Consider the following 144,179-nt stretch of genomic DNA (forward strand, 5'->3'; position numbering starts at 1 on the left):
TATTTATATTCTCTTGAATCAAAATTCAATCAACCAAGTTAAATAACCTTTCTCAAGTAATCATCTCTTCAAAAATTAATTTTTATACGAATAAGCACACTCAAGATCAAAACTTTTCCAATGCTAGTCAAAAACAAGCAATGAGATGAGACGAAAAGTTCGTAAGACTAATAACCTGAAAAATCAAACCTCAATACTAGATTGAAGTACAGTAGAGTAAACAAGTTCCCTTTGAGAATCTGAATTGATTTGCCCAAGCTTGAAGAATAGAGATTGAAGTGTAGGCAATCGTATAGCACTAGGAGTAGATTTTCAACGTTCTTGCAACAAGGTGTGTTCTTCTCTTTCTTGTGTGTCTAACCTCTTCTCTAGGGTTTAGATATTCAGAATATATATTATATTACCCTTAGGATTGATCTCATTCGTTGGATCAATAAAATAGCTCGTGAGTCTTTTTAATAAAAATTTGAATTTTAAGCTTCCCGCAGGTTCAGGCAACCGAAGTGGGGTTCAGGCTCCTGAAGTGACAACTTTAGGCGCCTGAGGTTCTAGGGTCAGGCGACCGAAGTACCTCTACCAGGTTCTATCTTTCCCATTTAATTCTTTAGGCTACCGATCTTAATCTTCAGGCTACTGAAGAAATTCTTCAGGCGCTCGAGGTTGAGTTCAGGCTACCGAAGTCCCCTTTTTCTCAAATTTTCTTTTCTAATTTAAAATTCTATTTTGCTCCTTTTCTTGGGTCTTTTATAAAGCATATTTTTCATGATTTTAAGAACATTTCTAGGTCCATGAGAGTTTTCTAATGATGTACATGAAATGCATGAATCCTAAAATCATTTTAAGTTATATTGAGCCTCAAATCAAATCATACGAAAATGTAAGTACATGAGTTCTTGATACCCATTCACAAAATATTCTTGAACTTTGCTGCTTGCATCTTGATTCTCGTACTCTTTGAGTTCCATGGTGCTTTCTAAAATGTATCAGCTTTACTTTATGGCTTCCATGACTCGTTATCTTTTCGTGCATGCTTAGTGTAAGTCCTGTTCACAAACTCAATGCACAGATCAAATATCAAGTGATTTGTCATTACCAAAATAGGACTGGACTCATAGAGTCAACAGTAATTCAATATGGTATGTAATAACTGCATCTTGCATGATAGGACATTTATGCTCTGGTTGCCTTAGATTGACCTTTAGGTTCCCACACTTTAAGTGCACAGGACCCCACTAGACTCACATATCATCAGGGTTAATTTAAATTAAAGTATGGACCTTAGGCTAAAATCATAAGGACTTGGGGCGATCAAACCAGGCAAGTCAAATTGCCTCGGTCGACCAAACTATTGACTGGTCAAATAGTTGACCTGCCTTCGGGCGACCGAACTCAAATGACTTAAGTGTCCACGGTTGATCAAACTCATACCCTTACTTTTCGTAACAACTTGGGCACCCGAATTTCACATTCAAAATAACACCAGGTGACCAAATGTTCAAGTTCGGTAAACCAAACTTGAGACCAGGCGACCGAACCTCAGACAAATTGGAAAATCGCCTTGGTCAGCAAACCAAACCCTTGATCAGGCACCCGGACTTCAAAATCACCTTTTCCTGATGTGTCTATTTGGGCGACCGAACCTATGGCTCAGTTAACCAAAACTCTCGGGTTGGCCAAATTTTTACCACGGTTAATTGGGGTTAAATAGGGTTAATTTCTTAAACACATTTTAAACAATTTTAATAATTCCCTTAGTATCCCTAACGTTTATAATTTTGGTCTTCTCTATATATATGGGTTCATTTACACAATTAATAGGTGATTAGCATTATCATTAAAAGAAAATTTCTCTGAAATTTTGAGAGCTTATTTTTCATATTACAAAGCCCAAACACTCACTCTTTGCTATTCTCTTGATAAATCAAGTTTCTTGAGAGTGTCTTTGAGTTGCCCTACATAATTCCTCCTAGCTCAAACTCTCATTGTGTTGATTGCTTCATTGTTTTTGATTGAGAGTGTTAGCCAAGGTTTTTCCCCCCGGTTTAATTAATAAATATTTGTGTGGGAAAACCTTTGTATCTAGTGAGTCTTTGCATCATTGTTGCAAGATTCATCAAGCTTGTGTGTTTTTTATTATGTAAAATCTTTTTCACAAGCTTTTTGATTTTTCAAATATCTCTTGAGCAAATATTTTGAGAAAATAATTCCTGAGATATTTTGAATACTCTTGTTGGAACTCTTTGAAACCTGCTGTGATTGATTAATATTAATATATTGTTTCAAAGATTGTTTGGAAATACACTCTAGCACTTGAATGAGTCAGTGTGTTGACCTAACTTTGGGCGATCGAACCAGAAAGGGTTTCACTGTCCTCGGTTAACCAAACGTCCATTCTTACTTTTCCCACCAACTCAGCAGCCCGAACTCTCACGTTCAAAATTGCCTCGGGCTACCGAATATGCAAGTTTGGTAAACTGAACTTGACACTAGGCGACTGAATCATGGACTTTTGGAAAATCTCCTTGGTTCAGCAAACCGACTCTTTCCTCAAACACCCAAACGTGAAAAATAACTTTTTCACCTGTGTTTATTCAGGCGACTAAAACTCTCAGGTTGCTCATTTTTTACCGCGTGTAATTGGGAAAAATTAAGGGTAAATTGATTTTAAAATTCATTAAATAAATTTAATAATACCCTTTGATTGCTAACGATTATATTTTTGTTGAAGGCTATATATATGTCTTCATTTGCAAAAATTAAAGAGAGATTAGAGATTTAATTAGCTAAAATTTCCTCTGAAATTTTGAGAGTTCTATCTTCCCATACTAAGCCAAATACTTTTCCATTGATCATTCTATTGCAAAATCCTTTTGAGTGAGAGGAACTTTTCCACTACACTTTATACTAGCTTAACATCATGTTTTGATGCTAACAAACAAGAGGAACTTAACATATTTGGTTGAGTAATGATATTTCAGGACTCACAAGGATCAAGCACGTGAATAAAAGGTCAAGTGCTCACAAGATGATCATCTGAAGCCTAAAGCATGGATTCAAGGATGGTTTAATAAAGCTTGAAGAAAATGATTACATGGAATGTCTTCAAAAGCTTACTTCACTTCAAGTGATCAAGAATGAAAGCTCGAAGAACAATGAAGCTCAGGACCAAGAGAACTCAAAGCAATAACTTCAAGACTTCAAGGAGTTCAAGAAATGAAGAGTTGAATGAGCCTATAGGACACGCTTTGTAAGTACTTCAAGTATGAAATTATTTTTGAAGCTCATTAAGCATAAGAGACTTAGAGACCTAAAAACTTAAATCTTGGAACATATTTTTCAAGTAAACAAATTGAAATTCCAAGAATTGAGAAGCAAAGAGAGTTCTTCTAATAATCATTTTAAAATCAGCATTTTGTCTTGACAGGAGCTTGATTGGAATTGTCAGTAGGCTGCCAAATTAAATGGTTTTAAAATACATAGATAAAAGGTTGTCAGGCTACTTCCTGGACCCTGACAGGCTCCTGACGAGGTAATCTAAGAAGCCTGACTGGGTTCTGCCAGGCGACTGCCACCCCACAGACTTTGTTTTTAAACTGGGTTTTAACGTGACAAACGCCTGACCATAAGCACCAGGCTACTGCCATGTGGCAGATTTCAAAATTTTTAATGAAAAGTTTTTTAAAATTTTGATTACTTGGGGCTCAAGCTTAGTTAAAACATGGGCACTACTCCAAGTAAACTTGGGGATCAAATTAAATGCTTTTCTAAATCTATAAATAAGCCTCAAGATCATTTAATTAAACTACCAAGCATCAAAATCAGCATTCATACTCTCTAAATTGATCTCAACATTCAAAGGCTCTCTCACTCTCATCTTGTGCACAAATTCTACTGAAGCTTTGCTAACTCTCAATTACTAATCTTGTGCTACAAATATGAATCTTTCAATCATTGAAAGAATTAATCGGTGATAAACTTCCTTGAGCTTCAATATCAATTTTATATTCATTTACTTTGAAGTATATAGTTTGAAATTGTACTAATCTGCTTTGTGTGAAAGTATTGTTGTACGTAGCTCTTGTTTCTTGTTTCTTGGACGATTCCAGGTTGTTGGATCGTCTAGTTTAGTGAATCTTTAGGGGATTTTACTAAAGCGAGGACGTAGGCTGGGGATAAACTGAACCTCATAAAAAACCCGGTGTCACTCTCTTTCCTTTACTCTCTTTAATTTCCAACAAACATATAAATTGTGTGGATGTTTTAATTTCTTAATCATATATACTACGTAATTTGGAAATTAACTAAACTTAAGTTTAATTTTGATTTGGGATTACAGAAACCGAAAGAGAGTACATTGGTTGATCAATATTTTGCAGAAACTTTAAAGGGAGTACATTGATTGGTTAACACTCAAAGATAAATTAACTAAAAGTTTATTTAAATTCAGAGTTATTGGGAATTTGAGTTGTGGTTTGCATTGAAGAATAAATTTCATTCTTTACAGGGCTTATTATCAGCAAGCATACATTCTTAATATTTACTTTAAGTATTGAACCTTGCAAGCATAAAAATCTATTTTTGAATTAATCTTGATAGTGTTGCAGTGCATACATTGACTTGTGCTTGGTAAATCAAATTGTTTGCTTGATTGTATGGTTGTGGATTGAATAGAGAATTAAGATTTTGTTGTGTGATTGCTAAATCAACAAGAAGTCAAGAATTCATTAAAAGATTTAAAAGAGGTTAAGGATTCTTGTAAAGAATTAAAAGAAAATTTTTAAACCCTATTCACCCCCCCCCCCCCCCTCTTGGGACTACACCTTAGTTTTCAGTTGGCAGTTGGGAATCCTTTTGGCTTGTCAAGATTTCCATCAAAAACTTCTAAAGGGTTTGACAACAATTTTGACTGTTTAGTAGATCAATCTTTACTAGCTTGCTCATCAAAAGTAGCATCTCGGCTAACTATCACCTTTTCAATAACTATATTGAATATAATAGATGCTTTTGTTTTATGATTATAGCCAATGAAAATACATTTTTCTGCCTTATCATCCAACATTTTTTTTTGAATTGCATCAGACATGTGAACACAAGTAGTGCATCCAAACACCCCTAAGATGTCTATTATTCAACTTCTAGCCAATCCAGGCTTCTCACGGTGTCTTTCCATGTTTACTTCTTGTAGGAAACCTATTTAAAATATAAATAGCACAAGCAATGACATTTGTTGACTTTATGAGTGCTATCCCTTTTTTATTATAACAAATCCAAAGTATCTTACTTGTGCATCTAGTGCGTGAATAGATTTCCTATTAGAAGGCACGTAAAGTCGAGGTGCAATCAAAGCCATAAGGAGCTAAAAGTTCACTTCAAACCAGCATATGGCATGGAAATCAGGAGAGCAAAAATATAATGAATACATTTTCTATGTTGTATTATAATTGCATTTAAATTTGGGTCTATAATAATGCATTCATGCATAATGGGAATGGCAGCTCAACAAAGACCATAGACTGACCTTAGGTCCCAAAACCCTTCAGAAAAAAAATTCCCCAACTAAAATAAAGTACTTATACAAATAGGGGTAATTTTTTTAAAGGACATATCTTAGGTTTTCACTTAGCTTAGTCGACCGAACATTCCAAGTTCAAATCAACTCAATTGACAGACCTTACCTTAAAGGCAAAATTATAATTTTATCTTGCCTTAGTTGACCAACCCAATTTATTCTTGAAATGTCCGGTCGACCGGCCATATACTATTAGCAATCCTTTAATGATCAGTAGAACAACCAATTGAACTAAATTTAGCTTCAATCAACTGAACTCACGAAGGGTTGGAAATCGCATTTAGCTCAGCCAATCGACACCTTGCCCAGCCAACCGAGCCTCACTAAAAATTTAAAATTTACAAGGGTTAGCCAATCGACGCCTTCGTCAGTCGATCGACCCTCTCAGGTTGCTGATTTTTTTTAGCACTAAACACGATTATTTTTGTCATTAGACATTTCTAAAATTCCGACTGTGTCCCTAACGGTTATAATTTTTGGGGAGTCTATATATACTCCATCCCAAAGCTGGATTAGCACTTTTGATTAGCAAAGAAATTCTCTCAAAAGTTTGTGTGCTATACTTGCTATTCACTCACTTACAAGCATTTATCTAACTCTCTTTCACATATTTGTTTGCATATTCTTTTAGAAACAGAGCGATATACTCATCTTCTTCATTTGCATATTGATTGCAACTTGAAGCTAGATTGAGTACACATTTTCGTGAGCATTACACATTCATTTCAAAGCTTAAAACTCTCACTCACTCTTGCATTGTTGAAAATCGATTTTTAGAGTGTAAGCTTGAGTTCTTCCATAATATTTCATTCATAAATATTTCTTAGGAAGACCCTATTTTTCTTGTGAATCTTTGCATACTCATTGTAAGATTCAAAGGCTTGCATTGTGTTTTGGTTGGAAAAATATTTTGGCAAGTAAAACCCTAATATCTTTTTCACCTCATATTTGAAAGATATTTTTTGAGATATTGCTTAGGTTATTAAAGATCTTTTGATTATACTTTTAGTGAACATTATATCTTGAATCAAAGATCAAACTCTTACACACTTATATATATACATACACACACACACACACACACACACACACACACACACACATATATATATATATATATATATATATGTAGTGTATTGTGCTTATTGTTGTACATCATTTGCTTGTTGTAGAAGCATTCTACTTGTACACAAAAATTTGATTATTGTTGTATTCCTGGCATGTGATTGGAAGAGGATTGCATTGCCCTATAAAGTGCACCGAAGTAGCTCAGGCCTGGTTAGGAGAGTTAGGAGTACCATCCTATAAGGTGTGGTTGTAGGTTGTGGCTCAGCTCCGAAATTTGAATTAGGGAGCCTCCACCCCGTAAGGAGAGGTTGTAATCGGCATCGCTCTACCCGTTAAGTGAGCATTTAGTGAATCCTCTTGCTAGTGAGCTTGAGGCGAGAATGTAGGCACTGTTGTCCAAACCTCGACAAAAACCCTATGTCATTCTTTTCTTATACTTTTTACTATATGCTTGTTTATTTTATTTGTTGATATTACTGCTTGACTATTTGAGTATTAATTTGTAGTTGATTAGTAAATATAAGATGTAAAGACCCGGAAAATTAAAAATGATTAAAATAATTAGAAAAAAAAATAATAAATAAAAAAATAAAAGGAACAGTATGAAAAAAAATGATTAAAAAATAAAATAAAATAAAATTAGATTAATTATTAATTATTTATTTATTTATTTATTTATTTGAATTAATAAATTAATTAAACGTTATTTAATTGAATTAATTAAGTAATTATATGATGGGTATGTATATATATATAAGGATAAGGTATATATATATATATATATATATATATATATATATATGTGTGTGTGTGTGTGTGTGTGTGTGGTTAAAGTAATAAGTATACATATATATATATATATATACATATATATATACATATATATATATATATAATCTAAAATAATGTGAATGAATTGGATTTCAATTTGATTGAAATCCTTACCTCTGTTCACGCTCAAATCTCTCTATCTCGCTCACTTCCCAACATCTCTGTCTCCGTCTCCATCCTTCTCTCTCTCTATCTCCCCTCATTTCTAGACAGATATTTGGCTGATCGGGAAACGGAAGATACCGTTGGGTTCCTAACTCTGCCACCGACATTTCTATTGGAGCGGATTTATCATAGGAGCGGTGTAGGTACCATTCCTGAGGTAAGGTAACTTTTACCAATTTACTCAATTTCTCCTTAGATCTTCAGCCAAATCGACGATCGGACACCACCATGGGGTCTTAGTCGCGATCATCATCATTTTGGCTGGAATAAATTTTTAATTTGGGGTTTCTAGGCCCCACTCCAAAGCGAGAGTGGAATTTGGGGAATTAGGTAAATTGGTTATATTTGAGGGTATAACTATTTATTTGAAATTTATGACCCTAGGAAATATTAAAATAGTATTTTATTTAGGGTTGATATAATTGAACAAGGGTTTTTGAACCAGGGTCCGAGTTAGCGCCGCGGGCATCTGTGCGGGATTCCTATCGGTGTAGTTTAAGGATTTAGGTAAAGGGAAATTATATATTAAATCAGGTTTTATGAAATAAAAGATAATAAATTATGTTATACTTATGTATATGTTTTGGTATAGGTTTTAAAATGCCAACCATGTAAATTATATTTTTTGAACCTAGGACTGCTTATTTAGCTATGTATATGTGAAAATGGACTGATGAAAGTGAAATGTATTTTCTAGAAAATTATATAAGAAATGGAAATTATATTTTCAATACTCAAATGCTAAATATGAGTTGGCTTATTTTACAAGGAATATATATGAATTTTATTGCTAAATTGTATGGCATGAGTAAATGTAAATTCTGTGCAAATATATGTTAAATGTATGAGATGCGAGTTAAGTAAATAATGCATTGAGAATGAAATATGATATGAACTATGCTTCTTGTGTATGTTAATGCAACCATGTAAATGTAAGATAGCTAAAAGGAGTCGTGTTAGCCAATTCTAGCACATTTCTATGTGGACTAACTAATGACAGCTAAAAGGAGTTGTGTTAGCAGATTCTAGCGCATTTCTATGTGGACTAACTGGTGGCGGCTAAAGAGCAGTTGTAGTATGAGTGAATGAAATGAAAATGGAATGAAATGGCAATGAAATGAAAATGGAATGAAATGTGAAATGTGAACGATGTAAATGGGAAAGAGTCACTTAAAGTGAAATGAAATGAAATGTTAAAGCTTTGAACATGAATAGTCGTGAATGGTTGAATAATGACAGAAAGAATAATGTATTATGATATTAGAAGCATTTATGCTAATAGAATATGTTACAACTGGGGTTGGGCATACTCTTCGCATGAGGACTTGCTGAGAAAGGCGAGTGCGCTAGTAGTATCAAATGTAGTAGTAGGCTGCATAACGCACTGGGGCAGAGGGAACCTACTTGTATGGGAGGGTAGATTTCTCTATCCTTGAGGCCTTCACTAGTAATCCTTTGTTTGAACTGTGTGAGTACGAGATCAATCTACCACTAGAGAGCTTACTGAGTAAGGTGAGTGCCCTGATATATTTCAGTAGTGACCTTCGGGTTGCCAAATGTATCAGAGCAAAGGGGTGCTACTTGTATGGGCGGGTAATCACCCCTATCCTTGGACAATCTTGTGGGTTAAATCTTTTACATATGATTGATTAGGTTCAAAGAATGAAACCCGGTTGGGTGCGTTATACATCATAAAATCCTATTAATCCATAAATCAATACGCAGCGGAAAACATAAATATAATCCTTAATCATATAATACCTGAGTTTTCCTACACTTGTCTACCAACTATAAAAAATTAATCATCCACATGTATTCAACATATATACATATCCCCAAAAACATCTAGTATTCATAACCATTCCTTTCTTATCAACCTTAAAATGTAAGACATCAAACATAAAATATTTACATTCCCAAAAACATCATTAAAATGTTTATACCCTTTTTCTTATATCTCTCAAAAATACTATAAAACCTCAAGATCTCTAAGCTCGATCTCAAGGAGGTCCTGAAAAAGATACATTTATATTCGGGTGAGACACATCTCAGTAAGGGAAGAAACAATATATTAAAACAGCATGTGGCTAACATGAGTTTATATAACAACATAATATTTAACATTTGAAAATCGTTAACATAATTTCTGAAATCATTCTATGAACCTAATCAATCACATGAAAAATATTTAACTCATGAGATTACCCAAGGATAGGGGTGATTACCCACCCATACAAGTAGCACCCCTCTGCTCTGATACATTTGGCAACCCGAAGGTCACTACTGAAGCATATCAGGGCACTCACCTTACTTAGTAAGCCCTGTAGTGTTAGATTGATCTCGTACTCACACAATTCAAACAAAGTTTTACCAGCGAAGGCCCCAAGGATAGGGAAATTTACCTGCCCATACAAGTAAGTTCCCTCTACCCTAGTGCGTTTTGCAGCCTACTGGTACATCTGATACTACTAGTGCACTCGCCTTTCTCAGCAAGCCCTCGCGCGAAGAGTATGCCCCGCCCCAGTTGTAACATATTCTATTAGCATAAATACTTCTAATATCATAATATATTATTCTTTTTGTCATTATTCAACCATTCACAAATGTTCATGTTCATAGTTTTAACATTTCATTTCATTTCACTTTAAGTGACTCTTTCCCATTTACATCGTTAACATTTCACATTTCATTCCATTTTCATTTCATTCACTTATACTACAGCTACTCTTTAGCTGTCATCAGTTAGTCCACATAGAAATGCACTAGAATCTATTAACACAGCTCCTTTTAGCTATCATCAGTTAGTCCACATGGAAATGCACTAGAATCTGCTAACACGACTCTTTTCAGCTGTCTTACATTTACATGGTTGCATTAACATACACAAGCAACATAGTTCATATCATATTTCATTCTTAATACATTACTTAGTTAGGCTGCATCTCAAACATTTAACATATATTTGCACAGAACTTACATTTACTTATGCCACACAATTTAGCAATAAAATTCATACATATTCCTTGTAAAATAAGCCAACTCACATTTAGAATTTGAATATTGAAAATATAATTTCCATTTCTTACATAATTTTTTAGAAAATACCTTTTACTTTCATTAGTCCATTTTCACATATACATAGCTAAATAAGCAGTCCTAGGTTCAGAAAACATAATTTACATGGTTGGCATTTTAAAACCTACACCATATAAGTATAACATAATTCATTATCTTTTATTTCATGAAACCTGATTTAATATATAATTTTCCCTTACCTGAATCCTTGAACTACACCAACAGGAATCCCACACAGATGCCCGCGGCGCTCACCCGGATCCTGGTTCAAAAACCCTTGTTCAATTATATCAACCCTAAATAAAATACTATTTTAATATTTCCTAGGGTCATAAATTCCAAATAAATAGTTATACCCTCAAATATAACAAATTTACCTAATTCCCCAAATCTCACTCTCGCTTTGGAGTGGGGCCTAGAAAACCCGAATTTGAAATTTAGTCATGCCGAAATGATGACAATCGCGACTAGGACCACATAGTGGTACCCGATCATCAATTTAGCGGCAGATTTAAAAAGAAATTGAGAAATTAGGAAAATTTTGCCTTACCCCAAAAATGGTGCCTACACCACTCTCACGACAAATCCGATCCAATAGAAATGTCGGTGGCGGAGTTAGGAATCCAATGGCACCTTTTGTTTCCTAATCAACTGAATATTCGTCAAGAAATGAGGAGAGAGAGAGAGATGGAGACGGAGGAGTGAGCGTGAGAGAATAGGGATGGAGCATGCTGAAATTGTAAGATAACATTGATCCTGAGGCTTCTAATGCTTCAAAATCCTTAACTTTCAAAACTTTTATATATAATATAATACTTTTATACTTTATTTTAACATATTATATTAATATTACATGTATACATACCTATATAAATATTTATATATATATATATCCCTTCTATTATTTATTTAATTACTGTAAGACAGCTAAAAGGAGTTGTGTTAGCAGATTCTAATGCATTTCTATGTGGACTAACTAATGACGGCTAAAGAGTAGCTATAGTGCGAGTGAATGAAATGAAAATGGAATGAAATGGCAATAAAATGACAATGGAATGAAATGTGAAATGTGAACAATCTAAATAGGAAATACTCACTTAAAGTGAAATGAAATGAAATATTAAAGCTATGAACATGACCATTTTTGAATGGTTGAATAATGACAGAAAGAATAATATATTATGATATTAGAAGTATTTATGCTAATAGAATATGTTACAGCTGGGGTGGGGCATACTCTTTTCCCAAGGGCTTGCTGAGAAAGGCCAGTGCGCTAGTAGTATCAAATGTAGTAGTAGGCTGCATAACGCACTAGGGCATAGAGAACCTACTTGTATGGGCGGGTAGATTTCCCTATCCTTGGGGCCTTCGCAACCTTTGTTTGAACTGTGTGAGTATGAGATCAATCTAACACTAGAGGGCTTACTGAGTAAGGTGAGTGCCCTGATATGCTTCACAAGTGACCTTCGGGTTGCCAAATGTATCAGAGTAGAGGGGTGCTACTTGTATGGGTGGGTAATCACCCCTATCCTTGGGTAATCTCGTGAGTTAAATCTTTTGCATGTGATTGATTAGGTTCAGAGAATGATTTTAGAAATTATGTTAACGATTTTCAAATGTTAAATATTATGTTCTTATATAAACGCATGTTAGTCACATGCTGTTTTAATATATTGTTTCTTTCCTTATTGAGATTTGTCTCACCCGAATGTAAATGTATCTTTTTCAAGACCTCCTCGAGATCGAGCTTAGAGAGCTCGAGGTTTTATAGCATTTTTTAGAGATATAAGAAAAAGGGTATAAACATTTTAATGATTTTTTTGGGAATGTAAATATTTTATGTTTTATGTCCTATGTTTTAAGGTTGATAAGAAAGGAATGGTTGTGAGTACTGGATGTTTTTGGGGATATGTATATATGTTGAATACAGGTGGATGATTAATTTATTATGGTTGGTAAATAGGTATAGGAAAACTCTGGTTTTACATGATTGAGGATTATATTTATGTTTTTCGTTGCATATTGATTTATGGATTATCAGAATTTTATCAGGTATAATGCACTGGACCAGTTTTAAGGGTTCGGGGGGTTACACTAGAATTGTAATACTTGTGCAAATTGTTTGCTCATATATCTGCTGAATTAATTCTTGTCTATACAAACCCTAGGTTATGATATACTTTTGTAGAACATTTGACCTAGAATTTTTAAAATATCCAATTCACCCCCCCCCCCCTCTTGGGATTACACCAAAAATCACATTTGGTATCAAAGTCTTGTTGCATAGACTTAGACTTTTTTGTAAAATATCGCAATGGCTCACACTGGTGTAACCCCTTTTGGTGGGGGACAGTCTTCCACACGTCTTCCAATTTTCATTGGTGTTAACTACACCTTCTGGAAACAAAGGATGCACATTTTTCTTCAAAATATTGATTGGAAGGTGTGGAGGGTTGTCTCCAAAGGATATTTTGACCCAATGAAAACTGTAGAGGGTAAGATAGAACCTAAAATGGAAGATGAATATACTGATGATGATATAAAGGGAGTTAATGTAAATGCTACTGCAATGAATGCCCTATATTGTGCTCTTGATGCTAATGAATTTAATAGGGTTATGACATGTACATCTGCAAAAGAAATATGGGATAAACTAGAGGTTACGTATGAAGACACTAGAGATGTTAAGGATAGTCGCATTGACATGTTAACTAGTGAATATGAGGCATTTAAGATGAACTCTAGTGAATCCATAAAAAGCATGTACACTCGATTCACACATATCACCAACTTTCTGCATGCACTTGGTAAGACTTACCCAACATATGAAATGATTAGAAAAATACTTAGGAGTCTACCGCCAATCTAGGAGGCAAAAGCCACTACCATAGCTGAGGGGAGAAACCTAAAGGCAATTACACTAGATGAGCTTATTGGATCGCTCATCACATATGAAATAGAAATAAATGAGAGGTTGAACGAGCACAACAAAGCTAAGAAGGTGATTGCTCTAAAAGTATCTACCAGTAGCTCCAGTGGAGATAGTGATGAGGAGTCAGAAGAGGATATGGAATTGCTAACCAAGAAGTTCAATAGGTTCTTTAAGAAAAATGGGAAACCATCCAGAAAGTTTCAGAACTCAAAATATGAAAAAGGAGAGTCAAACAGAAGAAAGCAAAAATCAAATCCTCTTATTTGTTACAATTGTAATGAGACCGGACATATTAGACCAGATTGCCCGCTACTGAAAAAGGACTCGAAAAAAAAAAGAAGAGAGCAATGAAGGCTAGCATGTCTTGGGATAGATGTTGTACCAGCGGCTCAAACACAGAAACCAGCGACACTGAAGTCGCAAACCTATGTTTGATGGCACACAATGACCACGAGGTACATTCTTCATGCTCTTTATCGTCTTATTATTCTAGTGATGATTCTGATGTTGATAGCAGGCCTACATATGAAGAACTTCAACTTGAAAAGGTCATATACAATTTGACTATCCATCTAAAAACCAAGATGTGAAGATTAAGAAAGTTTGGAGAGTCAAAGGTGAATCAAGCACTAACCCCTATGGACCCAATAGAATTTGGGTACCTAAATTAGTCACTTGAAAACTTGTCGCAGGTGTGCTTAAGATCATCCTCCACCAAGGAAAAATGGTACATAGATAGCAGAAGCTCACGACGCATGACGGGCAATAAGGCCACGTTCGCTTCCATTACACCCAAAGATGGAGGATTTATAACCTTTGGGGACAATGCAAAGGGCAAGATCATCGGAGTAGGTAAGATAAGTAAGGAACCTTCTCTTGTTATAGATAATGTTCTACTCGTAGATGGTTTGAAATATAATATGTTGAGCATAAGTCAATTATATGATAGGGGATATAGGGTGTCCTTTGAGCAATGATAAATGTCTAGTAGAAAACATATAAAAAAATGTGTTATTTACTACTGAACGATATGAAAATGTGTATACTACTAGCTTTGATATTTAACTTCATGTGAAGTGTTTTTCTGCTATAAATGAGGCTAGTTGGCTTTGGCATAGAAGACTAGGGCATACTAGCATGGATTTATTGTCAAAACTAGTCAAAAATGAATTAGTCAAATGCTTACCAAAGACACAGTTTGTGAAAGATAAAATTTGTGATGCATGTCCATTGGGTAAGCAAACTAAATCTACTTTTAAGAAAAAGAAAATCATCTCCACTACTAGGCTGCTTCAATTGCTGCATCTAGATTTATTTGGTCCTAATCAAATACAAAGTCTAAGAGGAAAATCACATGCTTTTGTAATTGTTGATGACTATTCTAGATTCACATGGGTATTATTCCTAGCACACAAAGATGAAGCATGTGAAAATCTTGCTAGATTGTGTAGAAAAATCCAAAATGATAAAGGGTATAAAATCTCACATATTTGGAGCGATAAAGGAGGAGAATTTAAAAATAGGGATATGAAAGAATTTTGTGATTATCATGATATTTCCTATAACTTCTTAGCACCTAAGACTCCCCAACAAAACGGAGTAGTTGAGAGAAAGAATAGATCCTTATAGGAAATAGGTAGAACAATGCTTAATAAACATAAATTACCCAAATATTTCTGGGCCGAAGCAGTGAGCACTACTTGCTACTTAATGAATAGAGTTTTGATCAAGCCCACTCTCAACAAAACCCCTTACAAATTATGGAATAGTCATAGACCTAATATTTCCTATTTCCATGTTTTTGGCTATAAATGTTTTATTCTAAGGGATAATAAGAACCTAGGAAAATTTGATTCGAAATCTGATGAGGGAATATTTCTAGGTTATGCACTAGATATTAAAGCCTACAGGGTAATAAGAGAACATTCATTGTGATAGAATCCATTCATGTTGTGTTTAATGAGTCCAATCCCTTCTCTAAAAAGTCTGATGAGGATGTTATTGAAATAAGAAAGGGACTAAAAAAATTATCAATTGAAAATAACAAAGATAAGAGCACAGAAATTAAAGAATCACCTATTGAGGATAATCAGGTAGAAAGTGAGGTACATGACCTACCTAGAGAGTGGAAATTTGCCAAGAACCACCCCAAAGATCTAATCATAGGTGAACCTTCATGAGGTGTAGCTACACGATCATCCGTTTGAAACTTGTGTAGCCACGTACTTTGCATTCTTGTCTTAGGAGGAGCCCAAGAATGTGAATGAGACAATTGAGGATGAATCATGGGTGATGTCCATACAAGAAGAGCTTAATCAATTTGAGAGAAACAAAGTCTGGACCTTGGTTCATAGACCCAATGATCATACCATTACTGGAACTAAATCGGTCTATAGGAACAAGAAGGATGAAAATGGAATAGTAATTAGAAACAAAGCCAGACTAGTTGCCCAAGGGTATAACCAAGAGGAAGTTATAGACTTTGAGGAAACATATGCTCCTGTAGCTAGGATGGACGCCATCCGTATGTTATTAGTGTATGCTACTTTTAAGAACTTCAAATTATATCAAATGGATGTTAAAAGTGCATTTTTAAATGGTTACATCAATGAGGAGGTTTATGTGGAACAACCACCAGGATTCGAAAACAATAAATTCCCCAATCATGTCTATCATTTGTCTAAAGCCTTGTATGGATTAAAGCAAACTGCTAAGGCTTGGCAATAAATTCCCCAATCATGTCTATCATTTGTCTAAAGCCTTGTATGGATTAAAGCAAACTGTTAAGTCTTGGTGTGAGAGGCTTAGTGGTTTTCGATTGGATAATGGGTTTGCTAGAGGGAAGATTGACACAACGCTATTTATAAATGCTAAAAACAATGATATGCTCCTAGTATAAATATGTGTAGATGACATCATTTTTGGAGCTACAAATGATGAGTTGTGTAATGAGTTTGCCAAATGCATGCAAAATGAATTCGAAATGAACATGATGGGTGAACTTAACTTCTTTCTGGGATTGCTGATAAAACAGGCCAAACATGGAACTTTTATATGTCAATCAAAATATGTTAGGGACTTGCTCAAGAGATTTAATATGGAAGATGGTAAAATTCTAGGAACACCTATGAGCTCTTCCACAAAATTAGACAAAATGAGTAAGGTATACTGGTAGATGTTAAACTCTACCATGGCATGATTGGTAGCCTATTATACCTTATTGCGAGTAAGCCTGATATTATGCTTAGTATATGCATGTGTGCGAGATTTCAGACTGCACCCAAAGAGTCCCATGTGTTAGCTGTTAAAAGGATACTCAGATGCCTTATTAAGACTATTCAATTAGGATTACGATATCCTAAGCATACCTCATTTGAGATTGTCAGTTATTCTAATGCTAACTTTGCCGGCAGTAAAGTAGATCGAAAAAGTACGAGCGGCACTTGTCCTTATTTAGGACAATCTCTGGTTTCTTTTTTCTCTAAGAAACAGAACTCGGTTACACTGTCCACAGCCGAGGTTAAATACATAGCGACTGGGAGTTGTTGTGCTCAAACGCTTTATATGAAGTAACAACTCATGGACTATGGATTGCACTATGGCACAGTTCCTCCGAAATGCAATAACATTAGTGCAATAAATATCTCAAAGAACCCCATATCACATTCGCGAACTAAGCATATAGAAATTAGACATCATTTTATTCGTGACCATATGCAAAAGGGGGATATGGCGCTTGAATTCGTGTGCACTGATGAACAATGGGCCGATATTTTCACAAAATCACTTCAAGAGGATAGGTATATCCAAATCAGTCGTGAATTAGGCCTAATTTACAGTAGAGAAGTTGCCTAGAGATATGATGGAATGCATAGACTAAGGGGGAGCAACTTCACCAATAGAATACTACAGCTCTGAAAATTAAGCTTCCTCACATTCATTTAATGTCTTGAGATATTAAGTCGGTTAAATTACCAGAGATGCATCAATGGGTGAGCGATTTTCACCTTCCGAATTTAGTGCCGCACCATAGTGGCGCAATAGTAACTGAAGCTCCCGAATTATTAAAAAATAATAATAAAATAGCTATATAAAGTAGTTATCAAAAGCCCGAACACACAAAAGTAGGACGCCAACCACAAGGATGCCATGCAGGAGACAAACTAGACTCTAATATGTATGCAGGTAAAACTGTGCAACCAAGTTTGAAAATTCAAAAATATGTATACTGGGCAATTTGCAAACCACTCATTGTCCAAAGGCTGAATAATTAATTTAACAAGGGTCTCCCATTTGACGGATGGAGGAAAGATCCTACCAATATCTGTCCACCATGGGAAAAAAGATATTCCGTATCTGCATCATCCATTCTATTAATTGTTCTGGATTTTGTTTGACCAGCTGGTCATTGTCTTGTGGTCAACTTTGACTAACTAATAGCTTTCATAGAAAATTGGCACACCCGACCCGCGTGAGATGAGATATACCCTTATCAAATTGTAGTGCTCTATCTTAGATATCGCTCCAAGATTTTAATTTTAAGCCTCCATTTCGGTAAAATTAAAACTAATATATATATATTATATTGTCTCAATACATCAAATAATATTAAAAATAAAAATTTATATACAAAATAAAATTATTTATGTATAAAATCAAATTTTTACTCATTAATTTGTTTTATAGTTTTTCTCCATATTTTCCTTTCCTTTTCCCAAATAAAATCTTTAATCCAAACAGGTCATAAAACTTTTAACACAAAGATATGATAGGCTTATGCTTTATCAAGTGTTCCAAGTACAATTGCCTTCCTTACAAAGATTTTAGATATGTTCAATACCAAACGTAAACATCTTTAATTTTTTATAGAATTACTAAGAATTTTGCTTATGTATTTGTCATATATTAAAATTTTTTTTAGTAAATGATGGGTGCTTATGTGCATATATATTTGAATTCGGGATTTAAAAGCTTAAATTTTTGGATCAAATAGTTAATGCTTATATAGTTATATGAGATTCCTAGAGTGTGCGACATTGAAAAGTCAAGGTGTAAGGTAGATGTTGGAATTGATGTGATCCCAAGAGGGGGGTGAATTGGATTTTTGAACATTTTTCGCTGATTTAAATAATTACGTCAATTCACCACAGTTCATATCTCATTCAATATTGAAACATGTACGTACAACGATTAAATTATCAGTATGTGCATATATATACACGTGTGCTACAAATCTAATTTAAATTAGTTTTGTGTGCATGCAAGATGGTTATAACAAAACATGTACAAGCATACACATACTGAAATTTAAGTGCAGGAATTTAAATACGATAGAGAGAGAATGACACACAAATTTGTCAACGAGATTCAGCTAATACTGCCTACGTCCCCACCTTGGGCATACCCCCCAAGGATTCCACTAAACCTGCTCACTTAACCAGGCATAGCAGAAGCCATTTACATCCTCTCCTTACGAGGCGAGAAAAATCTCAACTCAATTACTATGCTGAGCCGAACTAGTTTCACTAAAGGGGCTAAGACTCCTCAGTTCAATTTTTGGGTCGAACCGAACCGGTCTCACTTACGGAGCTAAAACTTCTCAACTCAATTCGGAGCTGAATCCAACCGTTACAATAAAAATATTTTTGTACATATAAAAAGTTTCTAAATACAAGCATGGATGTACACATTAAGCTCATAAAAATGTATGGACTCTCTTATGATATGATTTGAGTTCGGTAGAGTAAAGGGTGCTTATCTAAATAATTAATGCACAAATAAAACATATGAGTATATAAAATGATTGTTATGTTCTCCAATAAAGATATTTGCAAATAAAATATTTAGAAAATATGGAGTTTAAGTTCAAAAGGATTTGTGCAATAAATAATTTCTCTCAAAGAAAATGTTTATCAAGAAAAAAATAACCAGAAGAAATATTAAGCTACTCTCAAAAACAATTTTAATAAATGAAGTTGCAAATAAGAGTAAATGTAAATGAGTATAAAATAAATACCCAAAGTAAAACAAAATAATTTTCAAAATAATGATTGGAAGAGATTGGAGAGTATAAACTATAACCCCAAAAAGATTTTACAATGAAAACATGAGTGGGGGAACTTTAATTAAGAGAATCATTTGAGAGGTTTAAAGTTAATCAAAGTTGCTAATCTGGAGTAATGAGGGGGTATTTATAGAATTTGTGAAAATTATGACCGTTGGGGGCATGGAAGTCATTTTAGAAAAAGAGTAATGATGTTTAATTAAAAATAATCTCATTTTACAGTGGTAAAAAATTCACCAACCCGAGAGGCTCGATTGACCGAACATAAGGTTCGGTTGACCGTGGAGCCAAGTTTGGTCGACCAGGGAATTTTTGAACTATAGGTTCGGTCGACCGGGTCAATTTGAACTACAAGGTTCGGTCAACCGGGCAATTGGCATTTCCCACGTAGGGGTTCGATCGACCAGAACGTTACCCATATAATTCTGGTCAGTCAACCAAGTGGTCAACATGTTGACCCACGGAGGTTCAGTCGACCAAGGCTTGCCTATATACTTTTGGTTGGTCGACCTAGCGGTCAAAATGTTGACCCGGTGGGGGTTCAGTCGATCGAAAATCTCAATGTAACTGAGTTCGGTCGATCGAACATGCCATCGTTGGGCATTTCGGTCTTTTTCCCTTTATTAAATTGTCCCTAATTATATGATGTTTATTTTCAAGACTATGGGAGACATTTTTATGCAATATTCAGGATCCTAAGGTCAGTCTAAGGCCTTTGAGAAATAACCCTAAAAATCCGACATCGGTTTAAACGAATCCCTAAGGTCTTTGGTTCCCTATTGTCAATCTATCTAAACATTCAAACACATCATACAGATGCATGTATTATTATAGACCAGAGATATAAAAAATTAAATGCAATTACATAAAATAAACGTCTTCTTCGTCTTTTTTCTCTTCTGACTTCATAGAATGCACTTGATCGTATAGTGTTTAAGTCCCAAAAGCTTCCATCACCGTTTACTTATGTGTGTGTTAAATTATATTCACATGCTAAATACACATATAAGAAACATGTGATTTGTTAGCATCAAAACAGAGATCGAGCTCAAAAAGTCAACAGTTGATTTTCCTGACACACTGACGGTAGGAGTAAGGATTGATAAATGGGTACTTATATGTATAATTGAGCGCAAAACCTAAAAGTTTAACAAAATTTATTTCAATTTGAGATGAAATATTTGTCTTTCATAAATATTATAATTTCATTATAGAAAAAATAATTTTTGTTTGTAAAATATAAATACATTTGGGATGCTAGTTTGGGGTCTTGGAACAAATATTATTTGGGATAACAATAAATTTGTTCCGAAACATTTTTAAAAACCTTTTTGCTCTAAATAGAATAACCAAGAGAAATATTTAGTTAAGATTTTGTTAATCTAGTTCATATTGACATTTATGGGTGATAAGATTAGAAAGAATAAAAGATTAAAAAAGCATTCGCGCATGCACAAGATAGGATTGTAGAATAGAATCACAATTGATACCTATGAAACTTTCCAACTTAAAAAATAATAATGTCATGATTAAAACTTTTTGTTTGTTTGTGCTTGTGATCTTCTTTTCTCCTTTTTCTCATAATAAAATTCAATCTTTCTTTTTCTTTTTTTCCTTTTATTAACATATATAATTAATTTTACCACCTTTGTTTGGAGGTCACATGTTCAAAAGATAATTTGTGTTTTTTAGTAGAGATTAGCTAATTTAGTGTATGATGATCCCTTTAAGGATATATACATATCTATGTGTGTGCCTATGAGAGAGAGAGAGAGAGAGAGAGAGAGAGAGAGAGAGAGACTTATCAACAATTGTAGGTTTCAAGAGGCAATGATTACTTGGGATGAATTTACAACGCATCTCTCTCGTGGTTATTTTACGTATGAAGTATCATTTCTTCTACTTGGTTCACATGGGTTGACCCCCCAGAGGATTGAATCTATCTTTTTTGGCATCAACAACTTTCATCCCTACATTCATTTGGATCGAATTCAGCTGGCTAATTTCAGCCATTTTCATTTACGAAAAGTAGACACATCTTTTTCATTCTCAATCTTTACATGAATTAATTGATGAAATTTTAGGCACCGGCCAAGGGCAAAACATGTGCCCTTCACTTTCGCAAGGAGATAGGTAAACTCCTCTTTTTTGGCATGCACCGACTGTACAATTTATTCAAAGACAATATAACTAATTATTATAGCTTATTCTTTTTTCTTTTTCTTTTTTCTTTTTTTTGATTACGCATCGGGTTTCCACGTGTCCATTTTATGATCCACGTGACTAATCTCGCGCCCCTTGAAGCCGACCCCACAACTCCAAAGGGAGGCAAATTTCAGGAATTCAGGGGCGAAAACGAATCCGGGAGGATTTGAACACCTAACCTCATGAAAAGCACTCTCGCAACCCGCACTACCACCTGAACCACACCCTGGGGGTATTATAGTTCATTCTTGGGTCTCCATTCCGTTGTTATGTATAGGTGCTTTGTACGTTGGAATTTTGATATGTAATAGGTAAGAAGAATCCCAGTATAAAGTGGTCCCACTTGCTTGACATGATATTATATAATAATTAAATATTTAAGCATACAAAGTATTAATGTGCTTGTTCTTGTATAATACACAGTCTGTCTTTTGGTGTAGACTTGGGCTAGTAGCTGTGTGTGTGTATTTGTGCAGGTAATTTGTGAAAAGATACACTCTATATGGGCTTTAATTAAGTGGGCCACACCAGCCCTTGGCACTCCAAAACTGAGCAAGGCTTCTAAGCCCACAAGATCCCAATGGGCCTAGAATGGGGTGACTCAGCCATAATTGGCATGGAGTTGGGCCAAGGCCCAGTGGAGCACTGGTGAGGCTAATGGCTCCATTTGTAGCCACCACTGGATGCCAGTTAAAGTTCAAAAGGAGCAATTCATACTGGCTTTGACTTCCTACACACACACACACATATATATATATATAGTTATAGTTATAGTTATAGTTAAGTATGCAGTTGACCAAATGTATGGTTGATAAAGTCAGAATGTGATAAGACCACATATAGATTTTGGGTTGAGAATGGGAATGGAAAAATGGTTGAAAATATGAAGGGATGTCTTTGAAAATAGTGACATAATTAGTTATTTCTGACAATTAATTGTAATGCATGTATTATTTTGTCATTTTCAAAGCTCTTCCCCTGCAGGAAATTTGGTGATGACTAGATCCATTACTCAAGATAAAACACACGCCTTCATGTTTTTGGAAAACCACATTGGTTCATTTTCATGTTGGATTCCAAATACCTCCTATGTGGACATTAAGGATGCACTTGAACCCACTACTTCATCCCCCCATCTCCATACACACTACACTACAGGGCTGCCCCCCTATATCTATAATGTATATATATATATATACTTCACACACAAGTCCTGAACCCAATTATGTTTATGGAGTCTTCTAAATCTAAGATCTTGCAATTGAATAATATTGATAAGAAACTATCTTTATAATATTCATTTTTGTAAATAATATATAAAATAAAGTGACAACAACCCTAGAATACGTACGTATTTAAAGAATAAAAGGTCAATACTTAAGTATCATAACCTATTGTTGATTAGCGTATATAATCATAATTTGAACAATATTCTTGGCACTAAACTAGAGGAAATATTCATGCAGGCACAACAGTAGTCTACTGCTATACATTACAGAATATAATCTCAGAAAACAAAATACTTGGAAAAGCAATAAAAAAAGAAAGTTGACATGGAAGTGGAGCTCAGCTTCAGGTTGTTGAATGTGGGAGTCAATTGGTAATGCAGATGGGGCAGAAGTGAGTTGTACCTACAAAAGTCAAAGGGTTGAGTAGTAGTGGATGTAGCTAGCATTGTAGGAGCTAGCTTTTTTTGTTGTTGACATGAGAACATATATATGCTAAAGTCAAAAGGGTCATTGTGTCCATAAAAAAGAAAAAAGCAACTTTTATTCAATCAAGCTCATAGGCCGACAAATCGATCGCCTATTATATATTTGGCTACCATTGCATTCTCGACGAGAAAATGTTTTATCAACTCCGTTTTTAAGCTATAAAGATCTACCGCTGCAGTCAAACCATTTCTAGAGGTGTAGCTTTCTCCTTTCCAATATACTTTTCTCTCTCATCTTAATTTGACAATGAAAATTGACAACTTTTCAAAGCATTGTTATCATTGTTATCTCGCTCATGAATCTTATTATGGGAAATCAAAACCAAAATATGTGAATGTAGACTTCACTCCCACGCATGGTAGGCCTGCATGTCCATTTTTATTTTACTTTTTCCATTTTGATGTTCATTGCAAGTTTTTTTCTTTTTTGAAGGATGGGGTATGATTTTTTATAACAAAAGTTTTGAGTTCTAATCTTCAAAAGGGATTCAGAATGAAAGATGAGGTCCTCCCCTTTATACCGCTCTTACCCGATGGGCCTCCTAATTAACTAAGAAAAAGACAATGAGGATCAGTCAAGGACATAAAAGATAGAGAATAACATACAATGCTTGCCCAATTTTTTAGAAACTGAGAATTGATTGCATAGGGAAAATGGGGCACTTGAAATGTTGAACCCAAACTTAGATGGTGATGCTCACGGTAGGAATGTAAATGTTTGCATTATGAAATGGACAAGCCAGGCAAATAACACATCAAAACAATTAAGAGAATCGAAAAAGGACCCATGTGTTATGATGTACCAGTTTGACGTGGACCGTGATTCTCCTATTAATTCTTTTAAAACATAGGGGATGATAAGGCAAACAATATTTAGGATTCTCAACAGGGCTCCCCACAACCACCACTACCCCCCCCCCCCCCCTTTTTCTCTTATCCCAAGTTGTCAAGTGGACGAAGCACTTCCTTTGATTTCTCAAGATTAGAGAAGAACTAGGGAAGTGTCAATTAAGTGAGTGTCTTGGTTCAACACCAAATTCCATAGTAGCTTGTGCTTCAAGAAAATCCTTCCATATATATCATTATGATAATACTCTTTTACAAGTCATTGGGTGGGTACTCATTATTTCTTATCCTTTGGGTGGCATGCGTAACAGAGTCTAACTAATTATGGGTTGGTTTTTTGGAGACATGATCTTTGCTTCTACCCTTAGATAAACTTCTCACTTAGTCTCTCACACTCTTAGTGTAGTTTATGAGGTGATATGGTCAACCTAGCTACCATTGCATTTTATGAAGTGCTTCCTAGTCCCAAGCTTATTGCCACCATTAAATTCATAGTTGCTCCAATAGTCAAAATTGTATATATAGGCATCGAGTGCATTGTAAACCCTAGCTACATGTTAGATTTTGAATGAGAATGCTCCATCTTTTGCTTCTAAATATCTACCCATACGAAGAAAAAGTTCCCAACATGATCTTCAAAAGATAAGGTTGCCTTTTTTATTGGAAACTTAGTGGGGTAGGTAACAAGGGTGAGCTCTCAAATGAACTATAATTCTAGCTTAATAAATTTGAGTTTTTGCATGAGCACATGCACGAAGGCAGGATAGGTAACAAGAATGAACTCTAATATGAACTATAATTCCAATATAAACAATTCGATTTTTGTGGATATTCATGGTGGACCATAATGGTAAGAGTCACTGAAAAAGTTGAATAATTTTTTAGAGACTAAGATGTTTTCAAAATAAAAAGTGTGTGGCGGCCTTGAAAGATTTTTTCTTTTCTTTTCTTTTGAAGGTGTAACAAGAGATTTGAAGCACAGGTACAAAATTTTCTAACACAAATCAACTTACCAACTCTAGGCATCAAATGTTAAAAATAAGGGCACTTTAAATTGATGATGCGAGGAACACATTGCCAAGAGATGCAACATGTCTTACAACATAATTCTAGGTTTTAGACTTTATTATTATCCTTATCATTATCATCATTAATTTCCTACCACCAACTCACATTCTTCCCCTTAATCATTAAACAAGATTAGGCATCCAATTTGATGCCCACACAACCTTGAACTTCGTAGTAAGCACAAAGAAACAAAACCTACTTAAATAAATGCAAAATATCTTAACATTCTTAGAAATGTAATATTCATAGTATCTCATTTTCATTTTTATTTTGTGATTGAATTTTAACTTGATAATAACCAGCATTCCTTGGAACAAGGATAGTGAATTTCATGGTGATCCATCATTATAGGGAAGGCAATAGTGTAGCTGATTTTCTCGTTAGAGAATGAGAAATGATAAATTATGTCATCTATGAAAAAACATCTTTTACCACGTTCTCTGAAATGTATCATTTGGATGGATAGGTTAGGTCTCACTTGCTTTCCTCATGAGTTCAACCTCTCGATTTTTATTTGGTTGGTTTAGATGTTTTTATTTTTTTATTTTAGTTTATTTTATTATTTTTGTTTTTGATAGGCTTGTTTAGATTTGTTTCTTATTTAACTTTATTTGAATTTGTAATCATATTTTTGGTTGATTGTTGGTGTTGTTTTTGGAAGGCATTTAATTTTTTTTATCTGTAATCTCTCAATGCTTGTCTTGTAACCATGATATTCTTCCGTCAAAAGTGAGGGTATATCAATAAATAAATGGAGATGCCGCCCTCCTTTTAAAAAATATATATAATAATAATAATAATAATAATAATAATAATGAATAAATAAGGATAGTCCCAAAATATGTTCTCAAAATATGCAAATTCCATTTCTATATGGCAAGTTTTATGGGGTCCTCATTTTCAATTGAGTCTTATTTTTTAAGACCAAGTTACCCTTATCATTTTCATTAATTGAATATTAATGTCCTCAAAATAGAATATCATTGCACAATACTATTATATTTAAAATAATAAATTATTATAATAACAAAAAATCAACAAAAAAATGAAAGTAATATAATTATTATAAATATAAAAACATAATATAAACCAAATTATCCCAATTATTTCAAATATTTAGATTATTAAATGTTAAAATTTTTAAATTTATGACATGTAAAAGTTGTTTAGACAATTAAATTAGGTGTATATTCTTGATAATTTTTTGCATTAAAAATATAATTATTTTTTCATATATTATTTATACAAAAGTTCAATTCCAAATAGATACACTCACGGAACCAGCGGTATCTATAGATGGTGAGAGTTTACTCTGTGAACCAACGGGGACCATGGATGGTGAGAGTTCGCTCTGTGAGCCAGCAGGGACCGTGGATAGTGAGAGTTCTCTGTGAGCCAGCGGGGACTGTGGATGGTAATGGAGATGTGTTCCGGGAGTCGGGCTGGTCGAACGTCCAACTGATGCACAAAAGTCGTATCTGCATCCGGACTTTACCTTGATCAGTAAGACCTGGGGTCGAACGTCCGAAGGGTTCGTTGGTGGCTGGAATTCTTATGCAAATCAAAAGAGGATACAAAGATCACATGAAATCACTATATTAGTAAATTCCTATATTAAACCAAAAAAAATAAAAATAAAATAAAAAAAAACATGAACATCCTTCACATTATTCTTAGAATTTCAAATGGCAACTCAAAAAAAATATTCTCATTATACAAGCATCTCAATACTATTGAATGTGGCTACATGAGAATTTTCTAGATTCCACAAATTAAGTGTTCCTAAAAATGGTATGATCATAGTTTATATTTTACATACTAAATTAATAAAACATTCCCCTCTTTCTTTTTTCCTCACTTTTTTTTATCTTATTGTTGTCTCTTATTCTTCAATCATTGAATAATAAGGTAATTTAAAAAAAAAAAAAAATAACACTCCCTTGAGTATATGTGAAAAATAAATTTAGCCTTTTATAAAATTATATTTTAAAATGAGATTAATTTTAGTAAATTAAATTTGGTTAGCATAATTTTTTGAAAATTGAATAAGCAAATCGAAAACCTAACTAATTTTTAAATTAAATAGTCAACTTCAATCACTTTGGGACAATCAATTGACAAGACAAAATAATTATATTATTATTTCAAGACTTTTTCAAACATACATGAAAAAAATTTTTAAATTCTAATAATTCAACTAGAGATTATAATACTACAATTTTTTTGTTAGATACATTTTTCATAAAAATTTAATGACTAAATATATTATAAAATAAATAAAACATATTCAATTTTTTTTTTAAATAAACTATCAAATATAATGTTACAAATTACACAAACTAAAATTTTAAAATTCATATTTTATAAATTAAAATTATGAAGCTAAATTTTAATTCTTTTATGTATAAAATATCCATGTTAAATGGATTTTAAAAAAAAAAACTTGAATGTATGTTAATTGGTTGACCTTTCATTTAGTACACTATTTTTCTTAATATTATTCAAGTTGTTGAATTTTAAAATATGGGATCCAATTAGACCAAAAAAGCAAGCCACATGACCAACTAGCTAATCGAAGCCGATTTTTAAACTATATTTTATATTTTAAAAAGATGTATATAATCTTGTTTATGACAAATGTTTTTGAACAACATAATTGTCTAGGCAATTTCATAAATTTTCAGTATTATTTACTTATTTTTCATATATTCTTAATTTTTTAAAATAATAATTTAATTATAATGATAGTTATGTCAACAATACTTGCAAGTTAAATTTTTAAAACATGTTATGCTTAATTATTTCCTAACTTAATTTATTGAATTAATATCATTTTCTTAAGTTATTTTATCACAATTAAATAAAAATATCATTTTATTAAGAAGAAAATTCATTTTCTCACATATACTAAATGGTTGACTAAGATGTATTTCATCAATAAATTTAAACCTTGTGAGTTTTTTGCTAGTTTTCACATGAAGTGGGGCACCATTTTTTTAAAAACTCGGGGGGTGATTTTACCTGAATAATATCTCAGCCTAAATGTTCTAGCAGGTCCTTTCCAGTTTGACTGGAATATTTAGATCCTTCCACAGTCCATTTACAACTTCAAATTTTACCTCACTTTTTCTCGGGCGAACAAAAAGCCCTATGTCTATTTTCTTAACCTGCAACTCATCCCAAGTCCATAACTGTAGCTCTACCAAAGAAAAGAGCTGAATTAAAATTTAGAAAGAACATAGAAATGCATTCTGCATATGTTTGTTAAACAGAGAAGGCAGGTCTACAGCTTTGCAAATAATCTTGCTGCATGCCTCCAGCCAATGTCCACATCTTAACCCATCATGAAGGGATTGAACTTAAGATATATTAAGTTCATCTCAGAAGGGTTTTAATGTGATCCCTCGAGAGGAACGAACGCATGAAAAAGGGTAAGCAAAAGCCAATATTTTCCACCAGAGAAAAGGAAAACGAATGAAATCTCCCTAAATAAATTTGGTTTACAGTTCTACAAGAGCACAACATGGAAATGTTTTCAATCATTAATTCATTAGAAAAGCTCAAAATGTAAATAGAAATTTCATCCACTTTGCACATTGTGCCTGCGTGTTGGTAGGCCAAGAACTCTGATAAAGTAAATGGCAAATTTATGGTACAAAATTCCCAATTTTAGTCAGTATCGGTATTGATAGGAGGCTTGCTGTGTGCTCATATCCTGATACGCACCTTGCGGAGGAGCATTCATGTCTGGGTAGGCACCTTGCTGAGTATTGAAGCTCGGATAAGCACCTTGTGGAGGAGCATTAATGCCCAGGTAGGCGCCCTGCTGAGAATTCATGTTTGGATAAGCACCTTGTTGGGTATTAACAGTTGATCCACCAGAAGAAATGAACGACTGAAGTATACTCTGAGCAGCATTCAAATGATCAGATGAACCACGGATCTCAACAACACACTCTGAGCCACCAGATTGAGGATCTTGGAGTTTCACCCTTGTTCCAGCCATCTGAGGTTCAGAGAAGGGTCAAGTCACTGAATCTGACAATATGCTTCGACTCATAAAACAGATCTGTGGTCATTCGATGTTCACAAGGACAAGAAACAATGTGCTTCTGTTTTGTTATATATATTTTATTCTTCTTGGGCATGGTGCAAGGAGGTGCAGAAAATCGATTGATAATGCCCTAATACTAATATGCTGCACACAGCAAAAATACACTTCGTTTCAAATGCTGATTTCCTCTGTAGGATTTCAAGCAAGCAGGGATAAAAACTCGTGGAGCAGGTGAAATATGGCTGACCACAACCAAAAAAACAAGAAATGTAAATTTTTGAATAATCAAAATATTTTTATCTGGCGTTTTTTTCTGTTTATATAGAGAAGCAGAATTACAATTTTTATTTTTGAGTTATCCTTATGTTTATTATGCAGTAGCTTTTAAGAGTCAATAATTATCCAACTACCCTAGGTGAGAAATCATAGCAGCTTTTCTGAAAGACTAGAAATACCCTACAGAACTCCCATTAATGAGAGAGATAGAAGCTTGACGAGGAAACATACTTCTTAACCCACTCCGCCAGTCACATCACAATACTCCAGAGCTTATTTTCTCCAAGAAGCCAAGGAGTGGCTCTGGCACTCTCTTAAATTTCTCTTTCCAATTATATTATTCATGCTATTCATTCTCCCTGCTTATAATGTTGGGATATTTGAAGCTTCATATTGGCGCCAAAATATCAGCTGGGGGCAAGGAGGCCTTTTCTAGCCAGAGACTCAAAATCATTCCAGCCAAAGGTTTTCTCCCTGATAAGAAAGGGGGAGGGGGGGGGAGGGGGGTGGGGGGGAAGTATTATATGATGGGAAAGATTCCAGAAAAATTACAAAATCCTTTCAAATCAAACACCTCCCCCATCAGCCTGCTTATTGAGAACAACCTGCTATAAGCATAAGCCATTCTATGGAAGAATTTAGTGTTCCAATCTCAATACAGAAGCCATACAGCCTTCTACCTTTGCCTCCCACCTCCTTAAAGCCACACACTATTTTTCTCCCCCCTTCTTTATCCAACACTCCAATAGCTTCCTTATCATCCAAACAGCTAACCCTGTTGACAAGCATCATCTTTTTCATTCTTACATCCCCACATTTTTTCTCATTACATCTACTAACTTCTTCAAAATTCTGTCAGTTTAGTTGCCACCACACAGCTTGCACGCCCTCCCCCCCACCCAAATATTACGTCAATTATCCTTCACCAGATCCTCAAAATATTTGGCCTTGAACCACATATTCTGAAACCTCAAGGGGTAGAGCCTATTTTACTCTAAAATAATAGATTATAGACTAAAGTTGGTCCAGGTATATCCTAGGAAAAATGCACCTCCCAATCAACAAAAATAACAATTTATCAACCATAGACAATGATATTATCTCCCTGAAAATTGGGTCAAGTAAAAGACAATCCAAAGACCAAGAGATCTGAGATAGCATTCACACTCAAGAACTCCCATAACAACCTCATGATAAGAATCTACAAACTCCTGGCACCAGGTCATGAGTTGTGGGAAAAAAACCAATTATGCTGATCTGTTTCACCATTTTCTCAGGCAGTGGAAAGAGAAAAAGGGGACCATTGATGGAGAGGAGATCCTGCAATTTAAAATTAAAGGAAAATGGATAAAGAGTTTACAGTTTATACATTCGGTATTCAGGAAACTACAATTTGGAAGTCCAGAACATTCTTGACTAGCTCTATATTTTGTCATATAAATGATTTTAGCTTATATATGGCAGCACCATAATGTGGCACAGCATCAAGGATCTGCAGCCATAGGAGAGATTAGAAGAAATTGAAGAAAGGAAGGAGAAGAGAGGAGAGAGAAGATAGAAGGGGGAATCACACATTCACCTTCAAATTCAAATTCAACAACCAACTTCTACATGGCTTTCACGCATTATTTATAATAATTCCAATAACACATGAAATTACACATACCCGTAACATTGCATGAAGCTACAAACATGCCCTAAAATACACAAAATTTACATACAAACCCCCAAAATACGTAATCCCACTAGAAGCAAACTAAACACACATAATAGACAACTACTAAACCAAGCACAATTGGGTTTAAGACCCAATAATCCATTGCCCTATTCTTCGATATAGGCCACCAAATTGGGTCAAAATGATGCATCAAATATCTGCTTCTTGTCCAACATCAATTCTCTCCTTCCAGAAAGAACTCGACTTCATTGAGTTAGCGAAAGTGTCAAGGAGTCCATCACCATGAATAGAATCATCTCGCTTCATAAGAAAGGAATTGAAAGTACGCTCAACTTGGTGAATGAAAGAGCTTGAGATAGCATCAACTTGTTCTTTTTGTCAATGGAGAGAGAATAAGATTTCTCGTATCCATCATGCTTAACCTTCCTATTAAATAATCATGGACGGCGCAAAAAGATATGACATATTTTGAGAGGAAGGATGTCACATTGCACTAAACCCACGATGGGACCAATCTTGAAAGCAAGTAAACAACGATCATGGACCTTCGAGTTGGTATTATTCATCCAAGAAATTTTGTATGGATTGAGATGAGGTTCAATTTCCAAAGTAAACTTTTTCATAACTTTTTCAAAAACTGCAATTGCACAGCTAACAGGATCAATAACCAAAGTACAAAGTTGCTTTTGACAAACAATCTAAGTTTGAAAGATGTTGGTCCACCTCCAATTTTCTTTTTCTACCTTGTGGGAAGAGAGCACATGTTGAAGCAATAAACAGATTTTCACATTACCATCATAATCAAAGTCACTTGGGATTTTGGATTTAGCTTCAACTACTTGAGTGCCATCATCATCATTATATTTTTCTGCAACAGCCATGAACCGGTTCAGACATTGTGCAGCTCAATGTCCAAAACCTTGGCATTTAAAGCATTGGAGTGATAGTTGACCCCTAGAAGTTGTTTTGGAATGTTTAGGAGTCTTCCAAGGGGTATTAATCTGAACTCCTTACCCAATTGCTCAATTATCCTCCACAATCTGAGTGGTAACCTATACTGCATCTCCAAATGTGAGGAAGGTCAGCATCAATCATTTCCTGCAACAAGCTATGATCACATCCTCTTTCTTTTCATTCTATATCAGCACGAGCAGCCAAATGATAGAACCAACTCTGTCACCGTCTTTTCTTCTTGTTACCAATCAAAGAGATGGAGATGAAAATGCTGCTGATAACTAGGAGGCACAAGCTTCTCCTACATGGCCCACTTCATCTCATCCCATGTAATCTTACCAAATCTCCTTCTTATAAAGATCTCTAGTTGTTTAATCCACCAAATTCAAGTAGTTCCCTTCAATTTTGATTTAGCTAAATACAACTTTCTAGCCTCGTTCATGTTATACCATTGGAAATAATACTCCAAAGAATACACTAAATGATCAAATTCATTAGGAGAACCATCACCATTAAAACTTAGATTTCTAGTTTAATTTTTCCCTTACTCAAATGATTATTTTGGCGTTCAAACAATTCCAAGGTATGAGGGATGGTAGCTATTCCACCATCTTCTTTTGTAGGAAAATCCATGGGCCTCATACCTAAGGCTGCAACTTCTAATGTATTCAAAGTATTGGTAATAGTCTCCAAGGCATTTTCCATGTGTTGTGCCCTACCATATAACAATTCCACCTTTGCAGACAATTCAATGTTGGTCATCATGATGCAATAATATATCACCAAGGATTCTTAAACAATTTTCTAATAATCCTCAATATATTATTGCAAAAACTACAAATCAGATTACTAATTTTCAAGAACTATTTTCAATTCACCTTTGATATTGAGTGCGAAATGAAACATATTCACATAGAAAATTCAAAACATGCAGCAATAGAACCTGATTTTTAGTACTGGCAGCAACAATTTTTCACTTTTTGTAGAAAATTGACACATTTGATTGCAAAATATCATATGCATAAGCAAAATATCTCGTTGCAGGTCAAAATATTTTCGACAAAACCCAAAAATAACATGGCTGGAGCAATTTCTTGTGAGACTAGAAATTAGAACATAGAAGCAAAGTTCCGCACACACCAGTGAGCCTCCGTCAGGGATCCTCCGATGATGATATTTCAGAAGGATTATCAAGGGGTGGGGATTACAAAGGTGGTGGTAGTGTGATAAGAAAAACACAAGAAGTTGTAAATTTCAAGGGGGTTTCGGCCGAAAATGTTTCAACCAGCGTGCGGAGCTTCACCAGTGAACTAAAAGTGATGAAATTTTTTAGAGAAAAGGGTTTTTTTTTTTTGGAGGGGGGGGAGACATAAGAAAGAAGATTTCAAAGGAAGGAAGAAGAAAGAACCAAGAAACCAAAAAGAACAGAGAGGGAGAGAGAGAGAGAGAGAGAGAGAGAGACAGAGAATTAGAGATGAACAAAGAAGAAGAGAAGGAGAAGAAAGAGGAAGACGAGAGGAGGAGGAAGAATGATTGGAAGGAAAAATGGGGGAATGAAAATGGAAGAATGGAGGTAGTGATTGGGCTCTAGTACCAAATGATGCAAGACAACATCAAGGATTTGCAGCCATAGTTGAGATTAAAAGAAACTGAATAGAGGAAGGAAGGGGTATAGAGAAATGAGGAGATATAAGAGGGAATTACACATTCCCTTTCAAATTCAACTTTTCAACATGGCTTTCACCCACTATTTTTAAGAAAGCAATAACACAAGAAATCACACATACCCCTAACATTACATGAAACTACAAACATACCCCTAAAATACACCAATATTACAAACAAGCCCCCCAATATACATAATCCTAGTACAAGCAAACGAAACAAACATAATAGACAACTAATTAACTAAGCACATGTGGGTTTAGGATCCAGCAATCAATTGACCCTATTCTTCAACATAGGTCCCTCAATTGGGTCAAAATGATCCATCCAATTTGTCCTACATCACACCACCTAGGTGCTCTTAAATAATACCTACACAGCCACACAGAGGCCTAATTCCAAAACAAATCCTGTTTTTTCTTTTTCAGTAGAAGAGTAAGCATCTTATGAAAGCCAACGGGGTAACAGACATCAAAAGCTTTATTACAGCTTAGTCTACTTTATAAAAATTAAATATCCTAATACTAAAGCAATTAGCTCTTACATCTAAGATGGCAGCTTGGATAGTACACGGGTTCAGCGCTGCTCCTTTTTACACCAGTTCATTTCTTCCCTTCCATGTTCAGACCTGCTGTGACATTGACAAAAGTGGTCGAGCAGGTGAATAAAAAGATGCCTGCAGGCTTGAAGATATGATCCATAGAGCTTGCAGCTGCTGTCAGCTGCTTTTCCCGTGAGATAGTGGATCAATAGCTTCCAGATGATTTTTGCCCAAGGGATAAGGATTTTGCCCACAAATTGATTCCCTTGCTGTTTGAGTAGAGTAGATTTCTGTGGGCAAGTGTACATGTGATTGAATCGTCTTTGTGAGATATTTTTGGTTCTTTCATTTTCTGAACATTAGTTGAAGTACCCCCATGGCAATACCCATCTGCCTTCACAAATCGTTTCTCCCACCTCAGCATAGGGGAGACCAAGCTCAATGCCAGTTGTCACAGATAACAAATTGTCTCCCCTACCAATAAGATGTTTAATACTGGGGTAAGCAAGCGGTTGAGGCATCAGGAATTTATTTTCAGGTCCAAGTACTTAATGGAAGCCGTACCACTCCAATCTGACAGTAATTTGAGTCCCAAGCTTCCTCCATATTTTGGCTTACAAACATCTTTCTGTTTAACCCTGCAGCCATTTGTGTTCCAGTCATTTCCTTACCATTGGAAGGATTTAAATCTCCTTTCCAGCTCTCTGATAACTGATTTAGGGAGGAATAAAGCTGTGGCTCAATACCCATGGATGCTCTGGAGAATTGTTTTGATCGGCTGAAGTATTTCAGCATAGCGTAGGTACTTGTGAATGCAAGAATAGATCCTTACTGAAATCTTTTCTGCCAATCGGTTACAATCCTGTTTCTTGATCTTCTTTGTGGCTAATGGTGCACCCAGGTATATAAGTGGCAGCTGCCCAAGGGGATCCCAAGAAGTCTCAAAATTTTATCTTTGTTCCATTATGTTAGCCGAGAGCAGAACAGTTCAGATTTCCAAGGATTTCACTTCAATCCTTCATTCCTCATTTCTTATGATATAAAATTTAAATGCTACAAAGGATGTAGCCACTAGCCAATCCTAATACCTGAATGTGTGTGTTTTCTTGCAAAGATTAGGACATCATCTGCAAACCACAGGTTGGTCAGCTTAATCTTACTGCATTTAGAGTAGTAGGTCAGCTTTCCTTGTGAGGCAGCAAGTTGGAGTAGTTTAGTTAGCACCTCCATTATTTATTTAATTAAAAAAAAGGGGGGGATATTGGGTCTCCTTGTCTAATGCCCTTTTGCCCTTTAAAGTTATCCCTCAGCAAAGCCATTTATAATCATTGAATAGCTGGGGGTTGTGATGCACTCTTTTACCCAGTTGATGAAGTTTATTTGGCTGTCAATGGTTTTCAAAAGCTGGATGATGGAGTCCCAGAACTGAATCAAAAGACTTCATCAAGTCTACCTTGAGGCTATTCTTGAAAACCTAGTGTTTAGATGATAGTTGTGTAGTAACTCTTCAGCTATTGTCATGGATTAATCTCTCTTTGATAAATGCTATCTGCTTAGGGCTGACAGAAGTGTCGAGACATTTCAACAGCCAGAATGGCACTATTTCCTTTTATGCCCCTGTACATAATATCATAGTATGCAATAGGCCTGAAGCCTGTGACAATACTAGGGTTTTTGTTTTTGGGATCAGGGCAAACAAAGTGGAGTCCACTCAACTTAACAAGGTAGAGTCGTGGAAAAAGGAAAGGATGGTTTTGGTGACATCATCCTCAACAATGTGCCAACAGGATTTGACGAATTTTTCATTATACCAATCTGGGCCAAGGGATGTAACATCTTAAAAGAATACTGCTGCTTTGATTTCATCTTTGTAAACCATTTTCCCAAGCATATGCTTATCTTCATGTTTCCAGGAGAAACTGAGTAATCTGTTTCGAAAAGTTGGGGAGCAGAGAATTATTTTATCGTTTCTATTGATAGTTGCTTGGAGTTCCTTCGACATTTCATCAAAAGTATCAATCTTCTGGCCTTCATAACTGATAAGAGAGCTTTAGGGCTTGTTTATTTTTGGAAAACAATTTTTATTTTCCATTTTAATTTTCCAAAGAATTAGAAAAACATTAGTTCATTTTTCAGTTTTAAAACACTTGTGTATAAAATAAATGGGCACTATTTTTGGCACTATTTTCTTCTCAAAATATTTTTATCTTCCATTTCTACTATTTTATATTACCAAAATGCCACCTTGTTTTCTAATTTTCTAAATTTATATAGAAAATTTGGAAAACAACTTTTTATTGTTTTCTAGATTTCTGACTTCTTATTTTGTGTATGGGAGAATGGAATTCGGATCTTGTACTTTGATTTGTGTTGATTAATTATTTTCTTCAAAATCCCACAAATCCAAATTCAGGCCTTAAAATCCATGATCGCAAATACTGCCTCATGTAATATTTAGGAAATTGACCAACGAAAAAAAAAAAAAGGTCTTTTTTGTAACTATTTTGAAATCTAGAAATAGAAAATGAAAAATAGTTTTGCACAACTGAACAAATTCTTTATTTTCTGCCATTTTAATTCCAGTCTTGGAAAACTAACCAATAAATTTAAATTTTTATAATTCTTTAGAAAACTAAAAAATGGAAAATGGTAAATGTTTTCCACAACTAGACGGGCCCTTAGCTTGCTTGCCTTTAGCTACCATTGGGAAAAGGTCCGTTATGATCCCCTAGTTGCAACCAATTCAGCCTAGACTTTTGTTTCAGCATATCCTCCTGTTTTCAGCTGTGACAAAGTTCTCTGAATATGAGTTCACATTTGCGATGTCAGGGCTTGATGATAGCATTCCACTTGCGCCTTGGAAATGCTTCTCTAGACAAGGAAACCTTCTCATCCAAATTTACGAAATGCTACAGGCGGAATTTCCTAAGTTTTTGCTAGAGTACTTTTTGGCATAAGGAGTACTTAGGAAAACCATTTATGGTGATGTTCCAGGCATCAGCAACAACCATGAAGAAAATCCTCATGCTGGCTCCAACAATTCAGGAATTTGTAAGTGGCTGTGGGAGTAAAGTTCAATATATATGACCTATGTTTAGTTTGGCACGGCAGTGACCTGAGAGAGGAGGAGGTTGAAACCCAATGGTCAAAATGGGAAATGGGAGAGAGGACACATGTGCTAGGCCTCTATCAAGTTCTCTAGCAAAGAAAACTTCTGTTCTTTTGTTAGAACAAGTTAACAATGGGACACAAAAAGGAACATCTTACAGCTCAGCAGAGTGTAAAAGTCCCTAAAGTTTCTTATCCCATGGAGGGTGCTGTCTGATAGGGAGTTATTGCTTTCAGAACATTCTTTGATTGTGCTGAAATCACCTAGGACAAACCAAGGTATGTTCATGATATGAGTTGCAAAATGAAAAACATCCTTCCAAGCTCCTTTCCTTTCACGAGTGGAATTGGTTAGATGAACAAATGGAAGCCACAAGCTTTACTTTCCAAGTAGACCAGGATGGTGAATTGGTGATGCAGTGAGGGTTCCTAGCTACTTCTGATAAAATGAAAACACTAGGATTAAGGCCAATCCATATTCTGGCAGTTTGGCTTCCTTTTCAATAGTTTTGTACACAGATCCAGCTTTTCTGAAGGGAGCTTGTGACTTCTGCAAAATTTTCGGCCTTTGTGGTTTCAAAAAATCCTTTTGAAGTTTTTTCACCTATACAAATCTACTGACTTCATTATACTTTAAGGAGTCTTAAAGGTTCGTTAAAGAGTGCTTATATTACAGCTGCAAATCAGATAAATCATTGGGCCAGGGTTTCCTGTTTCCCTCCAGGCTTTGCCTGATTTTTTTGGGAGGTAATCTATTCCTGTGTCTCTTAGCCTGATATCTAACCTTCTTTTTCATTTGGATTCCCTTTCATCTTTTCTTGTTGGTTTGTGCTAGTATTCTCATTGCGCAGAGACCATAGTGATCCTTCTTCTGATGATATTTCATCTTTTATGAGGAGCGTGGTCTTCTCATTATTAGTTAAAGAGCCTTATGTTTGTATTCCACTTGTATGTCTGAAAGAATGTAAAGGAGTTTGACTGCTGCAGAGGCTCCACAGGCCTTTGGAGCATGATCAGTAGCCAGGGTGTTTTTTTTTTTTTTTTTTAAGAGTTGTCATTTCACCTTTCTCAGTAATCTCGCAAAATTCAGTGGTGCTTCCATAACCTGTAACTCTCATTCAATTACTGCTTCAGTATCTTGTCTATTAATCCCATTCTTTTTTCCAGTGCAATGTTTTGTCTTTCAAGCGATGTCTTTTTTCCTGTGCAATATTTGAAGCTGTATCCAAAAACAGAGCAGTTTGTGCATTTGGTGGACTTCCAAGCATATACCAAATCAAGTGTGAGCATCTCTTCATTTTGTAAGTTAAGATCCACAAATTAGTGTAGGTCCATGCTCATATCAATTTCAATATAAACTCATGCAAAGGACAGATTCTTCATTTGCTTTGTGTGTGTATCAAGGGAGAGAGGATTCCCCACTACACGAGCAATAAAGCTCAATCCATCTAAGGACCAATATTTGAATGGTATATTAAAATATTAAATGAAATAAGGATTTTTTTTCAAGTTCAAGACTGGACTACTTGATAGAGGAATCCCATCGAGGGAGAAACAATGGGTTGCTTCTGAACCATGGGCCACTTTTATAGTATCCAGTTCTTGTCTTATTGGCTCTAGAACTAGAAAATGAATTCTCCAAAGGGAAGAGAGACAATTTAAGTTTTTCCTTTCTTCCAGATCTTGTGCACGGCATTTTTATATAAGTGAAAGGGGGAGGTTGCCTACAAATTGCTAATTATGGCTTTGCCCCATTTTTAAGTACTAAGTTTAAAGATAGTGTTTGGGGCATCTAAAATTATTTAGCTTCATCTTGAACTTCCAGCTCTGATTCGCAGGTGGATTTGGGGCCAAATAGATTCCACGAATCTATTTGCAGAGACAGGATTTTTTCTCAGGTTTGACTCTCATGTTTTCCTTTGTGATCAGAGATTTGTCATTGTTAGGGATAGCCATCAGCTCCTCCACCTCAATACCAATGTGTTGTTTGATTTCACTCAAGGAAGCCTCTTAGTTGGTTTCCATTTTAAGCAGATTCAAGGTTCACACAAAACTGAAGATTGGACTGCAGGAGGAATGGGCTCCAGTGCATGTCAGTTTAATGGTACTAACAAGCACCCAGTAAGTGTTCCTGCAGTCCAAAGTTACCCCTTCTATATAAATCCTGTACTTTTATGAAAGTTGAATTAAAACCCAAATTTTAATTGCTGCAATTTAAGGCCTGGAATATTATTAGTGTTGAATATGTAGAATCAATCTAATAGACGTTAAATCTTAGAAATTTTGGAAGTGACATTCACACAACCTAGTAAAAGCTCACTCTAGAGCTCACATGAATGAAAAAAATATGTAGTGTCAGCTTTTTTTTTCTCATTCCTTTTTTTTTTGTGTGGGTGGGGGTGATTGTTTATGAATGAAGTTTTTGGGCTGGAATTGAACAGAAATTTCAAAGGGCAAGCAGGTTATCGTTCAATGTCTTCAAGGTGTTAATAAAATCCATTGGCAACTTGTACGGAGAATTCAGGCGGACAGTTGAAAATTTTTAAGAATGGAACATTTAAACAATGCCTTAATTTCTCTAAATCCTAATCTATGACCTACCTACATCTGATTCATTTGCAAGAGGTTTCTGCGCTTATGGAAGGGATTACACTAGATGATTATGTCCAGCAACATAAGATTATTATTGACCAAGCAAACCATTATTAGGTGCATTTCAAATGCTAAATTTTTGTCACACATTTGACAATTGTAAAACAGATTCCCCAGATTGAACAGTAATGGTAATCTAGGTTTCAAACCAACAATTGAAGGTCTATGTTCTAATTGCAGCAATCAATGTTATAAAAGGCGAGGGCATAAGGCAAAGCATTTGAACCCTTACGAGGCGAGGTGTAAGCCTTATGGACTTGGGGCACAAGCCTTCTGAGAATTTTGTTTTTAGATAAAAATTTGTTAATAAAAATTACATATATTTTAAAAATAATAAAAATGAAGAAAATCATAAACATAATGTACAAAAAATAAAATATAAGTTGCAAACTACTTGTCGGCCATTCAAAAATTGGTAACTTGAATTTAGTATGCAAAATATGGCAAAAGATAGTTATAACATAACAAAGTTCAAATTATTTTCAAGATCTAAGATTCAGCTCTCAATTATTATGCAAGCTGAAGGAGAAATTGAAGATGATGTAATGCATAGACTTAAAGCAGGTTGGGTAAAATGGAGACATGCTTCAAGGGTGCTCTGTGATTGTAGAATACCCTTAAAATTGAAAGGAAAGTTTTATAGGACAGCTATAAGACCAGCTATGCTATATGGATCGGAATGTTGGGCGACGAAGAAACATAATATCCAAAAAGTAAAAGTTGTCGAGATGAGAATGCTTATATGGATGAGTGGTATAACATTAAAAGTTAAATTAAAGAATGAACATATTCATGGTAAGTTAGGTGTAATTCCTATAGAATATAAGATAAAGAAGGGACGACTCAGATGGTATGGACACTTGCAACGTAGGTCACATAGTACACCTGTGAGGAAGAGTGACTTAGTTACTGTGAGGGGCAGTAGAAGAGGTAGAGGTAGACCTAAAATAATTTGGGAGGAGATAGTAGGTAAGTATTTAATATCCTTGAATCTATCAAAAGAAATGGTCCATGATCGCATAAATTGGCGGAAAAGGATTCGTATAGCTGACCCCACTTAGTGGGACTAAGGTTTGTTTTTTTTGTTGACTTGTTGTACTTTCAATATAAACATGGAGTTAAATTTTTCAAACCAAATCTAACTTGAGAATCCCACGCCTAAACTGCGTAAGCCTCGACTAGAAAGGCACAAAAGGAGTGTTTTTTTGTACAAATGCATAAGCCTCAGCATGCAATGCTTTAGCCTTTTTGGGATTTGGTGTTTTAGGTTGAGCCTCAATCAAGCCTTTAAAAAACATTGGCAACAATTAAAAGTTGAGGTTTTAGTTGCAACTTCCACAAAAGTACATAATTCTTATCCATAATTATAAATGTGTATGTGTATATATATATATATAAAACAAAGTACGGTATTTTTTTCATAATTAGCCACACGCACACACATACATCCCCCCAAACACACACCACAACCACCACCATCAAGCCTCGACTCCCAATAGGTAGGTCAGCCACATGAATCCCTTCCCACAATTATTCTGCATGATCTAAAGCAACATTCTCTAACAAATGGTGGGAAGTCAAATCCTTACCATCACAGTCAAAGTTAATCCAGGTCTACCCTCCGCCTCCTACCACTCTCAGTAACTAGCTCACTATTAGTAAGTTATTTGGCCTACATTGCAGTTGTTCAAATTATCTCAACTGCCCCAACACCCCCCACCCCCAAAACTTAATCTTCTACAAGTGCTATGTTGAACTTACCACAAATATGTTCATTCTTTAATTCATCTTTTTTATACTGCTTACACACACACATAGAGAGAGTAGTTCCCAATTTGGAGTCCTAATTTTGTTACAAAAGTTTGGAATCCTCTTCCTTGTAGGTCAAAAAATAGTTTAGTCTATAAATAATTGTACAGATTCTTATTAAGAATCATATTTAAGAAATAGTTTAGATTACAAATAATTGCACAGGTTCCCATTTGGATTTTATTCCTTGAAGAGTATGTAGTTTAGTCTATAAATAATTTCCCATGCTAGTTATTTGCCAAGTTTAGTCCATAAATAATTACATAAGCTAGTAATTTTTAAGGATTTTGATAATGAAATTTCAGTTTTTTGGCGAGGCGTGTATGCCCCATCTCTCTCCGTTCTGTGAAAAATCATATTCTAAACAATACGCAATTCTAGAACCCTAACCCACCACAATTCCTTGCAGGCAGCCAAAGGAAATTCAATTTCACAAGCTGTCCTGCATCAATGGCATCATTTTTCAGGCAGGCAGAAAAACACATCTTCCCTTGCTATGAAATGTCTTCATTCTATTACACTCGAGATTATAATTAAAACATACCTCACCGATATTTGGAATGTTGCTCCCTCCTGATCCAATCACAGGACCTCCTGAATTATTTGGGATTTTAACATCCATGGGGTTGTTGACATTTGGGTATCTGAAATATGGAAAGAAAGTGACCATCTTAGTAACATCAATATGAGAATAACATTATAGGAATGAAAACTGGTGGCAGCATTTACTACCCAGGAGCAGTTGGTGGGACTGGATAACTGTGACGCTCATATTCATGTCCACCGCCCTTTAGGGGAAAATAGTAAACAAAAAAAAAAAAACATTGTTAATACATGACAAACATATGGACATATCTTCATAGTAAGGCTAACCAAAGATAAATAAGGAGAGAACATATTTGTTTTTTCAACAAGTCAAAAATATGCATCCAGCCTTAGTGTTAACAATTAACTCACAACAAAATAAATAAATAAAGTAAAACAACCTCAATAATATTTTGGAACAATCTGCCTAAGAAAACCAATACTATCACCAGACATACTATTAATCTTCCTACATAGATGATGAAGAATGAATGTACACATTGAAACTAGCTTCTTGGAAGGTAACTCAAGTCCTTTACACCACTGTATAATATCTATCAGCATATATTAAATCATAGCCTTGCCCAACATAATTAATGAGAGCTACAAGCTAAGCACGCGAACACTGAAATATCCATTTCATAAGGCTGAAGATTATGCAACTTGTCAAATTTTTTATATCATCTTAGTATATGTAGAAGTTATCTTCGCTAATTATGTAAAAGCATCACCATGCATTTATCAATTCTTATATCATGATCTGATTATAGTGACCATGCCTAAAATTTAGGTTTCTAGACTTCAGGAAACACAAATGGCAAAAACATCATTAAAAAAATAAATGAAAATTTTGACTTATTTGTATTCAGAGCCTTCATAAATATATATATTTATTTATTTATTTTGCATTCACCACATATATATAATTATTAATTATTTTAATTTTGCATTCACAGCTTGCCTGAAGCCTGAGTTGACTGTTACTGCAACCATAACAGCTAATTGCCCTCTAGTAATTTGATATAATGTCCATTATGGAAATTTTGTGACCAGTAGAACAGTGTGCCCTCACTAGTAACAATCACAGTGAACAGCACAGTTGATCCTTTCTCCCAAGCAATATGTGGCACATAATTTTGATGCAGTCACCCCATTACTGCAACAATAATGGCTAATTGCTTTCTGGTAATTTGATATAATGTCCATTATGGAAATTTTGCAACCAGTAGAACAGTGTGCCTTCACTAGTAACAATCACAGTCAACAGCATAGTTGATCCTTTCTCACAAGCAATATGTGGCACATAATTTTGATACATTCACCTAATGCATGCATTTAGCCCTTCTATAGAGTTCAGGTTACAAAATAAAAATTTCAATCAGTCATTGCCTAGGGTGCAACATTAACCCAAGTAATGCCCATTGGTCGCAGAAATTGTCATTCAGCAACACAACCCCAGTGGGAAGTTTCATAATGAAATACTGCACTTCCACACACAAATCCTGAGACCATCAAGTTTGAAGCAATTTCCCTTCACTAGAAAATGACTATGACCTAGATTTTTTTTTATCAGAAAAAATAAAATATATTATTTTAAGCCATTGAGGGGATACCAGCCCATGGTACAAAACATCAGCCCTGTCGAGTGTCGCAAACATCAAGGATTACAAATAATTAACAGTGTTCCCACTAAGCCAGCTGGAGATAGCAGTAATCCATTGGGCTTTGCAGATCTGAAGCGCAGTAGATAAATCTTTTAAGGCTCTCTTATTTCTTTCTTTCCAAGCCCACCAAAAGATGGCGAGAGGGATGAGGTTCAAAGTCTTTCACTTCTCCTTTGTGTCTCTGAAGCCTTTCCAAGCCCAAATCTCCCCTAACTGAATTTACCGTAACCCACTGCTGCCCAGTCAAGGAAAGAACCAAATTCCCCAAGTTCCTTGTCCAGGGGCAGTGGAGAAGAATGTGGTTGACTGATTATGCATCAGCCATACAGAGAAAACACCAATTTGTGACTGTAAGCCCTCTTTTCTGCAAATTGTCGAGGGTTAAAATATTTCCATGTATGGACCCCCAAGCAAAAAAGGCAACCTTTAAAGGGGCTTCCGTTCTCCAAATGTGAATCCAAGGGAGTTAATGCAATTTGTTCCCAACTATGAGAGCTTCTTATAAAAATATTTAACAGAGAAACCACCATTTCTGTCCAAAGCCCACTTTGGCTCATTGGGGAAGTTTTGGTGAGAGAATTTGTAAATAAAAGGAATGTCCCAGAAAATTCCCTAATCAGTGATTTGGAGATGACTGATAACGGCATTTCTGTCACAAGCCAAGTTGTAGATGGAAGGAAATGCAGCTCTAAGATTATGGTTCTCACGCCACACATCATGCCAAAAGTAAACATTGGCCCCATTCCCCACTTGAAATGTCACAAGTTGTAAAAAATCATCCCATTCTAACATAGGACGAGAAGCTATCAGAGCCATGTCGTCCAGCACCTCTTCCTCTGCTGGAACAATGTTCAATTATTCTCAAAACCAAGTACCCATCTTCGAAGGAGAAAATTATGGGTACTGGGCTGATCAAATGAAAATTTTCTTCATTGCATGAGACTTATGGGAGATTATTGAAGAAGGGTATGATGATTCAACTTCAGCAAATGATGATTCATCCTCTACAAACATAAGCACAGCAACCTCATCTTAGAGATCTGCCCAAAACAATGCTCTTGCTTTGAGTTATCTTCATCAAGGGATCAGCAAGACCATCTATCCCCGCATCTTTGGCATTCAAAAGGCTAAAGACGCATGGGAAACACTGCAGAAGGAATTTCAAGGAAACAATAAAGTAGTCTCGATCCGACTACAATCTCTTTGGAAGAACTTTGATTGCTTGGCAATGAAAGATTCTAAAAGCATCAAAGATTTTTTCTCGAAGGTTTCTGAAATAGTCAACCAAATCAGAGCTTATGGTGATCGGATAAAAGAAAAAAAGATCATTGAAAAAATTCTCAGAAGTTTACCACCAAAATTTGATCATGCAGCTACAGCAATTGAAGATTCAAAAGACCTCTCAATTATGACCATGTTTGACCTCTTTGGTTCTTTAGAATCACAAGAGGAAAAAATTAAAAGATCTTCAAGTCAGCCCTTGGAGCAGGCTTTTCAATCAAAGCTCAATTTGAATTGGAAAAATCAAGAGAGGAAGGGAAATTTTCAGCAACAAGACCATTCTCAAAGAGGCCAAAGTAATCAGTCCCGCGGTCGTGGAAGAGGCCATGGCAGAGGCAGGAATTCTCAATATCAAAGGTTCAGCAAGGACAGAATTGCATCATATGCAAGAAGTCAAAACACACCTCTGCTGAATGTTATTCAAGGTGTAAAAGAAGCAAATTTCAGCAAGGAAAATGATGAAGAGCAAGTGTTTCTCACTTGTCTCAATGCTGAAAGCAACGACGACAAGGTTTGGTACCTTGACAGTGGCTGCAGCAGTCATATGACAAGTAACTGTGAGTTATTTGTTAAAATTGATGAATATGCTTCAAAGTTCATTATTCTTGGTGATGGGAAATTTGTAAAAGTTGAAGGAAAAGGTGTAATAGCAATGCAGTCCATATCAGGTGAGCAAAAATTCATCCATGATGTTCTTTATGTCCCAAGTCTTGCTCACAATCTCTTAAGTGTGAGGCAGTTAATTCAAAGAGGATATCAAGTCCATTTCGAAGGAAATGAATGCAAAATCATAGATAAGAAGAAGAACTCACTGGTGGCTAAATTTGAGATAACTCGAAACAAGGTTTTTCCACTCTCCATCAACTACACAAGTCCAATGGCTTTGAAGAGTGAAATTTCATACGAATCTCAACTATGGCATTTCAGATATGGGCATTTAAATCATAAGGGACTGCACCTTCTCAAGCAAAATGATATGGTTCATGGTCTTCCCCAAATAAATCAAATTGAAGGAGTTTGTGAAGGCTGTATTTACGGGAAGATGCACCACCTTCCTTTCCCCAAAACTTCTTGGAGGGCCAAAGCTCCTTTGGAGCTTGTTACAAGGCCAGATTGGTTGCCAAAGGTTATTCTCAACAACCTGGAGTTGATTTCAACGAGACCTTTGCACCGGTTGCAAGAATTGAGACAATTCGGCTTGTACTTGCAATAGCTGCCAAATTGGAGTTAAATGTGTATCAAATGGATGTTAAATCTGTGTTTCTCAACGGAGAACTGAATGAAGAAGTTTATGTTGAGCAGCCACATGGATATGAAGTGAAGGGCAAAGACGAAAAAGTGTACAAATTTAACAAGGCTTTGGCTTTGTATGGCCTCAAACAAGCTCCATGAGCTTGGAACAATAAGATTGATTATTATTTTCAAAATTCAGGATTTCAGAAAAGCTCTCATGAACCAGCTCTTTATTTTTTTTTTAAACTAATTTCATCATTGTTTGCTTGTTCGTTGATGATTTGATTTACTTTGGAAGCAATCTTCATTTACTTGCTGACTTCAAGCACTCAATGATGAAAAATTTTGAGATGACAGACTTGGGATCATGAAGTACTTCCTCGGGAAGCAAGTTAAGCAAGGAAGAAGGGAAATTTTCATTTCCCAAGAAAAGTATGCAGCTGATATCTTGAAGAAATTTCATATGAAGGACTGTAAGACTGCAAGTACTCCTATGGCTCTAAATGGAAAATTAAATTATGATGATGGAGCTAAGAAATTCGACGAAAATCAGCATAGGAGTTTAGTTGGATCCCTTATTTACTTGACTCATACTAGGCCTGATATTACACAAGCTGTTAGTATGTTGTCTAGGTTCATGCACAGCCCAAGTGTACTTCATTATGCGCAGAAAAAAGGGTATTAAGATACCTTAAAGGCACTCTAAAACTTGGACTGAAGTACAGCAAAGATTCTAAGTTTGTTTTGACCGGTTTCACTAACAGTGATTGGGCAGGATCAGTTGATGATCGAAAAAGCACATCAGCATATGTTTTCTGCCTTGGAAATGGCACCATTTCATGGTGTTCAAGAAAATAAAACACTGTTGCCTTGTCATCTGCAGAAGTAGAATATATTTCAGCAACAGAGGCTGCTTGTGAAGGAGTTTGGCTGAGGAAATTACTTAGTGATTTAGGGCTGAAGCAAGAGGGTCCTACAACCATTTATTGTGATAATATGTCAGCAATAACTCTAACTAAGAACCCAGTTTTTCATGCCAGGGAAAAGCATATTGAGGTCAGACATCACTTTATTCGTGACCTGATAATGAAGAAATTCAGCTAGAATTCATCAGCACTAATGAACAACCAGCAGACATGCTCACAAAACCTATTACTACTGAGAAGTTTTTGAAGTTCAGAGACATGTTAGGACTCACGGCTTTAGAGGGGAATTTGTGAGAAAGCCGCGAACCTACTGAAGTTAGTTAATTCAGTTATTTAGTTGAAAAGTCAGCAGACAACTCAGCTTACAGTCAGCTGAACATTCAGCAATAAAATTATTCAGTCAGCAAGTTGCAGCCAGTGTGATTCTTATTCAAAGTTCAGTTCAGTTTTTCAAACTGGAATACAGCTGTCATCCTTTAATAGCACAGGAGTGAGTTATTTAGTCTAGGTTCTTGTCATATTCTTTGCCTTGTTTCTAGGTTTATTTAATGAGTTGTTAAGTCCCTAGAATATTAAAAATTCCCATCTATTCCCCATGTACCCTATAAATAGTGGCCTTATCCCAGTCATTTTAAGTAGTGAAAAAATAGAAAAGAATCTCAAAAATCCAGCAAAAAGTGCTGCAGCACTGTAGCTTTTATATATGTAATTTCTTCATCAAGTCAGTAAATTAAAGAGGCATTTTTCAGTATTTTTCTTCTCTGTTTTTTCTGTTTTTCTATTCTTCTGTTCCAACAGAAGCAAGACCTTGGGAAGATCCATGTTGGAGACAACCTAAGAAGAATTGGATTGATAATTGTTGGGTTTGATTAGTATTTTATTATGTATTTAGTTTATTAGTATAGTATTATGTGTATTTGGGGGTCTTGTTTGTAATAGTTGTGTAAAATATGGGTTTGTTTGTAATTCATGTAGTTTTAGGGGTATGTGTGTAATTATATGTGTTTAGGCTTTCTTATAAATAGTGTGTGAAAGCCATGTTGTAAGATAGTTTTTAATGAATTTGAATTAGAATTGAACATGAGTTTCCCCCCTGGTATCTCCTCTCTCCTCCCTTCCCCTCCCTTCCTCTCTTCTATTTCTTCTAATTTCTCTATGGCTGCAGAACCTTGATGCTGCCCCTGCATCATTAAAATTCCACCTCGAATTTTGAAATGTTGGAGGATCAAAATGGAGAAACAATTTGGACTTTTCAAAAGCCAATGCTTGAATGAGGCAAGAAATCATGTTCCATTGGCAGCACCATAAACTTAGACTTGAGAATTAGCATCAATGAACTCATTAGGGATGACAAACTCTATAACAGGAATGTTTGAAGGACTTTGGATGTTTCCAAACACTTCCATTGCCTTGCTTGTAGTGTCTTCAATTTGAGTAACTTTGACATGATCACTAACCTCAGATTTTTTGTCCTGGTCGGTTGGTAAAGCAGGGTTCAAAATGATTTTCTTCCCATTTTAGTGGAAGACATATGTGTTCCCATGTCCTTGAGTTGCACCCAAATCATCCAATCAATGAGAACATAGTACATGGCCAATGTTCATGGGTATGATGTCAACTTAAACATTATCAAAATAGTCACCCATTTGGCTAGGAACTAAAAATCTTTCACAAACATGTACAGTAATGTTGTCAATCCTAGATATCTCGTAAGGCAGTGGGTGAGGTTCCGGATAAAGTTGCATACGAATGACTCCATCTCTAGAAACCACATTCATAGGACATCTTCCATCAATAATGAACTTGCACATATTTCCTCCACACTTAGAAATCTGTGGAAATGCTTGAAATTCTGCCGAAGGTATGGTAAATTGCATTCCTTTGTCCAAAAATTTGTCACCATGTTGTTGGATTTAAGCATATACATGCTGCAGCTATATATATCACCAACAGACCTTTAACACAATTTCCCACAAGCTTTACTCCCAATTTCTCAAAAACTATCTCCAATTCACTTTGATATTGGTTGTCCTGCTGAAATGAAACAAATTCACAAAGAAAACTCAAAAATTACAGCTGAAAAACCTGATTTTTAGTGCTGGCAGTGACAATTTCTAGGGTTTCACGCCAAATTATCACCCTTTCTTGCAATATGTTGTGTCCACAAGCAAAATATGATCTCCTTGCAGATCAAAATATTGTGGATAAAACCCAAGATATTTTGGCTAAAGCAATTTTTCACGAGACAGGAAATGCAGAACACTGGAAGTTTCCGAGTCACAGGTCGCCAGCTCGTAGGGAACATGCGCTGTCAGTGAGGCACCTCCAGCGATGAAACTTTGGTCGAGGGGAGATCAAGGGGTGAGGACTTCAGCAGTGGTGGCAGTGAGTTAAAAAAGCCACCAAATGTTAGGGATTCAAGGTGGTTGACAGCTGGAATCCTTTTGGCCGGAGCGTGAGACTGTTCCAGTGATCAGGAAGGCGATGAAATTATAGGGGAAGGGGCATCGGAGAGTTCTGTCTTTGATGTGTGGGTGGTGTTGCAGGATGGTGGCTGGAAAGTAGTGTTTGAGCAAATGGGGACATGGGTGGAACTTCAGAAAAAGATCTGAAATTGCAGAACTGCTTTTAGGTTTTTTCTTTTCTTTTTTAATTAAAATTTCAGAACATAAACGAAGAGATGAGAGAGTAACAGAGAAGGAGAGATTAATGGAGATAATGGAAGAAGAAGAAGAAGAAGAAAAAGAAGAGGGGGAGAAGAACGGGGCAGAAGAGAAGAGAGAAGGGGATGATGGGGGGATTGAAATGGAAGAATGGAGATCAAAGTTGGGCTCTGATACCAAATAATGCAGGAGCAGCATCAAGGTTCCGCAGCCATGGAGAAATTAAAAGAAATAGAACAGAGGAAGGGAGGAGAGAGGAGATACCAGGGAAGAAACTCACGTTTAATTCCAATTCAAATTCATCAACAACTAACTTACAATCAAGGACTTAAATTTCGGTCGAAATGTCGAAATTTGGGGTCCCAAAAGGAAATTGAAATAAAAATTTAGTTTTGCAGAAATTCGACCGAGATTTTGGTTGTTCTCCTAAAATTTTCTGGAAATCATGGGAAAAAATATAAAATAAAATTGAAGGGGGAAATTTTAGCGCTACTCTCTGCCTTTGTTTTGTTTTTCCCACATGATTTTTTGGTTATTTTTGTGCAACCCGTGAGTATACAGTGGAGACTTGAGAGATTTGACTCAAATCTCAGTTCAGTACTTCATTTACTAGATGAGTCGTGACAAAGAAAAAAGAGATCTTGCAAAGACGCTATGCAGATGCAAACCAGCTATTGCACAAATTCATCAAGAGGTTGAAGACCCTACAGCTACCAATGGAAATGTCCACACAATAATGCAAACAAAAGGAAAAATTTTTCTACAAATTAGTTTGTAGCATGCATTAAGATACATACCTCAAGGTCCTTGAAAAAAGGCTTCTTCTTCTTCCATCTTCCACCTTCAAACTTGAAAAAAAAAAAAAAAAACCCTAGATTTCAGCTGCCTCCTGCCTCCACCTTCACACTCTGAAGATCCCTAGCCATTAGCTCCCCTCTAGTGTTCCAACCCTTTGACCCTCTTCCCCTAGCCTTCAGCTTCACCCTCCACCCCAAGTCACAGCCAGCGGCAGCACCTCCTCCCATTGCTGCACGCAGAGCTGCGAACACAGCCAAGCAGTCGAGTCCACGAGCAGCCAAAAAACTAAAACAAAAACAAAAAAAAAAAAGGCAAAACTGGTTTTAATTTTTAAATTACTTATATTTTTTTGTTTACTTAAAATCTCCCTTCTCCCCAATATATTTACGAGATTGCCACTCCTTAAATCCCTATTCTCTATTAAGTTATTAACCTCTCTCATTTACCCCCTTAATCCTAGATTAATAGTAAATAGTAAATAGTAAGTTTGTAACTAAATAAAATTAAAGTAATTTACTATTTATTAGCTCATTATAGTATAAATTATTTCATTTATTTGAATAATTTATTTTCCAAAATTTATTACTTAGTAATTTTGTAAATTATCATTAATTATGTAATTTTAATTTAATAACTTAATATTTCTCTTAGTTATTAATTTATTTGATTTAGCATCTAAATAATTTTCTTTTAAAATTTTAAAGTAATTTAACACCTAATCATTAAAGTCTAGTAATTAAATAAATTAAATTAATTTACTACTTATTAGCTTATTATAGTTTAAATTATTTCATTTATTTGAATAATTTAATTTCCATAATTTATTAGCAATTTCGTAAATTATCATTAAATTTCATAAATTTAACGTTTGTCTTATTTATTAATTTTATATTGATAAAACATATTAAATAATTTCTTTTCAAAATTGTTCGACTAATTTAACACCTAATTATTGATTCATTGTAACCTCGTAGGAAAGTAAAATTATCTACAAAAATGTCTAAAGGAAGAAAAATAGATCCAGCATGAGAACATGGGTACACGATGCCCAATGTAAAGAATAGATTTATTTGCAAATTCTACGAAATACAAATGAAGAGTGGTGGTGCAACAAGATTAAAAATGCACTTAGAAAATTATGACCCACAACATAATATAAAATTTTGCGACAAAGTACCTCCAGAAGTTAAGCAGGAAATGAAAATTGTTTTAGAAATAAAAACAGCAGCTAAGGCAAAGAAAATAGAAAGAATGGAGGAAATGAAAAATGAATTGCGTGGGAACTTGATGCAACCACAAGAAATTGATGAAGAGGATGATGCTGATGATATTGCATACCCATCTGACATTTCTCCCTATAAGAGGTCTGTATACCGTCGAGCATTCTATGCTTCAAAACAGATGGAATGGGAAAGAGACTAATCTCATAGGTTTGCAAGTAGCCAACAAGGAGGTAGTTATGGGGCTGGTAGCAGTGGAGGGCGACATCCGATGAGGCGATCTCAAAGTGTGAGAGAGCTAAAAATAGAGCCATATATTTCAAAGCTTTCTCAATATTACAAGTCAGACGCAGCAAACAAAAGATCTTGAAAAAGTTATTCAAAGGAGGTAAAATAAAAGAAGAAATGAATAGGTTGATTTCAAAGCTTTTTACATATGATAATGTTCCACTTGAGAAGGCAAAATCATCTCATTTTAAAAACATGGTGTGGGGTTGCCAAGCAGCTAGAACGGGAGTCAATCCACTGACACCCTATGAAATTAGAACAAAATACCTTGATTTAGAGGTAAAAGAAATGGAAGGCCACATAAAAGAAGTGAAGAAAAGGTGGGTCACATATGGCTGCACTGTAATGTGTGATGGATGGACAGACCCTACAAAATTATCCATCATAAATTTCATGGTTTACTCGACAGGAATCACAATTTTTCTAGTGTCAGTAGATGCTTTTGACAAAGTAAAAGACCATGAATACATATATTCCCTATTAAAACATGTTGGGCAAGAGGTAGGAAAGCAACATGTTGTCCAGGTGGTGACTGATAATGGCAGCGCCTACAAGGCAGCGGGTCTAAATTAATGAAAAAATTCAACTTGTATTGGACTCCTTGCGGTGCCCATTGTATTGAACTCATTTTTTAGGAGATCGGAAAAAGAGAGGCAATAAGTACAGTGATCCTGCAGGAGAGATAGATCACTAATTTTTTATATAACCATAGATGGTTGCTTGCTAAAATAGGGGAGCACTGTCAAGGGATATTGTGCGTCCAGGAACCACACGATTTGCTACAAACTACATTGCCCTTGATAGCTTACCAAAAAACCAAATAGGCTTAAAATCTCTATTCACTTCTAATGAATTGCCTGAGCATGCTCTCAGTTAAACAAAATTGGGCAGAGAAATTGAAGGCACGATTCTTAACCATCAATTTTGGGATAGAGTGACAAACGTTTGTAACATTTATAAGCCTATATATCGAGTATTGCATACAGTCGATAGTGAAGTGTGGCCAACATTAGGAGTTGTATTTGAAGCAAAAAGGGTGAAGAAAGAGTCCATTGAAGTAGGTGCAAGAAGTGCAAGATGGGTTCTCAAACGACCGGTGGAAGAGAACCCTTGAACATCCTCTTCATGCAGCAGGTATAAAATATTTATAACTTTCAAAAATTCATATATCAAATTACTCATTACATATTTATATGATTAATTGATAGCGTATTTTTTAAATCCAAAATGTCAATACAAAAAGGTGTTGGGAAAGATCCTTATTTGCATGAGGTGTATTTTAACACCCTTGAGCCACATTCTTCTGGCCTAGATCAAATTGGAAATGAGGTGTATTTTCAAAATAAAAATAAAATAAGTCTTAATCTATGTTTAATTATTTAATAACAATTTTTTTTCAGATTATTCTATTTAGAGATGTAAAAAAAAGCTTCGGAGAAGCAGCTGCTAAAGCAGCTAGGGCAACCATGGCACCTAGTAAGTATTTATATATAAATGTACAATATAAAGTTACAAACTTCAAGTACAATCTACTAAGTACTAACTTAAATTCTTAAAATATCTTGCACAGTTGATTGGTGGATGATGTATGGATCAATTGTTCCAATCCTAAGGAAGCTAGCATTGTGCATTTTGTCACAAACTGCATCTTCATCAGCTTGTGAACAAAATTGGAGCACATTTGCACTCATTCACACGAAGCAAAGAAATAGACTAGCCTACACCAGACTTCAGCAGCTTGTTTTTTGTTATTACAACATGAAGCTTCGAACAAGAAATATGAAAATGACAAGGTGACTGAACAAGATCCCTTGAGCCTTCTTGACATATCAATTGAATTGAGTGACGAGGATGAGTATCCACTTTTTCAGTAGATTAGACATTCCCATCTTGATGAACAAGATAGAAGTCCCCACCGATAAATGGCCAAGCATGCACGAGATGACTTTAGCATTGATGTTAATCAAGTAATGATAAAGAAGTAATATCTAGCAGCGATGATTCACTAATGAATCTTGGGTCTAGATATGGAGCTTCATCCACTATGCCCCCTGGTAGTGATGATGATAATGACAACGATGATGCTGGTGGTGATGGATCTAACCCCAGCGGTAGTAGTGGGCAAGGTGGTGATGGTGGGGACTATGGAAGAAATGAGGGATGGCAAGATTATAGACCATAAGTGGAATATACACATCCTCCCCAACTAGAAGACGAGGGTTTATAAAGAGAAATGCGTCCATTTGATAGGCAGTACAGTCGTAGAAAGGGAAAAAGGAAGATGCATCAAATAAAAGAGGAGACCTTTTTCCCTTAGTTTGGAATCTATGAGTATAAGAGCAGAGCATGACTCTAATAGTTATAGTGGTTATCAATCTACATAAAACGATTCCTCATAATCAATATATGGCCAACCATTTTCGTATGCAAATGAGCAGGCACAACAACATAGAAATTGGCAACCACATACCTACGTATATGGACAAACAAGCTAAGAATATGGGCATGACCAGTATGCAAATGCAAAACAATTCTATGGACATACACAACAAGTAGAACCTGCAAAAAGACATCCTAGTACAAGAAGATCTTCCGGGCGACCAGAAATTGCCATGAATCAGATGACTATGGAGGAGTATGAACAACACATGTACACCTATACTCAATATTTTGGAAATTATATGATATGGAGTGATTATTGTAAACAATATATGTCATCTCGAAATCCCAATGATAGGGATAGGAGAGATGACTTTGAGCCACCAAGAAACTCCATTTGGTATTAGATTAAAAATGTATGAATAAATTTGTTGGCTTAAAACATCAAAGGAATAACTTCAAAACTTTATATTCACTTGAATGTTCTTCACTTCATAGCTTGTTTCGCGATATGCAGTTTAATACCCTGCACACTAAAAACTTGCCATATATGCATTTTTTTAATGTATTTTGATACCATATTAAGCATAATCATCTATTTTAATATCTCCTAAAGTTTTTTTTGAAAATTTCCATCATTTACTTTAAATTTCCGTACTTTCTTTAAATCAAAATCAAAATTTCCGAAAATTGAGACCATCAAAATCGAAATTTAAGTCCTTGCTTACAACATGGCTGTCACACACTATTTTTAAGAAGGCCTAAACACATAAAATTGCATGCATACCCCTAAAACTACATAAATTACAAACAAACCCATGCCTTACACAAATCTTACAAACAAACCTCCAAAATACACATAATACTACACTTATTAAACTAAATACATAATAAACTACTAGTTAAACCCAACAATTATCAATCAAATTCTTCTTAAGTAGTCTCTAACATAGATCTTCCCAATGTCCTACATCACATCCTTTCCTAATAAATTTCCAAACATCCACTCTATAAGAACATCTTCCATTGTGCTATCCAATCATTGTGCTCTAGCCCATATTTAGAAAAAATAATATTCCACCAAAGGTGGTCTTCCTCCTTCATGAATCTCCATAATCACTTCTGGAGGAGGGCTTTATTGAAAGTGAGGAGATTTCAACCCCAAACCTCCTAAACAAATGGGTTGTCTGACCACTCCCCATCTAAACAAGGTGGTATTTAAATTCCTACCTTAAACTTCCCCAAAGAAATCTTCTCTAAATTCCCTCCAATCTCCTAGTGACTGGGGCCAATAAGGGAAGCAGAGACATTAATTAAATTGGAAGATTTGTCAAAAAATGCTTTTGATAAGAAATTGTTTTTCCATCATGCCAATCTCCTTTCAAACTTTTCAATAATAGGGTCCCAGACTCCTTTATCTTTGAGTTTGGCTCCAAGTGGGAGACCAAGGTAGTTAATGGGAAAGGTTCCCATATTGCAACCCAAGAGACCAACAAGGAAAGCAACCCGACCCCCCCCCCCCCCACACCGGGGCGCAGCCCACAATGTTCTCCCCAATTGGAATAAGCTACTTTTTCCAAGGTTCACTTATAGGCCTGGGACGGCCTCAAACCCTAACAAAAAGCATCAAATGCTAAGGAACAATAGTTACAAAGGTGTAACTTATGCAACTGACAAATTTTCCTAATCTACGAAACTCTTCGAACCTGTTTACCAAGTCATGTTTGAGGATGCTCTAGTTAGCCTAAAAGAAAGCCAAGGAGAAACCATCTGGCCTAGGCCTTTTATTCCCATTGCAACTTTTAATAGCTTGGAGTACTTAATGTTTCTTCAAAAGGTCTCTCAAGCCACCATGCAATGGAAGAACTAAGGGATCTAAAATTGATGCCATCCATTGTAGGTTTCCAAGACTTGGATTCGGTGTAGAGGTCTTTATAAAAATCACAGACACCTTTTCTAAAGTCCTCTTCCCAGGTTAAGGCGACTTCCCCAATTTCAATGCTAGAAAGGGTGTTACTTCTACAGTGACTATTTGCTGTTCCATAAAAGAATTTTGTATTACAGCCCCCTCTTTAAGCCAGAGAGCTCTGCATTTTTGCCTCCAAGATATCTCTTCAAGATTAATAACCCCATACAATTCCTTCTTAAGTGCAGCTCTGTTGGCTCTCTAATCACCATTAAGACTCTAGATTAATTATTGCTCATCAATCTCTTTGATACCATTAAGGATAACAATCTTCTTCACTTGGACATTCCAAAAGGTGTTTCTGTTCCAAATCTTAAGCTTTTCTTGTATTCCTTTCAGCATTGAGACAAGCACAAAAATAGCCTTCCCCATGACTAGATTAGAAGACCACCAAGTTTTTACTCACTCCCTGAAACCATCATGCTTTAACCACATATTCTCAAAGTGAAAGGGGTTGGGCCTCATTTAAACCCCCCCCCCCCCCTCAAGCATCAGAGGAGATGGGGAAATGACCTGAGATGGGCTTGGGAAGTTTACTCCGAATAACGTGAGGAAAAGGAAATTCCAATTCAACCAAAATTAGGAACCTATTGATCCTTGAAAAGGAAGGTGGCTCCCTGGAGTTGGACCAAGTGATTGCCACCAATGAGAGGGAGGTCAATAAAGGCACTCACATTGATAAAGTCAAGGAATTCTCTTATGCTACTGATTTTAAAGCTACACCCACTTCTTTCATGCGGATAAACAATCATATTGAAATCGCCTCCAATTATCCAAGCAACATCCCATCTACTCTTTATCCCAAAGAGCTCATTCCAAAAAACAAAAGACCAAGAGGGTCCTTCACCTGGGCCATACACCCTTGTGAAAATCCACTTAAAGTTATCGTTCATGCTTTTGAACAAACAAGAGATTGAATTACCTACTAAGCTACCTACTACTCCAAGGGATATCCAATCACAAGCTTCTCGGCCCCAAAGTTCATTGATCAAGAGTTGCTCCATTGTCTCCACCTCATGCTTTTAAATCACGGTTGCGGGTAGCGTAACATAACGGTAACGGGAAGCGGGAGTAGCGGATGTTACATAACGAGAAGCGGGAGTAATTTGAAGCATGCACAACCTTGTGCATATTAGCATACTTGCATGTTTTAAGCTTTTAGCAATTCTTAGAAAGAGTTTTAGTGTATTTTGGATCTTTTAGTTTGAGTAACTAAGTTATTTGGTAAGGGCAACAAGTTTACATTTGTTTTAAATCACCATTGATAGAAAATTACGTGTGTGAGCGTATCTATACTTCTCATTGTTCTTATCTATGATAAATTCTAATGTGTGCTAAATTAATTAATAAAACAAAATACATTATCCACTCCATTAATCTATTAGACATACGAATAATATAAATATAAAATAGCTAGAAAAGAAAGAAGGTTGAAGTTGAAAAATAAAGAACATAAATATCACATTACTAATATTATCAAAAAAAAAATATTTTCCCAACAAGTTAGTATTTTGAAATTGTTAGTTAACACATCTATTGTGAGTATTTAAAGAATAGTAAATTTTGTATAATTCTCATCCTCATTATAATCTTTTCCCCCTCTTGTCACTTGGTATATTGAGAATGATATATGAAAGAGAGAGAAAAAGTGAGATGAAAAAGTAAAAAATAAAATATTCTTTTGGTGTAACAATCCTGTAGCGGTTACGTAACGGCCATAGCGGCCTTTACGTAACAGTCATGGTCTGTAACAGCCGCTACGGCCTTGATTTTTCTTCCCACCGATTTCGCGGTGTGTAACGGTATCAATAACCCAAAAAACTGTTACGTAACAGCATTACGTAACGGTCGCGGCCTTTATATAAAACCATGCTCCACCTTAGTTTTTAGTAAGCACACCACATCACCCCTCCAATCCTTAAGAAAAGGCTTGATTACACTCCTCTTAGCTTTGTCTTTGAGAACCCTCATGTTCAAGGAAATGATTTTTCTTGACATGATATAACACAGCTCCAGCTGCTGCATGCCTCTTTCATTTTTTAGCATCCTCCTGTTTTTCCATAATTCACTATGCATTCCAAGCACTTTAATTCCCCATTGGTATCAAACTTTCTGATACTTCCTGCATGTTTTTTATGATTGCTTCCCGTTTCCACTCTTCTCTTTCTTTTAATATCCTCAAACAGTAAGGCTCTACATTCAAACCTTTTGAAGGACACGCCTATGGTTTTGCTTACTGATTGCAGCTTTCGAAGGACCCAAACAGATACCTATTTTTGAGCGCTATCTGAGTCCAAGTCATTCAAAGTTTCAAACTGAGCCCATCAACCAAATTCTCAAAATTGGGATTGGCAACCAAAGTGTCATAGCCAATACTAGGGGCTGGGACAAAGGTGAATTTGTCGAAATAAATTGTCCATGATCGCATAAATTAGCGGAAAAGGATTCATGTACCCAACCCCACCTAGTGGGACTTAAGGCTTGGTTTGCTGTTATTGTTTTGTTCTTTAGAAGTTGACTCTAAGGCTCTGGTACAAACATTAGACGTTAGAAGCCTTTATGGCTTGTTTGGTTTACCGAAATAGCTATTCCTTAGAATAAGATGGAATATAGTTTAACTTTTGGGAATCAAGGGAATAGTTATTCCTTATATATTCCTAACTATTTCATTCAACATGTTATAAGAAAGGAATAGACATCCCCATGATGAAATTTGAGAAAAGTTCTTCCTTGTCTATTCCTTATTATGGACTCATAAAATATTTCACATTATTATTTGCTTTATAGTAACAACATAATTTCTTGTATAACTAATTGTAACTAACCTACTAAAACTAATCTACTCCTGGGCATAGGCATTCTGCAAACCAAAATGTAACCTTAGTCCTTTATAAGCACTAGAAATGGAGATTGCCTTTGCATCTATCACAAGCTGCTTTGAGTCAATACTTGTTAACAGCCCTTCATCAGTGCCAAGAGAGCATATTTGGAATACTTTTCACACAGGCAATTACAATCCACTTGTTCAACTTTTAAGCTAAGAATTTCAAGGTATCAGAGTTACGACTAGCTGGTTATGGTGTTCATTATTTCATATTCTGTCATAATTAGGAGGACTTTCTTAGAAGTTTTAAGTCTAATATGGATACCTCAGCTTCCAAGCATTTCTATTTTCATCAAGTTGCTACTTCATCTAAGATAACCATATTTTAAGACTTATTCATTGAGCTGGGTTAGAGGTCCTTTGGGCTCCATTTTTATTTAGCACACTTACAAAAAGAAGCTATTTCTCTGCCAAACATGTCTCGCAAGTCAAATGCAACACTCAAACACTTGCCAAACACTCCATAAAAGATTCCTTAATGCATGTTAATCACTAAAAATGGCATATTATAATTAGACTTTTATTTTTATAATAAATTAAATTATATAAATATTTTTTTTGGTAAGAAATAAGCTTCATTAAAATCAAAGAGGGGAAACAAAATACAAATTTGTAAATTACAACACATACAAAACACAACCAAAAAGCTAATTAAGCAAGGGTAATTTTACCTCACCTTTCAATTTGGGTAACAACTAACAATGCTAAGGAATTTCTAAGCTTTTAAGCATCGTAAATTGGAGTTGACCAAACCTGTTTTGCAATCAACTCTCTTTCTTGCACTTCCAAGTTTCTTCTGACCAATAATATTCAAATCCCATCCAGCAGCAGCACCAACAACATTCAGATTAGAACAACTTTTAAGAAAGAAGTCTTGGGCAATGGGGCACTCAAAGAAAATATGATCTCTAGACTCCGCCCTTTTCTTGAATAATTTACAAGTGTCATTAGACAATTTCCCCCAAGCTTTCAGTTTGTCAAAAGAAGGAAGCCTATTGAGCAATGCCAACCAAGAATGAAGCAACACCTAGGAATAGCATTCTTAAACTAGACAATATGATCCCATTCAGCTTTACAGAATTTCTCTCTACATTGTTCATAAGAAGAAGCAAAGCAGAAGTGACCTGATTTGATGGAGAGTCCATCTCACAATATCAGGAAGCACGGAATTAGGACAGAAATTTACAAGGCTGATTAACGTCATTAATGATGCTGGATTTTCTTCTAGGACATTTTCAATTCACACCTTGAATGAATTTATCCAGAGTATCATACTTTAGAATGCCAATATCATGCTGAATTTGAGCTCCATAAAATATATAAAAATAAAAAAAAAAATAAAGGGCGGTGGTAATGCCAGTTATTAAAAAGAAGACATACATTGGAGCCACAAATAACTTTATGAGACATAAGACGATAGGCAAGGAAATTTTTTGACATATTTAGAAAAGAAAAGGCCATATTGAGAATTTATTCTGATATATTGTTTTCTAGCGTCCATAAATATAGCTCCTTAGAATTATGCAATTTTCAGAGTTCAAATGTATGGTTATTCTGGTTCCATAATTGAGTACGCAAACCATTGTGGCCCTTGTGTATGGAACTTTTCCTGAATCTAAATTTCAAGCAAACCATTGTGGCCCTTCCTCTCCCCTCCCTCGCATCTGACTGACAATGGGCCAAGCCCTTGCGGTGGGAATGTGTGGATTAAAAAATTAAATGGAAGCCCACATTACAGTTACCTTCTAAAGATGAGGCTCAAAATGAGGTCACAGTAGTCGTGTGAGATGCAGCGGGGAAGGGAGGAGTTTTGGCAGCTGGCTTAGCTTTGGAAGGGCCAACAACAGTTGTCAAATGCATTGAAATTAATTGAGAAGGAATGAAAACGAATTGAGAATCACAACAAAGGATTATGCTAAACAGTTGTACACATTTCAGTCATGGTTGATTACATTCCACTTTTATCTGATGTGCTTTTCCATGCTGACAGAAAGAAAACACTGATGATTTGCTTTAGATCCTATGTTGCTGCTGTTAGGGGTGCTCAGGACTGCATTTCCTCTGACAGAAAACAAGAGATGGATGTTCTGTATAAAGAAGACAAATAATCTTTCACCATGTGAGCTCAAGATCACATTGATGTTTGTTGTCCTGCGTCTGCTATAGTATGTTTGGCCAAGATGAATCTTTTTGTAAGAGGAAATGCAGAATGGCAATTAAATTTGTAAATGACATGTCTATCGCACACATGCATATTGTTGATGGTGTTTTAGATGGTTGTGTATCTTTTATCTTTTGAACAAAATGGTTTTGATAATAGGGGTTTCAGCAGAAAACGTCCAAATTCCTGAAAATGAGAGAGGAACCTAGCCTTTAAGCTCCTTTGATTAACCCTTGCTTTAGTCATTATTTGCCCCCACATTCATTTGTTTCTTCCATTTTAAATTATCTGCAATGACATTCCAGGTGCTCGTGTGTGTGATGTTAACTCCACCAAAGGTATTTCAACCATCAGAAGCAGATGATAGTGATATAGATTATCTACAGAGCATGAAGGATAAAGATCCTGGAAGATTCATGACAGTGGAACCATTGAGGGGGGCGTGAAACAAGTGAAACTCACAAGATTGGTGGGACAGACTGGGCTTTAGGCTATGAGCTCACAGTTACTGGTCAGAGTGTTGCTACCCTAAGGGGGAACAAAGGTATGTGGAGAAGAGTTGCAAACTACCATTAACTATAGTGACATAAGGGTAGGGCCAGGAGGCGTGAAGGGAAAGTATGGCTTTTTGGAACATCTTTACAAAGTGACAAAAAGTTAAGGTTATCTCTGAGACTTCCTCATATTGTTCCTCGTATTGTTATGTTGTAGGTGTCTAAGCAAGAAACTAGAAGGTGTCAATGGTTTGATTGTTAGAAGCAGTTGGGACTAGGTTCAAGGACTAGGATTGGTTTTTTTCAAGGGGTTTTCTAGTGATTTGGGATGCTATGTTTGCTAGTAAGATTGGTGAGCTTATAGGGGCATGCCTTGTGCAAGTATTTTCCAATGTTTTACGAGGCAAAGGCATAAGGCGAGGCGTTTTAACCCTTAAGAAGCAAGGCGTAAGCTTTTTGAGAATTTTATTTTTAGATAAAAAAAAAACCAAATATATTTTGTAAACTACTTGTTGGCCATTCAAACATTTCTAACCTGAATTCATCTGTGTATAATGACAAGAGATAGCTATAAGATTACAACTTTCAAATTATTTTCAAGATCCAAGATACACTAACAACAACTTTGGAAAGGTTGAGGTTCAAGAGTTTTCGAAATCAACTCATAATCCAACATTCCTTTCATATAAACATGTAGTTAAAATTTTCTAGCCAAATCTAACTTGAGAATCACACACCCAAAACGCATAAGCCTCAACTAAAACGGCACAAAAGGCGTGTATTTTGTACAAATGCATAAGCCTCAGCATTTAATGTGTTAACCTTGTCAGAATTTGTAATTTTAGATTGATCCTCAAGGCGTTTTAGGCATGCTTCGCCTTGAGGCGAGCTTCGATTGAGCCTTTTTCAACCATTGGTCTTTTTAATATGGAAGGGTGAGATCATAAGAGGTTCACTTTGACTATCCTTTAGGGCTTGATTCTAGAATTACGGGCAGCATGACTTATGATCCTTTTATCAGTGTGCGATTTGTGCACCATCAGCATTTCAAATGTGCAATTTACTAGGTTTCCCCACTACAAAGTGGGAGAATCCTTTTCCTAGTTTGACCAAGGGCGTGCTCCCTGAAGCAATGTTAGATCGTTGTTCTTTGGTACTAGATTCTAGCCCAAAGGTGAGTCCTACGGACCTATCCCATGCACATTTGAAAACATGTGAACGACTCGAGACTACTTTTCATCGTTTGGATACAGCTGCTGGGTGCATGTGTTATTATTAGAAAGATAGGTTGCCCCTTTTTATTAATAATAATAAGGTTGCCCCTTTTTATTAGTAAGAACTAGATCCCACGTCACTCCACCAATACAATATTTAGGGTTGGGAGAGGTTCCATTTTTCGAGAAATATGTTAAAGAAAGCATTTTGGTGATAAACGAATTAAGAAGAGAGATTTTAGAGGAGGCAGGACCTTAGGTTGGAAGAGGAGTGTCTCTCTCAGAAGATTGTCAGCTAAGAATTCATTTGTCAAACAATTTTTAAGGATATTCTGTGGCCAAGTAAAAGTTTAGAGAAAACCAAAGGAACAAACCAAAGAAAGAAAAGGAAATTACGGTACACAGGCAAGCTATTGAAAAAAAAAAAAAAAAAAACCCTGAGGGAAGGACCCTCAAAGTGCCTCCCAGCCATCTAGAATGAACTCTTTGAACTACACCAATGGCTGTAGAATTTGCTGCTCTCGGGACTGCTGAGAAGCAGACAGAATCAGATCCAGCGAGGTGGCCCGGAGTGTTATCCATGATTGACTGGAAGTTCCAACCTGGTTTCACAAAAATAACTTTCATCCCTCTCAACAGAGTTTTAATTATTAGAAGAGAATCACCTTCTAAAATCACCTGATTCCTTCTTTTATGTAAAATGCATTTAGCTGCTAGGGGGCAAGCCAGAGCCTCACCCTGTGTAGGATCCAAGGCATGCATCTTTCGGGATGCCCAAAGGAGAATCTCTCTCCATTGGCTACAAGCCACACAGGCACTGAGGCTAGAAGAGTCGTTGAAAGCAACATCAAAATTGACTTTTATCCAGTCTCTGACCATTTTGGGGAGGTGCAGTGGAGAATGTGCCAAGTCAGCATCCTATGTTTCTCAAAAGACTCTAACCAGTCTCTTCAAAAATTCTTCGTGATCAGTACTGCCACTATTGGAATTGACTTTATTCCTCTGCTCCCACATAGAATACATCAGAATTGCATTGAACAAAGGACGTAGATTTTATCTAGAAGCATGACACCCAATAATAGATTTGTAGGATTCATCATTTCCTTTATCCACTCTATAGAAAGATGAGGACGGCAGTTCATTCTTAGATATTGCACTTCAAGAACCCACCACTCTAGGTAAAAGACAGTTGAAACCGAGATGTTCAGAAGTCTCCCTCTTCCCCCCACAAAGATGACATGACACATAATCAACAGAATTCCTCCACTAGGACTGATCTCATTGACATCGCATACAGCTACCCTCCAAATAAAGACTTTCAATCTGCAGTGTATTTCAAACATCACAGCTTTTGCCATCAGGTGATTAGCAGTACGAACAGGAAGATTTTAACGAGCCAGAAAATGATGTTGATGTGATTAAGAACCCAAAGTCTATTATAGAGGAGTATGCAGTTTTTTATAAGATTTATATTTGGAGGAGAATGAAGGTAGAGCTATGATTGTGGAACTTGGCTAGTGACCAGTCCCTGGGGATAAAACTACTGAGTTAGAGAGGCCTTTTAAGGACAAAGAAGAGAGAAGAATTCTGTTTAAAATGGAGAAAAGTAAAGCCCCTGGACCAGGTGGCTTCACTATGCCACTCTTTTATGGGTAACTAGACCATTCTGAAATCTGACCTTTTGAAGATTTTAAAAGAATATTTTGATGATGGTGTGCCGAGTAAAGGCACTATTCCACTTTTATTTTATTAACCTAGGGCTGATGAAATACTTCTGCTAGGGTTAGGGATTTTCGGACCACCAGTTGGTGACAACTGACACGTGAATATAACCTTCTGACAAGAGCCCACAAATAGATGAACTGGGATGTTGGTGAATACTATTTCCCAAACTCAGAGTTCTTTTATTGAGGCTGACAGATTTTTGAAGCAGCTTTGCAAACTAAAGGCGGTGCAAAGCATGCTAATAGATTAAATAGGAACAGTATTGTTTATGAGATAGGAACAGTATCATTTTGAAATAATATTTCAAGAGAGTGTATGATCATGCAGTTGAGGTTTTCTAAAAGAGGTTTTGGAGCACCATGAGAAGAAGTGGATTAAATGGCGTCTTTCTACCATACATGGAAAGCCTGAGATTTGGTTTAAAGCCTCTAGAGGTGTTAGATGAGATATTCTTTTATGTTTCATTAAACTCTTATGTTGGTGCTTTGAGTATGATTGTAGAGGAGGGGATAGAGGCTCGATAAAAAGGATTAGGGTAGGGCATGGGATCCATCTATTTCATACTTACACTCATAGAAGTCGGAGGCGCACGGCGAGCCGAAGCGCAAAGGGCATTTGAAGCCGAGGCGCGAGGCGAAGGCGCACAATTATTAAAAAGGTGTAAAATGCCTATTTGGGGTAATTGATATATGAACATATGAATATCTAGTAATATTAAAATTTAAAATGCCAAAACATTCAATACCAAAATTGGAAATTTAATGAAATTGCCAGGACCAAGGCCAAAAGCATCAACAATTCAACATAGTTCAACATCAAAAGAAAACAGTACAATAAAAGATTTCAAAGTATAAAATCTAAAAATCCTCCTCAATCATCAGTCATCACTCATTTCCAACAAATTATTAAGAAGAAGAAGAAGAACTGAAAAAGAAGAAGCAGAGCTGCAGAAGAACTGAAAAAGAAGAAGAACTTACTGCATTTCCAACAAATTACAAAAAACAGTAGCTAAATTCAGAAGAACTGAGTTCGAACTTCGAAGCCGATGAAGCAGATGAACTCACGAAGGCTCAAAGACGAGCTGGTGCTGCTGGTTCAAAGGCTCAAAGATGAGCTGGCGAAGGGCTCCTGTGGGTTCGAAGGCTTGACAACAAACTCACGAAGCTCCTGACGAACTCGCAAAGGGCTCCTGCTAGTTTGAAGTTTGGAAGACGAACTCACGAAGCTCCTGCTGATTTGAAGTGTCGACGACGAACTCACAAAGCTCCTGCTGATTCGAAGGGTCAACGATGATCTCACAAAGCTCCTAACGAACTCGCAAAGGGCTCCTGAAGAACTAGCGAAGGGTCATGGGGCTTCAAAGGGTCAAAGAAGAAGGGTTTCGTGCTGGCTCTCCTGTTGGTTCGAATCGAATAGGGCTAGGGCTCATTCTGCTCTGATTATTTCTTTATTTAACTGGTTCGAAAAGTTCCAGACGCAACTCACGTCGCCTGGCGCATCAGTGCGCCTCACAGCACCTCCCTGCGACTCTTACAAGTCCCTTTGCCTCACCTGTGATGAGGCGCTACACCCCTCACCTCTTTGCGCTTCGTGCCTAGGCGTGCCTTGGGCGCGCTTTTAACTATTATGCTTACAGTTTGGAACAATATCATCCTTCTCATATCAGACGATGTGAAAAGAGGCTAATGCTCTTTCTCAATATTTTTGGCAATTAGAGCATGTCGTCGGCTCACCTGATGAGGTAATCCTACAGCTTCATCGTTTTAGGACCAGAAAGTATCTAGGAATCTAGGTGGGTAGACACAGGCATTTTTCACGTTCAGGGTCAAATTTACTATTAAGCCATTCCATATTATTATTTGTACCTTTTTGGGATTTTTTCAAGGAAGGCTCATGGATAGCTCATAACTTAGAGAAGTTAATGTTGATTTTCTATGGTTAGAGATGGAGGAATGGAGAAGAGAACATATTGTCAGCCGGGATACAGTTGGTTAAGTCTACAAAGAAGGGGAGGAGGGGGGGAGGGGTTGGGCCTAGATAATTTGGTGTTTGAAAACTTTCTTTGGTGGGAAAGTGGCTATGATGGTTTCCTTTAGAACCTGAATCCCTATGGCATAAAGCAATTCATATTAAGTATGGACTGAACAGAATGGGAGGGACCTTAAAGTTGGATTAGATATTACTCATACAAGACCTTGGAAATTTATTTTGCAGATATTCTATTATTGTCTTCGTGTACATTATAGAATTTGAAATAGAGAAATTTGCTTGGAAGAAGATCATTAGGCTAAGGATGCCAATTTGACTCCAACCCCATCTTTTCTATCAGACTAGATGGCCCAATCTGTAATTTCTTTTTAACAGAGGAAGTGCAGAGTGGAGAAATTTTTGTTTCATGAGAAAAACGAACGGTCTAATCCTATCATTAAATGTGTTGGATTCTTTTTTCCGCTCTTTGGGGAGGGATAAAAGGAGTTGGGTTCTAGATGGTTCTCAGAACCTCATTTGCAATTTCTTTTTCACTCATTTGACTTATGTTAATAACACTCTTCCTGTTCTCCTACACTCTTTTATTTGGAAAGCTAAAGTTCTCCCATAAAAATATAGACTTTCACTTGGGCTACAGACTTAAATAAAATCAACAATAATGATTTTCTTCGTCCCCATGTGTGGATGCATTGCTATTGGAGACAGGTCTTGTTCACATTTGTGAGGGTTCAATTATCAATTAGGTGGTTTGGGGAGCATATCCACCTTCTGTGAGCAGCTTATGTCTCCTTTATTCTATGAATTTTGGGAAGGACATGGGAACAGAGGCTCTTGGGAGGTCTATATTTTTGTAAATATTTGGTGCATCTTGTTGGACATAATGCCAGAATCTTCAAGAGTACTTATATTATTTACTGCTCATTTTGCAAGTTCGAAGAGTAATCCATCAAACATGTCCTTGTTCACACACTACTCTACAGCTTGATGTTATAGGAGTCAATGCACAACCTTTCAGCTTTGGGCAGGTGTAGCTCTCTGCACTGATATGATGGGACAAAAAGATCTTGCTTCATGGGGTTTTTTCCTGGACAGGAAGCGAAAGAGAATTCTATAGGTTTTACTCCACATGATATGTTTTGATTTTTATGGAGAGAAAGGAAACAAGTCATGATACATTTCGAGCATCTAGAGACAAGAAAAAGAGAGCATTCAAAAAGAGGGCTTGACCAAACGTAAAATGGAAGAAACATAAAATACAAAGTTCTTGATTTCTGGGACACCGTGATTTCCTTTTGAATATGCTTGGACCACATCCCCATGATGCCCTTTGGTGAAATTTTGTTTACTGATCAAAAAAATACATACAAAGTGTTTTCCTTTTTCCTTTTTAGAGATCTGGAAGGACCAAACCTCACATCTTGGGTTGAAAATTTTTGCCATAATTTTTTTTTAAAGCTCTTTTTTTTGGTGTTTGAATTGCACTCAGAAGCCCTTTGCAATCTGATATAATTAATGAAATAAAATATATTACCTCATAACATTATGTACTACATAAATATTTTAGGCGTACAAAAACATACAAGAAATTATACAAGTTCTTTTTATTTATCAGTTAAAGTAATAAAAGTTCAATAAGTTTAGACCAAGAAGTTAAATTGTTTTAACCTAAGCTTTAGGATTCCAATATTGTAATCATAATATTTATAATAAAAAAGTATTAACACCATGAACACGACAAAAATTAGGAAAAGAAGAAAAAAATGTAAAAGTTGACTAATATTATCAAAATAAATAACTTTTTGAAATAAAACATTGCTCGTATCAAATTGTTAATTGATTAATATGTTGAGAATGTTATAAAAAACAAATAATTTTGTACCATTATCATCCACATTATAATCTTCACCCCCTAATCCTATCTTCACATAACTGATCAAGATTAATTTATGAAAGGAAAAAATGAGAAAATAACAAGTGTAAAAACAACAACAACAACAATAATTCATTTTTACTGTCACAGTGGCTGCTGCAGCAGTCAATTACGTAACAGTAGCAGTTCAAAATGACCGCTACGGCTGTGATTTTTGTTCCCACAAATTTAAAACCATGATCCAAGCTTTTGTGTGACATGCTTAGACTCTAATGAGAAAAATAAGCACCTTTTCCAACACTGTTCAGTGGCTAGGCAAACTTGGATAACACTTTTTGCCCTTGTCAGGTGTGGTGTGGGTTATTCTACTGAGAGTTGTCCTTTGTATGCTATTTTCAGCGATCAATTACAGCACTCCTGATCCTATTTGTTATAAGATAAGAGAAGCTTTTCTAAGTTCCCTTTGGGTGCTGACTTCAGGAGTTTTGTGGGGATTTTCAGTGATAGTTCTTCAGTTTTATTTGCCAGAGGACCTTGCTCTCCACTTCTTGCAATTCTCCTTTCTCTGTCTCTAATGAATTTATTCTTTAATCTAAAAATATATTATATATCCAAACTCAAATCTGCCAACAGAAATATGGTAAACATCCCCAATTTGGAAATCACAATAACCCTTCAATTGAATTGACATAACTGTTTTAAAGAAATAACACAAATTATACTAACATGCAAGTAATTACGTACTAAAATGAAATCACTTTCGTGGACATGCTTGAACATAAAGATCTCAACTGAACAGAATTTTTAAAAAACAGTAATTAAGGAAACCATACCTTTAAAAGTTCATATCCACCAGAGCTGCCAGGTCCTATTGCAGTCGGTGGTGGGGGTCCTCCACCAGGAATGCTTCCTGGAGGACCAAAGCCCTGGACTGGCCCAACAGGAGGAGGCTCTACTCCAGCATTTGCATCTCGCAGACATCTTGTTCTCAGTCTTGATGCAATCTCTGCCAATGCATCTTTAGCAACACCGAAATTCCCAGATATCTGAATGATCAAAGGAAAATATTAGTATCAGTTTGCAAGTTCAAAGAATTCCAGAATGGATTAGAGGTGTGGGAGAGGGGGAGTAGCCAGGCGTCAAGCAAACCATCCCACTTCAATAGGACCAGCCTGGTAACATTATGTCTTTACAGCTGGTCTGCCCATGATTCCTAGGCCTGATAAGTTTCAGAGGCATGATTATGCTTTTTAGGCTAGCATAACCATCTAGGGAAGTTAGGAGCATCAAAAATTTTGTCTGATATTCCTCAACAACACTAATCCAATTTCAATTTCAAATGTCAACAATGTATTGAAGTCTCAAGTTTCAAGAAAATTTCACAACATGCACTGATGCACATAAATGGTTCACTATTTAAAAAAAAAAACTATATAAAGTGACAGATTTTGAGTGCAAACTTGGACTGCGCTACCAACTGAAATCTGAGACAAAACTGAGGATCATTCAGGACTGTCCAGCCTAAACTTGGTTTCCTGTGTATTAAAACTACTAATTACTTCCTTGAGCATTAGCTTAGGGCTTGACCCCAGACAGAGGCATGCTGTGACCTTATTCCCTAATGCTGGCAAAACTGAACTCAACCCCAACCTAGCCAGCACCTACCTTTAACTGAAGACAATCACATAGTGTAAAATAAAGCTCCAAAATACATGATACAACCAGATCACCTGTACAAGTTCTTCATCGTCAGATGCACACTTAGGCTTGTCATCCTTGGAGTAAACACGTATATCGGCCTGGGTTCTCCTTCTCATCTCATTGATAATGTGACCACCTTGTCCAAGGATGCAACCAACCTTACTAGATGGAACAAGAAGTCTTGTTGTAATTATACTTTTCTCAGAGAATTCACTAGTTTTGTTTTGAAGCTGAAGAATGGCCTCGATAGTTTGCGACCTTGGGTTCCACAGAGCCTGAAATAATTTAGTTCAATAATCCGCCAAAAGTGTGCTGATAACTAACAAATCACACACCCAATATACAGCTAAGATTAAGACAAATCCATATGATCAGTAATTACCAAATGAAGATAAGTATAATATGAAGAAGATGTACATAAATGTCCCAAAGAAAGCAAAATTAAAATGAAGATAAAGACAGACCTCCAAAGAAGAAACACGAATCACACGTTCCTCTGACTCAGCAGATGCATCCTCAACATGAATATTAGCTCCAGTCTCTTGCTGCAACTGCCTCACATTGAAGCCCCCCTTGCCAATCACTCCCCCAATTTTACCAGCTGAGCACAAAATTTTCATATTAAACTCACCTAAGGCTTCCCCACCATGCCCAGGTGGAACACGATCAAAACCACCTGGCCCAAATCCATGAGGCTGATTCTCATATCCCCCCATCCATGGCACTGGTGGCATGCCATGAGGAGAAGAATTCCTGTGAGACCACATTGGATTACCTGGTGGCGGCATATTTCCCATGGGATCTCCAGGATGAAAATTTTGTGCCCCATAGGGTGTAGGGAAACTCAAAGGAGGCTTGTCCTTGCGTGGATTCTGATGCAATAAGGTGGAAACTTCATAGAGAGCCCTCTTTGCAATCTCAGGCTTTCCTGAAATCTGCAATATATCTTACAGTATTACACATCATTGAAAACAGAAGGCCATCCAGAAAGTTCCATAACCAATCCCCCAAAGTAGAAGCATGTTGCCATGTTTTTAAAGCAATCATAAATAGCAGACAGAAAACTATCAAGAGACAGGATTTCAACTTCACAAACTGTAAAAAATCTCAGAGTAAAGGCAAAATAAATGAAAACTGCATCATGCAGGCACAAAGCCACAACAAGAGTTTATTAACATAAAAAAAGAAACCCACATCTGCAACAAGCAGTTTCACATTCACATGCACAACGCGCATATTTACGTATATAACCATATAAGCATCATGCAGCAATGACAGGGTAGCCAGAACTAGCAACGACCGGAGCACAAGGCCTGAAGCACAATGATTGGGTAGCCACACTAGAAGCAGAAGCCCATCTCCCTCGTAGAATGGCTCTCAACTAACTTTGTACAGCTCAAAGCCATCATTGTAGAACAACCACTGCAAATTTTAAATTTCTGACTCTAGCCAAAAATCTCAGCAGATCAAATTATTGGCACCAACATGCTCCAAAGTTAGGCACACATTAGCAACTTTGCATTTTGAGTCTTTGACTGAAAAACCCAAGGCCAGCTCATGGGGCAGGAAGCTTCAGTTTCATCTAAAATTAACCACATTTGGGGTAATTCTGATCAGAAGTTGGCCATACCAAAAATTGTGGTAGGCAAAAACCACGAAAGAGATTCACAATCAATCTGATCAATATATTCAAACTGACATGCTAAGCTTCAATCAAAACAAATCATCTGATCAGAGCCAACTCACTTAGAACAACTTATAAGTAACGCAACCATGGTTAACTGCAGCTGAAATGCCTCCAAATCATGTCAGTCACAATTATTTAAAATATTATGGACTCATTCTAAATTACTTTACATGTCAAACCAACTAAGGAGGGGAAAATCAAAAAACAACTGAAACTAATATGGGGATTGAGAATAGTGTAATTATTTATAACTTTAGTTACTATCATATATAACTATTTACACATAAATCTTCAATAAAAAAAATTTACCAAAGACTAAATGAAATTTGAATTGTTAATTGAAAACATTTACATGACAAAACTAAGTAAAAACTGGATTACAACACTAATAGGAGAGAGAGAGAGAGAGAGAGAGAGAGAGAGAGAGATTTCCCAGTTTCAACAAGATGCCAAAACATGCTAATGGGAAAAGCAAGATAATGAAAAAAAAAAAAAAGAGGAAAACTACAAAGGAAGATAATAGAATAAGGCAGGAATATAATAACATTGATGCTTCTTCAGAACTGTTCTATTTCATAACAGAAAACACTAGTTTCAGATGGCCACATTTTCTGAAGTGAAATATCAATGTGATGGGCAAAGAAGCAAGCAGTGTCAATCCACCCACTTTCTTTATCTTATGGTCATAGAATGTTTCAAATCTGCAGTATTGTGTACACTCTCAACCTCATACTTGAGTACAGTAATCTACTCCTAAAACAACAGTTTTCTAAAGCCAACACCATAAATGGAATATATTTAGATTAAAAGGGTAGGCCATATCTTATCTGAAGGAGATTTTATGAATCAGATAAAGCCTAATTATCCCATGAATTATATTACATATATCAAATTTAACTCCTTTTTTCCTCTATATAATGAAAGATGTACTGGATGGAGAAAGAGAAATTAACTAGTTCACCAAGAAACCCCCTCTTTAATCCATTTCCATCATAGTTCACCAAGAACTTCAAATTAGCTAGTTGATTTGGCCCTTCATCCCATTACTTTTACCAACATTGAGTCCAATCAGATAGCCATAAACTCACCTTATCAATCATTCGCTGAGCTTCTAAATTCTTTCCAGACATCTCCTCCACAGGAGTAGCCAGAATTCCATTCTTACGCTGTTGCATAGTTATCAATTCCATCGTCATGAAAAATAGAAATCCCCTCCAACCCTTCCATTGGAGAAGGGGCTACATACAATAAATCCCCAAGTAAATCAAAAGAGTCAGAATCATATCCACATAGTTCCTGAATCTCATCCAAAAGCAACTCCCTATAACAATCAAACTCACCAAGGACTTCACCTTAATTGTCCAGGAAACCCACCCACCCCCAATTTCTTCTTCTCCTTACCTTTGCTACCCCACTAGATACTAGCATGGTCTTAAATCTCCACGGGATCGTCAAAATTTCCACTTTCCATCACCATCAAAATCAAAATGGCAATCAACTTCAATTTTGCAAAATTTTGTCAAAATTTTCACAAATCACCAAAAATTTATCAAATTCTAAAAATTGCAGTGAAATTTGTAGAAATTTTAAATATAAAATGAAATTCCCTTGAAATTCAAAAAATCCACATTGAAATTTCTCTCTTAATTTATCTTCTTCCTTAAGCTAAAGATTATCACAAGGATATGGATTATAGCTTTCAATTTTTTGAAATTATATGAAAAACTGAACTTAGAAATAGGCTGCAACATTTTATTTGACCTTTAATGTCTAAATTACCTATATTGGAATAAGTAATATTTAAATGAATTTTTATTTTATTTATATTAATTGAATATGTTTCATATGATTATTATATTACAATTCCACATACTTATCCTTGATGTGTCCAAGTTCTAAATCACGCATCATTATGTGTATATTAATAGTTTCTAAAGCTAAGAATGAGTGTTTCAAGAAGGATGGACGACTTGCTTCATGGCAAGCCTTCAACAACACGAAAACCTGAGAATCCGTAAGGAAGACGACATCCAACATGAAGAACTATTCCCAACGACCCTCCAACACACAACAAACCTTTGAAAACATGAAAACCAAAGCTTTCGACAAGATGATGAGCACTATAACACAGAAGGCCCTCCGAAACGATGACCCTCTAACGACTCTAGACACGATGAGCCCTCCGATGACTCTCTAAAGAAGACATTCAACACCATAATCTCTGCTGGCCTTACAAGGCTTAAAATCTTGTTTTAATAATAACAAAATAGAGGAACTTAACATATTTGGTTAAGTGATGATGTGTCAGGACTCAGGAAAGAGAATACAAGGTCAAGTGCTCACAAAGATTAATAAAAGCTTATACTTCAAAGAAAGATGATCAAATGAAGCTTAAAAGGCATGGATTCAAAGATGATCTAATAAAGCTTGAAGATCATAAGAGCATGGATGTTAAAGAGGACTTGCTAAAAGCTTAAAGTATGTTGAAGCTTGAAGACAAGATGGAGCTAAAAAAAGACAAGCATGAAGACTTAAGTGCTTAGAATGTCAAAAGTCCTAAGAAGTCTTTATGTAAGTACTTCGTATTTATATATCTTATGAAATATGTTGAAAGCTCTTCTAGGGTTAATTATGGACTTAGAGACCTCATTTCAAAACCCAAAAAATATTTTATAAGAAATCAAAGCAAGCGAGCAAAAAAGATTTTTGAAAACTAAAATGAAAAATCTGAATTTGGTCTGCCTAGACGACTGAGGTTCACCCTCAGAAGCCTGAAGATGTACTTCAGAAGACTAAATATTTCGTTCAGTCTACTGAAGAATTTCTTCATAAGACTGAAGAATTAGTTCAGTCTACTGAAGATTTTTCTAAAGGAATACAGAAGAGTCATACACCCTCAGAAGACCGAACCCTCAGTTCAGTCGTCTAACCCTGTGTCCAATTCAAATTTTTCAGTGTGTTAAGGAACATCAGAAGACTGAACCCGATACTTCAGTCGTTTGGACACTGTTAACAGCTAGAAATTTTAAATGTTTTAAATTTCAAATAATGGTTTCTTGTGCCCCAAATTTTCTAAAAACTTGGAAGATACTCCAAGTAAACTTGGGCAACACGAAATTACTTTTCTAAGCCTATAGATACATGGTTTTGCAAATCAAATAAGATATAGAACAAAAGAATTGAAAATTTTGTTTCAAAAGCTGAAAGCATATCTTGCTATCTTGTTGCTCTCTCTTGCTAAACTCTTTGTACAACCGAATTGCTAAATTTATGAAGTACTGAACATCCTACTACTGAGTTCTGAGTTGCTAATTCTCATCTAGAAAGAACTTGGTGAATTCTTACTTGAGCTTCATTGTATTTCACTTTGATATTTAATATTGAAGTATATAGTCTTTGATATTGTACTAATCTGCTCTTTGTGAGAGTATTATTGTACGCAGATATTGTTTCTTGTTTCTTGACAATTCTAGGTTGTTGGATCATTGACCAAGCATAGGGTATCATTTGGAGAGGAGTTGCTCTAGCCTATTGAAGGAGTGACTGAGCGTGGAGTATTGCTTGGAGAGGCGTAGCTCTAGCCTATTGAAGGAGTTTTTAAGCATGGGGTATCGCTTGTAACGATTTGTTCCGCGCGGAAATGAACGGTATAGTGGAATCCTTTGGTGGTATTGGCCAAAGGCGAGGACGTAGGCTGGGGATAAACCGAACCTCATAAAAAACGTGGTGTCATTCTCCTTCCTTATTCTCTTTACTTTTCAGCATAAATACTTTGTTGTGTGTGAATGTAAAGTGCAGGTAGCTGAAGTTGAGAACTGAGAATAACAAGAAGACTCTTAAAAAAAGAAAGTACGTTTTGATTAAATGTTTGCGGAAACCTAAAAAGGGAGTACGCTGTTTAATCGTTTGTAGAAATCTTTTTAAGAAAAGTGCAAAAAATTTCATTTAATACAGGGCTTGAAACATACTCATACATTCACAGCGTTGCAAAAGCTGAAAGTGCTGAAGAGCTGCATACATAATCTTAATTTGGTATCTTGGGTTGTTTACTTGAAAGTTGTTGATTGGTTGTTGGTTGATTGTTTGAGTTTTGGTTTACTTGTGTTGAGTATTAGTTTGTGGATTGATTGAGTGATCAAAAAGTTTTGTTATGTGTTTGTTAAACAAGTGGTGTAAGAATTTGTTAAAAGAATTAAAAGAAAATTTTAAAAACCAATTCACCCTCCCCCCCCCCCCCCCCACTTGGGACAACACCTCAACTTTCAATCTCCTCTGTGACCCATCCCCCTAAGAAATTGAGCTAGTGAGGCGTATCCTCTCTCCCCATCTAGACTCCTATGCACAAAGATCCTCTGCCTCCGATGCTCTCGCCAATTTTCATAGCTTTTATCCTAGCTGATTACAAATCCCCTAGATTTTGCGATAGTTGATTCTCCATCTCACCCTTTAGTTTTGGGTACCAAACGTGGGAAGTAATCTACGTCAATATAGAAAGAAAGGTGCTCAACATGACCCGATTAGACTCCTAGACATTTTGCATCACTAAATTCGCAAGTTGGCATGTTTCCTTAATTGTACTTAAGGAAGATTTTGTTTAGCTAATGAAGATGATCGAAGCTCTGTAACAAAGGAAAGGTTATGGGCAGAGGGGCACACACCATCATATAAGAGGGATGGTCAGTTAGTATAAGGCCTCTTTCAAATGAGAGGGGCAATTTTCTTCTCCTAAAGAATGAAAATAGCGGAGGGAGGTGGTCAAACATCCGAATACCAATGAGGGTGGAAGTCTTTCCTTGTAGCCTTGTTGGAAATTGGAATTGTCGAGGCTTAGCAAGAAAGAAGCAGACATCCTTATGGGTAGGCTTTGGTGTGTTAATTATGGTTTATGGAACATCCATAGGGTGGGGAGGATGGCAAAAAGCCATTGATACTAAGAAACCTATGGCAAGTTCCTCCCTCACCAAAAAAAACCAAGGGTTCTCCAAAGGTGGTTAATATAGAGAATGTTGAATCCCATAATAGTAGGGACTGGGAGGGGTCATTTCCTAAATCATCCCCTTTAAATAAGCATATTACAACAGATGGGGGTCATTCAAATTCTAAAAATCATAATGGGAAGGGTTGAAAACAAGTGGGCCTTATGTCTAGGGGGCCAATACTAAACTAGTGCGGATTGAGAGGAAGAGGGCCTCTTCTTCTAGTAAGGCTGGCAGATGTTCTCTAAATGATGGTATGAAGCCTAACAAAACTAAGGGGGGAGAGAAGGATATTCATGCTCACGAAGGGCTAAATTGCAATGATGAACAAAAGGCCGCAATCAATAATAAGGAAGGCAAAACAGATGGTAAATGTTCAGCATCCGATGATCCTGCTCACAGCGGTGAGGAAAGCTCTAACTCTATCAAGAACTCCCAGATTAGCTTACAAAATTTCAACAAAAAATTGACAAATCAATTTTCCCCTTTACAGTCATATTTTAAGGAGAATTAGAACGCTACTTCTGAAGAAGAAACAGATTTTGACTCTTCGATTGATATGGACGATGATATGAGTAGCATGTGTGAATCTGAGAAGGAACAATTAGTTGACCAGATGAGAGCTGAGTTTGAACTTGTCAAAGAAAATGGACTATCTCAATTGTTCAAAGGAGGAAATAGAGATGATGATTTGTTTGACTTGAGGAAGAATATACTAGTTGAAACACTTCACAACAAATGGAGAAAGAATAACAACACAAGGATCCCGCATGTACACAAACAAGTAAACATTCTATTAATCATTTTTCAAATCAACTAATTGCCCTAAATGATAAGGGGTCTTGGCCTTCTAACCCTAGTCTTAATCCCCTTCATGTGTTAAGATTTTTGACTAAATGAATGACTTAACTCAAAGATAAGTCTATTTATAATACAAATCAAATACATTCTAATGACCATAATACCTTTACTAACTCTCACTAATTAACATAACACTAACAAGCTTAATAATAATACTAAAAGAATAAAATTACCATTAACACTCCCCCTCAAGCTGGAGCATAGATATCATATGCTCCTAGCTTGTTACAAAGAAATTTAACATGAGCACTCCTCAAAGCTTTGGCAAACAAATCAGCAAGCTGCATATCGGACGTTGCGTGAGTGGTAGTAATGAGCTTCTACACAAGTTTCTCATGAACAAAATGGCAATCAACTTTAATGTGTTTATTCACTCGGGGAAGACTAGGATGGAGGCAATATGAAGAGCAGCTTGATTATCACGCATCAACTCCAAAGACTGAAAATGTTGAAAACCCAATTCTTCCAACGTGTTCATGAACCAAACAAGTTCAAACGTAGTGTGAGCCATAGCTCTATACTCTTGACTCAACACTTGACTTGGCCATTACAGTTGGTTTCTTACTCTTCCAAGAAACCAAGTTACCACCAACCAAGATACAGCCCTCAGTTGTGGATCTTCGGTAGGAAGGCGACCCGACCCAATCTGCATCTGTAGATCCCTAAATATAAGTGTGACCCTCATCTCGATATAAAAGGTCTCTCCCAAGTGCACCTTTGAGATATCTCAAGATGCAAATTACTACATCCCAAATGAATTGTCCTAGAAGAATCTAGAAATTGACTCCCAACACTTGTTGCAAAATATATGTTTGGTTAAGTGATTGTGAGATTATCCAACTCTGCACAAGCCTCCGATATCATCAAAGATTAGGCAACAAATCACCCATATTGGATGCTAACTTGTTGTTAGGATCCATTGGTGTATCAACAGATTTGGAACCCAACAGCCCAATCTCATCCAACAGATCCTTCACGACAAAACAATTCCCATACGAGATCTGGATACTTCTACACCTAAGAAGTATTTCAACAACTCAAATCTTTGGTTTGAAACTTAGTCTGTAAATAATGTTTAAGGCTCTAAATACCTTGATCATCATCACATGTAATTACAATATCAACCATATACACAATAAGAAGGATCCTACCTGATGAAGTATGATGATAAAACACAAAGTGATTCACTGCACACCGCCGAAGGCCAAACTCAAGTACTACAACATTGAATCAACCAAACCATGCTATGGGAGATTGCTTTAAACCATGCAGTGCCTTCTTAAGCCAATACACTAAGCCTAACTCTCCCTAAGAAACAAACCCAAGCTATTGCTCCATATTAACCTCCTCCTCAAGATCACCATGCAAGAAAAAGGCATTCTTCACATCTAACTAATGCAGAGGCCAATGACAAGTAATAGCCAAGGAGATGAACAGATGTACAAATGTCAGTTTGGCAACCGAGAAAAGGTGTTGGACTAATCCAAACCATACACCTGAGTATACCCCTCAGCAACAAGACATGCCTTCAGGCGAGCCACAGAATCATAAGGGTTGACTTTCACAGTTTATATACCCAGCGAAAACCAACCATAGACTTGTCAAGAGGAAGAGATACCAAATCTCGAGTACCATTGTCCTGTAAAGCAACCATCTCTTCAACCATGGTATTCCTCCACTCATCGTGGGCTAAGGCTTCTTAAATAGATTTTGGAAGGGTAGCAAATGATAGAGTAGTAACAAAACAATAATAGGAGGGTAATAAGAAGTCATAGCAAACATAGTTGGAGATGGGATGTTGTGTACATGTGCTTTTACCTTTCTAGACAGCAATGCGAGGATCAATATCGTTTTGGAAATATGATAATTAGACGAGGAAACCAAAGATGTAGTAGAAGCTGGAGGGGGCTGTCTTCCTTGGAGTCACCATAGTGAATACACCTACAAATTAGGAGTCAAGCTTAGTGTGTCAACTCAATAAGGCATTATATGTTTAAAACAATCTCCCAAAGCATGGTTTGGTCAATTTGATGTTGTAGTACTTGAGTTTGGCCTTCGACGGTGTGCAATGGATCACTCTTTGTCTTATTGTCACACTTCATTAGGTAGGATCCTTTTTATTGTTGTATGCGGATGATATCGTAATTACAAGTGATGATGATCAAGGTATTCAAAGCCTTGAACATTTTCTATAGACTAAGTTTCAAAACAAAGATTTGGGACCGTTGAAATACTTATTGGGTATAGAAGTATCCAGATCTTGTTTGGGAACTATTTTGTGGAATAATGAAGGATTGTGGTGGTTCTAAGAAGGGCAGCGATGAAAGGGTGTTTTCTAGCGGCGACTGAGTGTAGGTTGGTGAGAGGGTTTAGGTTGGATCATGCTCTCATACCATGTTGAGATTTTTAACTAAATGAATGACCTTACTCAAAGATAGGTCTCTCCCTCTATTCATAATACAAATCTAATACATTCTAATGACCATCATACCCTTACTAACTCTCACTAATTAACATAACAGTGATAACACACTTAATAATAATACTAAAAGACTAATATAACCATTAACAATATTGATAATTGGAATGTTTTCTCCCTTGGGTGCTTGGGGGGATAATGATAATAAGGTAGATGCTTCTTTGGGGGATCCGTGTTCCTCTAGAACTAGTAATGGTACCCTTCCCCTTCCTACCCAGCCTCTTCTTGTCTCTAATACTTCATGCCAAAGGAAGGATTCCTATTCCGCGCCCGCCCACCCCCGCCCCCCGCAGGGTAGGAGGGGAAGGGATCTATGAATTTAGCTCTAAGGGAAGTGAGAGAGACTTTAAAGACCCGCACAAACTCCCATAATACTTGGACCTAAAACTAGTAGACCCCTTTGGAAAGGAGGTGAAGGAGGTGAGGTGAGGTTTGAGCCTCGAAACCTATGAGAGTAAGAAGAATAAAGTTTAAAAAAAATGAAGAAATTTGGTCTCCTCTGTAAAGTCTAAGGGTGCTAAGGGAATTGGGAAGGGTGGAGAACAGGTTTAGACACAGAAGATTAACAGTTGGAATGTGAGAGGTCTAGGGGGTATAAAGAAGAACCCGATCAAGGAAGTATTAAGCACTTCCCTGATACTGTTGTGATTTAGGAAACTAAAATGGAGATGATTGACCAAGGGATTATTAGGAGTATTTGGGGTGGTAGATGTAGGCAATGGAACTTCTTACCCTCTTGAGGTGCCTCGGGTGATGTTCCAATTATGTGGGACTCTTGGTCCATATCTAAAGTGAATAATTTAGTAGGATTCTTTTCCCTTTTTGTTCTTGTCTAAGTGATAGGGAGGGGCCAATCAATGGTGGGTATCCACTGTGTATGGTACTTCTAGACCCACTCTTAGGAGTGCTTTCTGGGATGAGCTTTATTACATTTTTTATTTTTGCTCACCTAGCTGGGTAGTGAGAGGTTACTTTAATGCGGTTAGGTTGGTAGGGGAAGAAGATAAGAGCCCCGCGCCGGGAGGGGGGGGGGGGGCACAGAATTAATGATAGTATGCAGCAATTTGACCTATTTATTACTGGGAGCGGCCTGTGAGATCTTCCTTTAGTACTGCTACTTTTACTTGGTCTATAGTGGAGGCTAGAGTGGTGGCTAGTACACTGAATAGATTTCTGTTTTGTAGTGATTGGGAGGATGAATTCTCTAACCTCTGTCAAACTATTTTCCCAGGACCTACTTCTAATCACTTCCCTATTCTGCTAGAAGCAAGTAGGGTAGCCTGGGGTTTCACTCCTTTTAGGTTTGAGAATATGTTGCTGGACCATGCTTCTTTTAAGCCCTTAGTGAAGAGCTCGTGGGAAGAGGACATAGGGAGGGGTTGGGAAGGCTTTAGGTTTATAAGGAAGCTGAAACATTAGAAGCAGAAATTGAAAAATGGAATAAAAAGGAGTTTGCAGAAGTTAGAATTTAGAAAATCCAGCACCTTAGTGAGTTGGAATTTTTTGGATAGTAAGGAAGAGGAGACTAAATCTTCTTTGGAGAGAGAGGAGGCAAAAAAATCTCTATAGAATGAATTGGAAGAGGTGATATTTAAGGAAATAAGGAGCTGGAGACAAAAGACCTAATTTAAATGGGTCAAAGAAGGGGATGGTAATACTGGCTTCTTTCATAGGCTAGCTAATGGAAAGATGAGGAAAATTTTGATTAGGGAGTTGGAGGGGGAGGGTGGGAGAATTATTAAGGACCTTGATATCTAAGGAATAAGTTTGTAGACCGATAGTTGAGGGGTTAAGAGTGAAATCCCATCTCTAGGGATCAAATGCTTTGGTTAAAGAGATTGTTTGATGAGGAGGAGGTGAGGGGGTTAGTTTTTGGGATGGAGAGGAATTGGATGGTTTTTTTAATCTAGCCTTCTTTAAGATTGTTGGGATATTATTAAGGATGACCTGCTTAAAGTCTTTGCTGAATTTTGTGGTAATTGAATTGTAACAGCATTAACCCAATTTTATTACCCTTGTGCTTAAGAAATCTAGGTCCATTAAGATAGAGGACTTCAGACCTATTAGTCTAGTCTCTAGTGTTTATAAGATTATCTCCAAAGTTCTAGCTAATAGGCTGAGTGCAGTGCTTAACAAGACTATATCTACAACTCAGAGTGCTTTGTGGGGCAGACAAATAGTGGATGCTATGTTGGTGACAAATTAAATGGTGGAAGATATTTGCAAGAGGAAGAAGAGTGGTTTCATCTTCAAATTGGATTTAGAGAAGGCCTATGACACAGTTAGTTGGAGTTGCTTGGACAAAATTTGTGAGGAAGGGTTTTGGTGAAGCATTGCACCTTATGGGGTTGCTTATCTATTGTGTGGTTCTCGGTAGTTGTGAATAGGGAACCTAAGGGAGCATTTGTTTGCACTTAATAACATCTTTTTTAGAGGCTAACTCTTAATTAGTTCACTAATAGTGAACCAGCATCGTTTGTTTGAACTCTAAATGGTTCTTAATGTCCATTGACTGAACCAGCATCTGCTCCATCACTTGATTTGGTCAGCGCTAACCATTTAACACACATTTTCCGCATTTACCCTTATTCTACCATTTTTTATCCTCTTCTCTCCATGCAGGATCTTTGCCGTGCAAGGAGGTTAACAACGGTGATTTTACTGTTGACATACTGGAGTTGCAGAGAGAAAAGCAAGGAATTAATTTTGAAGGAAGGGACGACGCTATCACTGATTCCGGTGAGCCATCTCCTTCAGTTGTTGGGGCTTATTGGCAACACAAGGGTTACGGATAGCACATTGAGGGAGACCAAATGAGATGACACAAGAGTTGCTGTGTGGCTTCTAAGAAATTACTCAAAATATAGTGTTAAGGAAGAACGTGATATAGAAAGAGACGGTGGAATTGTCGGAGCATGGAAGAAATTAATGGAACAGAGATGAAGAAAGGAATGAATTTGATGCTAGTGAAAGAAATGATTGCAAACCTGACCTTGTGACCGAGGACTTGGTGTTCAAAATTTGTAAATTTAGGGGACTTGTCATGGTCCTGATAGATTCCAATTAACATTGCAAAAAGAGAAGGAAATGGGGTTACTAGAGGGGTTGTGGTCATGTGGAGGAGAAGATTATATGTATATAATTAATGAGAAGTTGACATTGCAAAAAACAATAGAATGGGGTTAAAATATATTTTTTTCACAACATTCATTAGTGGTTGATATTGCAAAAGAAAGGAAATGGGGTTAATGAGTTATAGAGGAAGAGAAATATATGTACTTTTTATGATATTAACTAGTGGCTCTTGTTATTTTATAAAAGCTTATTTGTTATTAGATAATATTTTTATTTTAAATAATATTTTTATTAAAAGAAAATATTTTTATGTTTTAAATTTGAGCGACAATTTTTGCTATAATAAAAAAAATTATTTGAAATTTTTAAAAATACTTCTTATGTTTAATAAACAGTTTTGCTTTTGATGCTTTATAGGGTTAAAACAGGAAAAACACACATATTCAAAGGTTAGTTACCAAAAAAATAAAATAACTCAGCATTCAAATTTAAAGACAAGCTCTAATTATATTCAAAACCCGGTTTACACATTCAAAATTGTATCTTAGACTTTGCTATGTCATATGATTTTAGTATAATGAATACTTACTTTAAGAAGAGAGAAGAACACTTAATAACCTTTAAAAGTGGACAAAATAGAAGTCAAATAGATTTTTTTTTAACTAGGAGGGTATATCGTTTATAATGCAAGGATTGTAAAGTTATTCCAGGTGAAAGTCTAACCACACAACATAGAGTGTTAGTGTTAGATATATGCATTAAAAAATGGAAGAAAAAGGATAAAATAAACCAGTGTAGGAGAACTAGATGGTGGAACCTAAAAGGAGAAAATATAATAAAATTTAAAGATAAAATGATCAAAGATGGGGATTGGACCTTAGAGGATGGGATAGATTCAAATGCTCTTTGGAATAGATTAGCTAGCTCTATTAAAAAGGTAGCAAAAGAGATTTTAGGCGGATCAAGGGGAAGATTCTCAAATAGCAAAGAAAGTTGGTGGTGGGATAAAGATGTACAAAAAATCATAAAGACAAAAAGAATTTGGTATAAAACGTGGCAAAAATGTAGAAACAGAGATAACTTTGAAAAATATAAGGAGACAAGAAAAGATGCAAAAAGGGCCGTTAGTGAAGCTAAACATAGATCATTTAATAGTTTGTATGATAGATTAGGTACAAAAGAAGGGGAAAGAGATATATTTAAACTTGCTAAAGCTAGAGAAAGGAAGAACAAGGACTTAGGAAATGTAAAATGTATAAAAAGTGAGGATGATATTGTCTTGGTTAAGGACGAAGATATTAAAGAAAGATGGGGAAGTTACTTTAGTAAGTTGTTTAATGAAAACCAAATAGAAGGCTTAAATTTAGAATTGTCAAATGAGGAAAAAACTAAAAATATAAGATTTATTCGCAAAATTAGAGTTAACGAAGTTAAGTTTGCACTAAAAAAGATGAAAAATGGAAAAGCTATGGGACCAGATAACATCCCAATTGAAGTTTGGAAATGCTTGGGTGATAACGGAATTATATGGTTAACTAATTTATTTAATACAATTGTAAAAACTAAGAAAATGTCAGATGAATGGAGGAAAAGCACTTTAATACCTATATACAAAAATAAAGGAGATATTCAAAATTGTAATAACTATCGTGGAATTAAACTTATGAGTCATACGATGAAACTATGGGAAAGAGTAGTTGAACAAAAATTAAGGTTAGAAACGAAGATCTCAGAAAATCAATTTGGTTTTATGCCTGGGAGATCTACCACAGAAGCCATTTATCTTTTAAGAAGATTAATGGAAAAGTTTAGGGAAAAGAAGAGGGACTTGCATATGATATTTATTGACCTTGAGAAAGCATATGATAGGATACCTAGGGAAGTTCTATGGTGGGTTTTAGAAAAAAAGGGTGTATGTTGTAGGTATACCGATGTCATTAAGGATATGTACGATGGAGTAATAACTAGTGTAAAGACTATAGATGGAGAAACTAGAGAATTTCCAATTACCATAGGTGTACATCAAGGATCTGCTTTGAGTCCTTATCTTTTTACTTTAGTGATGGACCAATTGACTAAGAGTATTCAAAAGGAGGTTCCATGGTGTATGTTGTTTGCAGATGATATTGTATTAATTGACGAAACTAGGGATGGAGTAAAGGCTGAGTTAGAATTATGGAGAGAAGCTTTGAAATCTAGAGGCTTTAAGATAAGTAGAAATAAAACAGAATATATGAAATGTAATTTTAGTAATGATAGGAGGAATATTGGAGACAAAGTTAAACTTGATGATGAAGAAATAAATAGCACTTGTAGATTTCGATACCTTGGATCTATTATGCAAACTGAAGGAGAAATTGAAGATGATGTAATGCATAGAGTTAAAGCAGGTTGGGTAAAATGGAGAAGTGCTTCAAGTGTTCTATGTGATCGTAGAATACCCTTAAAATTGAAAGGGAAGTTTTATAGGACAGCTATAAGACCAGCTATGCTATATGGATCAGAATGTTGGGCGATGAAGAAACATAATATCCAAAAAGCAAAAGTTGTCGAGATGAGGATGCTTAGATGGATGAGTGGTATAGCATTGAAAGATAAATTAAGGAACGAACATATTCGTGGTAAGTTAGGTGTAGTTCCTATAGAAGATAAGATAAGGGAGGGACGACTCAGATGGTATGGACACTTGCAACGTAGGCCTTATAGTGCACCTATGAGGAAGAGTGACTTAGTTACTAAGGGGAGCAGTAGAAGGGGTAGGGGTAGACCTAAAATAACTTGGGAGGAGATAGTGAGTAAGGATTTAATATCTTTGAATCTATCAAAAGAAATGGTCCATGATCGCATAAATTGGCGAAAAAGGATTCATATAGCCGACCCCACTTAGTGGGACTAAGGCTTGGTTTTGTTGTTTGTTGTTGTTGTTGTATTCAATGCTTAATGCTTAATGCTTAATTTTATCGAACACCCCCAAGTCTTGGTTTAGTGCTTCAAGAGGCATTAGACAAGGGGATTAACATTCCCCCTTTCTGTTTGTCCTAGTAGTTGATATTTTGAGTAGAATGGCAGTTGGGGCTGTGGATCAGGGATTGGTGAAAGGTTTAAAATTGGGGAGAGAGGGAGTGGTGGTTTCTCATCTTCAGTTCACAGATGATACTATTTTCTTTCTAGATAATAGCCTTTCTGTCAGATGTATTTTGGGTATCCTCCATGTCTTTGAAAGGGTGTCGGGGCTTAAAATAATTATGGGGAAAAGTGGATTAGCAAATATTAATGTGCCTCTTAAGCAAGTTAGGAAGCAGTATTCTATTATAGGATGTGGGCTTTTAGATTGGCCTTTGACATACTTACGGTTCCCCTTGGGAGGCAATCCTAGATCCACAGAGTTTTGGAACCCGATAATGGAAAGAGTGACCAAGAGACTGGATGATCAGAGGCTGGTACTTTTTTCCTTTGAGGGTAGAATCACCCTTATTCAAGCCTGTTAATCTAGTATCCCATTATATTATTTATCTATTTTTAAAATTCCAGTAGGGATTGCAAATAAGATTCAGAAAATAATGAGAGATTTCTTATGGTCTAGAGATGGAGGTTTCCAATATAATTTAGTAAGGTGGAAAGAGGTCTAGAGGTCTAAAATGGAGGGAGGGTTGTGTCTTGGAAATTTGATGTATAAAAACATTGCTATCCTAGCTAAATGGTCATAAAGTGATTAGAATCATGAGTTGGGTGTGAATGGGTAGAATACAAATGTTAGTTTGCAATGTTCATCAAAAGTCCATGGAGATCTATTTCTCAAATTTATCCCTTATTCACTCCTCACATTAGTTTTGCAGTGGGAAGGGGTCCTCAAATTCATTAATGGAAAGATCAGTGGCCGGAGAATGATGTTCTATCACATATTTTTTCCTAGTCTCTTCCGATTGAGCTCAGGGCAGGATAGATTTCTTTATCTGCAGTTGATTCAGTTAGCCCACTAGTTTCTTGGAATTTTCACTCCAGAAGATCTCTAAATGATAGAGAGTTGATGGAACTAATTGTCATCTTTCTTCGGCTAGGGATACTCAGTCTTGGGCTTTGGATCATTCAGCTGTGCATTCTTGTAAATCTTATTTTTGAGTTTTGGACCTGTTCCAACTATTGTTTTCCTCTATACTCATCTATTCTAGAAGGCCAAAGCTCCCCCAAAGATTAAGGCTTTCATTCGGTTGACTGTGCTATAATAGAATCAATGCTAATAATCTGTTGCAAATCAAGAGACCTTTAAAGGCCTTATCTCCAGATGTTTGTGCACGAAACGACATCTCATTTGTTCTCACAGAGTTTGCTTGGAGCATCTGGAATAAATTATTTGGCGTATTGCCCAGTGTCCATGGAAGAAATGTTGGCTACTTCTTTTTGAGGGTTTTGGAAGAAGGAAGGATAAGGCTGCTTTTTGGAAATGTACTATATTTGCAGTGCTGTGAGGATTATGGTCAGAGCATAATGCAGGAATTTTTTCAGGGAAAAAAATTGAATTGGCAGTTGGCTTAGAATTCAATACTTGGCCTCTATATGGTGCATGGGCTTTAGATGCTTTGAGGAAGCTAGCTTTTCAGAAATTCAGTGAGAAAGTAGGAATCTTTTGCTTTGATATTTCATAGTATTTATTTGTTTTTTTAAGTTCTTTTTTTCTAGCTCTTTCCAGAATCTTGATGGAGATGTCTTATTCTCCACTTTGTAAATTCTTCCCTTATTAATGAAATCTCTTCTTTTGCAATCAAAAAAAAAAATCATAGTTTAAAAAAGAATTCCATATTTCACTACTAATTTCCATTATATTCCAAAATCTAATATCAAAATTTCAATCGAAATTTCCGTAATTCTGAAGACTCAAAATTTCAGTTGAAATTGAAATTTAAGACCTTGGTTACTAGCACCCTTCTGAACATTTGGATCTTCCACAATACATAACTTTCCTTCTCTATCTCTCTTCAAAAACTTTGGCACAATACCCTTGCTGCTTATCAAGTCTTTTCTTCTTTTACATATCCATCTGAACCACCTTCAGATAAGAATAAACCTTTTGGCCCTTAAACTTACCAGATTTGGTTCCTGTACCAAAAGGTTCCCACCCCCCCCCCGGGGCGCGGGGCTGGGGGAACCATCATTTTTCCTTCAAATCTTGTCCACACCAGTTTTAGGCCCTTTATGACCCCCTCCCCCCTTTTTCTTTTCAACAGCCTTCACTGTAGACTCACTTGTAGTTCTCTCCTCTGCACGGGTTTTCCGCAACCACTAAAGATGCAGTAACATCACCCATATTCCCAAAGTTTATTGATTTGAGTCTATCACCAACTTCTGTCTTTCAAGCCTAGCTGAATTAAATTCTCTTCCCAGTGAAGAGCACGTAGCCACTTCCTCTTTCTCCAGATGCAAAACAGAGGAAGGGTATTGGGCCTGCTTGGAGAAGGAATTGAGTACATAGTCTGCCATCTAGAATATAATATGAGCTCTAAGCCTGATTGCTACGGCAACCAACTTGCCAAGCCTGAGATGTAAAAATTAAAATGGACCTGCTGCACAGAGCCCTTCCTAAAACAGGGCTGAAGCACCTTGACACAGGTTAGATTTTTGGGCCTGAATTGAAGACCAATTTAACTCTTATCTTATCTTGGCCACAATGGGCCCCTCTAACTCCCAACTGCGCTAACACTTCGAATCCAATCCAAGCCTAAACCTAAAGAAACCAGATTACCCAACAAATTTTATTGTTCCCATCTAAACAATCCAATGATTAATGCTCCCTCTTCAATATGACAGTCATTCAAGAAAATAATTTGTCCCTTGGCACCGAGTACACTGGTCATAAGAATCATAGATTATTTGATAAAAGCTATACTTCAAGGGATGACTAACAGAAGGAACTTACTCAAACCAGGATTCTTCCTTCATGTTGGCCTTCTACAGTAGCAGAGCCAACCACCAACAGGAATACTTGGACTGGAGCCACCACAGTCCTTGACCGATGATGTAACTCAGGATTTGGGGGCAACCTGCAACTCCAAAAATCAAACATGTACCCTGGTTTCTTTTATCAAAGTCCAAACAGAGCAAGACATATACGATAGGGGCTCAACCAGGTATGGCTTAATTTGGTGCAGCCTCAACCCAAACATGACCAACCTACACATATATAGCATGCACGTGCAGGCACACACACACACATCTAGTTGTTCTTCCTATTTCGCGATTACAAGCTTTGTTTATTTCTATTAAATTCCCCAACCTAGGTCCAAAATTTTCACATTTCTATCAAGTCGAACTCTAATATCTAACCCCGCCTTTTCTTTTCCATGTTTAAAGCCTTTCTAGAAAATTATTCATGTTAATCACTCAGCCCCTTAAACTATATAAATGCGCACACAAAATATTTTTTGTTTTTGATAGCAAAAGGAATTCATTTATAGGAAGAGAATTTACATGGGGGAGAAAAGGCATCTCCCAAAAACTCTAGAATAAATAATCCAATGACAAATAATCAACCATTCATCCCCACTCATCCTGCTAAACATGTCATGCCCCTGAGAAATTGTACTCTTTCCTTGTTCAATTGGTTCACAAAATGGGAACCAAGACCATAGTGTAGTACTTGAGCATAGTTTTCTACAAAAATAATAATAATAATAATAATAATAATAATGCTTACAGAGTTGGTTTTTAATGGGGGGAGAAAAGGAACCAAGATTACTTATTTAAAAAATAAAAAAATTTAATCCAACAAAAAGGGTAAAACACATGATATGATATTTGCCACTCATTCGACAAATCTATGACGACTAACAACACAGGATGCTGAAATTCTTTGAACCTCAAGAGAGGTCTGAATAATAATGACAAATCTCAAAGGAGATTCATGAAATTTACCTATCTTATTGAGTAAAATTTAGTAGTTAAAACAACAACATGAGTACACCACATAGACTAAATGGAAGGAAGAGAAAAAAAAAATGACCATCTCAACATGGCATCATCAATGATTCATATGAATTTTGCAAGATAAAATCCCCCGCTATGGCTCCATCCTTATGCCACTGCCCCAAAAGGCAATACACTAATGGTGGAAACGACGTTCAACCAATCATTTGAAATAATTCAAGATAGAAATCCAAAAGAAGGTAGGTAATATAAAATTTTCTGCTCCAGTAGTTGCTTTCATATGTCAAAAGCATGAAGAAAATATAAAATAGGACCAGAAAACAGGGAAAAGGAAATATTACTTGCACTAACTCATCATTGTTCATAGCACAGGAAGGAAGATGGTCTGCTGGAAGAACACGAATGCTAGCACCAGTCTCACTTCGCAATTTCTGAATGACATCCCCACGTTTCCCTAGAAGACACCCCACCATATTGTTTGGAACAAGAAGGCGCGTAGTGATAACATTGTTTTCATTTTCATCTTCAAATGTCATTCCACCAAAACGATCTTCCTCAACGATCCTCTCATGAACTTTCAAGAGAGCATCCTGGGCAGCACAATGTGGCTGCATGACATCATTAATTTCTTCTTCATTTTCTGAGGCTAAATCCTCATTAATATTCTGTTTCTGGGAAACCTTTGTAGAAGAACTATAGATGATTATTACTCTTTCATCCGAGCCAGGTACAGAATCAGCAACTGTAATCTTTGATTGAGTTTCCTCTCTCAAGGCTTTGACTATGTTGCCACCTTTCCCAATAACACTACCAATTTTTCTTGAAGGACATAGTATACGATAAACTGTTTCAGCAGCGTGAGAATTACCACCAGACTGTTCACGGTTAGAATTGTGCCACTTTCCCTTTTTGTGGCCTCCTTTCTTCTTAAATTGTGAATTCAGGCGTTTCTTGAAAAAATTTCGCTTATTCCCTTCCATACTACAATAAGCAATCTTTGGGCAAGGACAAAAGCCTGAGAAAAACAAGATGTCATGAAATTATAATACTAAAAGGCCATTGAATAAAAAAGAGAACTGAGGTATTAGCATATTAATTTCATATAATTTTTTTCCCACACAACAGTGGTGCAACCACTGTAATAGAAAACCATGAATGCAGAATTTGTCTGCATCAAGAGTTGAAACTAGGGGCCACTCACAAACATTTTACAAATATTCCCTAGTTACCAGTGCCTGGCACAACTTCTCAACTTCAACTTGGTGAAGTTATGGATTGGAGTAAAAGATAAGTGAATATGACAAAGCAGGCACCCCAACTGTCACCAAAAGGTTACTCAAACCCTGACAACCCCCAACCCCCACCCCCACCCCCACCCCCAAAAAAACGCAAAAAAGAAACAAATGTTATGTTTTTTTCTTTCTTTTTTTCTTTTTTTGAGTGGGGGGTGGTTTAGAGATTTGTATCACTAAAAAAATACTTTGACTAGTTACATTTATGCTCCAAATGTGGCTGAGAATTTGAAAAGATACTTCAGTACTTGCGACTCTATGAGAACTTAACCACTATCCCATGTGTTCCGAAGTTCAAAAGCAACTATTTGGCCAAGTTTAGTTTAACTTCCACTATGCGGAAACCAAAATAACAAAGCATAAAATTTGAAATTTCTTGGAAGATTCGATAGGAAGAAACTAAAGTTTAGCTAGTTTTCAACTTCAAGGCTTAAATTTTATTTTATTTTTTTTCTATTTGAGGGTTTAAAATAAACTTCATTATTAGAACAATCAAGGAACTTTTGTCAACTTTGCTTAACTCAATTTTATTGAAATGATTTAAAAAATGCCACACTAGCAAAAATAAACAAAAAAATATTTCTTATTTCAATGAATTACACAAGAAGGGACTAAACATTTGTCTATTTTCTATTGAATGATTAAGCTTTGGATTCTTTTTTTCTATTCAAAAAAAAAAAATAGTTCATTTTGCTAATACAATAAACCCCCATTTGGGAGATTGTTTATAGCACTTATCACTTAAAATAAGCACTGTTACAAAAAAGTGGCATTTGGCTTGGACTACAGCAAACACTATATGCAAAAAGTACTTTTCCAAAACCACTTTTTTTAGAACTATTTAAGTGAATTTTGATAAGCAATCTAAATATGGCTTTTGGCCACTTATAAGTGGCACTATTAGTAGGCAGGGTCAATTTTGTAAATATAAGAAAATTTAGTAGCTATTTTATAATTTAAAAAAAAAAACATTAGAAGATAATCATATATTATTTTATTATGAATTATAATATTTTAATTATTAACGAAACATAATTCAATTTTGGAATGAAGTAGAAGAACCATCTATTAATTTAAATCAATATTATAAGAAAATTTCATGGCTATTTTATAATTTAAATAATACATTAGAAGATAATCATATATTATTTTATTATGTATTATTAATGAAACATAATTCAATTATAGAGTGAAGAAGAACCATCTATTAATTTAAATTAATATAAAAATTACAAAATATTAATTTAAGTAATAATATTATTTTAACATAAACTAATATGACAAACATATGTTATAAATATAACTAAGAACAAAATTATCGTTATTCAAAAAATAATATTATATTATCTTTACTTCATAAAAAAATTAAATGTTTTTTAAAAATAACAATTAACATAATTACTAATTAAATTGTTAATTAAAATAATCATATGGTATTTTAATATGCAAGTATTATAACCTATTAATTATTAATAAAATATAATTAAATTATGAAATAAATAAAAAAACCATCTATAAATTTAAATTAACATTAAATAAACTAAAATTTTTAATTTAGTTATTAATACTATTTTTAACACAAATTAATGTGATAATCAAATGTTACAAATAAACATTAATAACGTGATAATAGTTAATTAATAAATAATATTATATTATTTTAGTTAATAGAAATTAATTATAAAATTAATATAATTAGCATTTAAAATTATAATTATAAAATATTAATATTTTTATTTAAAATATATTTAAAAATGCATATTAGTTATTTTAATTCAATTCTGGATTGAACAAGAACTATTAATTCATTTCAATTAACATTAAATAAATTAAAATTTAAAATTTAAAAAGTAATATTATTTTTATCATAATTTAATATGATAATGATATGTTATAAATATACATTAATAACAATATTATTACTAATTAAAAATAACAATCTTATATTTTTTTTAATAGAAAATATTTAAATTTTAATTATTAATAATTAATATAATTACTAATAAATTTGTTAATTAAAAACATTAAAATTTGTAATTTAAAATATGTTTAAAAATAATCATATAGTACCCTATAACAAAAGTAAGTATCCAAATACCACATATTTTAAACACAACCAAACATCACTTATAACTTTCAACAATTTTCCAGTTCAACACCTACTACATTCAGCACTTTTTTTTCTAAAAAGCACTTCTACATAAGTGGTTCCAAATGATTCCTTAAATGAAGCAAATTTAAATAACTAATCTCCTTTCCAATACTACAACATAATAATTTCTAAAAGCGGTAAAAAAATTTTCACCACTCAGAGCACAAGACTCCAATGTTTTATCGAGGTTCTATGGAGGGCATGGTGTACAATTGAATCTTACCTTCACATTGGGAAAGGCTAGTTCTGTGAGTTGAACTTATGACTTTCATATTTGAGCGTTAAACCCTTACATTGGATGAAAGGCTCGCTCTCAAAACAAACTGAATTACATGCTCAAAAAAAAAATCTGGGCATGTAAGGATATATATAGGATCAAGGAAAAGAAAAAAGAATTGTCCTTGATCCCAATCATTTTTTTTAAGATTTTGTGAAGAGAGAAAATGCTACATCTTTTGAAGGAACAACTACTTCTCCCACAATCCTAAAGTATAGATGGCCTACAATTCCACAAATTGGTTTGATGAGCTGTACCTGCTGGACACAGATCTTGATTTTGTGGATACCCAACCTGTTTGTTTGGTAGGTTTGGGACCCAAGTCCCTTCATACTTCCAATAAAGCCCTTCAAGGGAAATGGTTGTGTGGGTTCATGTAAGAGGAAGAGGCCTTTGGCGGGGAATCATTGCTTCCAAATTTGGGTACGAGCATAATGAATGGACCACTTAAGCTGCTAGAGGACCATGCAATGTAGGGGTCAGGAAATTCATCAAGAAAGGCTGAGATGATTTCTTCCCTTTTATCAGATTTCAAGTTGGGAATGGGGACAACATTTTCTTTGGGCATGATGTGTTGTGCGATCGAGAGGCTCTTAGTGTTTTATTTCCTACCACTGACGACTTGGCCAACGATAAGGAAGCACTCATTAGTCATCACCTTTAAATATCAGATCAAGGGACCTTCAGAAACATTCCCTCTTTAAGAAACATGGCGAATTGGTAACTCCACCATCTCATTGATTTTTATAGCAATCTCTCCAACTTCCAACACCAAAACATTCCCAATCAACCAAAGTGGGCTTTAGATATAAAAAAAAATTGGGGTCTTCACAGTCAGTTCTTTCTATAGGAAACTCAATGAAATCTAACCACAGCAATTCCCCATGGACTCACATTTGGAAGAAAATTGCCCCTACAAAAGTTGCTTTTTCTTGCTTGGGAGGCAACACATGAAAAGATCTTAACCCCTGGACAACCTGCAAAAAAGGGGGCTGACCGTTGCCAACATATGTTTTCTATGCATTGTTGATCAGTTGAGCATATCCTCCTTCATTGCCCCTAGACCAAGAACCTTGGGAATATGCCTTAGACCATTGATCGAACAAAGGTGGGCTACTGCCAACTCTGTGGAAGTGGAGCTTTGAGCTTGGAAAGGGGTTTGGGCAACCAAGGAGAAGAGAAAGGCATTGTCTCTCATTATCTTGTAATTTTATGGTGTGCTTGGAAAGAAAAGAATAGGAGGGTGTTCAAATATTTAATTATGTTGCCTTGAATTAGTCAGCCATAATTTCCAGCTGGCATAGTGGATTGTATTGAATGAACATAATGTAATTTTAGATTTCTGTGACATCCTGCAGGATAGTTTACTTTGTGTACTCTGGGTTGGCATCCCCTTGGTGCCCTTTTAATAAAATTCTTTTAATAATCAATAAAAAAAATTTAAAAAGAAAAAAAACAATGTAAACTTTTTTCACCATGAGAATATCTATTCCTTTTTTATACAAGGAGAAGCTATATCAAGAAATAGACAAAAAATAACGATTCCCAAATTTCACCATGAGAATTTCTATTCCTTTTTTATTGCAAGTTGGATGAATGATAATTAGTAAGGAATATATAAGGAGTAGTTATTACCCCTATTCCAATTTCTTATTGTATTCCATCTTATTCCGACAAAGGAATAGTTATTCCACAAACCAAAAGTAATCTAATAGTACAAATCGAGGGTATGGTGAGCACAAAAATAACGAGTCTTCATCTCTACAAAATTGAGTTTTCCCCTTAAGGATTGGTACTTTTTTAGTTCTTAATCATGTGACTTGTTTAACTAGGATAATATTAAGATAAATTCTGACTTGGCGTTAATTAAGTAGAATAAGTTAAGTTTTAAGGAGAAGCTGGATTTATATTTTTGTTCATCAAAATAAAAGTTAGTGCCTCAAATAGAAAATGTATAATATCCCTTCTAATGCAATTTTTTCAAAAAAAAAAAAAAATCATTTATTTATTTATTTATTTTTCCAATGAGGAACTTTTGGAGGTCTTAACTGATTCAATTAATGAAAGTTTAGACACTCAAATAGAAAATGGACTAAAGCTTGGTTACTTCTACTGTAGCTTATCCTTTCCCCTTTCAATCATTTCATCAATCCAACATCCAATTAAGGTCAAAAGCAATTCAAAGAGATTCTAACCAAATAAGTTCTCTTTGTGGTATTTCATAATTTTTTCAACAGACCCTTGCAATTGCAACCCCAAATTCTAACATGCCTTCAATTATCAATCACTAATCCACATATCCAGCCAATTTTTTTATTTTTTGATAAGTCTGATGCATAACACATGAACAACTAAAATTGTTCAATAGGTAACCTGCCATTTCAAACCCCCACCTACTCTCGCCACTTGGCAAGCTCACAATCCACACAAAACAACTACCTAAAGTATTAACAAAATACACACCTCAGAACTATTATTAGACCTGCAACTTCAAGCCTGCAGCTAAATGTGCTAATGTTGGTAGGAGCAAAGGAAATAACATCCCCCTGCCACAGAAAAAATAGCAAGATGCAAAAAAAAGATTCAACTAAGAAAACCTGAACAAAAATTGACTCTTTAAAACATACCATAAACAAAATTAAAAGAAATGGAAGAAGCAGAATGAAACCCCCTCAAAACTGAACCCTAGCAGTTCTACGTGACAACTATTACAGAAGTTGAAAATGAACAGTTGCATTGAGCTTGTAACTTGCAAGTCTAACTAGTTAATAACTTAACCGAAATATAATTTTCTGAATCGATATCAGACAAGCTCCACAAATACATTCAAACCCGTCCAGTATTCACAATGCCACACAAAAGAGTACTCTATTGAGCTCATTTTCTACAACTTTCCTCCAGGAAAAATACTAATTTCTCGGCAACTTTACTGCAAAACCTCGTAAAGCTCTTTAATTCCATCTCAGAAGCAAAACCCTCAGAGTTTTCCAATAATCATCGAAAAAAAACTGGGTTTTCTCGGGAAAAAACAAAAAATAAACAAAAAGACGGCGAAAAGATTAGTCATTTGCAGAGACAGATGAGTGATGGGCATACCGGAAAGATTATCAGAAAACTGAAACCACAGTGATTAATGCTTGCTGTCGAGTGGCACTCCCCGTGTGGAAAAGATCGAAGTAGGGCTCATACGATCACTGTTCAGGTTTGGTGGTCGCGCAGAGGGATTGCAATGTACTGCAATGCTGAGTCAGGTTGACAGGGGCTACGGGCCTTCGCTTATGGGCCTTCCTTTTCTCTTTGTTTGTGGTAGAGGACTTCAAAGCCCATTATGTTTAAAGTAAACGGTTGACTATGATGATTCGGTCGCGTCATGGGCCATGGGCCTTCCTCTGGGGAGTGCATGTCCGCGGTTAGACCTAACAAAACGGATCGGATCGGTTTATCCGTGACGAATAAGGTAGATTATCATATGAAAAAATCATAATCCATATTCGACTCGTTTAAGTGGCGGATTAGACGGTTTCGGGTCGGATAATTCATGGCGGATGGGCGGATAATCCGCCATTCTCAAATATAATTTTATTAATAATTTATTTTTGTCATAATAATTTAAATTGTATATGATAACTTGCAATTAGTTTGTGTATTAACTTTTTTAGTAATTATATCAATCATTCAATCATTTATACTAATTAACAACTCCTAATTCATGCAAGTAAAACTATAAGCAATAAAACATAATAAATTAATCTCAATCCAACTCAAAATAAAAACTCAAACTGTGTGACTCGTGTGAGTCTAAAATTTAAACATTATAATTGTTCTTACAGCATGTGAGTTTCTTTAAATACAACTATTGTCAAATCGTGTGAATCTCCCAAAATAAAACAATCAACAAACAAAAAAAAATCTCAATCCATCCTTCAAATAATTTCAAAATCATTTGAATGCCTTGAATTAATTGAAATGCTTTCATTTGTGACATCAAAGCTTTCATCTTCTTCTCCTTGTGTGCCTATCATGAAAGAATTCAAAATATAATTTAAGTTATGAATCAACTAACATAAATTGAACTTATTAATTAGCATCTCAAAAGTTACAAGTTATCAAACTGGGAAAAAAATTTACAAATAATTTATTCAACACTACAAGTTAAAACAACAAACAAACAATAATTTATTGATTACATAATTTTCAAAGATAAATAGAAACACTAGCTGCACAGCTTGTGCTAGTGTAGTAATATTCAAATAAAGTCAAATAGAGCAAGATGATACACTAGATGAGGTACGACCTGCTCTTTCAGCTTGAGCAATATCTTCAGCAAGTTCTTCCTTATCTACAAAATCTTCAACTGCATTCAAAATTCAAAATATAAATAAATAAATAAATATTGCATAATACATAGTAATTATAATATAATTAAATAAGCATACCTCCTCGACTATACAGCCAATCAAGAGTTAAAATGATAGTTTCAGCATTATCAGACGTAAGAGAACTACGTGACATATTTATCACTTTTCCTCCAATACTAAATGCTGATTCCGATGCAACAGTTGATATTGGAATTGATACGATATCTCTTGCCATTCGAGAAAGAATTGGATACCTATATTCATGACTCATCCAAAAGTCCAAAATATCCAATTCTTTATCACAATCTACCATCCTCTCTCTAAAAAACATTTCTAGTTCTGACATTGGAGCTTCTTTATCTTCTTTAGCAAAAACTTTAAAACCCTAAAAACAAGTATATAACAATAGAAATATAAAAATTCTATAGATGTATAATAAAAGAAAAATAAAATTTGTACTTAAAAAAAAATCTTACTTTTAGTGTCATATCAACTGATGTTGCAATAGGTGTCATATGACCACGATCATGACTAATAGTTGCTTCAAAGGAAGGCATTTTCTTAGAAGTTGAAGGGGGATGGTGCTTCACATACTTATCAAAAAGTGAATGCATCTCATGCTGGATGTCGTTTACTCGATCTTTCCAAGACATTGGTTGCACTTATTTTAAACAAAAAGATACAAATTGTATCTTGAAACGAGGATCCAAATTAACTGTCAGTGCCAAAATTTTACTATAATTTGACCAGTATTTGTCAAATTTCCCTTGCATTTGAGTAGCCACATTCCTTAAAAAGACATCATCACCCAATGCCGCATTAAGTAAAGTTACTTGTATCTTCCATACTCCTTGAAAGTATAAATTTGCAGTTGGATAAGATGTCCCAGAAAAAAGATTTGTCAAGTCATAAAAAACCTTCAAGAAACTAGCAATTTTCTCAATTTCCTTCCATTCATCATCGTTTGGGCAAAACTTGAAATTCTCCTCACTAAACCTGAATTGGCAAATAGCATCTCTATAGTATAAAGCACTTTCAAGCATCATATAAGTAGAATTCCACCTAGTAGGACAATCTTGGCGAAATCCTCTCACACGTGGCACTCTCACCTTTTCACAACATTCATGAAATCTAAACTTTCGATGTTGTGAATGCTTCACATATTTGACATAATCTCGTATTTTGTCCACAGCGAAATGAGATAATTTTAGGCCATCTTGGACAATGAGATTCAATATGTGAGTGTAACAGCGAACATGAAAAAATTTTCCTTCCCTTACCAAAGTATTTTTCAAGTTCAGATTAGACTTCAAATACTCTACAAAACAATCATTGGATGTAGCACTGTCCAATGTTATGGAAAATAGTTTCTTGTCTATACCCCAATTCACCAATAAGTCCATGACTTTGTTACTAAGTGCTAGACCAGTGTGTGGAGGAGGCATGCTTGAAAAACTCAATACTTTCTTCTAAAACTTCCAATTTTTATCCACAAAATGTGCAGTTAAACATAAATAGCCATCAGTATTTAACGAAGTCCATAAGTCCGAAGTAAGAGAAATTCTACTAGAATTATTCAATAAAAGCTCACGAATGTGCTCTTTTTCCTTAAAAAAAACCCTCATAACATCAGCTTTTGTAGTATTTCGTGTCACAAATTGTCTGTAGATTTAATTCTAAAGCCCATTCATGAATTCCTTCATACTCAACAAAAGAAAATGGCAAATTGTGTCTCACAATTGCCATTGCCAACTTCCTACATTGTACAACTTGATCAAGTTTTCGTGTATGCAGAGACAACTTTCCATCACCTTGACTCATTAGCATTTGTTTCAGATCATTATTTTTCTTTCCCATGCATTTTTTTGTATGACAATGTAAGTTTGATGTCCCAGAGTTCTTACTATGGTAGAAATATTTCTTAGGACAATACTTACATTGGGCATATTGTTTATCTCCACTTTCAATCAACTCAAAATCTATCCAAATACTAGATGTTTTTTTCCTAGCTCTTTTTACCTGTGGAGTTGTTTCTTTTGTAGGTTCTGTGTTTGATGAAGCTGGTAACTGAACTTCTTCTTCACTCATTTCATCATTTTGATCAATTGAATTCGCTATTGACTGAGACATTTTTTTCCCGAATCCTTGTAATGCACTGCAAAAAATTATGAAATGGGATTAAATGTTTTAGTTGACACTAAAACTTTTCACTTAAGAAATAATGCTAAACTTTTAATGAAATTAACCATGCACATGGTACAAAAATTTTTGGACAAAATTACCTTTAGATGTCAATTAATCAAAGTTGGTAAGCTTGCCCTTTCATAAATATATAAATTAAGTTTCTAACAAACTCAAATCTTCGTAGATATATGTCAACTATCCAACAATCAAAAATTTTTTTTTTTAAAAAGAAAAGATTAGGCTTTAATAAATCTTTAAAAAAATGTGCCAATTAAATTCCCAAGAATTTATCTTACGTTTGAGACTATGAGTTTCGGGTCTTAGATTTGAATTTGTATAAACTTAGACAAAATATAATGCAAAATTGTATTAAATTTCTTACAAATCAACACAAATTCAAATTCAAGCCTAGAAATATATGCTCCCAAAAACTATTGATATCTAAAATTATATTCACTTATTCAAGTATTCAACCCTTGGGGTTTATTATTAATGCATTTTAACTTGGATTTGTTTTTAAGAAAGAAAAGAAAATATAATTTTTAACTCATTAACTTGATCTCAAAAACTCTTATAAGGCACTTGTTGTTTATTTCACCCTTACCTGCTAAAATTCAAATAAGTATATTTTTCATTCTAAAGGTCACTAATTGATAATTGCCTATATGACATATAAATGCAATTCATACATATGTGTGCATTTATTAGTGAGTGCATCAAAGAATTAAAAATTTTTTTTTTATTGGATCATATCAAGCAAGATATTAATCTTTAGTACCTGCAAGCCGAAAGGGGACGACTGGGCGAGGCCTTCAAGTGCAAACTGCAAAGGAAGACTGGGGCCTAGGTGAGGGGCAGGGCCAAGGCCGAGTGGCCGCTGGCGAGACTGGGTGTCGGTGAGGCCACGAGCACGAGGGAATGGTGGCTCTAGACCTGGTCTACACCGCTCGTGAGTCGTGGCTGTGGCTCAGCTGTGGGTGGCAGTCAGCGACGGCAATGGGAATCACCGTCGCTCGACGTCGTGGGATCACCGATCACTGGGATGTGGCTGCGTCCTGCGTAGCTGGAAATGGAAAGGATGAAAATGAAACCCTAATCAGGTGAGGATTTGAGACTTGAGAGGGGCGAGGCCGCGAGGGGGGCAGGGGCTGGCAGGGCTGCTTGTGGCCGTGTGGTGTGGGCCGTGTGCCTAGCGTGTGGGCTTCTGTAGTTCTGCCGCTTTTCCGTGCGTGTCTGGTGAGCGTGGGCCGGGTCGTGGGCACTGCTTTTATGGGCTGTTGGGCTTGAGCCTTGAGGCTTTTATGGGTTAATAATTAGTTATGAAATTTTAAACGGTTTGGTGGATATCCGCCGGATAAAACCGACCCGACCCGCTAAGGAGGCGGATATGAAAATTAAAAACCATATTCGACTCATTTAGCAAGCGGTTGATGATAAGTCGGTTAAAACGGATCGGATGCGGGTCGGATTAACGGATTTTTATCCATTTTGCCAGGTCTATCTGCGGCCCTGGAGTTGAAGGCGAGCAAAGAAATTAAGAAAATCAATTGAATTAAAATAAAATTTAAAAAATGGTTTTTTATTTATAATTACTAAACTACTTCTAAAAGCATAAAGAGAAAATTGGAGTAGTCCCAAGATGACAAAAATTGAAATTCTAACCTTAACCTCCATGTTTTATTCATACAAAAATAAATTTTCATTTGTATCCCAAACTCAAAATGAAAAAGGTCATTACAAGCTTACAGCTTCACATTCAGCTATTGGTATTCTCACTTACCCCTTTACCTCTAAACGACGGCTATGCACAATAAATTTGTTCTTACTTACCCCTTTACCCCTAAACGACGGCTATGCACAATAAATTTGTTCTTTGGAACTCCATGATCGTTATGGTGATTTCCTTTGGATGGATGATTGTTCTAATACCTACATTCTTATGCATTTGCTCCATTAAACCGATAACCACACAAGTCTTGGGAGAAGTCCCCACAACTAGTGATTAATTCGATGACAAATCTTTGTCTACACTACAAATAGTCGACTTCCAAATCTTCATCCATCCAAACACATTTGTAAAAAATATGATTGGCATTCCAAATATGTTGTTTGTTTGTGTGTGATGTTTGAATGATTGACATGCTACAAAACCTAAATGCATACGTGGTTATTTTGTATACATAGTATTCAGTTCTTCATGTTTTCGCATGGTTATTCCTATGTGATTGACATGTTGTTTGAGTGATGTTTGTTGTTATTTCGTGTTGAGTGAACAAATGCATGTCAGGCATTTAATGAAATGTTTGTGAGAGGTTGTAACGACTTGATTTTTCATGCAAATTCTTTATATATATACCATAAAATTATACTACTCTAATACCCTGAATAAAATATATAACGTCATCCTGATCCAAGTGGGAACTGGGAAGCCTGAACATCCATAAAATTTCCTTTGCAGCAGTAAACAAAAAGGCATACAGTCACATTTACAATACCAAAGTTTCAGTATTCCCAAAATATACATACAACATGAACATTCCCAAAAATCTTCCATCTGATCTCCTAAGGACCATTCAAAAATGCATCTTTTCCAAAAATACTCACCCTACAAACAGGGCAGTACTGTAGTTCCCCTACCTCCGAGCCTGATCTGCTCGTCTATCTGGGTCACCTGAAAAGTGATAAATTACTAGGATGAGACAACTCTCAGTAAGACGAAATATGCTATTAGTAGTGTGTGGTAGATGAGTTTGTATAACTGTAATATCTGATTTAAAAGTACTGTATGTTGTAAACAACTAACTCTGAGAAAGCACATATAAATAATACACCGTGTAACTCACACCTATGTTGCTTAACATAAATTGTTTCTGAATATTCTATTCAAACATACTTTGAATAACTATAGGTATGACTGTTGTTTTTGTAAATCTAGTTATATAGTAATAATAACCAAGAAAAATTTCTTGGATGGATAACTGAAAGTCATGAATTAACCCCTCATGATAGGGTTATGCGGCCTGTAGGTGAGACTTAACACTGGTTGGCTGACAAAGATAAGTCAACTGAACTTCGATAGTCAGATCGGCCTCCTCAACCCTAACTGACGGGGAGTCTGTCCACAACAAAGGCACGATCGCCTACTAAAAATCCATATACTATATGAGATATGTGGTTGCACTTTGAACTAAAATAGCAATGATATCGTGCTCTGAAAACTGATCTGGTCCATTAGGATTTGATATATATATATATATATATATATATATATATATTTATTTATTTATTTATTTAACTGATATTTCTATATTACTGATTAACCATTATTTTATTTAACTGAAATCACCATAACGCTGTAATAAACTGATCTGAATGAACTAATATATCTAAATATTATGGTTCTATAATCTGAATATCATGGTTTACTGAAACTAAATTTCATATTTATGTATAAGTTGTAAAAATCATAATCTGTATAAATCATAATTCTGGCTAATACTGCATATTGTGCTTTCTGTATAAACTGTATAATCATGGTACTGAGAAAACTAAATACTTTAACTATGTAAAATTACATAAATTCTGATAACATGAAAGTTGTAACGACCTGCTTATTTTACCATTTTTTTTCCTTTTCTTCCATAATAACAAAACCAATATAATAAACCCAACAGATCATAATCAACTTGAACCCCATGGATATCAGTGATATATCAGAAACACAACACGAAAGCCTAAGCAGTATGAAACATAAAATCATATACATCCCAACGCACCATTTAGCACCATACCTGGAACGACCTGCTATTTATTTTTGATTTTTTTTATACTATGAAATTTATAATACTCTGATACCTACTAGATTAAACCAAACCATCAACCTAAGCAGCGAGAAGCGGAATTCACATAAACACAATCAAGAAAATATACAATACCAGAGTGCTAAAATGTTCCCCAAAATATACATATATGATTGTTTCCCAAAATACCCTTAACTGGGCTAGGGCTATACATAAATACTCACAAAAATACTCACTCTACTAACGGGGCAGTACTGAAGCCCCTCTATCTGTGAGCTTGATTTGCTCGCTTACCTGGATCACCTGAAAAATGTTAAAGTAATGGGATGAGCCAACGCTCAGTAAGACAAAAAATGCTATTGCTAGTGTGTGACAAATAAGTTACAATATTGAGAAGATCTGTTTCTATATAATCACGTATAATTGAATCTGTAAATACAGTACAACTAATATAAACCACCACCCTTTCCATGTTGCTTAACATATCTGTATTTTAGATTTCTATACATAATACTTTTAATATATATATATATATATATATATATATACATATATTCTCTACTTCTGTAAAACTGTATATACATAATAATAACTAAAAACTTCCCTGAATGGATAACTATATGTCATGATTTAACCCCTCATAACAGGGTTGTGCGGCCCGTAGGCGGGATCTACCCTGACTGACCAACTAAGATAAACCACTATACTCCATCAGTCTGATCAGCCCTCCTCAACCCATATCTGATGGGGAGCCTGTCCACTCGTGGGCTTTATACGATCAACTTACATGCCACGTATTATCTGAATAGGTGGTTGCACTTTATACTATATGTAGCAACGGTACTGTGCTCTGTAATTTGTAATGGCCCATCAGGGTCTGATACTAAATAATACATTACTATATACAATCTATCTGTTTTACCATGATTTTGTAATAAATGTATTAACCATGAAGCTGTAATAAACTGTTTTTGTATCAACTGTATTTCTGAATGAACTGTAAAACTATATGTCATGGTATAATCATGGTATTTTGTAATTGCTATAAAACATATTCACTGTCTGTATTTTCTGTAAAACATAACTCTAGAAAATACCGTAAAACATGTTTCTGTACTATATCTATATTCTCAAGCCACACAGTAATTTTAAAACATATTATACATAATTGATAAACCGTATAAATTTCTGTTGTGAATAATAATCTGGTAAAAACGTATAATTTATACTAAAACATAATAGAATCGCCTAGCATAGTATATTTCCCTTACCTAATTCCTACTAAAAATCCCCTACTATGACGGGTCCTACACCTACAGGGTTCTCCACTCAACACCCTGAAAACCATATATATTAGAACAAAATATTACTATTTCTACATCTACAACATTTCCTACAACTACTGGAAAGTTAAATTCGAACAAGAAGGTCTTACCCTGAATCTGGAATGAAATCCAACTTCGTCCCACCGACGATCTCCTTTGACAGACTTGGAGAGAACTTTCCTAGGAGCGTCGTGGTGGCCTCAGATCATCGATCCGGTGAACGACGAAATTGAAATCAAAGAGCGAGAGAGGAGAAACCATAGGAGAGAGAAAATGAGAGAATTTCGTTGAAAAATTATGCATTTAACCCGGATTTAGGCTATTTATACTATGGGATTCGTCGACAAACCATGTCATCTCATCGACGAGTCCTGTAGAAAGTTCGTCGACAAACCTACACCCTCGTCCACGAATTTCAGACTTCCCAAAAATCCTCTCTTGGTATCTTCTCATCGACGATGCGAGACCTCGTCAACGAGATCCTAAAGAACCGTCGTCGACGAGGCCTGGAAAAATTTCTTGGGATTATTACATCCAAAGTGCAACGAAGCGTTCTTCGACAAAGTCGTCTGCCTTCTCATGTTAAAGTTCCCATTTTCCTCCCTCTTTATTATGTAAATATCATTATTCTTCGGGTCGTTACAATACCAGAGTTACTACATTCATCATATACAACCCAAAATAGTCAAAAGCTAGTCCTAGGGTTATCGCCCAAAATCCATCTGACCCTAGCTGTAGTGACCCGAAGAATAATAACATTTAATAATAATAAGAGGGAGGAAAATAGAATAGAAGCAGAAGGAGGCCGTTCATCAACGACATTGCATTTTGTGGATAATTTTAATTTTAGGAAATTTCCAAGACTCGTTGACGAATGCAGAAGAAAATTCGTCGACGAATATAGGGCTTCGTCGACGAGAAAATATTAAGCGAGGTTTTAGATGCTCTGAATTTCGTCGATGAATTTAATGAAGGACTCGTCGACGAGGTGACGTGTCTCGTCAACGAATTTGACCCTATAAATAGCTAAAAATCCTATTTTTATTCACTTTTAACACTCTTTTCTCTCTTCTCTCTCTCTCTCTCTCTCCTATGTCTCTCTCTCCCTTCTCTCCTTGTTTCTGGCCCCGCTAGTCGCCGGATCGAAGTTTTGAGGCTACCACGACACTCCTGGCGACGTTCTCTACACGTGTGCTGGAGCGGATCGTTGGGGAAATAAAGTTGGATTTCATCCCAAATTGAGGGTAAGGCCATTTAGCCTGTTTTTGGTCTTATGACAGTTATAAGAAATGATGTAGGCAATGAAATACTGATATTTAGTTCTGGAAAATATTATTTTCAGGGTGTTTTGTAAGAAGCCCTACGGGTGTTAGGCTAGTGTTTCATAGGGGCTTTCTAATACTCAAGGTAAGGGAAATATGCTCTGTTAGGAACTTTTAAAATACTATACAGTTTATTTAATGATGAAAATTATGTATTACAGTATCGTGTGGCTTTTGAATATGAATATAGTACGAATATAAGTTTTACCATATATAAGTATCCTGATTTTACGATATTTTAGTACCATGATTTTATGGATTTTAATACCATGATTTTATGAATCTCAGTACCATGATTACACGAATATCCGTATTATGACTATGCAGTTTTAGTATTATGATTATGCAACTTCAATAATATGATTATACAGTTCTCAGTGTTACAACATATGAATTACAGTGCAATTATGCAGCATCATGGTTAATTTAGTACTTCAGAATCATGGTAAATCAGATATATATTATATGATATCAGACCATATTGGACTTGCAGCTACAGAGCATGGTACCGTTGCTACAGATACTATGTTACTTTATGAGTGCAACCACCTATTTAGATAATACGTGATAAGGTCATTCACCTAGGCCCTTGAAGAGCTTAGGCTCCCCATCTAGATATGGGTTGAGGTGAGTAGATCGACCTGTGGAGTATAGTGATTTATTCCTGGTTGGCCAGCTAGGGTAAATCCAGCCTACGGGCTGCACAACCCTGTCATGAGGGGGTAAGTCATGACACACAGATAACCATAGGGAACATTTTCAGTTATTATTACGTATGTATAGATTCACAGAAATAGGGAGCATACTTACTTATACTAGAAGTATTTTGTATAATAAACTCCAATACTGTCATGTTAAGCAATAGGGACAGGGGTGGTGATATTTATTACTTATACTGTACTTTCATATTCAGTTATACATGTTTACATGAAAACAGATTCCATGATATATAGTAGCCCATTTTCCACACACTAGTAATAGCATATTTCTTCTTACTGAGCGTTGGCTCATCCCAGTGTTGAATTATTTTTCAGGTGATCTAGGTAGGCGAGCAGATCAGGCTCGCAAGTAGAGGGGCTTCAGTGGTGCCTTGTTAGAGAGTGAGTACATTTTTGGGAATGATTTTGTATACCCTATCTAGCTGAGGGTACTTTGGGAACAGAGATATGTGTATATTTTTGGGAAACATGTAGCACTCTGGTATTGTGTGGTATGGTGTTGTATATATTTACATACGGATATGTTTATTTAGTTTCTGCTTCTTGCTGCTTAGGTTAATGAATGGGTTTACCCCCCAGTATGCTATCAGAGTATGTAGAATATTATAGTATAAAAAAAAAACCCCCAGTTTATTAAGCAGGTCGTTACATTAGCAATTACTTACCCTTCAAAAAAGGCAGACCAGTTGCAACTACCTCAGCGGAGCTTTATCTAGCTTTCCTATCAGGGGCTCCTAAAATATTCATATAATTTGGGGTGAGACACCTCTCACCAAAGGGAAAATAAACTAATACCAGTGTGTGGCAACATGAGTATTTCCGTGTTATACATAAAAACATACATAGGCATATTTAGTAAAATTATTTATATCATTTCTAGGAAAACATGTATAATCATAGCATAGCAAAACATACTGGATTTCCATAAGCATAATTCATCTCATATAATAATAGTACAAAAACAACCCTAGAAGGTTAGCTGGCTGGTGTCATGTATTACCCCCATATGACTGGGTTGTGTGGCCCGAAAGCGGGACTTGACAAGGGCTGGCCGACCACTGCCAAGTCAAAAGTACAGTCTGTAAGTATGATGGGTCTGCCAGACCTAGTCTGTGCACTAGGGGCGCCAATACTTCAATAAACCACATCGACTATCCATCCTCACGCTGCCCCGTATGATAGCGATAACTCAATATCATGATGATCATGAACATATAGCTACAGTATCGTGCAAGTGCAAGCCTAAATCAAGCCAACCAGGTTCTGATAACATATAACATATTTTAAATTGTGATATATTGTTATTCCATAATAATAATAGTTAATTCAATATCATTATATCACATTTCATATATAATGTGAAACTCATCGGAGCTTACGCCAGCATTTCATCTTTTATTAATCACGACCCGTACACCGTATCATATATCAAATAGGAGGCTCGGCCCGTACGCTAGCATATCATATAAATGGATCGGCCCGTACGACGGCATATCATGTAAATAGCTCAGCTCGTACGCTGGCATATTATGTGAGAACATCCTGGAACCTGTATGCCGGTATATCATATAAAACTCTCGGCCCGTACACCGGTATATCATTTATAAAACTTTGTAACATTTAACATTTTACCAGAAAACAGTAACTCATAATAAATTTTACTTATGCCACACAGAATGGGTATATATATATTTTAAACATATTCTCATTTACAGTAGTATTTTCCCAAACATAATGCTAATATGTATATATATAAATATTCTCCTGAAATCAGATGCTGTAAAATCATACATACATTTTCATGAAAATAACGACCTTAGTTTATCCCCTTACCTGATTCCTGAAAAAGCCCCTAAAACAATCACTCCAACACTTGCAGGGTTTCTTAGTCAACACCCTGAAAATAACATCTCCCAGAAAAAAAAAAACTTCAGCATTTCTTCATATATAACATTTCCTACAACTATGCTAAAGCCAAAATTTGAATAAAAAGTCTTACCTTGAATATGGGATGAATTTCAAGCTCGCTCCACCGATGATCCACTCCAGCAGATATGTAAAGAATTTCCCTAAGAGTGTCATGGCGACTTCGAATCATTGATCCGGCTAAGAACAGACCCAGAAATTAAGAGAGAAAGGTAGGGAACCGAAGAGGAGAGAGAAAAGGAAATCTGCGCAGGAAATTTAGGCAAAAGATGAAGTTTAGGCATATTTATACACTAACCTTCATTGATGAGCCACATCACCTCGTCGACGAGGTCAAAAAGGTCGTTCGTCAACAAACATTTGTTCTCGTCGACGAGGCTTGCTATTCTTTTTTTAAAACATTTCCATTTTCCTCTTTATTTTATTATTTAAATACTATATTCTCTAGGTCACTACAAAAGCTGTATAAATTCTATACTATACTGATAATCTCTTATGCCATACAATTAATTAAACAAAACACATATACTGAAATTTGTAGAACTGTATAATTTACTTACTCTGAAAACACCCATAATCATATATCATATTTTACTGGTAAGTATTTCTAAATCAGCTAGCATAACATATTTCCATTACCTATCTAACTGGGAGGCTTGCCTCCAATTCAACCCTCATGCCCTTGATATACCAAGCTTAAAATCCTGCAATTACATATATACAAAATTCCTAGTAAAACACTAAATTTCCTAGAAAATCATCACACTCATATTTCCTGAACCCGCCTACTCATAATTTCCTAAATTATAATTTATCTGTACTTCGAGAAAAATATCTGCTAGGGTCCTCAACCCATTCTTGTAGGGTCCCAAAAACACCCTAACCTTGAAATAATGACATCCTAATGTTATTCCATAAAACACCAGTATATTCTTATACAACACAAAATCTGGGCTCAGATAAACTTGGTAATACTGGAAATATCTAAATAATCTACTTACCCTGATTTTGGGATAGTGCTCAAGTTGCCCTAATCAACAATCTGTTCCGGCAGACTTGTAGAGAATCTCCCCAAGATCAACATAATGGCTTCTAATCATCGAAATAGGGAGAAACAGAGCTGAAATTCTAGAGAAAAGGTAGAGGATTCATCTTAGAGAGAGAAAATTTGAAGAGAAAATGATTTTTCTCGCAAAATCCTGAATTTGGCATATTTATAGAGTGCTGTCCACATGGCCTCGTCGACAAGCCACGACACCTCGTCAACGAGTCCAAGAAGGAGGTTTGTCGATGAACACATAACCCTCGTTGACGAATTTCATGCCCTGAAATCAACCCTTTCAGTAAGTTCTCATCGACGAGACACGTGTCCACATTGACGTGCCCAAGAAGACTGTTTGTCGACGAATGCTTTTGTCGACGAGACCCTACTGAGTCCCTCCTTTGGAATTTCATTTTCTCTCCTTCCTTTTATTATTCAATTGCTATAATTCCTCGGGTCTTTACATTCTCCCCTCCTTATAAAATTTCGTCTTTGAAATTTACTATCTGTGCTATACACCATCCTTTAAGGAAAAATTGACTACTTATTTTATTGCTTACTCTCACTTATGGTGGAGGAATATCGTGATTACATAAACGGTTTGGGAGATTACAAATATACTCATAAAAGAAAAAAAAAATTCTCCCAAAACCAAAACACTATCTTATCATATAATCTAAAATACAACTATACATTTCTATTCTGAATAAAACAAAACTGACTTTTTCTAAATAATATTGATTATTACTGTACCTCACTAAACAGGTGTGGGTATTTCTGTCTGATTTCCTCCTCAAGTTCCCATGAAACTTTCTCTATGGCATGATTCCTCCACAGGACTTTCACTAACTGAATTTTCTTGGTGCGTAATTCCTGTTCCTTTCTGTCTAAGATCTGCATTGGTGTCTCCTCATATGCTAGTGAATCTCTGTGTAATTGATCACGTGGGAAGGGTATGGGATGTATTTCCTCAACATGGAAACATGAAATACATTGTGTATTTTAGATAGGGCTGGTGGTAGAGTTAGCCTGTAGGCAACTGACCCCACCCTCTCAAGTATTTCAAATGGGTCAATGTACCTAGGGCTCAACTTACCCTTCTTTCCAAACCTCATAACTCCTTTCAGTGGAGCTACCTTCAAAAATACCCGATCTCCCACGTCAAACTCTAACTCCCGGCAGCGAGTATCTACGTAACTTTTCTGCCGACTCTAAGCTGCACTGATTCTGTCTTTAATAAGTTAGACTTTATCGTACGCTTGCTGCACCAATTCTGGTCCCAAAACTCGCCTCTCTCCCACTTCTTCCCAATATAATAGAGAATGACACCTCTTACCATATAGAGTCTCGTAGGGTGCCATGCCAATGTTGGTCTGGTAGTTGTTATTATAGGCAAACTCAACTAGTGGCATATATTGGGTCCAGCTACCCCCGGAATCCAGCACACAAGCTAGCTACATATCATCAAGTATTTGAATCGTCCTCTCTGTCTATTCATCTGTTTGAGGATGAAAAGTTGTGCTGAATGATAATTGTGACCCCATAGTCTCATGAAAGCTCTTCCAAAATCGTGACGTAAATCGGGGGTCAAGATATGAGACTATAGATACCAGCACACCATTGGAGCGAACTATCTCTTGAATGTACAACTCTGCTAACCTGTCCATAGAATAGTTGACTTTGATAGGGATGAAGTGAGCGGTTTTCGTCAGTCAATCTATGACCACCCAAATAACGTTTTGTCCCTACCGCGCTAGTAGTAACCCTATTACAAAGTCCATGGAAACATGATCTCATTTCCACTCAGGGATGTAGAGTTGTTGTAACTGCCTCGCCGGTCTCTAGTGCTCAGCCTTTATTTGTTAGGACGTCAAACATTGTTTCACGAATTTAGCAGTCTCTCTTTTCATACTACCCCACCAGAAGGATTCCCGTAGATCCAGATACATTTTTGTGCTACCCGGATGCACAATGTAAAGGGATCTATGAGCCTCCTCTAAGATCGTCCTTCTGATCTAGGCATCTGCAGGAACGCACAGTCTAGTACGGAACCTCTGAGCCCTATCATCTAAAATACTGAACTTTTCCCCCTGTCCGTCCTGTACTTTCTCTCTCAGTTCTACTAACTTTGCATCATTCCTCTGAGTGACTTTAATCCTCTCCTGCAAAGTAGGCTGCAACACCAGATTAACAATAAATGCATAGTGATCACCCTTTACTATCTCTACCCCGAGTCTCTCTAGATCCATCTAGATCAGATGCTGAATCTCCACTGCCGACAACTCTACCCCCACTGATTTTTGGCTCAATACATCAGCCACCACATTTGTCTTCCCTAGGTGGTAGCTTATAGTGCATTCATAATCTCTAATGAACTCTAGCTACCTCCTCTGTCTTATATTCAACTTTCTCTCTATGTGAAGAAATACTTCAAACTTTTGTGGCTCATGAAGATTTCACATTTTCCTCCATACAGATAATGCCTCTAGATCTTGAGAGCATACACCACCACAGCTAATTCTAAATCATGCATAGGATAGTTCTTCTCATATTATTTAAGTTACCTGGATACATAAGTAATAACTCTCCCCTGCTACATCAACACACACCCAAGGCCCCTCTGGGACACATCATTGTATATGACAAATCCATCCTCTCCTGATGGAATAGCTAACACTGGAGCAGTAACCAACCGCTGATTCAACTCCTAAAAAGCTCTACTCACACTTATCAGACCATTCAAACCTCACATTCTTCCTTGTGAGCCATGTCAAGGGACCTGATAGTTTGGAAAAACTATCTACAAAGCACCAGTAAAACCCTGTCAGACCTAGAAACCTCCTGATCTCCTGAACATTGCTTGGCCTCGGCCAATCTACCACTACTTCTATCTTACCTAGATAAACTGATATGCCATTCTCAGAGATCACATGCCCTAGAAAGGTGACCTGCCTTAGCCAAAATTCACATTTCTTGAATTTTGCATACAACTTTCTTTCTCTTAATATCTACAACACCAGCCTCAAATGATGCTCGTGCTCCCCAAAAATCTTCGAGTAAACTAGTATATTATCTATAAAAATCATAACGAACTGGTTCAAATACTAATGGAACACTCGATTCATCAGGTCCATGAATGCAGTCGGTACATTAGTTAGACCAAAAGACATAACTAGAAACTCGTAATGCCCATACCTAATCTTGAAAGATGTCTTCGAAACGTCATCTACTTTAACTTTCACCTGGTGGTAAAATGACCGGAGGTCAATCTTGGAATAGTCTTGGGTCCCCTGGAGTTGATCAAATAAATCATCGATTCTGGGAAGAGGGTATTTATTCTTGATTGTCACTTTGTTTATCTTGTTGTAATCAATACACATCCTCATGGTCCCACCTTTCTTTTTCACGAACAAGACTGGCACTCCTCAGGGCGACATGTTGGGTCTGATAAAACCATTTTCTAACAACTCTTGTAGCTGGTCTCTCAATTCTTTCAATTCAGCTAGAGTCATTCTGTAAGGCGCTTTAGATATTGGTGCCATCCCTAGAAGCAGATCAATTACAAATTCTATCTCCTGATCTGGTGGTAAGCCAGGTAACTCCTCTAGAAAGACATTTGGAAATTCTCTAACCACTAAAATGTCAGTCTGTTTTAGTTCTTCCTTTGGTAGCTCCTTTATGTAGGCAACATATCCCTGGCAACCACCCTGAAGTAGCCTCCTTGCCAGAATAGCCAACACTAACTGTGGAAAGGCATGCACACATGAACCCACAAACTTGAATTCTTGCTCACCTGGGGGTTTGAAGATCCCCTCTTTTTGATGGCAATTAATGCTGGCGTAATTAACTGCCAGCCAATCCATACCGAATATCACATCAAATTCCTGCATGTCTAACACCACAAGATCAGCTAGTAACACTTTTCCTTTAATACCCACTGGGTAGTTTCTAAGAACCCTCCTACATCTCACTACTGATCCAGTCGGTGTAGCTACTGACAACTCAATATCTAATAATTGTGCCTCGACCCAAAGGAATGGGTGGCACCTAAGTCAAATAAAACAACATCTTTATATGGTAAATCAATAAGTGTACCTGTAATAACGTCTCTAGCAGCTTCAGCATCTCCTAGCATTAAAGCATAAACCCTCGCTAAAGGTGCGTTCCTCTATTGGTCTCCACAGGGCACCTAATAACCACCCCGAAATGGTTTGGGAGCTGGTGGATGGATTAGCGGTCCTAGACATGCTCGTGCCATATGGTCGGGTCTCCTAAAATGATAGTAGACATCTTTCCCTACTCGACACTCTCCCAGATATTTCTTCCAGCACATCTGACACACATGGTAGGTCTGCACACCCTGATTCTTGTGATGTCCCGTCATCTGCCTCTGACTTCCACTATATCGGTCTCCTCTCCAAGGGCCTCGGCTAGAACCGATATGAAAATCTGAGTGAACAAACCTCCTCTTCTTGCTCAATGTTTTTGCATCTCACTGATTGCTCTCCTCTGCTATGGTGACCCTATCTACTAATTCAGAGAAATCATGTACCTTAAGAACTGCCACCAGTTTATAAACGTCCCACCTTAAACCCCTCTTGAACATCCTGGTCTTCTTAACTTCATCTGGGACGATATAAGGGCAAAAGCGTGACAATTCGATGAATTTTGCCGTATACCTCTAAACTGTCATTTGTCCTGGGACAAATTTAGAAACTCTTGTACTTTAACCTCTCTGATAGTGATGGGAAATTATCTATCGAATAATATCTCTTTGAATCGGCTCCAGGTCATAGCCACCGCTATGTGTCTCTGCTTCTCCAATAACCTCGTAGTTGTCCACCACCTCTTTGCCTCACCGGTCAATTTATAGGTAGCATATAGGACCCGCTGCTCATCTGTGCACTGGAGCACCGTTAGTATTTTCTCGATCTCCTGCATCCAGTTCTTAGCAACTGCAGGATCAGCTCCTCCTGAAAATGATGGAGGATTCATCTTTGTAAACTTTTCTATGGCATAGGAGGCTTGGTCATGCTAGTATAGATTTATTGCATATATTATCTTCTAAAGAACTAATTAATGGTTTACCAAAGGATAACTATGCCAAGGATAAATTTTGTGATGAATGTCAATATGGAAAACAAATGAAGTCACCTTTCAAAACCAAAAATATGATTTCCACAACTAGACCCTTAGAGTTAATACATCTTGATTTTTTTTTGGGCCTAATGACATTACAAGCATTGGTGGAAAATTATATGTGTTGACTTTGGTGTAATCCCAAGAGGGGGGAGGGTGAATTGGATATTTTAAAATTTTAGGCCAATATTCATACTCAATAAAACTCAACCTAGGGTCTTTTCTAAACAGTTCCAATTCAACTAATGCGAGGATGTTTAGATGAGCTAAGCAGATAAAGCAGTTTTAGTATTACTTAACCAATCACACAAAAGTATCCAAACATATGTGCAATGAATTAGACAAATAAATATATTCAAGCAAACATAGATAAGTAAAACAAGTAAAATAAAAGTGACATCAGATATGTTATCGAGGTTTGGCAACTGTGCCTACATCCCCACCTTTAGCTCGCATGCCTGAGGATTCCACTAATGCTCACTTACACGTGGAGCAACATTGGTTACAACCTCCTCTCCTTATTGGGCGAGGAAAACCCAGGTCAGATTAACAGGGCTGACCCCAACCTTTACAACTGATCCTTATAGATTAGATCAACACCACGTCAGGCCACACCTAGACTACAACAACTAATATAAACTTTGTGTACAATAGAAGTGCTTCTTACACTAAGCAGATATGTACAACAGTTCAGTACAATACACTCAAAGATGATGGGAGTTTAAGCTTAAGTGAGATCTAGTTAATACAATATATCAACTCACAACAATATGTATGTCTGAACGTGAATGTGTGAGTGAGTGAGATCTTTGATTCTAGATGGTATATTCTCAATATGAACGATCAAAGAATCTTAGCAACCCAAAGCAAATATCTCAATAAAAATTTTTAAATATGAAGCACAATGGATATTAGGGTTTAAGCTTGCTAGAAGATATCTTGTTAAAATCACAAGACAAGCTTATGAATCTTGCAACAAGGATGCAAGATCTCAAGTTATGAAAGGTTTTTCCCAATCAAATATTTATAAATAAAATACTATGGGAAAAACGTTTAAGCTAACTCTCAACAATCAGTATTAACCAATGCAAGTATAGGAGAGAGCTTGAGCTTCTGAGCATGCTTAGAAAGCCTCACAATAAAATATACTCAATCCTAACTTCAAGATGCAAACTAGTTGCAAATGAAGAAGGTGAGATCTAAGTTCCCTTAAAAAAATATGCAAGCAACAATATGAAAGAGAGTGAAAAGTTTTTCTTGAATATGAGTAAAAAATATTAAGATTAGCACAAGAATTTTAGAGAGAAAAATTTGCTAATAAAAAATGTTAATCACCCTTAATTTGACCAAATGAAAGGGTATTTATAAATTTACCATAAAATATAACCATTGGGGACTCAAAGGGAATTTTGGGAAAAGTTTAATTAAGTTTAGTAAAAATTAACCCCTTTTAATCGTGGTAAAAACTTGGCAACCCAAGAGGTTTGATCGATCAAGGGCAAGGGCTGGTCAACCAACCTGTGTAAAAATTGAATTTTCAGTCCTAGCTCGGTTGACCAAGAAGCATGATGGTCGACCATCATTTGGGCAATTCTGAACCCTTCATGGGTTTGGTAGACCAAGGCAAATCCAGTTGACCATCTATGAAGTTCGGTCGACCAAGGTGTATTTGAACTATAGGTTTGGTCGACTAAGTAGTTGAAAAAGTTCAAATTTCAAATTTTGGTCGATTGAGGGTAATGGGTGTATTTTACTTGTTAACCGAGCCAATAGAGAACGTGTCTCACCTAACAGGTTTGGTCAACCAAACCAATTTGTGCATGGTGGGGTCGGTTGACCAAGGTAAGCTAAAACTTAGAATTTGGTCCTCTTTTTTGACTTTAAGCTTATTTGCAAAAATTCTTGTAAGTGCTTAGTAATTTAGGCAAAGGATTTTCGTGAGAGTGATGTGTTTCCTAAGGTCGATCTATGGTTGTATTTTAGTTGCCATTCCCATCATATAAAATTGCATTATTACGGACCCAAACAAATGCACAATACAAATGAAAATGTCTTCATTCTCTACCCTTTATGATGCCAAGTCATATCCTTAATGAATTGATCTCTTAGCTCCTTCAAGCTTTGACAGTACCTTCACTCTTTGTGTCATCCAAGAAATACCTATTCAAGTACTAGGTGCACACCTGAGATACCTTGGATTTGTCATAATCAAAACTAGATATGACCTATATGAACAATATGCTTTTGTATTTATTGATGATTTCTCTAGATTTTCTAGGGTTATCTTTCTTGCAAACAAAAGTGACACTTGCAATGCCTTCATTCATTTTTGTGGAAAAGTTCAAAATGAAAAAGGTGTGCCCATTGTTCACATTAGGAGTGATAGGGAAAGAGAGTTTAAAAACAAAGAATTAAAAGACTTTTGCAATGAAAATGGTTATTCACATAACTTCTCTGTACCAAAAACTCTACAACGAAATGAAGTAGTTGAGAGAAATAATCGAACACTCTAGGAAATGGCTAGAACGATACTAAACGAACATAGTCTTCCAAAATACTTTTGGGCTGAGGCCGTGACCACGACATGCTATGTTAGTAATCATGTAATCATCAGATCCAAAATAGGAAAAACCCCCTATGAAATATGGAAATGAATGAAACCAAATATTTCATACTTCAAGGTCTTTGGATGTAAATGTTTCATTCTTAATGATAGAGACCATTTGGCTAAATTTGACCCAAAATCTGATGAAGGAGTCTTCTTAGGGTACACTAGGAACAGTAAAGCTTATAGTGTCTTTAACAAAAGAACGTAAACTGTTCAGTAGTCAACACACGCAGTTTTTGATGAATCAAACCCTTTTGCACCCAAAGCAACGATTGATTTAGAAAAAAGATGATCAAGTAACTACTATTAGAATCAAAAAGGAACTTGAGCAACTTAAAATAAATAATGAGCAAGAATAAGGTTCCAAAGATAACAAAATTGATCATCAAGAGTCACAACCTCAGGAAGAAACTATAAAACCAGATGAAGTAGATCAGAAACTCCCTAAAGCTTGGAAATTTGTCAAAAATTATTCAACTGATCTTATCATAGGAAATCCATCTAAGGGAGTTAGTACTAGATCACACCTAAGAAGTGGATGCAATTACATAGCCTTTGTGTCCCAAATCGAACCTAAGAATTTCGAAGAAGCTGAAAATGATGAAAATTGGATCATGGCTATATAATAAGAGCTTGATCCATTTGAATGAAACAAAGTATGGGAACTTGTTCCTAAACCCAAGAACACATCAATTATTGGCAAAAAATGGGTACTTAGGAATAAGAAAGATGAAGATGGTAACAAGTAAGAAATAAAGCAAGACTAGTTGCACAAGGGTATAACCAACAAGAGGGTATTGACTATGATGAAACTTATGCCCCTGTAGCAAGATTAGAATCAATTAGGATGTTACTTGTCTTCGCTTGTTTCAAGGACTTCAAATTGTTTCACATGGATGTTAAAAGTGCTTTTCTCAATGGATACATCAATGAAGAAGTCTATGTCAAACAGCTCCCACAATTTGAGAGTCATGTACACCCTAAAAATGTATTTAAACTCTCGAAAACTCTTTATGAGCCTAAGCAAGCACTGAGAGCATGGTATGACCGATCGAGCACGTTTCTCTTGGGAGATGGTTTTACAAGAGGACATTTTGTCACTATCTTGTTCTTGAAACATAAAGGAAACGATATGCTTATTGTGCAAATCTATGTTAACAATATCATCCTTGGTGCCACAAATGAAATCATGAGTAAAGAGTTTGCTCGGTCTATCCAAGAGACCTTTGAAATGGGTATGATGGGAGAATTGACAATCTTCCTTGGCTTGCAAATAAATCAGATGAAAAATGAAATATTTATTAATCAAGCTAAGTACGTAATAGACATGCTCAAAAATTTTGGACTAGAAATCAGAAAAACAAAATCAACTCCAATGAGCATGACAACAAGGCTTGATAGTGATGAAAATGGCAAAAAGGTTGACCAGAAACTATATAGAGGAATGATTGGCAGTCTACTTTACCTAACCTCCAGTAGGCCGAACATCATGTTCAGTGTATGCTTATGTGTTAGGTTCCAATCATGTCCCAAATAATCACACCTTAATGTCGTAAAGAGGATTTTCAAGTATTTAGCAGGAACACATGACTTAGGACTCTTCTATCCTAAGAACGCTCCATTTGACCTTACCTGCTATTTAGATATTGACTATGGGGGATGCAAAATTGATAGAAAAAGCACTAGTGGTACGTGTCACCTTTTGGGACACTCACTTGTTTCGTGGTTTGGCAAGAAATAAACCTCAGTTGCTCTCTTAACTATTGAGGCCACCCTGCATCGTATGCATTTTATATGGAATGATCAGGCATTGATCTAGAGAAAACCATATGAACAGGTTGGTGGGTCGGTAGACGAGGTGGAAGAAGCCATGGAGGAAGAAGCAACGGCTGGGGAACCACACTTCCCCGAGGTTCATATGGATGCTCCTTAGGTTGGGGCATATTCAACTTATACCGTCTTACAATGCTTGGATTGGCTGGAGCTGGGAATGACAACGCGTATGAATGCTTTGGTGGAAAGCATGCTCGCACATTTTAACTCTGTGCAGCAAGCACAAGAGGCTCAAATGACCCATGTTACCTCTAGTATTGCAGCCATTCTTGAGCACCTTCGCCGCAACTAATAGGAAACCTCCTTTCTTTTTTATGAAGGCAAAAAGGGGAGAAATGTATTATTTGTGTACTTATTGTTTGCTCATTGCCACTTGACACGTTACACTTGTTTAGTTGTTTGTTTATTTGTTTTTTATATGTATGTTTCTCTTGGGATATGACTGTGTCGTTTGCATCATTTTGTTGACTTGATGCATCATCTTGTTTTGATGACTAAGGCATACCTATTGTAATGCTTGTTGAGCATGGTACATGCTCATGAGAAGCATACATCTTTTTGGATACCGCTGTGCTTAAATGATCATTCATGATATAGTTGATGGATATTTGACTCTTTTGCTTGATTGCTTTACTTCTGAGGAAGTTTATTTACTATTGAGCCATACTGGACGTACTACTCATTTGTTGGACATTATGCTATGTTGGATATACTAATTGTCGTTTGGGAAATATTGCTAAACTGATGGATATGGTGAACCCTTTGAAATTATGCAAGGTTAAATCTCTCTTTACCATGCATAACTTGCATACATTAAGGGGGAGGCATGTTTTTCAAAAATTTTAAAACAAGCATGCATATTTTTAGGGGGATTTTTTTTTAAGAAAATGTTACAAAGAACACCAATGGTTTGCCATCATCAAAAAGTGGGAGAATGTTAGCCTTAGTGGCTAAGGTATCCCAATCCAATTAGAATTGATGATATCAACCCATTAGTGACCCCCAGGTTAACTAATTTACCTTCTCAAGTTCGGTTCAGGTAAATAAGACAATATCAAAGCAAGCGTAAGGATCAGACATGCATTGATGAAGCAACGAGCAAAAGTCATGACCAAAGTCCACGCAAGGAATACCCAAAGCACAACCAACCAGAGCTTATGTGAAGACTTGTTTTTGTTTACATGTATGTTAGGTTTTGTGTGAGGTAGGAAAACTCTTATAACTCTTGTGCTTGTGATGGTTGATGAGAATATCTTGTAAGAGATGAGCAAATGCATGTGCATGTACTTCATTTTAGTATAGAACATCAAAATAAATTTTTACATGGATACCAACTCATGCTAACGCATAAGATGTCCAAACGAACTTTCAAACTTGGTTTTCTAAAACAAGACTCATTAAAACCTCATTAGGACAAGTTTAAATCATCATTAGAATATATATAATTCATATGCACTTGTCCTTAGATAGGCTACTTCATTTAGAGAATCATTAGAATGGAAAATAGGGGATTCGTCGACTAATGAATAACAATAGTCGACTAAAAATTCCAATAACCTAACTTGAGGATCTGCCTAGGCGAGTCATCAAAAAATGGATTGCATTCGTTGACTAGTGAGGCTGAATCTATGACGAACGAGCTTGGCTCATCGATGAAAAATCTAGTAGCTAAATTCATTTTGTCAGCTCGGGTGACTCGTCGACAAAAGCAGGTGGCTCATCGACGACTCAATGGCATTCGTTGATGATTGATTGCAAGCAGACCCGTGATAAATGAGCTTCAAATAGCTATTTTTTGCTTTGTCTTTCATCAATAAATTCCTAACGACTAGCCAATGGGTAGCTCGTCCCCTTGCCCATAAATATAACCCATTGGCATTTTTTAAGGACATTGATTAAGTATTGATTATTGAGAAAATTAGTTGAAGCATTCATTCTAGGTTTGCATTTGCTCAAAGCTCTCTTGCACCGTATTCTTGTCATACATCACTTGCTGAAAGAGAGTAATGTGAGGTTTTGTTTGTATTATTAGCTCAAGAAGGAGCATCTCTTGTAATCTCTATTTGCTATTGATTCATTATGAGGTTGAAGGTTCTTGGTGATCCATTTGTAAAGTGGTTTTTTGGTGAACACCTTGTTTTCTGGTCTTGGTGAGTAGCTGGGATTGGTTCCCTACTTGTAAAGGCTTCTCCATCTTGAAGGGATATTGTTTAGTGGATTTGACAATTCTTGAGTTGGTCTCAAGGTGTGAACGTAGGCTGGGTGGCGAACCACGTTAATATCTCAATGTCAAGTTCTTTTCTCTCTCTCACTTATTTTATTTTCTTGATATTATTTACTTTGATATTTATTGTGATTTAAATCACTTGCTTCTTGCCAAGATATTTTTTTTTTGTTGAAAGATTCATTATCCGCGAAAAGTGTCTATTCACCCCCCTCTCCACACACACTTAGGCTGATAAAAACAATCCACTATCACAGTCAATTCAAAATGTATGGGTAGCTCTAATGGGACCTAAGATACTCTAGAATGATTATGGTGTTCATGAAAAGTAAGGTGTACTCCCACGAGAGGGGGTGAATTGGGATTTTAAAAAATTTCTTTACAAAGTCTTTTTATAAGTTCCTTTTGTAAATTTTGAACTCTAGCTGTAACGGCCTAAAACTTATACTATATTATTTTTTTAATAATAATAAACTTTGATACCACAAAATATCAACAAAGTCAACCCGGACCCAAAGTGGGGTATTGGGGATATACCTGTCCATAAATACATACTATCTATGCAGTACCACAACCTCCTCTACCTCGGAGCTCGCTCCACTCGTCTATCTAGATCTTCTAAAATGTTTGAATTCTTGGGGTGAGACACCTCTCAGTAAGTGAGAATAAGTTATCATCAGTGTGTGATAATACAAGTTTTAGGGTTCCAAATATACAACCATTATTTACCTTTCCTTTCATTGTGAAATCATGTAAAACTGTAATTGCGTATATACAAATATATTTCAAAATGCATACTTTCCTTTCTTATTATACTCTGTATAAAACATATAGCTCTGTATAAGAGAATAACTATGTATAAGTAAATGTGCATATATGCATAAAAGAATTGCCCTTGATGGATAAACAATAACGTCATGTATTAACCCCGCATGATTTGGGTTGTGCGGCCTGAAGGCTAGACCTAGCCATGGTTGGCCTAATCAGGCTAAGTCAACTGTATTTGTATCTATATCTGTATCTGTAACTATGAGTACGATTGGCCAACCCAGCTGGTTTGGACTCCAAGGGGTAATCTCTACACTTCTATGGCACAATCGACTATGCCATCAACACTCTATCTAAGAAGTATGGTTGCACTGGCAACTATGGGGCTACTGTATCGTGCCTAACTATGGTTCGTCAGGGTTCTAAAACCATACAATGCGATTTTCAAAACAATATAATCACATGATTTCATTTCACAAATCAATATAATCTGTTATATTATAAATCTGTATAAAATCACTAAAATACTGTAATTCTGTATAAAATACTGTAATACTATATTTCTATATGGAACACTATCATTTTGTATTTCTGTATCAAATGTTGTACTGTAGTTCTATATAGAATGTTGTAGTCCTTTACAGGACGCTATAATACTGTGTGAAATATGTACTATAGTCCTTAATAGGACGTTATAATACTGTATGAAAATTGTACCTTGTAAAATCGTATCCCTGTATATATATATTTCTCCATAAAAACTAACAAATTTATTTATACATACATTCAAACTCATGCCACATAGATTGAGTGATACTTTATACTATACTTTTTTGCTGAAAAGTAATGTTGTGACTATCTCTACGGTTTTACTCAACCCAATAACCCAACTATCTCAGAACATATATGTTTGTATATCATTTCCAAAGTTCCCATTTTCACAAATTAGTATACTGAGGAAAACATCTTTATTACTCAAAAATCACATATTATAATTTACTCAATAAAATTTCTGAAAACACTTGATATAACCTATTCCCTTTAGTTGTTTCCTAGAGTTATGCCTGCAGGGATCCCAAAACTATGCCTGCAGCGCTTGCACAAACCTTGTATCCATACACCCTAACTCAATCAATTTAACCCCATAATATTTATCATTTTAACATCCCCGAGGCCCACATATTCCAATAATTAATTAAACCTGAAAAACAACTTTCTTACCCCAGGTTTGGAGTGGTGCCTGAGAAGCCTGAACAACGAAATCGCTCCGCTTAAATAGTGGAGAATTGTAGCAAGGATCCCGAAATGATGTTTATTAGCTGATTTAGGCTTGTTTCGGGAGGAAAATTGAAGAGAAAATGTTATCTTTGGTGTATTCCCAAGATGGGGGGTGAATTGGAACTTTAAAATATATTCCTAGGTTTAGCTATTCTAACAGCAGTATATTCGCAACCTAGGGTATGCCTATACAGTTCCAAATGTGCAGATAAATATAACGTGTGGAAATCAAAATCATGTGCAGCATTCACCAGCTATAACATACATGTGCATAATTGTAAATTGCGGAACGATAAATAGTGCACACAAGATATGTAATCGGGGTTCATCCAACTGTGCCTACGTCCCTGCCTCTAGCTCGCAAGCCCGAGGATTCCACTAATGCTCACTTAACGGGTGGAGCGGCATCGATCACAACTAGGTCAATTAGCACAGGTCTGACCTCAACCTTTATAACTAGGTCAATTAGCGGGGTTGACCTTAACCTACACCTTACCAGGATGGTGTACCTAACTTTCCTAATTGGGTCTAAGCCAATCCGGGGCTATTCAACAAGGCTAGTCTCCCTTTTTAGGCTCGTGCCTAGAAATACAATAGTATTTTTCTCAGTCTAGCTGGTATAGTGATTGTGCTTTCATGTAAAATAGATATGTACCTAATACGCGCTAGTAATAATCAATCTACACCATACAGGTAAGAACTATAAACTCAGTGGTGTAATATGTGCAATCTACACTCAATATAATGACTTTGTCTAATCAAGCACAAGAGTGTTCAAGCAAGTTAATCTTTGAAGCAAAGTATAATCTCAATATCAGCTTAGTATTTCAAAAATGCTAGCAATATTATTCAAACGAACTTAAAAATATTATCTTAAATTGTATCAAGCACAAGAGTTGTTTGAAATCTAGTTTTGTAAAATATTTTGCACATAAAAATAAAGTTATAGGAATCTTGCAATGACAATGCATGGATCCTTATGCTTATGAGTTTATCCTAACACAAGATTTTATCAATACAAATCTGTGGGATAAACTATGCCAAACTCCCCAAAATCAATATCAAATATTCAAGCAAGACAATGGGGGTATTAGCAATACCTAATAAGCACTAGCTCACAAAATATACTCACAATGTTAAGATGTATCAAGGGAATGAATATATGAGAGTATTTGACGTGGAATAGGCAAAAATAGGTTTTTGAGATTTAGAGGATATTTGCTAATTGTTTTTCTAATCTCATTACTAATCATTCCTAATGAAGGGGTATATATAAACTTCCCCAAAAATATGATTGTTAAGGATACAAATGGAATAATTATAAAAGTTTTAATATTATTTAAATAAATTAACCTCATTTAAAAATATTAACTAAGATAAAAAATGAGGGGCAACCTGAGAGTACCGGTCGACCGAGGCAAGTTTGGTTGACCGAAGTTCTTGAGGTGCAGTTGACTGGGCATTAAATGACTTGTGAGTTCGGTCGACCGAACTTGTAAGTCCGAAGGTGATTTTCCATTTTTGTGAGGTTCGGTCGACCAAGAATATTTTGAACTGACTCGGTCGGTCGACTAAACCATTGAGTTCCCGCACGTGGGAACTTGATCGACCAAAGCGTTGTAAGGCAATTTGGGTTCGGTCAACCGGGTGGTCAAATGAACTACGTGAGTTCGGTCGACCAGGCTATGGTCAACCTATTGACCCAGCACTGGTTCGGTCGACCGGGAGCTTTTTGTACATGGAAGTTTGGTCGACTGAACATGTAATTTTTATACATTTCGGTTTTGTTTTAAGCATTCACTCACCCATTTCAAATGATCATTCATATACGTGCAAGAGTGAGTGTCCTAGGGTCATTTTAGGCCTTTTTGAGTGCACAAAAAAAATCTGGTGTCGGTCGACCGAAGGGTGTTCCCTAAGGTTTTTCTATAGTCATTTTGATTTTCAAGAGATGTGTAGGGACCTAGAGTCGTTCTATGGTCTTTGAGCTTTGTAGTTCCTATATGCATGAAATGCATTAAATATTACAGACCTTTCCTACTTAAATATTACAGACCCAAATGAATAGTAATGAATTACAACATAAATGATTTTCAAGGTCTTAATTTTCCTCCAAGTCTCCGAGTTCCATCATATGATACTGCCAAGATAAACCTGTACGTCAACTCGGCAGACATTAAATACCTGAGTATTTGTCATAATCAAAATAGGGTATGACCCATAGGGTCAATAGAGAGAGAGAGAGAGAGAGGAATGGCTGCAGCCTTAGAGAGAGAGAAGGACAGAGTTTAATTTTTCTAACACAAATTAACTTAAAGCCTCTATATAGGCTTGCTGGCGCAGGGGAAAACGTTGACAGTTTGGCACTCAAAACCGTCGATGGTTTTCCTAGGCTTGATGAAACCGTTGATGATTTGACACTTAAAATGCTCTTGGTTGTTATAACTGTTGACGATTTTCTGAGATGGCCTCAAACTGTCGACGGTTTGGACCTGTGGCAAACCAACTCCTTTATTTCCTTTATTATTTCATTAATTACTATTTTTTGGGTCTCTACACTAGTTATCTTTCGTTTCAGCTATCACACACAAACACAATGATCAAAAATCTTTTGAACTTTAATCAACTCAATCATAAAATTATAATAGGTTTGCAATGACCAACACTCAATTCAATCAATAAGGTAAGTTTGATTTCACAATAAAGTAGAAATTTCCGCAAGCTTCCAAAATTCAGATTTTGATATCAAACAAGTTACTTGAGTTTAAGTATGTCTTTGATATTTATCAACGTACTTCCTTTAATCAAGATTTCCGCAATCAACGTACTTTCTTTAATCAAGGTTTCCGCAATTCCCAATTTTTATTTAATTTCTAGCAATTAAGTAAGCATCCACGCAATTTATATATGTAGAAAATTAAAGAGATTTAGGGAAAATAAAGACACCAAGATTTTATGAGGTTTGGCTATAATCGCCTATGTCCTCGCTTTAGGCAAACCACCCAAAGATTTCACTGTATCGCTCCCTTAACTAGGCAGAGCAAGCCGTTTACACACTCCTTCAAGTAGGATGGATCTCTCCTCTCCAAGCAATACCCCATGCTCGGTAATCCAACGATTCAACAATCCTGAACCGTAAAAAACAAAAAGAAGAACAAGAACAATTCTTGTGTACAAGAAGCACTCTCAAAAGAGTTGATTAGTACAATTGAATGCACAATGAATATGCTTCAATTAAATATCAATATAGAAAGAATTGAAGCTCAGAAATTTATCACCGGGTTCTTTCTTAGATTTGAATTTTTCATTAATTGAGCAATGAACCTTGTGATTTGATCAGTAAGAACTTTAGCAAGAACTTCAGCAGAGTGTTTGCAATAAGGCTTTTGAAAAGTATGAACAACAGAGCTTGATTACTAATTGTAATTGTTGGTGTATAAAATCTTTAGGTTTCCCATATATTTATAGATGGAAAAAGCTTTTACTTCGTGTTCCCCAAGTTGCTTTGAGTATTTCCCAAGTTATTACAAATTTTGGTGGTCGCTGTTTAGATTTGACCGTTACGAAGTTCAGTCGACTGGACTATCGGGGTCAGTCGCCTGATCTTTTAAAATTCAGTAAAATTTCAAAGTCAAAATGGGGTCACTTGCTTGGACTCACGGGGTCAGTCAACTGAGCCTATTCTGTTTCCCAATTTGTTTCAGCATAATAAGTGTAGTCGCCTGACCAGAACAGGTCAGTTGTATGATCATGCAACAACATATGCCTTTACAATTTTATTTCCAAAAACTTTTGTTAACTTTTATACTTGTCATATTGTTTTGAGACTTTTGAAAATATTTTCTGGGACTTTCAAAATTTGGTCTCTAAGTCAATAATTAAACCTAAGAGCTTCAATGCTTCCATATCGACATTATATGAAGTACGTACATGAGACTTCTTATTCTAAGCACTAAGTGTTTATGTTTGTCTTTCTTTGAGTCTATCTTTTCTTCAAGCTTCAATATACTTTAAGCTTCATCAGATTTTTCTATCTTTGAGTCCAAGCTTTAAATATACTTTAAGATTTCATTTGACCATCTTTCTTTGGAGTATAAACTTTCAACAAAACTTGTGAGCACTTGATCTTGAATTCATATATTTGAAACCTGAAACATTGTCACTTAACCAAAACACATTAAGTTCCCTTGATTTGTTATCAAGAAAATAAGATTCGTTAGCCTTGTTAGACCAACAGTTCACTACAAGTTGGGACAACTCTTTCAAGAATACAAACCTACAACAAACCTCACATTTGTTCTAACCTTTCACTCCAATTCCTATAAAAAAGTTCTTGAGATGAGAAGCAAGACGGGCGAGAAGTCAGCAAGTGTGTCTACAACTTGGATTGCAAAAACCACTAGCACCAACCGCAACCCCTCCTCCACTAGTGCTACACTGCCAAAAATAATTTTGAACAATAACATTACGATGGATTACACGTGAGGGAGGATTAGCAAAAATATTATTCTCATTTTGGACATCTTTCTCCTTCTCTCGCTGCTTAATTCCCTTATCCTTCTATTGTCTTAATGTGTTAATGTTTTTTTTGTTTTATTTAAAAAAAAAAAATTTCCTCTAACATAAGTTACATTTGAAATCTTATCATGCTTTATTTAATTGATTTTTTGTGCAATGCTAGACAATTTTTTCTTCCCCTTCGATGTTTTAGAATCTAGCTTACATCTTTGGCAACTGAGAAAACAAAAAGCTTTTTCAAAAGTTGGGTATGATGCAGTAAGACACATGGAGGCCACAAAGCGGGGCTGCCTAAAATTTCTATTTTAGTTTTTGGTGTTTAGCTATGTGAGCATTTCCTTCATTTGTTTGCTAGATAATGAGGGAAGAAACTTAATGATTTGTTAGGATTAGGATGATATTTATTGTTTGCTAATAAGGGATATAAGCATTATGAATCTAAAAAAGACTATAAGAACTGGGTTGTCTTTGGTGTTCGGTCAAAAAAACTGTCATTATTAGCATTTGTCATGAAAACTAGTTTCATGGAAGTATTGTGTCTTATATTCAGGTCTTAGTACACTGGAAATTTATAAGAATCCTTTGCAAAACATATTCATGTTTCTACCACTTTTATCTAATATAAATTGCAAACAAAAAGCTTATATAATGCTAATAATCATTGTTGTTCCAAGCTTTGTTTTTTCCAAATGTATTTTTCACTTAAGACATTCATTCAATAAACAGAGCATGGGTTTTGGCAATTTGTAGTGCATTATTTTCCTAAATAAAAAATTCTCAAAATATATTTTACACCACACTATTTTGTATTGCATGCTAAGAAATTTCATTTTGTTTATGGCAATTGATGGTGCTATAGCAGATCTCATTAAGCGAAATGCACAGACCTTCAATCAATTTTTTTTTTTTTTTTTACAAATCTTCCATCTTATCAAGTGCAACTTAGATTGTTTAAAAAGGACCAAGTCATTTATACCAAGATGGATCATTTCCCAGTTATGTCATTACTTCATGAAGTTTGTGTAATAGATCTTATAATTAAAAATTGATATATGTCCTTTGAGTTGATTGAAATCCTTTTTTATAGCTATTAATGTTCCCTACTTTCCCTATGCTTAATTTTTTTTATGTTATATTAATTTTTTGGATCAATTGGAAGCCTATGCCTCACTTGGGCTATGCAATAAGAGATATTCCATCTCCCATCCCAAATTCCCTCCCACCCTCCTAGGATTCCAAGCCAAGACCTTCATTAAGGATGTCCCTAACTTTAACAAGAATGCCCAACTAGGAATCTTGTGTCATTCTAACTAAATGTACCACCCGTGTAAAATTTATATTTCCTTGTGTTAACATACTTTTCGAAAATGGTTAAAATAATATTTTCTTTCTTCTTTATAAAACCTATTAAGGACCAGAGCAAAACTAGGATGGTCAATTTTTCCATCACCTTTGATATATTATGTGGTTGAATATATTTTTTGTGTGCTTAAAAACAACAAAAGCATTGTATTTGGAACTTTTTATATAAAATTGATATAAATATTCTAATGTAAGCCCCTAAAAGGATCCTATTTTTCCCTTTTATTGGTAACTTATATTCTTAAGGGGCTTACTCTGATTCTTTTGTTCCATTCAATTTTCTGTCTCTCATATGGGGGATGGACATATCCCTCATTTTTCTAATAGGGGCGGGGTGGCCCTACCTTGGGGCAATTTTTAGGTCATTACAAAAAAAGGTTTGTTAGCATTTAATTAAAATTAATGTTTTGCTTTCTATGTTGTATTCTTAATGTAGTAGTTGGGGATACCAAATCATTAAGTCTTATATTATTTATCATTAAGTATGATGGTGTTCATTATATATATATATATATATATATATATATATATATATATATATATATTTATTTATTTATTTATAAGCCAAACCCAAAAGTCATCCATAACTTAGATTAATTCTCAATTAATTTTCACATATTAGCTGACCTTGCATATTGTTATGACATAAAAATAAGACCAGAAAAACATATTAATGAAAGAGGAAAATCAAGGTTTTGCAATGAACTTCCAATTATTACTATTAAACCAAGATGAAACTCATCACCATCAAAATAAATAACAAATAAATGCCAAATTTAATAGGGGCGTCATCCCCAACTATTAAAGGGACATTCGAAGAGAAGGTAAGCATCTCATTCTCATCCAGTGTATCTTACTATTGCAATATTATCCTCCCATAGTCCCTGACTTAGGCATCAATGCAATCGATCGGAATATACTCTAGGTCCTCCAAGCCTCTCTTGTTCGATTCCTTGCAGGTGGTCGTAGTCAAAGAATAGCCTACATTAACTAGCTAATTTTTTGCAGCAACAATTAGCGTCGTTTATAGGAAACAAGAGGATTTCTATCTTTGACCATGATCACGTCACATAGTTCTAAGTCAGAACCTATTGTTGTGGATTAATCACCCTAATTGATTCATTCCACCCTAGTAAACAACTCGTCACAAGTGTGCCCCTAAGTGAGTTTTGGCTTTCAAAAAAAGGGCGGAAGACATGTTCAGTATGATCCTACATCATAATTTCAAGCATGCAGCGTTCATAATTTTCAACTCCTTGAAACAACACCCATATAATTCCCAGTCACACAACTAAATTTATCAAAATAATTACACATTCATATTTTCCCTAACTCCATATATTTAGCATTTCTAAACTATAATTTACCTGAGTTCCTGGAAATACGCCCATTGAGGTCCTCAACCCATATCTGCAGGGTTCCAAAAATACCATAATCCTGAAAACATAATACCCCAGTTTTACTCCATAAAGCACCAGTATTTTCCCATACAACACAGAATCTAAACTTAGATAAGCTTAGTAATATTGAAAATACCCAAATATTCAACTTACCCTAGTTTTGGGATGGTGCCCATGTTGGCCTAACCAACAATCTACTCTAGCGGACTTGAAGAAAATCTTCCTAGGAGTAGCGTGGCGGCTTCTGATCGTCGAACCGGTGAAGAACGAAACCAGAATCGTAAAGAGAAGGGGAGAGATACGAGTTTTAGAGAGAGAATGGATTTTCTGCATGAATTACTCACTGGAACCCGAATTAGACCTATTTATAAAAGGTGGATTCATTGACGAAACACGTCACCTCGTCGACGAGTCCATGAAGGGAGTTCGTCGACGAACTTGAATCCCTCGTCGATGAACTTCAGGTTTTACTAAACCCCCTCTCGGTAAGTCTTCATCGATGAGACACGTGTCCACGCTGATGAGCCCAAGAAGTATGCTCGTCGACGAGTGCCCTGCATTTGTCAACGAGACCCTGTGAGTCCCTTTTTGAAATTTCCTTTTCCTCTCTTTATTTTATTATTTAAATACTATAATTCTTCAAGTCTTTACATCTTTTATCTACTAAACAACTCTTTCATTGAGCATATTCTATCTACTGAGCAACACTTTTAAATCCTGAGCAGTTCTTTTATCTGTTGTGGAACTCTTTTATCTACTAAGCAATTCTTATATCTGCAGAGTAGCTCTTTTATCTGCTGAGCAACTCTTTTATTTGTTGAGAAGCTATTTGTTGATCAGATTCTATATGCTAAGGAGTCTTATTTATTGAGTATCTTTTTTATCTACTGAGTAGCTCTTTTATCTTCTAAGCAAATTTTATCTGTTGAACAACTCTTTTATCTATTAAGCAGTTTTATGTTGAGCATATCCTATTTGCTGAGCAACTCTTTTAGTTGCTGAGCACTTTTTTTTATTGAGTAGCTCTTTTATCTATTGAGTAGTTCTTTTATCTATTGAGCAGATCTATTTGTTGAGCAACTTTTTTATCTACTGAGCAGTTCATTTAACTACTGAGTAGCTCTTTTGCCAAACAGATTCCATCTATTGAGTAGCTCTTTTATCTATTGAGCAATTCTTTTATTTACTAAGCTATTCTTTGGCCAAAAAAAATAAAAAATTTTATTTGTTGAGTAGATTTTATCAAGTATGTATTTTTAAGCCTCATGAGTAGTGCTCATTAGATGAGCATGGGTTGTGCTTTGGAGAGCTATGCTCTTTTGTTGCCTCATGAGCTATGCTCATCAAGTTGGCATGTCTTCTAGCCTTATGAGCAATTCTTATCATAAAGGTCATTCTTGGTGAGTTGTGCCCACTCTTATGTCGCCTCATAAGCTATGCTCATTAAGTGATCATGTCATCAAGCCTCATGAGCAGGGCTCATCAGATGGGTCATTCTTTGCGAACCATGCAAACCCTTGGGTTGACTTATGAGTTGTGTTCATTAAGTGGGCATGTATTCAAGCCTCATGAGTGGTGCTCATTAGATGGGTCATTCTTGGTGAACCATGCTCACCCTTGGGTTGACTTATGAGTTGTGTTCATTAAGTGGGCATGTCTTCAGGCCTTATGAGTGGTGCTCATCAAATGAGTCATTCTTGGTGAGTCGTGCTCACTCCTAAGTTGCCTTATAAGTTGTTCTCATGAAGTGGGCATGTCTTCAGGCCTTGCGAGAAGTGCTCATTAGATGGATCATTCCTGGTGAGCCATGCTCACTCCTGGGTTACCTTATAAGCTGCGCTCATTAAGTGGGCATGTTTTTGGGCCTTATGAGTAGTGCTCATCAAATGGGTCATTCTTGGTGAGTTGTGCTCACTCCTAGGTTACCTCATGACCCATGCTCATCAAGTGGGCATGTCATCGGGCCTCATGAGCAGTGCTTATCAAATAGGCCATTCTTGGTGAGCTGTGCTCACTCCTGAGTTGCCTCATAAGTTATGCATGATGCTTATTAGATGGGCCATTCTTGGTGAGTTATGCTCACTCTTGGGTTTCCTTATGAGCTATGATCATCAAGTGGGCATGTATTCAAGCCTAATGAGTGGTGCTCATCAAATGAGGTGACTTACTAGTAGTTGGTGAATAAGATTTTCAAAGATCTCCCAAGAAGTACTATGGAGGCTTTATGTGAATGAAATGCTAGTAAAAAGTTTTAAATCCAATGATCATGGGAGGGATTTGAAGATAACATTTTAGTTAATTCGTAAGTATGGAATGAGATTAAATCCCACCTAGTGCGCATTTGGGGCGTCGAGAAGAAAGTTCCTAGGGTTTATGATGACCCATAAAGGGAAAAAGATAAATCGTGACAAAATCAAGGCCCTAAAGAAAATGCATGCCCCAGATTACTAAGTCGTTCAGGGTACTGAACCTCTTTAATGAAATTAGCTTTTAAAAGCTTCGTTATTTCCTTATCAATTACCTTGATTCGCTTAAAAGCAAAGTTCTTTTACTTTTGCATCACTGGGGGATGGTAAGGATCCACTTGAAGCCTATGTTCAATAACTGCAAGATCGATCCAACGCATATCATCAAAAAACCAAGAAAAATGTCTTCACACTCCTGCAGTAATCTCAAAAGTTTTGTCTTTAATGAGCCTGACAATTAGGCCCCTAATTAGAAACACTTCTTTTGGTTGTCTTCCTCTAGGGGCATGCTAATTAATTCCTCAATTGGTGTACTGACTTATGGGTTTGTGCTCCTCATGTCTAGGTATTCTATGCTGAAAGCCTCTCACCCTTATATTCTACCCTTTAGGGCCATTACATAACAATTGTGAACTGCCATCTAGCCCCCTTTTATCTCCTTTATTCCGTTGAGGGTTGGTAATTTAACCTTCAGGTGGCAAGTGGAAGTGACAACTCGAGCTGCACTGAGTGCGAGATGCCCCAATATTACATTATAGAGAAAAAAAGGGCCCACCCCCAAGAAATTTGCCATGAAATTGATCTTCTGTTGTGGCGTCCCCATTGTAAGTGGGAGAGTGATTATGCTCAAGGGGTGAACCGCATCTCCTCCAAATCCACTTATGGGTGTTAAAATGGGCTTTAAGTGTTCTACCTCTATCTTCATTTCTTATAAGACCAACTAGAAAATTATGTTGACTAAACTTCCATTATCTATCAATATCCTTCTTACTTGATAATGGGCAATAAGTAATGACACTACCCAAGCATCATCGCGTGGTTTTTGAATTCCTTTCATATCTTCTTCTGTAAAGGTAATAACCTTATCATGCCACAATTTTTTTGACCCTACACGTGGTTATCATCCAAGAAAACTTGCTTTGTATACCTTTCCTTGCTACACCACTATTTCTTCTATTAGCTGGTCCTCCGAAAATCACGGCAATCTCTCCTACAACCTGCTCTTCTTTTTAATCAGCTTCTAGTTTTTGCTATTTGTGTGCCTCAACTTGGAGATCGTTCCTTTTTATGAATTTTAACAAGTTTTCTCACCGTATCAGAGCTTCAATTTCATCTTTCAGATGGACACATTCCTCTGTATCATGCCTATGGTTTCTATGGAACTTGTAGAACTTTGAGGTGTTTCTTTTGTATAATGGGGTCCACATGGGTTCTCCTTAGGACTGTTGTATGGTTTATTAATCTCCTACTTTTTACCTCCGTTAACTACTTCATCAATGTCTCTTGGGTTCTTATTTTTCAAATCAGTAATGCTCTTTCTTGCGGGTATAACTTCTTCTAATTTGATATACATTTGGGCTTGTGTCATTAGCTCACCTATATTAACCTTGGGCTCCTTTCCTAACAAATTTAAGAAACCCTATTTGTTGTCAAAGTCATTATCTCCACCCCATGATCTAAATTTTTGATTTCGAAAGTTGCATTGAGAAAGAGGCGCATAAACTCCATTAAAGTTTATTTCTACCCCTAAACAAGACTCATCAAGTGAGCTAAAGTTTTTACCATTTTTTGATTACTGAAAAAATGCCCTATAAACTGTTGCTTCATCTTAGAAAAGAACCTAATTGAGTCGGGCTTTAGAGTTACACCCTAGCATTTCCCTTTATGTCGTTGCAAATGCTTGGCACATGATTGCGTCAGGCGCACCTTGCAATTACATTAATACTGTAAAAGTGTCAAGGTGGTCGAAAGTATATGACAGCCCATCATACCCTTTAATGCTTGGCATCTTAAACTTACTTGGCAAAGGAATGTCCATCACCTCTTTTGTAAAAGGGGGGCCTGAGGATTTGGTTGACGTCTCTCCTTGGAATAGATGGTTGTGCATCTTCTTCACTAGTTTCTCCAGCTGGTCAATTTTCTTGAACTTTTTCTCAAGCTCCTGAGATTGCTACTTAGAAATACCCACACTATTGACATCTTCTATCTTTTTGGTCGGGTTTAATACCTTTATAGCGACTTCTTGTGGTATCTCCACCTTTTCGCTCGGTGTTGCTACTATTTTGGTAGCTTCATGTGTGAAATTATGAGTAGTAAAGAGTAGCAAGGGCTAGGTAAGGGGAATACATGTTATACCAGCCCTATTAGATATTTTATCAATATAATATAGTATCCGATCAGAGCATGGAAATCATACAGTTTTACAGAACATATGCATAGAGTTTTATTGAATTGTGTGGCATGAGAAATACTAGAATATTATAGAATATGTTATATAGTTTTACAGAAGCATGATTATATAGCCTAAAGAATTATAGAACACATCTTATACAATTTTATATACAGAGCTACGACTATAAAGAATTATATAGAAATACAGCTTATATGATATACAATATTTTACAGAATTGTGCTTATATAGTATTTTACAGTATTATGATTTCATAGTATATTTCAGAGCATGATTGTACAGTATTTTACAGAGTAATTATACAGTGTTTTCATTTACCATGATATATAGAAATGTACAGAACCATGATTATACAGAATATAGAACCATGATATACAAAAATACATATTATACAGAATATAGAGCCATGACATATAGAATATAGAATTACAGTTAAAGAATTACAAAATATAAAGACATACAGATATACAGTTATTATAGCGTCATGGCTGTACAGTTTATATAGGATCATGGTTAACACAAAAATACAGAATCATAGTAAAACAGATAGATTTTGTAAAGCCCCGGACTCGCCATGTGGGGCCCAAAGTGTTAAGAGACCGACATGCGTCTCTGATACCATTAACGCAACAGAAAATGATAAAGTAACCTCGAACATAATATAACGGAGTTCTATAATTATACATCATCAAACTCAATTTACACATCCACGTTCTCTATAATACAAAACCTGACAGATATTTAATAAAACATAAAAACTAAAACATAACCGTTTAAGTCTCACTCACAAATCTACCCCACCCTGGAGCTATCTAAGCTTGATCTCCTCGATAACCTGAAAAGATTTAACATATAACAGGGTGAGACACCTCTTAGTAAGGAAGAAATAGTTTACAATAGTGTGTGGTTGAAGTGTTTATTATACAATTAAAATATCCATCTAAAGTGTATACACAATTCCCAAGAAACCCAAATATCGTGCCTATAATCACACAAAGTCAACGACTTTGCCAACCAATCATATTCCACAACTATCAATATTTTATTGGTAATTCACGAGAATAGAGAAATCTACCCGCCTATACAAGTAGTTTCCCTCTGCTCTAGTGCTAACACTAGGGCACTCACCTTTCTCAGTAAGCCCTTGGGTTATGTATTCAAGTTAAATCACTGAGAATAGGGAAGATCACCCGCCCATACAAGTGGCTTCCCTCTACTCTGGTACCCACAATTAATAACCAAAGTACTTGCCTTTCTCAGCAAGCCCTCGGGTGGAGTAATCTACTTTACCCAAATTACTTAATTAATCAAAGTCACACTTATACCCATATCACAATCAATCCACATAGAATATTCATACAATTTCCAATTTTTTTACCCACACAGGGTTTACATCCACATAGAAATCATCCACACAGGACCCTAACAAATCACAACCTAAATGTCCACATAGAACTGATCAAATCATAGTAGAATGTCCTCACAGGATTGGTCTACACAGGACTAACCAAATCACAGCATAAATGTCCACACAGGACTGGTCCACACAGGACTAACCAAATCACAGCAGAAATTTCCACATAGGACTGGTCCACACAAGACTAATCAAATCAACACTTCATTCATAGTAAATAGGCAAACAACCTCCTCATACCACTGCCAATGTTTACCTTCCATTATAATTGTCCATATAATGACCTCCTCATACCGCAGCCAACGCTATATCGTAATTTACAAGAACCACAACTCATAATTAACAAACAACCAACCATTCAACATATCAATAATTCTATCACAATATACACCACATCAGCATATTCAACTAGCCAGAATTCACAATCATACAATATTTGCATTCTCCATAATTCTTCATTCCACAATATCCACAATCATTTAATTATCAAAAATGGTTCAACCACACGATTTTTCCCAATATAATTTATTTATCTAAAAGCAACATTTCAATACCATCAAGGTTTAGAAAATTATACCTGTATAAATATATAAATTTATACTCGAAACTAGCCATTTAAGATTATTAAAAAGCCATTATAAAATATTTCCCCTTACTTGCTCCTCGAAATTCGACCCAAAATTAATAAAATGAGACCCTGTAATTTAGAAATTCCAAATTCCTCAAATCTTAGCAAAAACACCCTTATAACACTTCCTAGACTCCAAATGACAATGTTTGCTAAGGAAATTCCAAAATAATTCACTTACCTTGGTTTTGGGATGTTTCCCAAACTACTCAAATCAAAGATCCACTCCTCCTATAATGCAGAAAATCTTTCTAGGAGTCTCGTGGTAGCTTCTGATCGTCAAAATGAGCTAAATTCGGCCCGAAATCGAAGAGAGAAGGTGGTATGACCAAAGGTTTTAGAGAGAGAAAGAGAACATTCAAGAAATTCGCGCTGAAATGAAATTGATCCACTATTTATATGCAAAGATTCGTCAACGAGACACGTCGATTCGTCGGCGAGTCCTAGTATACAGTTTGTCGACGAGACAGCCAACTCGTCGACGAATTTTAGTCATGCGAAGAACCCCTCTTAGTAATTCCTCGTCGACGAGACACGTACCCTCATCAACGAGATAAGAAGAACATTCGTTGACGAGACCAGTCTATTCGTCAACGAATTTTTGCTGCCACCTTTCGAATTTGTTCTTTCTTCCCTTTCTATCTTCTTTATTATCTTAAATTATTTAAAAATTACCCGGGTTGTTACAAATTTATATAGAAATATTATTATACAATATCAGATCCCGATGGAATACAAAAGTTTACAAAGCACGATATCGTTGCGATACAGTATAGACAGTGCAACCATACGTCTCAAATAAAGTAAGGTATAGCCGATTATGCCCTCAGGTAGAGAGTTAAGATCCCTAGCATTCAGACTAGGTGGAGCGGGCCTTTCGTGCTATAGGCATCCAGTTTGCATAAAGTTAGGCTAGCACTTAAGGGCCAGCCAGTATTTAGCCTCGCCTTCGGGCCGCACAACCCAGTTATGAGGGGGTAAGTCATGACATATAGTCATTCAAGGGGAAGTTTAGCGATATATAGTTATGTATAGTACACAGAGAAAGCAGAGATTACATATTATAGATAGAAGTACTTTTGAATAGATAACTCAGAAATTTTCATATTCTATATGATATAAGCATGTGATAATATATATACGTTTTTTGATATATATCATATACATAATTAATTAATGATATATTGCTAACTAACTTATATGCCACACACTGGTGATAACATGTTTCTCCTTACTGAGAGGTGTCTCACCCCAAAATTATTAAACATTTTAGGTAATCTAGAGGGGTGAGCAGGGCCGGCTTAGAGGAAAAGTTGGTGTAGAGTTGGCGTAGTTTTTTGGGTGAGTTTTGGGCTAGTCTATGGAGCCCACAGTGTTTTAGGAAATTCTATGTATATGTGTGTATATGTACAACTAGGTATATGGTGCTCTGGTATTGTATTTTGACATATGTTGGATTTGTATGTACTCCTGTTGCTTAGGTGTTATATGATATGCATAGGATTCCACGGTCCCACTTTGGGTCATGATGATGTCACTTATGCTCATGCAAGGTATAAAAAATCATGTATTAATATAGAAAGGGAAAAAAATGGATGGAAATTTCAGGTTGTTACAATTTGGTATCAGAGCCTAGGTTGTTAGGTTCTATAGACTATAGAGTGCAATGGAAACAATACCAGAGTATGGGAATAGATCAAGAATTTAGTGAGTCGATGTTGGGGGAATGAAGATAAGTGTTTAGGGTTTTGTTTAGTGATCGGGAAGTAGGATTTCCGTAATAGTTTATGTATTTTTCCTTGGGTGACGATTTCAGGGAAGTCATAGGAAACTATTGATGGGTTGTGTTCTCAATTACTGGACTGAATCTTAAATCGAGAGTAAAAGCGATAGATTAATTAGTGATATGAGATTTCAAGTAGATGAATATGTTAGTTAGGTTATACAAGTCCTTAGATTATGTTTATTTTCCTTTTCAGGATAGACTCTGGAGGGAGTATCGCTTATGCTAGTGGGGATGATGGGGCAGGCCCCTCTGATGCAGGTGATGGGGATTCATGCGCAGTCTTACGTAGTGTGGCTTTGCAGGTTATGGCTGAGATTGCACGTAGTTCCAGAGAGTAGGTAGGACCATCGACAGTGTAGACACCCTATTTTTGCCAGAGCCAAATACAACAAGGTCACTATATTATTATTATTATTATTATTATTATTATTATTATTAGTATTTTTTATTATCATTATTATTATTATTTTTTATTATTAGTATTTTTATTATCATTATTATCGTTATCATAATAATAATAATAATAATAATAATAATAATAATAATAATTATTATTATTATTATTATTTTATTATTATTACCATATTAGTATTATTATTATTATTACCGTATCTATTATTACCGTAAAAGTATAAAAAAAACAAAGAAAAAGAAGAAAAAGAAAAAGAAAATAAGGGGGCGGAAACCCTAGGGTTCCTCTACCCCCTGTTTATCTATATAACTACACGCACGCACACAAGTAGCACATAACCGGCGGCGCACAGAGAAATAAAAAAAAAACCCTATTTAGAGCCTTCCCTGCGCACCCTCTAATTATCTCCCAAATTCTCTCTGTTTCTCAATCTCCCCTACTCTCTTCCCCAAATTTTCTCTCAAATCCTCTCTCTATCCCTCTGTTTCTCTCCCTCAAACTCTCTTCCTCTCCCCCTCAATTTTTTTCTCTCCGGCTCTCCCTTGTTCTCCCCTGTTCCAGTACCCGAGCATACTTCAAGCGCCAACACCAGCAAACCACCCTCCATCTCCCCTCCTCTGCAACTCAGCTGTGAATAGCATAAGCTCCCTTCCATTTGCTGCCAGTATTCTCGAGAAGAAGCTCCACCATAGCAGCAGCTTCACAGAAGCTCTAACTCTCCTCTGGCCACCAACACCCCGCAGCACCACTGCCTCCAGCCGTACCTGCTACAGCAACCAAGCACAGCATAGCAGCTTCCACACCAGATTTCAGCACCACCGAGGGCTTCTCCCGTGATGACCCGAATAATAATAATGGTATTTAAATAATAAAGAGGAAGGGAAATGGAAATAGTAACAGAAGGAGGCAGTCGACTTCGTCAACGAACACTTTGACGAACATAGGGGACTCGTTAACGAGGGTATAAAAGGGCCTCGTCGACAAAGCCAAGTTTCGTCAACGAGAAGATATCGAGGGAGGGTTTTGGGGAAGTCTGAAATTCGTCGACGAAGGTTCAGGTTCGTCGATGAACTTTCTATAGGACTCGACAACGAGGTGACGTGTCTCGTCGACGAATCCTATAAATAATAAAACTCGGATTTTTAACGCAGAAATTAAGAAATCTCTCAATCTCTTTCTCTCCCTTCGGCTCCTCTCTCTTCGATTTCAGCTCCATCGCTCTCCGGATTGATGATTTGAGGCCACCACGACGCTCTTGGGGAAGTTCTCTCCAAATCTGCCGGAGTGGATCATCAGTGGAACTCCATTGAAAATCATCCCTGAGTTGAGGTAAGGCTTTTTAAGCGAAATTTGGTTTTACTGTAGTTATAGGAAATGATAGTCACATGAAAATACCGAAGTTTAGTTCTACGAGTTGTCGATTTTAGGGTGCTGAATAGGAAATCCTACTCGTGTGAGACCAGAGTTTATAGGGGCTTTTCTCAGCAGTCAAGTAAGGGAATAAACTAAAGCAGTGATTTTTCCATACAAATTATTATTATTTAATAGTAAATTTGTTTTCAAGAAAGCATGTATTATATTTGTATATTATGAAGGAAATGCACATTTGGGAAAATACTGCTAATATGTTGAAATGTATATGTATGTATGAGATGTCAGAAACTATGATTTTAGAATACAATGTATGATTTTATACAACAAATGTGTGACATGAATATTATTTTACGTGAGAAATATCATGATATGACAATGATATGAATGAAGTATGTTTTCAGAGATTATGAAAGAATACAGTATATTATGAGTTTAAAATACATGATAATTGATTTATTACTCAGAATGATATGTATGAGATATTCGGCGTAAGGCTGTGATTGATAGCCAGCGCGAGGTCGAGTTTTACATATGATTTCAGTGCGAGGCCGTATTTATGAGATGTTCGGCACGAGGCCGTATTTATGAAATGTTTGGCACGAGGCCATATTTATGAAATTATAGAAATGCTATCAATCTATTTATGTTAAAGGCTATATTATCATGTTTTATATGTTATCAGAACTCAGATGTTAGTTTAGTTTAGTTCAAGAGCACGGTACTGTAGCTTATATATCAGATATCTATGATCAGATTGGTGCTAACCACCCCACGAGGGGGTGGGAGATGGATAGTCGATGTGGCTTTCAGTGTAGAGTATAGACGTCCACCTGGAAGTCTGAACCAGGGTGTGACGGGCCCATCGTACTTATAGACATTTTTGACTCGGCAGTGGTCGGCCAACCATTGTCAAGTCTCGCCTTCGGGCTGCATAACCCGTCATGGGGGGTAATACATGACATCAACTAGTTGTTCATCCTGGGTATGTTTTGAGTATTACTAGCTATACCAAACAGTTATGATTAGTATGCTTTATAAAATATGAAGGTATACGTTTATGGAGTTATTAAA

The 144,179-nt window shown here is 36.0% G+C and overlaps 1 protein-coding gene across 3 annotated transcripts; it reads right to left on the reverse strand.

Moving 5' to 3' along the window:
* Positions 1–29,067: 29,067 nt before the first annotated feature.
* LOC131155886 (KH domain-containing protein At4g18375-like) lies at positions 29,068–98,340 on the reverse strand. 3 transcript variants are annotated; one of them, XM_058109342.1, is made up of 9 exons: positions 98,129–98,340; positions 97,496–97,578; positions 91,653–92,326; positions 71,780–72,250; positions 71,345–71,590; positions 70,448–70,660; positions 43,007–43,062; positions 42,819–42,918; positions 29,068–29,543 (listed from the first exon to the last, which is right to left on the reverse strand). In XM_058109342.1, exons 3-9 carry the CDS (start codon positions 92,289–92,291, stop codon positions 29,211–29,213), a joined length of 2,058 nt encoding a protein of 685 aa, XP_057965325.1. In that variant the 5' UTR covers positions 92,292–92,326; positions 97,496–97,578; positions 98,129–98,340; the 3' UTR covers positions 29,068–29,210. The 3 variants fall into 3 exon arrangements, with proteins under 3 accessions (XP_057965325.1, XP_057965319.1, XP_057965328.1); XM_058109336.1 differs by having other exon boundaries at positions 97,811–98,319; XM_058109345.1 differs by lacking the exon at positions 97,496–97,578.
* Between the last annotated feature and the right edge of the window lie 45,839 nt (positions 98,341–144,179).

The sequence above is a fragment of the Malania oleifera genome, chromosome 1 (genome assembly GCF_029873635.1).
Source record: "Malania oleifera isolate guangnan ecotype guangnan chromosome 1, ASM2987363v1, whole genome shotgun sequence".
Classification (NCBI taxonomy): domain Eukaryota; kingdom Viridiplantae; phylum Streptophyta; class Magnoliopsida; order Santalales; family Ximeniaceae; genus Malania; species Malania oleifera.

Coding starts and splice junctions, on each gene's coding strand:
- LOC131155886 (XM_058109345.1), bottom strand. CDS start 92,291: ATGGAAGGGAATAAGCGAAATTTTTTCAAGAAACGCCTGAATTCACAA. Junction 43,063..70,447: donor GTGGATATGAACTTTTAAAG/GTATGGTTTCCT, acceptor TTTCCCCTAAAG/GGCGGTGGACATGAATATGA. Junction 42,919..43,006: donor GTCCCACCAACTGCTCCTGG/GTAGTAAATGCT, acceptor TCCATATTTCAG/ATACCCAAATGTCAACAACC.